The sequence below is a fragment of the Castor canadensis genome, chromosome 14 (genome assembly GCF_047511655.1).
Source record: "Castor canadensis chromosome 14, mCasCan1.hap1v2, whole genome shotgun sequence".
NCBI classification, from domain to species: domain Eukaryota; kingdom Metazoa; phylum Chordata; class Mammalia; order Rodentia; family Castoridae; genus Castor; species Castor canadensis.
The window spans coordinates 41,409,623-41,545,172 of NC_133399.1; the positions used below are offsets into that span (position 1 = coordinate 41,409,623).

General features: G+C 50.5%; 11 protein-coding genes and 1 non-coding gene across 24 annotated transcripts; 5 read left to right on the forward strand and 7 right to left on the reverse strand.

Annotated features, from left to right (window-relative positions):
* The first annotated feature begins 918 nt into the window (after nt 1-918).
* Nucleotides 919-2,865, forward strand: Alkbh7 (alkB homolog 7). Of its 2 annotated transcripts, none has more exons than XM_074054432.1 (4): nt 919-1,181; nt 1,884-1,958; nt 2,147-2,271; nt 2,447-2,865. In XM_074054432.1, the coding sequence occupies exons 1-4, from the start codon at nt 972-974 to the stop codon at nt 2,598-2,600; spliced, it is 564 nt and encodes a 187-aa protein (XP_073910533.1). In that variant the 5' UTR covers nt 919-971; the 3' UTR covers nt 2,601-2,865. The 2 variants fall into 2 exon arrangements, with proteins under 2 accessions (XP_073910533.1, XP_020035603.1); XM_020180014.2 differs by having other exon boundaries at nt 923-1,181; nt 1,884-2,057.
* On the reverse strand, nt 2,517-4,127 carry Pspn (persephin). The gene is made up of 2 exons (XM_020180015.2): nt 3,324-4,127; nt 2,517-3,238 (listed from the first exon to the last, which is right to left on the reverse strand). Exons 1-2 carry the CDS (start codon nt 3,517-3,519, stop codon nt 2,919-2,921), a joined length of 516 nt encoding a protein of 171 aa, XP_020035604.1. The 5' UTR covers nt 3,520-4,127; the 3' UTR covers nt 2,517-2,918.
* A 2,740-nt stretch (nt 4,128-6,867) lies between these two features.
* Nucleotides 6,868-15,562, reverse strand: Gtf2f1 (general transcription factor IIF subunit 1). 2 transcript variants are annotated; one of them, XM_020180013.2, is made up of 13 exons: nt 15,387-15,562; nt 15,255-15,301; nt 14,584-14,656; nt 11,423-11,616; nt 10,486-10,656; nt 8,776-8,960; nt 8,193-8,346; nt 8,054-8,112; nt 7,846-7,965; nt 7,641-7,714; nt 7,423-7,561; nt 7,181-7,298; nt 6,868-7,104 (listed from the first exon to the last, which is right to left on the reverse strand). In XM_020180013.2, the coding sequence occupies exons 1-13, from the start codon at nt 15,396-15,398 to the stop codon at nt 6,900-6,902; spliced, it is 1,551 nt and encodes a 516-aa protein (XP_020035602.1). In that variant the 5' UTR covers nt 15,399-15,562; the 3' UTR covers nt 6,868-6,899. The 2 variants fall into 2 exon arrangements, with proteins under 2 accessions (XP_020035602.1, XP_020035601.1); XM_020180012.2 differs by having other exon boundaries at nt 8,054-8,115; nt 15,387-15,561.
* Nucleotides 15,563-15,720: 158 nt separating this feature from the next.
* On the forward strand, nt 15,721-25,513 carry LOC141416832 (adenylate kinase isoenzyme 1-like). Of its 3 annotated transcripts, none has more exons than XM_074054434.1 (5): nt 15,721-15,852; nt 18,600-18,713; nt 23,328-23,522; nt 24,010-24,154; nt 25,383-25,513. In XM_074054434.1, exons 1-4 carry the CDS (start codon nt 15,739-15,741, stop codon nt 24,076-24,078), a joined length of 492 nt encoding a protein of 163 aa, XP_073910535.1. In that variant the 5' UTR covers nt 15,721-15,738; the 3' UTR covers nt 24,079-24,154; nt 25,383-25,513. The 3 variants fall into 3 exon arrangements, with proteins under 3 accessions (XP_073910535.1, XP_073910536.1, XP_073910534.1); XM_074054435.1 differs by lacking the exon at nt 15,721-15,852 and adding an exon at nt 15,872-16,004; XM_074054433.1 differs by lacking the exon at nt 15,721-15,852 and adding an exon at nt 16,200-17,504.
* On the reverse strand, nt 24,928-35,342 carry Khsrp (KH-type splicing regulatory protein). 2 transcript variants are annotated; one of them, XM_020176153.2, is made up of 20 exons: nt 34,969-35,342; nt 33,271-33,367; nt 32,656-32,694; nt 32,288-32,327; nt 31,488-31,537; nt 31,160-31,231; nt 30,486-30,543; nt 30,004-30,178; nt 29,776-29,874; nt 29,351-29,449; nt 29,141-29,243; nt 28,428-28,528; nt 28,177-28,321; nt 27,940-28,100; nt 27,751-27,860; nt 27,299-27,387; nt 27,007-27,207; nt 26,855-26,932; nt 26,613-26,773; nt 24,928-25,656 (listed from the first exon to the last, which is right to left on the reverse strand). In XM_020176153.2, the coding sequence occupies exons 1-20, from the start codon at nt 35,215-35,217 to the stop codon at nt 25,648-25,650; spliced, it is 2,136 nt and encodes a 711-aa protein (XP_020031742.1). In that variant the 5' UTR covers nt 35,218-35,342; the 3' UTR covers nt 24,928-25,647. The 2 variants fall into 2 exon arrangements, with proteins under 2 accessions (XP_020031742.1, XP_020031741.1); XM_020176152.2 differs by having other exon boundaries at nt 24,928-26,773.
* Nucleotides 35,343-36,711: 1,369 nt separating this feature from the next.
* Slc25a41 (solute carrier family 25 member 41) lies at nt 36,712-44,545 on the reverse strand. Its single transcript, XM_020176158.2, has 6 exons — nt 44,399-44,545; nt 43,817-43,969; nt 43,557-43,664; nt 38,301-38,468; nt 37,431-37,578; nt 36,712-36,887 (listed from the first exon to the last, which is right to left on the reverse strand). Exons 1-6 carry the CDS (start codon nt 44,528-44,530, stop codon nt 36,712-36,714), a joined length of 885 nt encoding a protein of 294 aa, XP_020031747.1. The 5' UTR covers nt 44,531-44,545.
* Nucleotides 44,546-49,138: 4,593 nt separating this feature from the next.
* Nucleotides 49,139-62,688, reverse strand: Slc25a23 (solute carrier family 25 member 23). 2 transcript variants are annotated; one of them, XM_074054438.1, is made up of 11 exons: nt 62,238-62,688; nt 61,045-61,171; nt 60,437-60,524; nt 59,963-60,074; nt 58,921-59,079; nt 58,683-58,835; nt 58,355-58,462; nt 56,878-57,045; nt 51,924-52,074; nt 50,819-50,999; nt 49,139-50,417 (listed from the first exon to the last, which is right to left on the reverse strand). In XM_074054438.1, exons 1-11 carry the CDS (start codon nt 62,391-62,393, stop codon nt 50,291-50,293), a joined length of 1,530 nt encoding a protein of 509 aa, XP_073910539.1. In that variant the 5' UTR covers nt 62,394-62,688; the 3' UTR covers nt 49,139-50,290. The 2 variants fall into 2 exon arrangements, with proteins under 2 accessions (XP_073910539.1, XP_073910540.1); XM_074054439.1 differs by lacking the exon at nt 50,819-50,999 and having other exon boundaries at nt 49,139-50,762; nt 62,238-62,686.
* LOC141417070 (U6 spliceosomal RNA) lies at nt 53,674-53,779 on the forward strand. The gene has a single exon (XR_012441696.1). It is a non-coding gene; the product is annotated as a U6 spliceosomal RNA (small nuclear RNA).
* Crb3 (crumbs cell polarity complex component 3) lies at nt 61,167-69,947 on the forward strand. 5 transcript variants are annotated; one of them, XM_074054443.1, is made up of 7 exons: nt 63,191-63,560; nt 64,031-64,330; nt 64,593-64,680; nt 65,026-65,201; nt 66,173-66,231; nt 66,659-66,802; nt 67,149-69,947. In XM_074054443.1, exons 4-7 carry the CDS (start codon nt 65,120-65,122, stop codon nt 67,218-67,220), a joined length of 357 nt encoding a protein of 118 aa, XP_073910544.1. In that variant the 5' UTR covers nt 63,191-63,560; nt 64,031-64,330; nt 64,593-64,680; nt 65,026-65,119; the 3' UTR covers nt 67,221-69,947. The 5 variants fall into 5 exon arrangements, with proteins under 5 accessions (XP_073910541.1, XP_073910544.1, XP_020031751.1 ...); XM_020176162.2 differs by having other exon boundaries at nt 64,277-64,330; XM_074054442.1 differs by having other exon boundaries at nt 63,191-64,330.
* Nucleotides 67,879-76,912, reverse strand: Dennd1c (DENN domain containing 1C). Of its 3 annotated transcripts, XM_020176148.2 has the most exons (23): nt 76,622-76,905; nt 75,496-75,560; nt 75,365-75,408; nt 75,183-75,232; nt 74,685-74,804; nt 74,524-74,593; nt 74,285-74,365; nt 74,124-74,189; nt 73,981-74,034; nt 73,767-73,877; nt 72,649-72,749; nt 72,517-72,562; nt 72,298-72,399; nt 72,085-72,210; nt 71,292-71,396; nt 70,481-70,571; nt 70,349-70,389; nt 70,074-70,145; nt 69,405-69,449; nt 69,218-69,325; nt 68,951-69,018; nt 68,608-68,815; nt 67,879-68,508 (listed from the first exon to the last, which is right to left on the reverse strand). In XM_020176148.2, exons 1-23 carry the CDS (start codon nt 76,753-76,755, stop codon nt 67,879-67,881), a joined length of 2,538 nt encoding a protein of 845 aa, XP_020031737.2. In that variant the 5' UTR covers nt 76,756-76,905. The 3 variants fall into 3 exon arrangements, with proteins under 3 accessions (XP_020031737.2, XP_073910537.1, XP_073910538.1); XM_074054436.1 differs by having other exon boundaries at nt 67,879-68,815; nt 76,622-76,911; XM_074054437.1 differs by lacking the exon at nt 70,074-70,145 and having other exon boundaries at nt 67,879-68,815; nt 76,622-76,912.
* A 609-nt stretch (nt 76,913-77,521) lies between these two features.
* Tubb4a (tubulin beta 4A class IVa) lies at nt 77,522-85,391 on the reverse strand. The gene is made up of 4 exons (XM_020176150.2): nt 85,222-85,391; nt 84,636-84,744; nt 84,409-84,519; nt 77,522-79,286 (listed from the first exon to the last, which is right to left on the reverse strand). The coding sequence occupies exons 1-4, from the start codon at nt 85,276-85,278 to the stop codon at nt 78,229-78,231; spliced, it is 1,335 nt and encodes a 444-aa protein (XP_020031739.1). The 5' UTR covers nt 85,279-85,391; the 3' UTR covers nt 77,522-78,228.
* A 17,067-nt stretch (nt 85,392-102,458) lies between these two features.
* On the forward strand, nt 102,459-105,052 carry Tnfsf9 (TNF superfamily member 9). Its single transcript, XM_020176157.2, has 3 exons — nt 102,459-102,689; nt 103,415-103,451; nt 104,307-105,052. The coding sequence occupies exons 1-3, from the start codon at nt 102,459-102,461 to the stop codon at nt 104,753-104,755; spliced, it is 717 nt and encodes a 238-aa protein (XP_020031746.2). The 3' UTR covers nt 104,756-105,052.
* The last annotated feature ends 30,498 nt before the right edge of the window (nt 105,053-135,550 follow it).

Below are 135,550 nucleotides of genomic sequence, written 5' to 3' on the forward strand. Positions count from 1 at the left end.
TTTAAAATGCATGCAGAAGGCTGGGGCTGGTGCCAGTGGCTCACGCCTGTAATCCCAGCTACTCAGGAGGCAGAGATCAGGAGGATCGAGGTTGGAAGCTAGCCCCAGAGCAAAATAGTTCTTGAGACCCTATCTCAAAAATACCCTTCACAAAAAAGGGGCAGGATGGCTCCAGTGGTAAGAACGTCTGTGCAGAAGACGAGGAAGGAAGCCTCAGCTACCCATCACACAACCCCCAATTTACAGCCTTTTAGGATTCGTCCCTATACGGCCCCCTTCCATCCCCCCCAGACCTGTAGGATTTGGAAGCAAACACCAGGTATCATTTCTTCTATAAATACTTCAGTATGCATTTCTGAAAGATAAATAGTCTTTTAAATGACAACCACAATGCCATCTTCAAACCTAAACAAAAACAAAAAAACCTACTTAGGGGAAATGGATACCTCGCTTTAACCTTTGACCGCAACCTCTAACTGCACGCCTGGCCCCGCCCCATAATCATGGCCCTGACCTCCGGTACCCTTGACCCTTTCCTCTCACTGCGACTGCACTCTGCTCTTAACCTCTAACATCGGCCAATTCCGTAACCTTGGCCTTTGCCCAAATTCTCCTATGATCCCTGCTCCAGACAACTCCTGCCTTCGCAGGCATGTGAGGTCCCGCCCGCGCACTGGCTTAAGTGAGCACTTTCCCTTTGCGGGAGAAGTTTGGGATAAAGCCGGAACTGATGGACGTGCGGCACAGTCAGTAAAATCTCAGGTCCTGTCGATGGGGCCCAATAGCCAGGGAGAGGAGGCGGGCTCTAAGGGAACCAGTAGCTCGAGAGGACGAGAGGAACAACCAGTAACTTTGAGAGGGAGGCGGGATTCTGGGAAAAGCCAATCACTGGAGGGACGTGGCGAGGCCACAGCCAATGGGTCTAGGCCGGGGGCGTTGCCCTGTCCCCGGCCTCTTCCACCACCGGCCCTATGGCTATGACCCGGAGTGGGAGACTGGCACTGCGGACGCTGCAGGGGTCTGGCTGGGTGCGGGGCTCGGGCCCAGCGGTGCTGAGCCGCCTGCAGGATGAGGCCGTGGTGCGGCCTGGTTTCCTGAGCAAGGCCGAGGAGGAGACGCTGAGCCGTGAACTGGAACCTGAGCTGCGCCGCCGCCGCTACGAATACGATCACTGGGATGCGGTGAGGCTGGCGGGGCGGGGCCTAGGCGGAGGGGTGGGGGGCGGGGATCGCTGAGGAGGGGCGGGGTCCCTGAGATGCGGCCGGGCCATGCTGTGGGCGGTACCTAGGAATGGGGTCTGTCCTGGAATTCCGGGAAGGGGGCACGTGGGGGACGGAGACCTGAGGACAGCGAGGACGCTTTGGAAATGAGGGCGGGGCCATAACGAGGCAGGATCCGGAGCTGCGAGGTGTTTGCCTCCACGCTGAGGGCGGAAAGAAGTGTGGAGAGATGAACAGGGTAGCGATTGGGGTCAGACTGGGGACTTCGGTGGGATCAAGTTGAGGGTGGAGACTGACAATTAAGTACTGAGTGGGGTGGGCAAGCATTGGGGACTGGGAATTGGAGACTGAGGTCAGATGTAGATGGATCCAAGACAGGGGTTTGAGACCTAGGAAGGGCTGTAGTTGTAGCAGGTGCTAGGTTACAGACGGGACTGTAAGATGAAGATGACGGCAGGGACAAGAGTCATGTTGGGAAAACCAGTCTCTTGCCCTGGACTCTGCTCTGTACCTCAGTTTTCTGTTCTCCCGGGCCCAACCTGAGCTCTCTATTGGAGTTTTCTTTCTTTTTTTTGAGGTGGTGGGGATGGAACTCAGGACCTCTCACATGCCAAGCAAGCTCTCACCACTGAGCCTAGACCTTGACCTGAGTTCTCCGTGCAGGCCATCCACGGCTTTCGGGAAACAGAGAAGTCCCGCTGGTCTGAAGCAAGCCGGGCCATTCTGCAGCGCGTACAGGTAGCTGCCTTTGGACCTGGCCAGACCCTGCTGTCCCCAGTGCACGTGCTGGACCTGGAACCTCAGGGCTACATCAAGCCTCACGTAGATAGTGTCAAGGTGGGCAAAAACCAGCACCTTGGAGCTCCCAGCCAGGGGTTGGCAGGGCAGGCCAGAAGCCTGACCCACCGCCATGCCCCCTCTTCCAGTTCTGCGGAGCCACCATTGCTGGCCTGTCCCTGCTGTCCCCCAGCGTCATGCGGCTGGTTCATACCCAGGAGCCAGGACAGTGGCTGGAACTGTTGCTGGAGCCAGGCTCCCTCTACATTCTAAGGTACAGCTGTGGAGCCCTATCCCCAGTGACATGCCAGATGCCCACCTGACTCTTTTGAGAATCCTCTCATTCAGCCTTCAGAGCAAACACTACCCCTAGGGAGGTGCAGGGGCAGCAAAGGGACTGGGACTGCAGTCTGCCTGGTCACTCACTCATAACCAGTTTTCTCTTGCAGGGACTCAGCCCGTTATGACTTCTCCCATGAGATCCTTCGAGATGAAGAGTCCTTTTTTGGGGAGCGGCGGATTCCCCGGGGCCGGCGCATCTCTGTGATCTGCCGCTCCCTTCCTGAGGAAATGGGGCCAGGGTGGCCAGCACCAGCCTGCTGATGTCCAGAGTGGCCCCCACCTGCTCCCAGACACCAGACACTGCTCCCAGCTGGCTGTCTGCCAGAGTAAGACCTGCAGGAGAAGGCCTGGGTAGCACCTGTTCACAAAGAGCCTTGGTGGCCGTCAGCGCTTGCTGGCACACACTCACAAGGCCAGGAGAGCAGCTTCTTTATTGTGGTCATTGCCAGAGCCCCAGCCCACCTCCCCTAACTTCTATTCTTCTCTCACTCAGGTCTCCAATAAATATGTCAGCTAAGCCCTTCAAGCCGTAGTTGCTCCATCAGCGCTGCTCTCAGACACCTGAATGGCTGGCCACTCCTAGCCACAGCCACAGGCAGCCGCTGAGAGCTGGGGCAGCTGCTGCCAGTGGTGGCGGTCATCGAGGAAGACCACATCGGCATAGCGGGTGGGCCGGCAGCAGGGCCCACCATGGGCTCTGCCCTGACCCCGCAGCAGGGCTAGCGTCAGGCCATGCTGGGTACGTGCACCTCTGGGGCAGCTGCCAGCGCAGTAACGGAAGATGACCTTCTCCTCTGAGGTGTAGCCCAAGCCCAGCTCAGCCACAGGCAGGGTCAGACTCCATAGCTGGCATGAACCGGCCAGGGCTCGGCGCAGGCGGGCATGGAGACTGTGGGCACCTGGTGGAAAGAAAGGGCACTGAAATGAGGCAGGGACTTAGCAGCAAGGACTTGGGAAGTCACCCGGGTCCCTGGGAGTCCTTACCCAGTGGTAGCCTCCAGGTCCCTCCGGCTTCTGCTGTCTGCTTAGACCAGAACTCTCCTGTTGCCACTGGAGCTTTCTGGTGAGCATCAGAGTCCCAGCTGAGGCCCAACTGCAGTGACAGGACCAGCAGAGAGATGAGCAGGACCCTCCCTGTGGCCATTGTGAGAGACAGGTCCTGGGGCCGCGGGAGCCCCATGCTCTGAACTTATTCCCTGCCTGGCTGGGGGCTTAACCTCTTCACTGCCAGCACCACGGTCCCAGGAGGCACTGGAGACCCTGCCCAGCTCATCCTTATGTCTCAGGGCTTGGCCTTGGCTCCTTGTACCCCACACCTCGTCCTTCTACGAGTTAAGGGCTCGCCCCCACCCCACCCAGACATTCCGCAGACCCATTTCCAACACCGTGACACCCCGATTTATGAGTTGTCAAGCCTGAAGCCAGAGACAAGCCCAGGGCGAACAACCCGTGTCCCTACCCCACCTGCTGTTTGGTGGGAGAGGTAAGGCCCCCCCCGGGAAGTCCCTCCCAATGAAGGAGGTGTGGGGCTTAGGAGCCCCTGCATGCAGATGGGGGCAGACAAGCTAGAAAGGGCGCGCGGAAGGTAGACTAGCCAGTCCCATCAGGGCTCCCGCCTGGAGGATTAAGACATCATTCCCCTGTCTCCGGACCTGGCTGAGCCAGCATCAAAACAGGAAAAGGGAGAGGCCTGGGGACAGCCAAGTGCCGGGACACAAGGGGGCAGGAACAACTCTTTCTGGAAGGCCAACTTGGGAACCCTGCAGCTGCAGCCCCATCCTGGGGTTCCAGAGCATCAGAGCCTGAGGGGATGCTGAAATGCACAGGGGCTAGTGTGGAGCCAGCAGGAGGTCACTGAGAGGTGCAGGCTTTGGGGGGTGGCTGTGCCTGTGTGACCCAGGGAAGTGGGCACCTAGTATTAGTGTGGTGCCTGGCAACCATGGGCGCCTGGAACTTTCAAGGTGGTTGGGCACCGCTGGCCCACACCTGTCATCCTAGCTACTTGGGAGGCTGAGATGTGGAGGATCACGGTTCAAGGCTAGCCTGGGCAAATAGTTTGCAAGACCCTATTTCCAAAATAAGCAGAGCAAAATGGACTGGAGGCATGACTCAAACAGTGGAGTGCTCACTTCTCAAGCATAAAGCTCTGAATTCAAAGCCAAGTCCTGCTTAAAAGAAAAAGAACTGTTTGAGGCAAAGGAATACACATAACTTGTTTGCTGTTTGAGGTGCCTGATCCACACACTGAGGAGGTTAAAACTTGAAGACTTCACAAGATAGGGAAACCCAGACACATGTGCTCACATTTCCACGCCGCAGTATGTGGCTAGCTGGTAGAAGTAAGCTGCCTCTTGGTGTGATCACTCATACTGCTCTGAGTGACTGCAAATTACAGCCCTCTGCCCTAAACCCTGCCTCAGAAATTCTTCCACACATGAGCCAGCCCACCCAGCCCAGGGACATTGCCACCTTGCCTGTCCCAGGCCTCAACATCCATCTGTGAACGGTGCTGGTGCAGTCTGTGGTCACTAGATCTTGGTCTTTGCGCTCCACATGAAGAATCCAAGCAGAGGACGTGGATGGGGTGGGGTAGAACAGCTTTATTGAGAAGGGGACTCACCTGTTCTGCCAGGTGAGGAACGGGAAGTCTGCCAGGTGGCTGCAGGTGGAGTCCGCCAGCAGAGCTTTTCTTTTTCAGGTGCCTTTAAAACTATCCCATGGGGGGGTCAAGCCAAGGAGGTTCCTACCCAATAATGAGAATGAGTGGGGCAGGGCATGGGCAGTTCCCAGCCAGGTGAGGGTGGTCTACCCCCACGCAACCTACCTGAGCTTTTCCTATTTCTAGACTGCCTCACATCCACAAGGGTCTACTTTATTGACCGTCCTAGTACCTATTCAGATGACTTCTAAATCCAAAAAGGTCACTTGTTTGAAGTTATCCAGAGTTAAAGAATGTGGGTTGGCAAAGGCGCTCAAGTGACAAAGCACCTGCCTGGCAAGTGTGAGGCCCTGAGTTCAAGCCCCAATACCACCAAAAACAACAAAAACTGAGTTAAGGAATGCGCCAGGGATTGGAACCCAGATCACTCTGAACACGACAGCTCTGTACCTAACTATTAAGCCACACTGCCTGTTCTCCTGGGCAGAAGTCCACATGGTAGAGACAGCAGGGGTGAAACTGCCCAGGCTGGTGGGAGGCTGGGCAAAAGGGGACATTCCTGGGAATTAGCCTGACATCCCAGGCATTTGGGCTTGGCAGCCTGGGCCTGCAGAACTGGGCAGGGAGGCTTTCCACCTAGAGTTTCCAGGGGTGGGCAAGACCGAAGGCCCCATCCACCCTCCCGCCAGGTCACGTAGGATACAGGTTCCAAGGTGGTAACTGCAGCCAGATTCCATCCTCAGCCACGTTACTGTCTAGGAATTTGGAGACACCCTCACCCTGTAGACGCCTGGCCATGCCGGCCATAATAAATTATCAGGTCTGCTAGGGGATAAGGGAACCCCAGAAACATTACTGGGAAACAGTAAGGCCCAGAGGCCAGCACCAGCCACCAGGGCGTAGCACTCTGGTGGCCACCTGGGGACAGAGCCCCAAGCTGAGAACTGCACATAACAGGATCCAAGTGGCACTCCTAGGTGGCTGGCAGAAGCAAATGCAAAAGCTACCTGCCAGGCAAAATTCCCGTGAGCACCCAGCCCTGGTGACAAAGACGAGGAAATGGCCTGTCAGGAAGGCGAGGTAGGAGACGGGGCAGGCTGCTTATCAACTGTGGACTCTAGGTGCGTCTGACAGATGAAGATGAAGGATGCTTAAGTAAAAATGCAAAATAGGAAAAGAAACGATCAAAAACACCCATGGATAAGACACTCCAAACTCAACAGTCCATGCCAGACAGAAACAAAGATAACTTTGGGCAACTGAAAATAGGGTCATTGAAATAAAACAGGCATGGTGGCCATGACTGCGATCCCAATGCTCAGGAGGCAGAGGCAGGAGAATTACAAGTTCAAAGCCCGCCTGGGCTATATAGGGAGATGGTCACAAGAAACAAAAAGTAATGCCAGCACTGGTGTTTCACGCCTATAATTGTAGCTACTCGGAAGGCAGAGATTAGGAAGATCATGGTTCAAATCCAGCCTGGGCAAACAGTTCAGCAAACCCTATGTGGAAAAAACCATTCATAAAAAGGGCTGGTGGAGTGACTCAGGTGTAGGTCCTGAGTTCAAGCACCAGTACTGCAAAAAAAAAGTAAAATTAAATAGGTAATAGGTACCCAGTGGACATGGACCAGCTGAGCAAGAGAGAGGGGAATCTGCTCTGCTGTTACCCAGCAGGCAGCGTGGGTGTGTGGGGGGAAAGGGGGGGGCTCCATCAACAGAAAGAAGGCTGACTCATGAAAATGAGGCCTACAGGGTGCCTGCAACTCCATGAGGGACTGAGGAGCCTGTCCAGGCTTTTCTGGAGTGCCCTGGGACTTGGGGAGCAGGACGCTGGGCAGGGACATATGGCAGTGAGCATGCACAAACACTGGGTCTGCAGCATGTTTATTAGGCAGTGCCTCACTCGGTGAGCGAGAAGTGCATTTTGTCATTGATCATCTTCCGCTCAGGGTTCAGGCGCTTCAGGATCTGCGCCAGCACGTTCACTGTCTGCTCACTGCTCAGCCCGGTCTTCTTGGTCTGGAACTTTTTCAGCAGGTCCTTGGTGGTCATGGGCTTCCGTGTCAGGTATCGGCGCACAGCGTCCTCTGTCACCTGCACATCGCTGACGAGCAGAGGGAGAGGGTCAGCAGGATGCTCCCTGTGTAGTCTGCCCAGCCCTGCAATCACAGCAAACTTACCCACTGCTGGGTGTGGACTTCCCTGATGGCGGCTGTGGGGTGGACTTCCCAGACAGGCTCTGGGGCCCTGCATCCATCCGTAACCGCTTGGCTGCTGGTGTCTCGCTTGTCCGCTTCCCTGTGGGAGTGGGGTCAGGGCTGAGTGGCGGGGTGGGAGGTGGGAGCTCAGAGCTCAGGACAACACAGGCCAATGCCCCACCCTCATTCCTAGATCTCCCGCACAGGCCACTGGCCGGCTTCACCTTGCTCCAGTTTGCTGGCAGCTGCCCGCAAGGTGGAGGAGGTGCTGCCGCTCTCTGCGCTGGGCGTGCTGGGACGGCTGTTGCCTCGGGAGCTGCCACCAGATGGCTTCCGCTCCCTCTTAGGGGGTGTCTTCTTCTTCTGCAGAGGTTGAGATTAAGGCTGTGAAAACAGAGGTCTCTGCCCCTTCCCCCCACCCTTCTGCATGGCTGCACCTTACCGCCATGAAGAGGGCAGATGAAGCCTCGCTGTCTATGTCGCTCTCCTCTGAGCTGTCCGACTCATCGCTGCTGTCTGCAGGGGCCAGAGTCAGGGCCAGAGCCACACGGGATCCCTGTGCCCACCCTCACCTCCAGCATGGATGAGGAGGCCCAGGAGGGACAGATGGGACACCTGCCCTGGAGCCCCAGCCCAGCTAAGCCCACCTTTCCGGCGCTTCTTCTCCTGAGGAGTGGGAGCCTTCTTCTCCTCCTCCTCCTCCTTGTCCTCCTCAGGCGGCTTCTCCTCCTCGCTCTCCTCACTGCTCTCACTCTGCTCATCGACGCCTGGGGAGAGACTGGGGTGTGAGCAGGAGGCGACTGGGCAGGTGACACCCCCTAGCTGGCCCCCTCCAGCCCCGTCCAGCCAGCCTACCCTTGGGCCCCTCCTCCTGCTGCGTCACTTTGGGCTTGCCCTCCGCCTCGTCTGGGGAGCTGCTGTAAGACAGGTGGTCAGAGGGTGAGCAAGCTCTCCCCAGGGTGGGCTGAGGTCTCACACAGCCTCCCCGTCTCACCTAGAGCCATCGGACATGTAGTCAACCTCCTGGCCTTCAAAGTCCCCATCATCACTGTCCTCGAAGGCCTCATCATCCGAGCCCTTCTTCTTCTTCTTCTTCCGGCCTGCTTTGGTCAGGGGGGCCTTCTTCTTGGCCTTGGGGGCTCTGCTGCCTAGGATGGGGGAGACATGAGAGGCTCAGGCCGTGGATCTGTTGTGTCTTTCGTGTTTTACGATTCCAGACATATATCTTGGGTGCGCCGATGACTGGGCACTTGAGCCTCAGGGTGAGCCAATTCTTCAGAAGCAGGGGAACAGCCCTGAAGCTTTCCCTCACAGGCAGGAGCTTAGCCCCACCTTCCCTTTCAGTCACATACCAAGCCCCCACAGTATCTGAGTAGGCCAATCAAGGCTGTGCTGTCCCGGGAAACCCCGTAAAGGCCATGGTCTCAGCCTCCCTAGTACCCTGAGTGCCTGTCAGCTCTAGGGCACCCATGAGTAGCAGTAGTCTCAATGGCATTCACTGAGCAGTCACCTTTGCAAACCATGACCCTGACCTTCTGAGGTCACTGACAGCTGCCCTGCCCACAGCTGTGGCTCACCGTCCTCGCCACTGGCGTCACTGGCATCTGAAGACATCTCCAGATCATCCTCCAGGTCATGGATGCGCAGCTCACTGGCCTTCTTGCGGCTGCGCTTCTCCTTCTCCTCCTCGTCCTCATCTTGGTCCTGGTCCTTGAGCCGCCGCTGCTGCATGATGCTGAAGTGGTTCAGAACCTTGTTCCTCCTGTGGCCCAGGTAAAGGGGGTGGTGACAAGGGGCTGGGCTCAGGGCCCCTCCTCCAGAAGCCCTGCATGGCCCAGGGGGCAGACAGGAGCCATGGACACTGCCTTACCAGGGCCAAACACTCTGAAGTCATGGGGCAAGCTGGTCTGGCCCCAATCCCTCCCTGCTGAGCCCCTCAAGGAGAAATTTCAACATGGCGCTGTGCCTCAGGTGCTCCAGGCAAATCCAGCCATGAGGCCATGTATTGGTTTTGCTTATTTGTCTGGAGACAGGGACTTGCTATGTAGCCCAGGCTGGCCTCAACCTCATGACTCTTCTGCTTCTACTGCCAAGTGCACTACCACACCCAACCAGTCTGTCTCTTTTTTTGTGCGATACTGGTGTTTGAACCAGGGTCTCATGCTTGCTAATAGCAAGTGCCCTTCTCTTAGAACATCTAGCTTCAATGTGATCCTTTAACATAACTTGCTCTCCAAGAGACAGAGGGCACATCCTAACACCATGCTGCCTCACAAAGGAGAGCACCTGCGCGTCTTCTGGAAGAAAACTGCAGATAGGGCTACGGCATGGCTCAAGCCGTAGAGTGCCTGCCTAGAAAGCGTGGGGCCCCGAGTTTAAACCCCAGTGCCACCAAAGAAAACAGCACAGAGAGGCACCCTACCCGTTGCCCAGCAGGGCATCACAAGGCCTCAGGAGGTCAAGCAGCAAAACAGGGCCCAACGCCTGAGGGCACGGACTACAGGTGGAATTGATCTCTCTGCACCTGCTTTTCACAGGAGTTACTTTTGGAGCTGAGTCAACCTATGACCCATCCAAAATTTCAAGACTAATGAAAACAATTAAGCAAAGGAGAAAAAAGGAAAAAGGATTTTTAAAAAATTTCTTTTGTCCTTGTTTGTTTTTTTTTTTTGAGACAGGGTCTTGCTATGTAACCCAGATTGGTCTGAAACTCTTGATCCTCTTGCCTCAGCTTCCTGAGTGCCAAGATTACAGAAGTGAGCCACCACACCTGGTTTTTTTTTTAAATCTTTTGGGAACTGCAGGCTTGAGAACCTACTACTCTGTGGCACATGCAAATGCAGTTTTGCAAATGTACTTTTGGAGATGTGTCCAGAGTGCCCTCCAGCACCAGGTATGGATGCCCCAAGGTGTTGGTGACCACACTGTTAAGTCTTCAACTAGGACGGGAGGCCTCCTTCTCAGGATCCTCCCCTCAATCCTGCACTCCAGCCTCTCACACCACGTTCTTCGGCCCCTTTGAGGACGCTGCAGCCTCAGGAGATCCTTGCAGATCCCTTAGGACGCCCATTCTGCATAGAGAGCTGACTGTCCAGTGCAGCTAATGCTGTGCAGTGACCTCCACCTGCAGAAGCTGAGTGGCTGCTGTACCCACCCTATTCTGCTGGCGTCATAAGGGGCCCACCACCTGCCTGAGGACTGAGAGCAAGTATGGGTCCCACTGAGTACCTGGCTCCCAGCATGGGGCTGGCCTGTGCCTGGGGACACCCAGGGCCTGGCAGACTTACCTCTCCCACTCCTCCTCAGCCTCCTCAGCAGTAAGTGTGCGGTGCCGGGCCAGGGGCGTGAAGTTGTACCAGTTGTGCACGGGGAAGGCCTCAAAGGCCCCATCGGGGCACTGTGTGAAGATGTAGTAGGATGTATTCTCCGTCACACCGCCCTTCTTTACGCCCTTGAATCTGCAGGAGGCTTCTGTTAGGTGCCACCCGGCCCGGGCAGTCCCCACGGGTCTGCCTCCCACACCTGCCTGGCGGGGCTTCTTCAAAGGACGCCTGTGACAGTGTGATGCAGGGTGGTCCCCAAGTGCCTGGGCCAAGTCTATAACACATGTCATGCTTACATCTGGCCCCGCCACCAGGGGCCCAGTGGGGACAGGATGAAACACGCCGTGTGAAGTGGCCAGTGAACTCTGGCTGCCCAGTCTCCTCATGGCCTCTGGCCTCGCTCTGCTCCCTGAATCTAGACAGTCTTGAACTGCACCCCAACACAGCCACGCCATGCTCTGGCTACAGCCTGGCACCCACTACCCAGAATGATGCAGCCTGCCACCTGTCACCATCACACAGCTCTGCCCGGACTGCCCTTCCCAACCTGACTTGGCCCTCCTGCTCTGCCCGGAGGTGGGCCCTGGCGCCTAGGCCAGGCCCTGGGCTGCCTACCTCAAGGACTCTGAACCACCACACCAGCCCCACCTTCCCTTTCAGTCACATACCAAGAAACCCATCATACGGTACCCAGGGCCAGGAGCTGGGCATCTGCAGACAGCCCCCACAGTATCTGAGTAGGCCAATCGAGGCTGTGCTGTCCCGGGCTCCAAAATTAAGCCCTCTGAGGAAAGAAGGGCTGGCACCCTCTCCATACAGCTGGGAAACTGAGGCTCAGAAAGGAGGTGGCAGAACGCACAGGGAAATGGAATTGGCCCTCCCGGACCCCAGCGTCACTTACTTCCTGCCCGATTTGCCGTTGACGCGCAGCAGCCAGGGCTGGTCCTCGGGCCGGAACTCCTTGAGGACGATGCCGTACTTCTTCCGGCGGGCCTCCTCCCGGAGCTTGCGGTTGAACTCACTGCCGGCGCCTGACTCTGGCATTTCCTCCTCCTGGTAAATCTTCTTGTTGCTCAAGTCCCGCTCCAGCCGGGCCTGGAGGAGCAGCAAGCAAAGTCTCTTAGGGCCCCAACCCTGCCTGGACCGGGCCCACTGCCAGTACACTCTCCCTGCCCTGCACTACGGGTGCTCACAGTCAACCTCCTGCTTGGCACAAAGGGTGTAAGATAGCTGGATACTGGTTGCTCATGCCTGTAATCCCAGCTATTCAGGAGGCAGAGATCAAGTGGGTCACAGTCTAAACCCAGCCTGGGCAAAGAGTTTGTGAGACAAACAAACTCTAAAAACACCCAATACAAAAAAGGGCTGGTGGAGTGACTCAACTGGTAGAGTGCCTGAATAGCAAGTGTGAGGCCCTGAGTTCAAACCACAGTACCACCAAAAAAAAAAAACAAAGGCACAGGATGGTGGCACTTGGAGAATATGGTGAATATGGGGCTTCTTTCGACAGAGCATACAGGTGTGCTGTGAGCAAAAAGGAATGCTACTTCTAAAAGCACGCTTCAAGGTACAAGCAAGATCTACCAGCCAGAGTCCTTCCCTAGAGTGAAGCGCAGTGCCACATTCTCAACCTTGTAACCAAGCTGCTTTTAGAACAGCAGTTCCACATTTTACCCATACAGCATATAGGTGCATAATGAGAAATGATGAATGTTCATCATTTCATCCCAAATCAGACCACTTCAAGATGCAGAGAGTTTCTATGAGGCAGAGTTCCTTCCTAGACTGGAACACTAGGCCACATTCTAAACTTGTTACTAAGCTGCTCTTAGAACAACAGTTACCTGTAATCCTAGCTACTCAGGAGGCAGAGATCAAGAGGATCACAGTTCAAATCCAGCATGGCAAATAGTCTGCGAGACCCTATCTCAAAAAAACCCATCACAAAAAAGGGCTGGCAGACTGGATCAAGGTGTAGGACCTGAGTTCAAGCCCCAGTACCACACACACAAAAAAACAAACCAGCAGTTACATGCTTCTTTCAATTAGAGCATATAGATATACTATGATAGGCAAAGGGAATTTGAAACTTACTATACTACAATGAAGTAGAATAAATATAACAATATATTGTGATGAAAGTTGTATGAATGGAATCTCTCTCTCAGTTTCTCATGCTTCCACTTTTCTGCTGAAAGGAGGTGTCTCCTGGCTTCTCTTTGGCATGTCTAAGTTCTAGCACCACTGCTCTTGTGCTTTGGAGCCACGGCTCAGCAAAATAAAGGTAACTTGAATACAGACACTACAGTACCAGAACAGTAGACATGGTAGGCAAGACGGCCAGTGAGCAACTAAAAGGCAGCATACACAGTGTGAAGACACTAGACAAAGCCAAGAGTCACATCTGTCCCAGGCAACATAGAGGGAGACAGCAAAATTTCATCACATTTTGTCGCACCACTCAGAACAACAGGCAATTTGAAACTTATGCCTTGTTTATTTTATTGTTTGTTTGTTTTTGGTGGGACTTGAGTTTGAACTTAGGGCTCCACACTTGCAAATCAGGTGCTTTACCACTTGAGCCACATCTCCAGTCCATTTTGCTGTGATTATTTTGGAGATGGGGGTCTTGTGAACTATTTGCCCAGGCTGGCCTTGAACTATGATCCTCCCAATCTCAGTCTCCCAAGTAGCTAGGATTACAGGCGTGAGCCGCTGACAGGCGGCTATTTTACTGTTTTTTAAACTGTTGAATACAGGGTCTCCCTATGTAGCCTCACACTGACCTCAAGCCTCCCAAGTGCTGGGATGGCAGGCATGCACCACCATGCCCAGACACCTCTTATCTGTTCAATGACAATACACACTGATGTTTCCTTTAGAACACTGGAGGGAACTGGGGTTGTCTGTTATTCTCTCGCCCTCACTCTGCAACATTCTATCTGCCAACAAACCTTTTGGTTCCACTTCCAAAGCACTCAGAATCCAGTCACACCCCACAGCCTTCTTTGTGCCACACCCATCATCACTTGGCTGGACCAGCTGTCATCCTATCCTAGTCTCCTTCATCTGCCCTCAAATATACAGTGCTGAGGTGTACAGTGCTGAGGCCTGGTGCTGGTGCAATTCTATAATCCTAGCTACTTGGTAAGATGGAGGTTCAAGGTCAGCCAAGCAAAGAGTTTGTGAGACCCCATCTCCAAAATAATTAGAGCAAAATGGACTGGAGGTGTGGTTCAAGCAGTAGAGCACCTGCTTTGCAAATGCAAAAAGCCCTGAGTTCAAACCCCAGTCCCACCAAAACACAGACAAGACAGAAAAAAAAATAATAAACACAGTCTGTCTCCTGACCTCCCAGCTGAAAACCCTTCACTGTCTTCCAAAGTCCCTTCTAGTGTCTCTGACAATGGCAACCCTGGGGATGCACATGGAATGCAGCCCCCAGCCTAGTCCCTTCCATGGAACAGAAAAATCTAGATCAAAAATGCTCACCATGGGCATAATTTCTAAATGTTCTCCTTAAGAAGAACTTCTGTGGAGCCTGACAAACCTTACTTACAGAGATGCACAGAAGCCTGGTCAGGGCCTTCATCAACATTTTTTGGTGGTACTGGGGTTTGAACGAACTCAGGGCCTCATGCTTACTAGGCAGACACTCTACCACTTGTGCCATGCACCCAGCCTTTTGCTTTAGTTATTTTCCAAATAGTTTCCATGTTGTTTCCCCACGGCTAGTCTAGACTGTGATCCTCTTAGTTATACCTCCTCAGTCACTGGAATGACACATACACACCACCACACCCAGTTATTGGTTTAAATGAGATCTCACTTTTTGCCTGGGCTGGCCTTGAACCTCAATCCTCCTAGTCTCTACCTCCTGAGTAGCTGGGATTATAGATGTGAGCCAGACATGCGCCTGACCCTTCATCATTTTATCTCCCCTTAGGCAGAGCTGACAAAACTAACTTTAGTTACTATTAAAACTAAAGCAACTGTTAAACCAAGTCCAGGGTTAGGTTCTCCTAAACCCTGCTCTCCAGTCCCCCAGAACCAAAAACTTACCTGATTCCATGTAGTGAAGTTGACTTTATCAGCTGCATTAAAAGCCATTATGTTATATTTTTTGGTTGTGTTCCTAGAGGGGACAAGAGGCAGTGCTAAGTTAGTTGATCATACATTCAACAAATCCACCCTGGTTCAGACCTTTGTGCTGGGAAATGCTGGGGACTCATAAAAGATTCTGGATTCCCAGTAACTAGATCTATCCCCTTCCAACTCCACACAGAAAAGGAGGAACAAAGATATAGAGGAACCAAGATGTGAGGACAATTGAGAACGTGACCCTGGGGAGGCAGAAGGACTAACAGGGTGTGCAGGAGGAAGACACTGGAACTGAGTTTTGCAGGATCGACAAGAATGCACGTACAAGAGTCATAGTGGGGGAGAGGGGACACTCCTGGCAGTGGGAACAACACGTACAAAGGCCTGGCCGGTTTAAAAACAGGCCAGAGCAGCGAATAGTAACTAGTAAATTGTAACAGATGCTTGGCTGGGTAGCTCTAGCCTATGTGCCTCCAATGCTAGGCGGGGGACTGAATGGACCCATTCACTCCCTAAAAAAATTCCCCCGCCCTGCCCTCAAGTCGCTCTGCCTGGACCAGAAACGCCTGGTAGCTCCTGAAGGTTTTAATTTTGGGGGGGGGGGGGAGGAGGAGGTGGGATCAGGGACTTACTTGGGAACTCGAACGACATACTCTGTGACATTCTGGCTGCCGGGACCCTGAGGAGAGAGGAAGAGGGAACGTGAATGAGGAGGGCCCCCCTGCGCCGCGGGGAGCCCGAACCCCAGCCTCATTCATACTCACTAGGGCCGCCATAGCCAGTGGTCAGTAGTTTGTGTTCGGTTAGACCCGGAATCTTTTCGTCTCCGCCGGAGTCTGCGTCCCTTCTCACCGGGGAAGCCTCTCTCTCAGCGTCGGGTCACTGCTCCTAAACTAAGATCTCAAGCCTAGGCTGGCGGTGCCTGGGAAAAAGTACCCGGAAGCGAAGCTCGGCCGGTCTCTTCTGCGCCCGCGCTGCCTCTAACCCGGAAGTGAAACTTGCCCGCGGCCGCGTCGCGATGGCAACCACCTTCAACGGGTTGATCACTCAAGGCTGTAACTAATATCTCCCCTTTCCCATCTATTTTCGAACCAGAACAGCCGGGTCAAGTCAGAGATGAACGAACAGTCTTCTGTGGCTGGCGCGCTCTTATACGGTGCGGATAATTTAATCACGTGTAAGAACGCCTGCTTCCTTGACGTCAGCATGCAAGGCCGCGGGGCATCCTGGGTGAGGAGCAAGAAAAATCTCCCTCCTCTCGGGCTCAGGAGGACTTTGCGCATGCGCCGACTCGCCCGGAAGTGGGCGCAGAGACCGTGTCACCATAGCAACTGAGGCCTACTCTGTTGGGTGGAGCTGCCTCTGACCTCCACATGGTCAGGGTTCGTTTCCAACACCTTGCCCGGTGTTGGGGGGATCCCCAGCATCCCGCAAAATGATCGGGGTGGGGTTATTGTGACGTTGAGCAGAGCCAGGAGGGGTCTGGGCCTGGGTGGGGATGAGGTGCGTGTACTCCAAGGGCTGCTGGCGGGATGGGTCTATGCATGTCCAAGCTGCCCCAGATGGGCAGATCCTTGAGGACGCAGGAGAAGGGTAACATCGTGGGGGTGGCTGGCTTACTAGGGATGGGAAAGGAGACTGTGGAGGGCAGGCGAGAGGTGCAGGTGTGCACACCACGGCACTGCATCGCAGTAACGGAACTGCGCATGCTCACGGTTCAGCCATTCATTGCTCCATTTCGGAAATAGTTGAGCGCCTGTTGCTTTTTGTGCCCTCGAGTTTAAAACAGCTCCCTGCCCTCTTGGAGATATCAGAAAACAAAATCTACAACTCAAGAGAGAATAGAGGAAGCCCAGTGAGCTCTGAGGTCTTATGGGAAAAAGGAAGGTTTCAATGAACCTTGAGGGATGTGTAGGAGTTGGGTAAGCAAAGGAAGAGGGAAGCAAGACAGAAATAATGGACCGTGAACTATTGACTCCATAAATGTGTCCAGAGGTTTGGGACATTCATTCCCCATTAGAAGTCAGGAACTATGACAACTAGTGGGAACATAAGAAATGAGTGAGATAGAAATAGTCCTTGCCCTCTTGGATTACAGAATCTGGCTGGGAAGAAAAACACCAACTGGGAAAATCATGGCTGACTGTGGCCACTGCTGTGGAGAAAATGGGGTTCTGAGGGTGAGACTAGAAAGAGCTCTTCCTTAGAGCTGAGGAAGGGCCTGGTGGATGATCTGTGACTGGAAGAAACAGGCAGGCAGAAATTTCCCTGGTGGAGGGAAACCCAAGGGAGGAATAAATTTGGGGAGTTCAGAACAGGAAGGATGCCAGCAGGGCAAGGGAGGGTGGTGTGAGATGAGTGTGGGGTTGTGGGCCCTTTTCTGAGCCTCAGTTTCCTCAGCTGTAAAATGGGGTGATAGAGTCATTGGGATGCTTCTTAGAGACACCATGTGCAAAGGGGTGGCCTGCTCAAGTTGTCATCCTCACCCACTCCCGGTCATGCCACTGGGCATGGAAATGTATCCCCAGATGCCACCCTAGGACAAAAGAGGCTATGCCCAGAGGCCTTCATCCCATGTCATGTCACCGAAGGACACACACTAGCTTGTGGACACAGTCCTGTCAGTGCCAGCAGCCCCTACAGGTGCTCACCCCAGCCTACCTTCTTCCCTCAACACCATAGACCTCCTCAAGTCCACCCTGATCATCTTTGTGGTGGGCGGCCCAGGCTGTGGGAAAGGGACGCAGTGCAAGAACATGGCTACCAAGTATGGCTTCTGCCACGTGGGGCTGGGCCAGTTGCTTCGGCAAGAGGCCCAAAGGAACACCCAGAGGGGCCGGCAGATCCATGACATCATGCAGCAGGGGCTTTTGGTGCCCACGGTGAGAGCTCATGGGCAGGGGAAAGTGAGTGGGGGGACACATCAGGACAAACTTCCCAGGATTGCCAGGGCTCCAGGCTTGGCCACCGTGTTGCTGCACTGAGCTTCCGTGTCCTTACTGGAAGATGCAGATCATATCCAAGGCTGTGATGGGCTGGGGGAGTGGCTCAGGTGAGAGCACCAGCCTAGCAAGTTCAAGGCCCTGAGTACAAACCCTGGTACCTCCAAAAGAACAGAAGGACCATGATAAAAGCGGGGTGTAGGTAGGTTGGCCACACCCATGACCTCAGCACTCAGGAGGCTGAGGCAGGATGGTGTTGGCCTGTTGGCCAGCCTGGGCTCCATAGCAAGACCCTGTCTCTAAAGAAATAATAAATAAAGAAGTTGCTTTAAAAAACTAGTTTGTAAAGCAGGGCACCAGTGGCTCACATCTGTAATCCTAGCTATACTCAGGAGGCAGAGATCAAGGGGAATCATGGTTCGAAGCCAGCCCAGGACCCTATGTCAAAAAAACCCATCACAAAAAAAGGGATGGCAAAGTGGCTCAAGGTGAAGGCCTTGAGTTCAAACCCCAGCACTGCAAATGAGTTGGTAAAGCTGACCCTTCCTATCTAGACTCCACATTTATGGACTTAGCCAACCAAGAATGGAAAATATTCAGGAAAATCTCTGAGCATGCCAGCTTTTTTTTTTTTTCCTTGTCATTTTCCCCTAAACAGCACGGTATTAATGACTATTTGCCTGACATTGGTACTGCTGGAGATTATAAGTTATGTGGAGATGATTAAAGTATATGGGAGGCCTGGGGGTGCAGCCCAATGGTAGACCACTTGCTTAGCATGCATAAGACCACTTGCTTAGCATGCATAAGACCACTTGCTTAGCATGCATAAGGCCTTGGATTCTGTCCCCAGTACTGCAAATAAATAAATAATCCAGGGCACTTCGGGGATAGGGTGGTTGCACTCTGTCCTTGCCTAAGGTCCAGAGTGAGAAATGAACGACCATCGTAGAAAATGGCCTCCTCAGGGTAGGAGGGGTGGGGAGTGTGTGCTCCTGTCATCCCCGGCACTGATTCCACCCCTTTCCTTTACAGGGCCTCATCCTGGACATGGTCAGCGAGAACATGCTGTCCAATCCAAGCAGCCGGGGCTTCCTCATTGACGGCTTTCCCCGGGAGCTGAAGCAAGCCAAGGAGTTCGAGCGCATTGTGAGTGTGCCTGGGGACATGTCCCTGTCCCTCTCTTCCACTTCCGGCAGGGTCCAGCTGTGTGGAGGTCAGAGGGGCTGAGGTTGGGAGAGTAGACTGTTCTATTGTCAACAACAGTCAGAGGACTGGCGGAGTGGCTCAAATGGTAGAGTGCCTGCCTGGCAAGGATGAGGCCCTGAGTTCAAGTTCCAGTACCAAAAAAAAAAAAAAGTCCAGGATTACCTTCTTTGGACTGGAGGTGTGGCTCAGGTGGTAGAGCACCTGCTTTGCGAGAGTGAAGCCCTGAGTTCAAACCCCAGACCCACCAAATAAATAAATAAACGAAGTGAAAAAATAAAAAGGTCAGGCTTGGTGCCACACACCTGTAATTCCAGCTACTTGGGCAGCTGAGGCAGGAGTATCGCAAGTTCAAAGCCAGACCAGGCAACTTAATGACACCCTGTCTCAAAAGAAAACAATAAAAGGATCTGGGGGCTGTTAGAGTACTTGCCTAGCATGCACAAAGCCCTGGGTTCAAATCCCAGGACTGCAAAAACAAAGAACAAAACAGTTTGTTGGAAGCTTCTAGAACCTAGGGAGAGGAGTGTGGGAGCTCTCTGAGGGCAGGGAGGAAGTCATTTCAGTATCTTCCTGCCTGGTCCCTGGCATCTGCTGGGTGAACTGTTTGCCCAGAGGGGAGCATGTGGGCTTAGCCCCCTCCCTAGGCCATAAAGAGGAAACACAGTCTGCCCTCCATGTTGGGTTTACATCTTTCGAGGTGCCAAATCTGGACCTTGGGATGGGGGACTGCCTAGACTTTATCCTTGCCTCTGCCACCTAAATTGTGGAACCCAGGACAAGCCCTGTGTAAAAAATCAGGATGCTAATAGTGCAAGCCCGTGGAACGTTCCAGAGGACGAATCATCCATGCAGAGTGGGAGCCTGACTCAGGAAGTGCTCACACTGCTGTTGCCATGGGGACACGCAGGCCCCTCATTGCCAAGTCACTGGCTTTGCAGAGAAGCTGGGAGCTTTTGCTATGGAAGCTCTTCCATTTTTAAGTGTTGGCCACAAATTCTTTCTTTCTTTTCTTTTCTTTTTTTGTTTGCTGGGACTGGGGTTTGAACTCAGAGGTTCATGCTTGCAAAGCAGATGCCTTCCCACTTGAGCCACACCTCCAGTCCATTTTGCTGTGGTTATTTTGGTATTTTGGAGATGGAGTCTGGTGAACTGTTCCTCACAAACCTCAGTTCTCTGATCTCAGCCTCGAAAGTAGCTGGGATTACAGGTGTGTGGCACCAGCACCCAGCTGACCACGAATTCTTAAAAGAAAATGTGAAAAGCCATGTAGTCAGAAGGGACCACACTGGTGGACCATGCATAACTGAGGGTCCTGAGTCTCCGTCCTGATACTCTGGGACCACCTGTGGCATCACGTCAGCTGGCATGATCCCATGACACCTGCTTGAGGCCAAGTGCTGGGCCCAGGCTGAACGGACAGAGGAACTGACTGGCCTGACCTTTTCCCTGGTGCAGCTCTGGGCCCCAGAGAAGGAGCCCAGTAAAAATGTTTCAGTTGATCGCAGTGAGCCCCACATAACTGCTCTGTGCAGGTGTGGCAAAGGGCGGGGCCCGACCCATCCACAGGGACAGCTGTCCCAGACCGTGACCTTCGGTGCCATCACACTGCCTGGACTTCTCTGAAGCGCAGTTTCTCTGTTCTGCCTCAGCCATTTCCACAGAGAATAGGGTGCCCAGGTGCAGCAGGCCACCCAGCTAGGTCTGTTCATAAAGTCCAAGTTCACATGTAAAGAAAGTACGGAGAACTGCACTGTTAACTTGCCCAGTGGCTGTTCCTTTTCTGTATCCTCACCATCCAGACCACCAGCTGAAATAGCTCAGCCCTGTCCTCCCTCAGCGCCATTCTGTTTTCTGTTCACTGGTTCTGTGGTACTGGGGGTTGAACTCAGGGCCTTGTGCTTGCCAGGCATGTGCTCTACCACTTGAACCACTCCCCCAGCACTTTGTGCTTTAGTTAGTTTTCAGGTAGGCTCTCAAGTATTGCCTATGCCTCCTGAGTAGCTGGGATTACAGGCATGGCCACTGTGCCTGGCCATATTACATATTTAAAAGAAGTCAGGCCCTGGTATGTTCTCTGGGGCCCAGTTGGTGCTCTTGAGAGAAGCGGGTAAAAAAACAGAGCATGTGGTATGGTTCAGTGGTAGAGCCTGTGTTCAATGTGCATGAGGCCAAGGTTTTGATCCCTGGCTCCAAAATCAAAAACAAGGCAGGACACATGTCGGGCTTGCAGAGGTCTTTTTCTGCCACATTCTGATGACAGCTCTCTTTCTGTCCTTTGTAGTTTGATTCTTCTGGGGCTTGCTGGATCAATCCATGTAAAATCAATGTACAGCACTGTGTTTCCATGTGGGAATTTAAAAAAAAATTTTTGTTTCTTGTTTTGAGGCAGGGTCTCCTTATGGGGCCCAGGGTGGCCTCAAACTCACCATGCTTCTGCCTCAGCCTCCTGAGTGCTGGGATTACAGGTGGGTACTACCACACCCAGGTGTGGTTTTGTGTCATTTCAGAAGTGTCCTAGATGCCTGGTGGCTCTGCTCTTAGCAAGGAGTCTATTGTTAGCCAAATTGGTTTTCAAAAATTCCTGATAAAGAGTCCCCTGGACCCCAAAATATTACATTTGGAGACAGGGTCCCAGCATTGGGGAGGCGGAGGCAGGAGAATTTCGAGTTCCAGGCTAGCCTGGGCTACATAAGGAGACTCAGAAAGCGAGAGCGAGATCGAGAGCGAGAGCAAGAGAGACAGAGAGAGAGACAGAGAGAGAGAGAGAGAGAGAGAGAGTTCTGTGTTGTTTTTGTTTTTTATTTTTCTTTTTGTGTGTTCTTTTTTGTATCTTTAGTCTTCCATTGTGTTACCCACCATCGTAAACTTAATTGATCACACGTGGATATTAAGTTGTCCAGCTTTGCTGGTACAACCTGTGCATGTCATTTCCTGTTTCTTGCTAGTGTCCTCAAAATAGATTCTTAGAGTGGAATTGTAGGTTAAAGAGATGTGCACAGATCATTTTACTGGAAATGTCTAAATTCCTCTTCATACTTCACCATTTGTCAGTGTGCTCAAGTCCTCACAGCCACATGGACAGAGGGTGCTACCCACCTCTTGGATGCTTGTTATCCTGTTTAAGTGGAAGTGGTATTTCAGTGCTGTTTTATTAGGCATTACTCTGACTGAATGTTAGCATTCTTTCAAAGTTTAAGGGCCATTTTCATTTATTTTTCTGCGAATTACTTCTTTGTACATTTTACTTTTTTTTTTCCTAATGGGGTTATTGGCTTTTCCCCTCTAGAGTCTTAAGATTTCCTTCCTTCCTTCCTTCCTTCCTCCCTTCCTCCTTTCCTCCCTCCGTCTGTACTGGGTGTTTGAATTCAGGGCCTTGTGGTTGCTAGGTGGCAATCTGCGACGTGAGCCACACCCAGCCATGTTTGCGCTGGTTGTTTTTGAGATAAGATTTTGCTTTATGCCCAGGCCAGCTCGGACCATGATCCTCCTATTTGCACTTCCCCTGTAGCTGGGATGACACGTGTGGGCCACTCTGCCAAGCCGTTATTGAGATGGGGTCCTGGGGACTTTTTGCCCGGGAAGCCTCCAGATATCCAGTTCCTGAGTAGCTGGGATTACAGATGTGAGCCACAAGCGTCTGGCTCACTCTGCTTTCTTGAATCACTTTCTTTCATCACCTGGTCATAGTGAATCCTTTCACACCTCACTAGCCAGGCAAGAATAGAGCTAGGGGGCTGGTGGAGTGGCTCAAGTGGTAGAGCACCTGCCTAGCAAATGTTGAGGCCCGGAGTTCAAACCCCAGTACTGCCAAAACAAACAAGCAAAATACAAGAGTTCAATCAATCTTAGATACAAAGTATTGGGAAAAGAACCTGCATCTGTACTGAACAGACACAGGTTTTTTCTTGTCATTATGTCCTAAACACAGTGTAACAGCTATTTTCATATCCTTGACCTTGTATCTGCTATTGTAAGTCATCTAGAGAAGTGATTTAAAGTCTGTGAAAGGGCTGGGTGCATGGCTGGAGGGAGAGCACAAGGCCCTGAGTTCAAACTCCAGTGCCAACAAAACAAAACCCCACATAACAAATAAATAAGTAGCCGGGCATCAGTGGTTCATGCCTGTAATTCTAGCTACTCAGGAGGCAGAGATCAGGAGGATTGAGATTCAAAGCCAGCCCTGGCAAATAGTTCATAAGACTCTGTCTTGAAAAACCCATAATAAAAAAAGGGCTGCTGGAGTGGTTCAAGGCCCTGAGTTCAAACTGCAGTATCGTAAAAAAAAAAAAAAAAAAAAAACCAACACAGTAAGTAAAATAGCTCAAGGAGGTGGTCCAAGCAGCAGGTGACTCAGCTGCCTCCAGGTGGGGTGACATTGAATGGCTGGGAACAGCAGGAGATACTTGGCTCTTTTCTTCCTTTGTGCGGTTTGCCTTAGAAGCTGTGAAGCATACCTCTCCAGAAAATAAATACAGAGAACTTGAACTAGAAAAGAGTAGGAGGCTTTGGAGCAGGTGCAGGCCCCCCTGACCCAGTCCCCTTGGTCGGTGCCAGGTGGGCCGGGCCCCCAACATTGTCATCGTTTTTGACTGCTCCATGAAGACCATGGTGCAGTGGGCACTGCACCGGGGCCACGTGGAGCACCGGGCCGATGACTCGGAACCAGCCATTCGCCAGCGCCTGGAAACACACTATACCTTGTGTGAGCCGGTCTTGACCTTCTACCAGCAGAGGAACCTGCTGCGAAGCGTAGGTGCCACCCCTTTGCTGAGGGGCCAGGGGGCAAGGCCAGCTTTACCAGTATGAGGTCTGCAGAGGCCGGCCCCGGTTTCCCCAGCATGCACGCCTGGAGACCCTGTGTGCTGCATTGGGCAGCACAGGCTGAAGAGCTTTGTCTTAAGCAGCACAATGGACTCCAGCATATGCAAATCTCATAGGATGGGAACCCAGTGTTGCCCACAGGGAGTGCATATTGTTTGCGGGCACCTGTCTACACATGTAGGGAAGTGAAGGGACTCTGGGGTGGCCTAGCTAGCGCCTGTTTAAGTACCTGAGACCTGCCTTCTCCTCCCTCCTGGATGGGTGGTACAAGGTCATCCCCCACTGACATTTCAGACCCCTGCTTGTCCCCCCTTCCTGGCTTGGTTGGCCCTGGAATGGTCCTGGCCTTGTGAACCTGCTGGTATCCAGGGCTTGTCTGGGTCGGGATGTCTCTGAGGTGCTCCCCCTTCTCTAGATCTTGGCAGAAGAAGCTCCAGAGAACATTTTTGCCAAGTGCTGCTCTGTCATCGAGAGTCTGCAGTGAGCCGGAAGGGGCTATGGCCCTGCCTCACCCTCTCCCCAGAACTGCACGGGACCCTGGAGGGCGAGGTACCTGTGAGGTGAGACTTCTGCAGGGCCCAGGTTCCTAAGGCCAGACAGGTACCCGACACCTGGCCCCATCTAGAGGCTGCAGCTGTTACTGCTTCCTGCTGGGTGCTGTCTGGCTGGCCCATCTAGGACCTGGGCCCCAACTTTTAACAAGGTGGCACCCAACCACCCCAGAGCCCCTCTCCTGCTGTCCACCTTACAATGGACAGCCCTCAGGGTCCCACCTCCCACCCAGTCACTTCACTCAGCACAGCTCTGATTTCGAACCTTGGCAACACAGGCTGGAGCCAGGTGCTCCCGAGAGGCAGCTGTCATGCATCCATGGGAACACCCCGCCCTAGGGACCCTCCTGGGTGCCTGGAGCTCCAAGTTTCCAGAGAAACAAATGGGTGAAGAGACAGCTCTTCCAGGGCTTAGATGATGTCCCCTCTCCATACCTGGAGGGCAGGCTTAGGGGACCACAACCCTATACCACAAATTAAAACACAACTGCCCAGCACGCAGTTTCTTTATTAAACAAAAAGCACTTTATTTAACCAAAAAAAGGGGGGATAGGGTTAAGAAAGCACAATGTGCCTGCAGAAAACTATTTTCTCCTATATTTTCTGTTCAAAAAAAAAAACCACAAAGTTTATTATTATAGTTTCCAATCACCATCATCAGGGTTTTTTTGTTTTTGTTTTTTTTTCCTCTTTTTTACAACATCTATGAAGAACAAACATCTGCTTCCAAACTACAGGGAGGGAAACAGACAGACAGACAGACAGCACCCGGTAGACACGGGGAGGTTTTGTTATCATTTATTTGTGAAGTTAAAAACGAGCGATAAAAAGTAAAAACTGCCATACAATTTGTTTTGTTCTTCGTTATCTCCTCTTAAACAGATGAAAAGACAACAGACTAGACCAATCCTGGGCGGGCGCAGGGCAGAGCTAGGGAGGAGAGGAGGAGAGATAGGTGGGGCGGAAGGGACCTGCAGTACCAACACCTGGTCCAAGGAATGTTCCAACTCTAACTAAAAAACCAAAAAAGAAATAGCAAGAGTGACTTTTTTTTTTCCTTTTTAAAAGTTTATTTTAAAAACAAGAGGGCCATGGGCAGGAGGGAGAAAACGAATCGCATAACCCTCAGCAGAGGCGTTCTGGGAAGGCTGGGGGATAGAGATTTATATATATATATCATTTTATAGGTTTTGTTCTGCTCTTTGTGTTTTTAATCTTTAAATTTTTTTTTTGGCAGAGATTTAATTCTCGCTATTTTCTAAGGCTGGCTCAACATGAAGAATCCCAATTTTAAAAGGAAAAGGATGCAAGACACAGAGTGAGCTAGAGAGCGAGAGCCCCAGGCCCTCACTGCGAGGGCTCCCTGGCACCCCAGGTGGCCATCGCTCTCTCACCAAACAAACCAAGTAAAAAACAAAACAAAAAAAAAGCCCCCAAACAGAACAAAATGGAGAAAAAAAATAAAGATTTTTCACAGATGAAGAAGTTCACATTCATTCGATTCATTGAGCCTGCGGAAAGGGAAGAGATAGGAATTGGTCACTACGGGGAGGGGCAGAGGGGCGAAGAGAGGCCGCACCATGGGGAGGGAGGGCCAGGAAGCCCCTCCCAAACCTGTGCTGGCCCAGGCAGAGGACTGTCACTGTCTAGTCTCATAGGGACTCAGTTGAAGTCAGACAGCTCCATGGAGGAAGAGAGAAGGGACAGGCAGCAGAGAGAAGCAGAGGCCACAGGGGGAGAGGAGAGGCACAGGAAGGGGGAGGGAGGAGGCGGACGGCTCCGGCGCATCACAACATCAACAATCAGAGATCATGGTGTCCCCACAACACCCCTGTGAGGTAGGTTGGAAGGTGGCAACAATCGTCATGCCCACTTCACAGACAAGACCGGGACACAGAGGCGAGCGCACGAGTGGAGGCTGGCCAGGTGGACCAGGCTCCTCTCAATCCCGCCAGAGCCGGGCTGCCTGCAACACAGTCACTTGGACACAGGGGATAAAGATTGTGGCTTTAAAAAATAATAAAAAGAACAAAAACCAAAAAGTGATGCAGAGAAGGGAAAAATAGATGTTTTCTTCCCAAGTGGCCAGATTCTGAGTGAGCAGGTTAGCAGCCGGGACGGACCACCACAGGAGCTGCTTGCCTGTCCCCACCCCAGGACTACCCACCAGTTCACAAGTTCCACCTTTGCGAGGTTCGCGCTCCCCCAGCATCACGACAGCGTTACACAGGAACAAGCGGCTGGCGAGGAGCCTCCTCCTTGAGCCTCTGGACCCAGCGAGCGCTTCCCGGTGGCAGGCGGGCGGGCGCGGGGCGCTCCGGAGACTCTGGCCACACGCCCGCTGCAGGCATCAAGGGCACACCCCGCAGGGGAAGGGATTTCCGGCGCTACCCACTAAGGCAGGATGGACGGTGGCTGGGGGTTGGAAGGAGAAAGGAGGAGGAGGAGGGTGGCAATTCCCACTTGCCTGCTGCTGTCCCTGCTGGGTGGGAGGCGGTTGGGGGCCGCCAGGACCTGGAGTCTGTCCGTAGTACGCCGCCTGCTGTCTGTAATACTCAGCCCAGGCAGCGCTGTAGTCTGGCTGGGAGCCGGGGGGCGCTCCAGGACCCCCTCCGGTGGCCACTTGCGCTGTGGGTGTGGAGGACAGAGGCGAATAAGTATGGGGAGAGCCACCTGCCCCATGCTGCCATGGCCCTGGCCTCTGCTCACCTTGCTTCTTGTAGTACTCCTCCCAGGCTTTCGTGTAGTCCTGCTGTGGGGGTGCACCGGGCTGCTGAGGCTGCTGGCCTGCGGGAACAGGGCAGGTGGTCAGGGTTGCCCCATGGGTGGGCCTCGGCCCCCTCTGTGCACTGCAGACTCACCAATTTTTTTGTAATACTCTTCCCAGGCCTTGGTGTAGTCTGACTGGCCTGTGGGCGGGGGCTGAGGGGGCTCCCCCTGTGTCGGAGGGGCTGCAGGGGCTGGGGCAGGGCCTGGCACAGGGCCTGGGGGCTGCTGGTAGTAGTGTGAGTAGTAGGCAGCCCAGGCGGCATTGGGGTCCGCCGCTGCTGCAGCAGCTTTGTCTGTAAGAAGAATGGCAGTGAGGAGGAGGGAGGGGCAGAGGGGCTCAGCAGCCCAGCCTGGCCCAGCCTCCACTGTGCAGCCCTCACTTACTTGGGTCATGAGGAGCAGGTGGTTGCCACTGGGGGTAGGTATTGCCCCAGCCTTGGGGTGGGTACTGGTGAGGAGGGGGCCCACCGGCACTGCAAGAGACAGATGTGTGAGCTGGGGTGCAGTGGCCAGAGCAGTCCACCGCAGGGACAGGGATGGTTACAGGTGATCAGGGGGCCAGACTCAAAAAAGTGCCTAGTCAGAGCATGTGACAACTAACAACAGATGTGCTGATGGGTCAAAACATGAAACTTATATGCAGAATGACACTGTTGAGTAAGTGGGTCAGATGTGACCACAGCCAATCATTCTGGTGTTTTAAGAGTGTTCATCAAAACAGTCTCCACTGGACCTGGCAACCACCTCCTGAGACGAGATTACAGTCCTTAGAAACAGGGCCTACCCTCCTACATGGATACCCACACCCCAACTCCCAGAAGCTGAACGGTACTCACTGTGGGGGAGCCCCTGGTGGCCCCTGGTTGAAGGGTCCGGGGTTGAAGGGTCCCATAGGACCAGCAGGGCCTGGTCCCCCCGGGCCTGGTCCAACTGGGCAAAGGGGACCCTGGAGGAAGAAGCACATGAGGTAAGCTGGGCAGGGGGCTACAAGGACCCAGGATCACAGATACCCTCCTGGAGCCCACCTCAATCTTCTCCTCAATGAGCTGCTTGGCATGGTCAATTTGTTGGGGGGAGCCCCGGATGATGAAGAGTTTAAAGTTGGGGTCCCCATTGGGTGGCAGCTGCCGGGAGATCTCCACAAAGGCGCCAGTCTGTTGGTTTATGGCTTTCACATTCTCACCTCCTGTGGAAAGCCACAGCCAGTGAAGGGTGTTTCGGTAGGACCAGGGCAGGGGCAGGGCACAGGGGGCCAGACTCACCTCGGCCAATGACTAGCCCGCACTTGTGAGTGGGAATGGAGAAGGCCACCTCCCCGCCAGGAGGCCCCCAGTTGCCTTGGCCTCTTCCTCGGCCTCGGCCCCCTGGGGGCATGCCAGGACCCCCTGGAGGGCCTGCAGGACCGCTCTGTCAGACAGGGAGGAGGAGGATGAACTGGGGAGTCAGCCTGGCCCTGGATGTCCCCAGAAGGGCTGGCTTTCACCAGCACACTCAGCATCCCCAGGCTGCCTACCCTGAGGCTTTGGAGGAGGTCGTTGATAATCCGGGCTGCATGCTCACACCGGTCTGGGGGCCCCATGATGTGAGCAATCTTCTCAGGTCCCGTACCATCATCTGCATCCAGCACCAAGAGATAGATGAATTTAAAGGAAAAGCAAAACTCCAAACTCCCACAATGTCGCCCTCAGGGCAGGCACCATGCCAAGCCAGATCCATGCCAAGTCTCAGAGTGCTGCTCTCTGAACTTCACTTGATCCAGGGTTGAAAGGAGGCAGACCCATAGTCCCAGGGGGAGCACTGTGGCCAGCCCACCTAGGGGGTGGTTGAGGCTTCCTTCTTTCTGCCTTTGGGGCTCTAGAGCTAGCCAAGCAATTTTCCAGAATTAACAGATCTCTGAAAGGCACTAGCTGGAGTCCCTTGCTAATAGGTACGCTGCTTAGAGATCCTCACTGAGAGCTGGTAAGGGCCTGGGGAGTGAGACAGCCGTTGATCCAGACCCCAGGCTATCCTGTGGGAATGGCCCACTTGCTGCAGGACGGGGAAGGGGATACATCTCTCTGACTGTCCTAGGAGGGAAGAGACAAGGCATGTTCCAATGGCTGAGTCAGAAGCAATGAGGCCGCCTTTCCCAAGGGATACCACCTAGTGTGCTGCCTGGGTCTGCCTGTTAGGGAGGGCAGCTGATACTGGAAGAAGAGCCCATCAACCCATCCACATGGTCCTGACCTTGCTTGAACTGTATCCGCACACCGGCATCATTCTGGATCTTCTTGATCATTTCTCCGCTACGGCCAATGACCACCCCAACAGAATGCCTGGGCACGGGTACCTGGTGAAGCCGAGACACAGGAATTAACTGAGCTCCAACCCCAGCCCTGCTGCTCACTGGCCATAAAGAGCCAATGCCCACCAACTGTCCCCTCCATCAGTACTCACATCGATACCCCCACCAACTCGAGATCCATACTCATTCCGGTCCCCAAAGCCACCTTGGTCACGTTCCCGAAGGATGTCCATCACCATCTCACAGGCTTGCTGCAAACATAGTCCTGGTTGGTACAGGCAGCCCTGCTGTCCAGGCATCAGCCCTCCCAGCCTCAGCCAAGACCCCTAAGCCCCTGCAGAGCTGGGCATGGTGTCTTGTGCCACTCTGTACCTACCACCCTAATGGTAGGTGCTGTTAGCAGCCCCAGTTTCCAGATAAGAAAGGAAAGATCACTTATTCGCCTACACACGACTGGGAGACAGCTTGGCAGAACAGGCAGGGCTGGCCTCAAGGCTGGTGTTTTTGCCACAAGTCCAGTCTTGGTGCTTGAGGAGCTGGATGACTGCCCGCCTACCAGCAGCCCTTGAGAGCTCACCTGCACTTTGTAAGGATCCCCAATGATTCGCAGGGGCTTGTCCACATTTGTGTTCTGGGACCCGTCCTGAATTAAAATCATCTTCACTCCAGCACGCTCCTGGACAATCAATGGTAACAGTCAGTGCTGGGCTTTTCCAGGACACTGGGGCTGGAGGGGACTGGGATGGGGACGGGACTATGCAGATATAGGAAGGAACTTTATGGGTATAATGGAGCTGCCTGTCACCTGCAGCTGTTTAATCGTCTCCCCGCCTTTGCCGATGACCAGGCCGGCCTTGCCTGCAGGAATCATGATCTCCTGTACAGTGCCATTCTGGCCCCCGTTGGCGTTGTCATGGAACTGTCCTGGGGGGCCCCCACGACCCCGAGACACAATGTCGTCCAGCATCATCTTTGCTTTCCTGGGAAGGGAAGAGCAGAGTGCTGCCACTTGCAGAAACAGAACTGGCCTGGTATACCACAGCTTAAAGGGGAGGAGACCTCAACCAGTGTTACGTGGCAAAGGACAAGAAAAAGGGGCCAGCATGGGGCTGTTCAGGCTTTGAGCTTTCATAGATGTTAGGATTCTGGGGAATCCATCTATGTTCACAGTTCTCCAGAGAGGACAAGAGTGGAGGACATGTGAAAGTGTCACTCCCAACTCTCAAAGGGAAGGAGAGGGTTTGTGCCTGCTCCCTTCGCCACTGCAAAAGCCAGCTATGCACTTACTGGACAGACTCAGGGGCTCCTGTCAGGGACACGCTGCGCTCAGGTAGGCCACCGCTATCTGGAGAGAGAAGGAACAGGGTCAGTCCCCAAAGGCCTGCCATGGAGAGGAGTAAGGTTCCAGAACAGCTGGTGGTCACTTCTGACAAGTTACTTTACCCACCTTCCCAAACGCCTAGAAGGATGCTTAAGGTCAGAAAGCTAGAAATTCAATAATGAAAAGAACTTTAAGAGAAAAAATTGACAGAAAGGCAGATTCGAGAGGGCCAAGACTTAGGACACCACCCCCACCCCCACCCGTACAGATCCCACAGTCAACAGTCAAAAGGAGTTTTGCAGCTCAGGAACTCAAGGTTCAGAGAAGCAAGCAACTTGTCTGACAAGACTCCCTTAACCCTTTGTGGGTGTTTCAGCTCAGTCAGGTGGCAACCCTAACTGCAGGTTGGAAGCATGCTGTCTGGATTCTACACTTTCCACCTCAACCCATTCCCCAACTGTAAAGGAAAAAGTCACAGCTACAACTGCACCAGCTACAACACTGCACCAAGCCTGGTATACAGCAATCATTCAAAAAACTCCAGCCCACCTCACTTCCACAGCTCTCAGGAAACAATGAAGTACTGAAGAATGCACCCCAGCCCCAGCCCTGTGTCAGCAGGAAGCTAGTGCTACCGTACCTGGAGAGATCTGTACTTTGCAGCCTGAATCCTGCTGGATTTTGTTAATTTGTTCACCTCCTCTGCCAATGACTAGGTGGAGAAAAAAGGAGCATAAAGCAGAGATTGGCTGAGGGAGCCCAGAACTCAGGAGATGCAGGCAAGGGCTCCCCACTGGACCCTTGGATGTCAAGGGGGCGGTAGCAGTTCCCAGAGCTCCCCATCCTCCTGGCCCAGAGGGGGAGAGTGGGACAAAGGACAGCTGACCACAGGAGGCCCTCAAGCCAGGGCTTCTGGGCTGGTGGAGGCTCACAGGACACAGCTCTTCCCCATAGGGACCCACACTCACTTAGGCCCACCATGCCGTCCGGGACCCTATACTCTTCTGTCATTGAAGTCCTGTGAAGAGAAACACTGAAAGTTAGCCTGGGGGTGGGGGAGTGGAGAGAATAAAAGCTGGAAAAAAGATCCCACCCTACCCCTGGGACATGATTCTTCAGGCTGAAAACCCTACTTGCATCCTAGGACCCAACAGTCTGCCAACCAGGCCCCTCTTCCCACAGCAGGTCACACAACTTCAAGGCCACAGTATCCCCATCTATGCAAAGAGGCTCTGCCTGGGTCAGTGTGGCCTGTGGCGTCCGACTGCCTCAGGGCGAGAGCAAGCACTTAGGCATTCGCAGCAAGCAGTTTATGTCTGTTGATTCTGTAACAACCAAATTGGTTGTATATCCTGCTCATTTTTCTCCTAAATCACTTTTGTTGTGTTTACAAAGCTACTGTCCCATTAAAAGACAAAGTGGCCCTTGCCAACACTTCTGTCAGATTTACAGGTCCACCTGAGGTGGTGACATAGATGGTAGCAAAACCTCCCAGATCCTGCTGAACCTTGGAGGACCAGGACAAGCAGTCTGTGCTTCTGAGTGGAGGAGCACAAGCAGGTAACACCCTATTTCATTACAGGTATGCTGCAACCTGCTCCTCATTACAGCTTATACTTGAGCACACAGGGTTCACCTTCATGGGCACCCCTGGCCCACCAGTGTCTGGAGAGAACAGCCTGAATGATGTGCCCCCAGACAGAAGCCTCTGAGTGAGTTGGAGGCCAGAGACAGAGTTGAAGTTGAGAGAGCAGTGTGCTCAGCTTACCTTGGGGGAGGGTGGATGGGTCCGAGTTGAGAACTGATTGCTGCAGAGAGAAATCCCCAAGGAAAGACCAGCTTAGCTGTCTTTGGGCACCACATGCCTACCCCAAGGCACCCTGCTCCCACGAGGGCTAACTCATGACACTGTAACCACCCACGCCCACAGCCCCCTCCCCACAAAAGTACATGTAGAGTTCTATGGCCTCAGTTTCAGGGGGTTCTGGGATCCCTAAAGCTCACGGGTCCCCCAAAATGTGAGCAGCATGAGCTGTCCACAAAGAGAGCTGTCATCTGCTTAGTGCTTCTATCTCCCAACTCCCCCAAACTTCCAGAAACTGAAGCTGTCCCATGAGCGCACCCCCATGGACTCACAGTCTCCCTGGGAAGCCAGCTTCTTGCTCTCCGGCTGGTCTGTGGATGACAGAGGATGTCAGATGTGGCACCACCCACCCGCGCTGCCTCAGCCTCAGTGCTGCTGCCACACATCCCAGGCAAACAGTGCCCCCGCCCTGGTGTGAGAGCTGAGACTGGGGTGGAAGGGGGCAGCCCCACAGGGACAAGACTTCCTCAAGCCCACCACCAACACCCAGAGCAACAGAACCCTTTAAAGCAGGGTGGCACTAAACCCTCAGTTTAAGGCTGGTCCTGCAGGAGAAAGGGGGAGATATCCTCATAAAGTTAGAGCTGACTACTGGCTGCCTTCTCAGTGATAGCAGGCCCTAGGGCTGGCCCTGAATCTGTCCCCCAGCTTCCCACAAGGGGAGCACAGATCTTGGGAACTTGCAACTTTGCCCTGATCACAATCAACCTGCTCTCCTCTCAGCCACCTGATACCTCAGGGTGGCTGACAGAACAAAAAGAATTAACAAAGCTGGGATCACCGGGGTTTTCAAAGAGTGAACAGCAGCAGTTCCCCTTCACTCAGACAAAAGCGCTCCTCTGCCTCCAGCCCTCCCTCCCAAACTGAAAGTGGCCACTGGGAGTTACCTCCATCTTCCAACTGTCTCTTTTGGCCCCCAAAACCAAAATCAGGAGTGCTGTTATTCACTGTTGTAGCAGCATCGCCTCCAATTTTGGCTGCAATCTAGAACAGAGTAGTAAACACAGAATGACCACCTGAAACTCTCATCCAAGTTCCAAACTTCTCAGGGTACCACAGGCCTTGCTGTCTGGCCAGTGGGTCAAGACATCCTGCAAGGAGTTTTTCAGAAGCCCTCAAAGTTCTCCCAACTAATCTAGGAACTTCAAAAATCTCCTTTTTTCCCATCCTCCGCAGCATCTGTGCAGAAATTGTTGGCAGCCAAGTTGTACTGCACACTAACTTCATTCTAAGGGATGAAGTGCCAGGGAGGGTCCTGGGGTCACTTCCGTGAGCAAGAGCTTTCAGCCACTTCCTCCTGCAGGAGGCCTCATCAAGAAGGGCCAGAAAGTGACTTCAGCCTGCTGAGGACAACTTTTCCCTCATCCTCAGAAGCTCTGCTAAAAAGATACTGAACAAATTCGAGGAAGGTTTTGGCTTCGAGGCATCTGAGATCCTCATGTGACCAAAACAAAACCTTTGGGAACACACCTCACATTTAAGACACACAAAGAACAACTTCAAATAAACCACCCCAATCCAGCCAACAAATTTCAGATCACAGTCTGGTTTAGGCATCCAACCCCTGAGCTCAGGATGTCTTTCCAACTTTTTTATTTAAATGTTTATCTCAAGCCACAGCTCTTAGAATGCCCCCTATACAAAGGTATGTACCACCTCAACTTAAACATCAAGGTCCCCAGTGAAAGCTGCCACGGAATCAAGACTCTGGGGATGGGGCATAGCAAGGAAGCAGGAGACCACACGGGGAGAACCCCAGGCAGGCAGTCACCTAACGGGTCCTCCCACCTTGGGAGGAGCCAATCCTCAGTCCTGAGGCATAGGGACAACCCCAGGGTGCCACAATCAACCGGAGCCCATACGGGTTGGCTTCCTGGGTCGGCAGCAAAGTCCTCTCTTACTCAGGGCCCCCACCCCTCCAGGGCCAGGAGACTGCGAGTGAAGCTGGGGAGGTCGGTCACACCAGCATGTGACACGTCCATGTTGTCATCACGCCTCAAAACACGGCGGTGGGACGCTCCCCTTTCCCAAAGAAAAGACCACGCTTTCAAAGTATCCAAAACCTCGACGGGCCCGTAGCTATTTCCACCTTCTCCATTTCGCCCAAATGCTCGGCCACTGCGACTGCGAAAGGGTTCTCTGTCCACTTTCCAGGCTCAAGAGGAAGGACCCCCCCCCCCCAGCCAACTCCCTTCTTCCCAGGGAGGGGTCAGAAATGGGAATAGGTTGAAGTCGAACATGCTCTTTGCCCTGGTGTGGAGTGTGGGCCCAAAGCAAGACCCTTCACCAAGGTAGGTGGGTCCTTGGTCTCCAGGAACAGTGGAACATGCCTGTGTCCTAGGAGGTATTCCCCAACAAGTGAGTCCCTGACCCCCAGGTCCCCTGCCCACCCCGGTATCCCCCTACCGGTTCAGGGGAGTCACCCGAGGGGATCCGACCCGAGGCTACTCAGGAGGGCCAAACCCCCAGCCTATCGCCCACGTGACCCCGCGGCGGCCCCGGGTGCCCCTCCCCGCGACCCCGCGCACGTGACCCCCGCCCCCTCCCCCGCCCGCGCGCGCCCCTCGGGCCCGTGGCCTCCTCACCTGGCGGGCGCGCTGCACGGCGTCCGCGAAGGCGTCCTTGCGGATCCCCGGGCCACCCCCACCAGGCGGCTGCGAGGGGCCCCCGGCCGACCCACCGCCCGGACCGCCGCCGCCGGGGCCACCGCCGCCTCGGTCCCCCGCGCCCGTTGGGCCCGGGGGAGGGCCTCCTCCGGCACCCCCGGCTCCCCCGCCCCCGCCTGCGGGGGGCGGCGGCCCGGGCGGGGGTCCTCCTGTGCTGTAGTCCGACATGGCGCGGCGGGGCCGGGCCTGGTGCGGAGGCTGAAGCTGAGGAGGCGGCGGCGGTGGCGGCGGCGGCTCAACGCGGGAACAAGGCCTCGCTCCACACGGCCGCAGAGCACTCTGGGAACCCAGCGGCTGGGAAGACGACGGTGGGGGGGACTGGGTCGCCCCCTCCCGCGGCGGCGTGACGGACGGTGCTGACGGACCAATGGGAAGCGGCCGTCGCTGCACGCACACCAATCGTGAGCGCTGGGGTCAAACAACCAATCGGAGTACCGCGAGAGGCACTGGGCGGGAGGTATCCAGTGATTGACAGCTCTTGAAGGCAATAGGCCGCGGGCTACCGGCGCTGGGCGGGCAAATCGGGGGCGATTCGAGAAGACAAGAGGCCCAATAAGCGTGAGTTCTAGATTCGCGGGGCGGCTTCAGAATTAAGATGGTTCGGAAGAGTCATGTGGACTGGAAGGAGGGGCTTAGAGAAAGACCCTGTTGGACGGGTGGGCCGGGCGCTCAGCGTGATAGTCGTGAACACAAGCCAATGAATACAGGAGAAAGGCGGTGCTTTTAAAGATTGGCAGTCAACTTAATCTAATCCCTGACGAGTTCTGGGTGATGAGCTTGGATTTGGACTTCAATTGCTTTCCGCGTTAACCGGAATCCTTTTCCAGCCCTGGCTTCCAAACCAATGGCTGGGCGACAGGGGCGGGCATTAGGTGACTGACATTACTATGGACAAATAGCAATGAAAGAAGTAAATTACCCCGTTTTTGTGGGAACCAGTGGAAGCATAGCTGCATTGGGGCGTAGCCAGCTGCCAGGCGGAGAGAGGGGATTAGCGGGAGCCGGAGTGAATGGCAGTCTACGTGGGCGCTGGTGACCGGCTGCTGGAACTCAGGCCTGACGTCTTGGGTTAGCGCTCCAGCGCTTACCTGGATAGACCCGGCACGTGGCCTGCTTGAAGCTTTTTGGATCAGTGATCCCGAGGGATGTGGTAGCCCGAAAGCTGGAGGAAACTCTGGGATCCCCTGTCCCCTCTTCTCTCTCCCCCAGGGATCTAGAACCCCACCCGTTTTCCAGGGCTCATGGAGCCAACTCCTTTCCCCACTCTATGCCCTCCAAGGACTGTTTCTCAGCTCCTAACTCCACCCTTCTTCTCACTTCACATAAGTGATACCCTTGCTCTCATCCTGGACCCAAGAATCCGAGGTTCTCAGTTTTCCCTTCTAGACCCAGCTATCCTAGACATTCCCAACAGAAATAATCTTTATTCCTAGTTGTCTGCACCTTCACCATTTAGCCCTGGAGCCAGGACGAACCAGTAGAGGCAAGATCTGAGTCCAAACTCAGGTCTCAGGCTGCACCCTGAGAGGGAGCCTCAGGATTCTTCTAATCAGGGCCCCCAGCTGGCTTTCATAACCAAAAACTGCCCTGGGCCCTGAGCCTGGAGGGCTCTTCGGTACCCAGGGACACTGGGTCTTCCAGTCCTTTTCTGTCCAGGGTGTGTCACTTTACACCCAGGGTTTTCTTCATGGCTTCGTACACCATGTAGCTGATGCCACCTGCGGGCAACACCTTCAACAACGTGGGAGTCATGCCTCGGTACAGCCCCGGCCAGCCCTGCTGGGCCAGGATCCGCTGAAAGACTCCACGCATGGTGGGGTTGGAGCCCTCCACCGTGTCTGTGGGGAAAGAGGCAAGCTGCTGGGTCTGATTTGAGAGGTTGTTTGGGGGGCTGTCTTCGTGGTCAGCGTGGGAGTCTGGGTCACATTTTGGAGGAGTTTGTGGAGGTCATTTGGGAGATGGGTATTAGTATTACTGATTTTTTTTTTTTTGGCAGTACTGAGGTTTGAACTCAGGGCCTACACCTTGAGCCACCTCACCAGAGCCGCCTCCCCAACCCCCTTTTTTTTTGGCTGGGGAAGGATTTTTTCGAGATAGTGTCTCACAAACTGTTTGCCTATGCTGGCTTCAAACCGCGATCCTCCTTATCTCTGCCTCCTGAGTAGCTAGGGTTACAGGCGTGAGCCACCGGCACCTGGCTTAGTATTACTGATTTTTAAAGGGTCAATTGGGGGGCTGGGGTCAGATTGGGGGTAAGAATAATAAGGCTTGGTGAAAGTGCCCAAGATCAGATGTGGAGAATCTGGGAGTTAGTTTAGGACAATAAGAAAACTCCAAGGCAGGGAAGGGGCATGCTTGGTAGCCACTAGGGCTAGGCTGACCTTCTGCCTGCATCCGTGTGCGCACCAAAGTCAGTGGGTAACTGGCCATCTGGCCACAGGTCGTGGACAGAGTCACAGATGATAGGCTAACCAGACCACCGGGGTCCTCCATGTCCCTGCCGGACTTCAGCCACAAGCTCTGGATCATCTGCCAAAGAAGAAGACAAGAATGGTATTCATAAAGTCAAGATTTGGAATCAGCCCAGGTGTCCGTCAGCAGATGAATGAAATTGTGGTCTATATACATGATAGAATAGTATTTAGTCATAAAAAGAACAAAGTCCTGTTATTTGCAGCAATGTGGAGGAACTGGAGGACATATAGTAAGCTAGGTACAGAAAGACAAATGCTACATGATCTCACTATATGTGGAAGCTAACATCTTTGATCTCATAAAAGTACAGAGTAGAATAGTGGTTACCAGAATCAGCAGGGGGAGAGGAGGGTTAGTGGATACCAGGGTGCTGTTGGGTAGGAAGAATAACCTCTGATGTTCTGTAGTGCAGTTGGATAACCATGGTTGAGGACAATTTATTGTCTATTTCAGAATCGCTAATAGGGCAAGGTGTGGAGGTGCATACCTCTAATCCCAGTACTAGGGAAACTGAAGCGGAGGATCATGACCCTGTTTTGAAAAAAAAAAAAAACCCAACAACAACAAAAAACTCCCCCTCCACAACAATTGAGAGGATTTTGAATGTTCTCAACACAAAGAAATTATGTCTGAGAAGACATACATAGACTGAAATGTATCCTATGAATACATAAAACTGTGCCAATTAAAAGTGTGTTAAGTATTCATAGAAACAGAAAGTCACTGGAGAAAGCCCACTATAGGCTGGGCTCCAGCCTTCCCCATGGGGCGCACACCTCGTAGACAGCCAGGTCTGTGCAGGCGTAGGGGACGATGCCCAGCATGTTAGGTAGGTAGCCGCGGTAGAGGGCGCGGGTGCCATCGTGCTCTAGGATCTGCCTGGCACAGTCCAGCAGCCCCTTGTACTGGCCAGTCCGGCGCAGGGTCAGCCTGGTCTTTAGCACCTGGGGGTAGGAGAGGGGAGTGAGACAGCTTGTCTGATTTAATCTTCTCCATGACCCTAGGCAGTGACCATTGTGTTCCTGTCCTGCAAATGAAACCCAGGCCAGGAAGACAAAGAGCTGGGTATTAGCCCAGATCTGTCTTGTTCCCTGCTGTGTCTGCTCCCTGAATTCAAGTTTTGAAGTTCAAGTGGGGACAAAACTAAGCAATGCTGGCTCATCAACTGATGTTCAGGTAATGATGTCTGAGCCAGCACCAGTGGCTCACGCCTGTAATCCCAGCTACTCAGGAGGCATAGATCAGGAGGATCATGGTTTGAAGCCAGCCCCAGGCAGATAGTTCACAAGACCCTATCTTGAAAAACCCCTCACAAAAAAAGGCTGGTGGAGTGGCTCAAGTGATAAGAGTGCCTGCCTAGCTGCTTAGCATGCATGAGACCTAAGTTCAAACCCCAGTGCCGCCTTAAAAAAAAAAAAGAAAAAGAATTGTCTGGAGTGGCCTTACCTAATCAAATAGTGCAGTCATTATTGAATGTCTGTCACCAGAGACAAGAAGTCAAGACAGGAACAAGGGGTGTGTCTCAAGCAGTAGAGTGTCTGCCTAGCAAATGCCTGGCTCTGAGTTCAAACCCCAGTACCACCAAAGCAAGCAAGCAAGCTGGGTACATGTGGCTCATGCCTGTAATCCCAGCTACTCAGGAAGCAGAGATCAGGAGGATTGTGGTTTGAAGCCAGCCTGGGCAAATAGTTTGTGAGACCCTATCTAGAAAAAAAATCACAAAAAAAGGGCTGGTGGAGTGGCTCAAGGTGTAGGCCCTGAGTTCAAACCCCAATGAAAAAAAAAAAAAGAAAAAGGCAGAAGAAAAGAGAAACAAAAGGAAATGACAGATAGGAAGCACTACCCAGGCTTTTTGTTTTATTTTGGTGGGACTGAGGTTTGAACTCAGGACTTTGAGCTTGCAAAGCAGGTGCTGTACCAATTGAGCCACACCTCCAATCCATTTTGTTCTGGTTATTATGGAGATAGGGTCGTTGAAACTATTTGCCCAGGCTGGCTTTGAACCATGAACTGCAAACTCCTGAGTTCAGCCTCCTCAGCAGCCACCGGTGCCCAGCTGTTTTGTTTTGTGGTGCTTGGGAAAACCCAGGGCCTCATAGATTTTAGGGAGGGACAAAAGCCAAATGAGTGCCAGGCACTGGTGACTTATACTGTAATCCTAGCTACTCGGGAGGCAGAGATCAGGAGGATCTCAGTTCACAGTCAGTCCGGGCAAATAGTTTGTGAGACTCTATTTCAAAAAACCCTTCATTTAAAAAAAAAAAAAAAGGGGGGCTGGTAGAGTGGCTCAAGGTGAAGGCCCTGAATGCAAGACCCAGTACTGAAAAAATAAATAAAGAGCCAAATGAGGTCTGTGCTAGCTGTGACCTTGGCCAGCCAAATATTCTGCTGTGGAATGCAGGCCCCAGGTGGCCAGATCTGGCAATTTTCAGAAGCCAGAATTTTTATGAAATTATCTAATACTCAAATATCAGAAACTCTACAACTGTGTTTTTACTACCTACTGTAGCAAGGACAATTCTAGGATGGCTGCTACTATGGTTTGAATGTGATTTAACTGTCCCCCCCAAGATGCAATCCCTATCATGACTTAAGTGCTGGAACTTAATCTGACTACAGCGTTTAGAGGAGGTGCCTCCGGGAAGTGATTAGGATTAAGTAAGGTCATGGGGTGGAATCCCTATGGTTGAATCCTGGTGGGTTTATAAGAAGAGGGAGAGACATATGTGTTCCCTGTACCACCTGGGGACTGCCAGCAAGGAAGCCACTGATATGTACGATCTCTTAAACCTCCAGAACTGTGAACCTCAATATATGTTTCTTTCTTTCTTTCTCTCTTTCTCTCTTTCTTTCTTTCTTTCTTTCTTTGTTTCTCTCTCCCTCCTTCCCTCCCTCCCCCATTCCTTCCTTCCTTCCTTCCTTCCTTCCCTCCCTCCCTCCTTCCTTCCCTCTCTCTTTCTCTTTCCTTTTTTTGGGTGGTACTGGAATTTGAACTCAGGGCCTCATACTTGCTAGGCAGGTTCTACCACTTGAACCATTCCACCAGCCCTTTTTTGTGATGGGGTCTCTTGAACTATTTGCCCAGGCTGGTTTTGAACTATGATCTTCCTGATCTCTACCTCCTCTGTAGCTAGGATTACAGACGTGAGCCACATTTATCTATCTTTCCTTCCTTCTTTTTGCTTTTTCTCTTTTTTTGGGGGGTGGGCAATACTGGGGTTTAAACTCAGGGCCTACACCTTGAGCCACTCCACCAGCCCTTTTTTGTGATGGATTTTTCCCAGATAGGCATCACAAACTATTTGCCCAGGCTGGCTTCAAACAGCAGGAGGATTACAGATGTGAGCCACCAGTGCATGGTTCTCTCTTTCTCTTCCTTTTCCTTCTCCATCCCCTGCCCCAATCTATGTTAGCCCAAGATGGCCTTAAACTCAACATCCTCCTGCCTCAGCCTCTCGAATGCTGAGATTATAGCCATGAACCACTGGGCTCATCAGTTGACTTTCAGATAATGAAAAAAATTTTCTGCAGTGACCTCTTCTAATCAAAGGGTGCAGTCATTGATTGTCTGTCACCAGAAACAAAAGATCAGAGACAGGACGTACACTCCACATTTGGTGGTTTTTCTTTTTGTGGTGCTGGGAATGAAACCCAGGGCTTCAGGCATGCTAGGCAAGTGCTCACCAATAAGCCACATCCCAGTCCTTCTGGTATTAAAGATGCAAAACTATCCAAGCACTGGTGCCTCATGCATGTAATCCTAGCTACTTGGGAGGCTGAGATCGGGAAGATTGTAGTTTGAGGTCAACCTGGGCAAATAGTTGGTGAGACCCCCCATCTCCAAAAATAACCAGAACAAAATGAAAAAAAAAATAACCAGAACAAAATGGACTGGAGATGTGGCTCAAGCATAGAACACCTGCTTTGTAAGTGCAAAGCCCTGAGCTCAAACCCTGGTCCTACCAAAAAAAAAAAAAAAAGGCAGCAAAACTGCACTGGACATTAATGGTGGACACCTGTCATCTTAGCTACTCAGGAGACATCTCAATCCGAGCCATCTCAAGCAAAACCCGAGGCCCTGCCTGAGAAATAACTACAGAAAAAATGGCTGGTGTACTGGTTTAAGTGGTAGAGGACCTGTATAGCAGTACAAAACTATAGTTGGATATGGCTTGCGTCCCCCAGGGATTGTTGTTGGAAGCTTGGTCCCCAGTGTGATAAAGTGAGTGGTACTATGGAGCCTTTAAGAAGTGGATCTCAGCGGGAGGTGATTGGGTCACCGGTTGGCACTGCTCCCAAAAAGAACTAGTGTAGTTCTACAAATATGTAGAAAATGGTGGCTTTTGCCAGGTGCCAGTGGCTCCCTCCTGTTAATCCTAGCCATTCAGGAGGCAGAGATCAGGAGGATTGTAGTTCGAAGCCAGCTGTGTAAATAGTCCTCAAGACCCTATCTTGAAAAAACCCATCACAAAAAAGGACTGGTGGAGTGGCTGAAGGTGAAGGCCCTGAGTTCAAACCTCAGTACCACAAGAAAAGAAAGAAAGAAAGAAAGAAAGAAAGAAAGAAAGAAAGAAAGAAAAGGCTTGCAACTATTCATGTGGACACTATACAGTTGTCAAACTCTTAGAACCATAAAACGACCTAAAAACCCTAATGCAACCCTAACATAAACCATGGGCTTTCATTAATAATGTAGCAGCCAGGCGTGGTGGCTGATGCCTGTAATCCTAGCTAGGGTGGGGAGTGTAAACAGGATTTTGGTCCTGGCTGGCTCTGCATTTATGAGATTCGATTGAAAAAATACCTACAATCTAAAGGGCTAGGGGCATGGCTGAAGTGGCAGAGCAGCTGCAAAGCCTGAGTGCAAAGCCTACTACCACCACCAGTAATAATAACCATAATGATGATGTATCGATTTGTTTCATCAGTTGTAACAGATACACAGTAATGCACGTTAATAACAGGTGTGGAAACTTTCTGTCTATGGGGAAAGGGAGAGGTCTGTGGGAACTCGACTTTCTGTTCAACTTTTTTTTTTTCGGCACTGGGGTTTGAATTCAGGGCCTCACGCTTGCTAGGCAGGTGTTCGCACTGCTTCAACCACTCCACCAGCCATTTTTTTTGTGATGGGTTTTTGAGATAGGATCTCTTGAACTATTTGCCTGGACTGCGTTTGAACCCAGATCCTCCTGATCACTGCCTGAGTATCTAGGATTACAGGCATTAGTCACAGCGCCCAGCTACCAAGGAGCATCCTGGATGGTTGGGGAGAAGGAACAGACCATTCAGTAAACTGTGAAATGAGTGGCTGGAGTGAAAGCTCCATGCCTATCTCACAGCAAGAAACTGGAGGAGGAGGAGAGAGATGAAGAGGAAGAGGCAGGACAAAAATGGAGGAAGAGGAAAAAAGGAGAAAGAAGAGAGGGAAGAAAAAGGAAGAGAGGAGAAGCAAGGAGGAGGAAGAGGAAAGAGAGGACTAGAGGTGTGGCTCAAACAGTAGAGCACCTGCTTTGCAAGTGTGAAGCCCTGAGTTCAAACCTCAGTCCCACCAAAAAGGGGGCAGTGGGACTGACAGAGTGGCTCAATTGGTAGAGCATCTGCCTAGCAAGCATGAGACTCTGAGTTCAAACCCCAGTGCTGCCACCCCCCCCCAAAAAAAAAAGAGAGGAAGAAAAGAGGAGGAAAGGAGGTGGAGTAGAAAGAGGAGGGGGAAGAAAAAGGAAAGGGGACAAGCAAGGAGGAGGAGAGGTAGAGGAGGCAGGAAAGAGGAGGAGTGGAAAGAAACAGAGGGCAAAGAAAAAGGGGAGGAGGGAGGAGGAAGGGAAGGAGGAGAAGGGCAAGAGGAGAAAGAATTGGTGGGGGAGAGCATGGAGGAGGGAAAAGGCAGAAGGAGGAGCAAGGGAAGAAGCAGAAGGGGGAGAAGAGGAAGAAGGAGAAAGAATTGGAGGGGAAGAACACGGAGGAAGAGGGAGGAGAAGGGAAAGAAACAGGAGGAGGGACATGGCAGCCGTGTGGGGCGGCCACCCTCCTACCTCCATGGGGTTGATCAGCGTCTGGGAGATTGCCACAGCCAGGGAACCCGCGAGGAGGCGCTCCTGAAAGGACGGGGACCCGTGCGCACCGCAGAAGAAGTTCTTGCACTGGGATGGGAGAGAGGGAGGGGGTGTGAGAGAAGCCAGCCACCCTCCTGCCTGCAAGCCATCTAGGGAGAAGGGTCTTGGGTCCGGAGGTGAATGTGTGCCTTGCTTAGGTGGGGGCCCGGGGAGGGGGGGTTGGGGTTGGAGCTCTTCACCTGCTCGAAGACTGAGAACTTGATGGCGTACTCGGGGGCGATCTTGAGCACGTTGATGCCGTTGCCCCGCCACAGGGAGCGCACGCCCCCCTCGTGCACCATGCTCCGGATACCTCCCAGCAAGTTCATGAAGTTAGTCTTGGAGGAGTAGACCTGGGGGGCGGGGCGAGGGCCCAGAGGATCTCTAAACCTACCCTGGCCCTGTGTTGGTCCCCATGCATGGAAAGGTTTTCTGGTCCCCTTCCCCTGCCCCTGCCCCCTTACTGGGGTTTGAACTCGGTCTTCCACTTGCTAGGTAGATGCTTTACCATTTGAGCCACTCCACTAGCCCTTTTGCTTTTAGTGTGTTTTTCAGCTAGGGTCTCCCACGTCTGCCTGGGTTGGCCTCCATCCTCCTACCTTTGCCTCCTGAGTGACTGGGATTATAGAAGTGCACTACCACTCCTGGCTAGGATTCTGTCTCAGCACCACATGACAGCCCCACCTGCAGCCTTACCTCCAACCTGAATTCCTTCAACACCATCACTGCCAATCTCCACTCATGATGTCCCCCAGGGCTCCAGCACCATTCTCCCCACGCACCTGCATGTAGACCTTGGCACGATCCAGAGGGGCTGTACCCGTGCGAGATACCGCCCCAGCCATGGCTCCGGACAGCAGAAACTTCCACAAGGCTCCCTGGTTATCCACTTCCAGTACCTCCACAGGGACCATCAGCTGCTCTCCTGTATCCAGCACCTGAGGCCAGACCCATCCCTTCCTGAACTCAGCACACTGGAGCCCTTTCCCCATGTGCGTCTCCAGGCAATCCAACCCCTCCATCACCTGCTCAGAGGGGAGTGAGCACTACTTATGGTGTGGACTGCATGGTCTTCCCCAGCTGTCCAGGCTGGAGGCACTGGCATACATCCCCCACTCACCTGTTGGGACGGAAGATCAAGGTGGTTGTCAGTCACGTGCCCAAACACATACCCATATACATGTGTGCAGCCTGGGTTCCAGGTGGGTGGGGGCTGGGGTGGGGGCGGAAGGGAGGCTTTGGTGAGTAGGTCCTTGATCCTCTTAAACAGAGTCTGGACCCTGGAACAAGGTTTTTGTGTTTCTTCACGACCAGTTCCCATGGTGGCTGAGGACTAGGGCACTTGGACAGTACTCCTATCCAGCTACCATGTGGGAGTAGCCAGTAAGAATGCTTTGTAAATTTGGAGTTCGGGGGATGCTGAGGTCACAGAAGCCCTTGTGACCTCATTGGGTGTTGTAGGCAGAATGGTGGTCCATGTCCAGATGCCCTGAGCCTGTGACTACATGTTGTTGTGGTCTGAATTCAGGCCAGACAAAATTCTCACGTTGAACCCCTCAGTCCCAATGGGGTAGAATTTGGAGGTGGGGTCTTTGGGAGGTAACTAAGGTCAGATGAAGTCATGAGGGTGAGACCCCATGATGTGTTTAATGGCCTTATAAGAAAAGGAAGAGAAGCAGGGCACAGTGGCTCACACCTGTAATCTCAGCTACTCAGGAGAGAGGATTGAGGTTAGAGGCCAGCCCTGGGGTGAGGGTGGGAGGGGAGTGTACGAGATCCCAAATCAATGAAAAAGCTGGATGCATGGGATGCATAAATAGGATTGTGGTCCAGGTGTAAAAGTGAGACCCTATCCAAAAAATAAAAAGGGCTGGCAGAGTGGTTCAAGTGGTAGAGCACCTATCTAGCAAACATGAGGTCCTGAGTTCAAACCCTAGTGCTACAAGAGAAGGAGAGGGAGAAATGAAACACACACTTTATCCTTCTGCCTCTCTCTTTACTGTGTGAGGATTTGGCAAGCAGACAGCCATCTGCAAGCCCAGAAGAAGGCCCTCACCAGCATCAGAACCAGCCACAACCTTGATTTGAACTTACAGCCTCCAGAACTAGGAGGGTAAATACCTGTTGCTTAAGCCACCCAGTCTAGGGGATTTTGTTATAGCAGTCTGAGCAGACAAAACACATTGGTTACATGGGCAGCAGGTGTGTGTGTGTGTATGTGTAGATTTTCATTTGGAATGGCTCAGTGTAAGATGACAAGGTATGGGAACTGGACCAGCCATTGCTGGCTTTGAGAACAGAGGAAGTGATCTCAGCCTAGGAACACAGGTGGCTTCCAGAAGCTGTAAAAGCCATAAGATGCAAAGATGATTCTCCCTTAGAGTCACCAGAACTTGCAAACTCCTTGATTTTAGCTAGTGACACCTCTCGAAGATTTCTGATCTCAAAATAACACATTTGGTTGTTTTGAGAAACATGCACTGGGCTGCATTGTCCCCACAGGAGAGGGGAGGGACAGAAAAAGAGGAGCTCTGGGGCCTCGGGAGAGATGAGAGACAAGCATATATTTGGGTCTGATGGAATGGACTTTGAATGCAGCTTTTTATTTATTTCTTTATTTTTTGTGGTACTGGGGCTTGAACTCAGGGCCTGCACCTTGAGCCACTCCACCAGCTCTTTTTTGTGATGGATCTTTTCAAGATAGGGTCTCAAGAACTATTTATCCATGTTGGCTTCAAACCTTGATCCTCCTGAGTAGCTGGGATTACAGGTATGAGCCACCAGCACCTGATGAATCTTGATCACTTCCTCACTCTGACCATGCCCCTGCCCTCTGTCTTGAACACTTCCTGCAGTGCAAACTGGGGTGCTGTTTGCACTTTTCTCAGTTTCTCTTTCTGGAAGCTGGAAGGAAGGATAGGTTCCACAGCGTAGTTTTGTCAATGGGTTTAGGTTAAAAAAAAACAACCTTGACTTCATAAGTATTTTTTTCCATGTCCACTCAGTCATCATATCCTCTTGGGTTAACCATCAAAATATATCTAGAATCTGGCTGCTGTTTCCCATGTCTGCAGCCACCAGCCTTGTCCTCTCTGTCACTGCTTCCGTATACCCCCACAAGTCCCTTGTGAGCACCAAGTCAGGTCCATCCTTCCTCTGCCCACAGCCATCCATGGCTCCCACTTCCTACAGGGTCAAAGCCCAAGTCCTCCCTGCAGGACCTGCCTGTCCCCTCCCTGCCTCCCTCCTCCCTTTGTCCCTCTCTCTTCCTCTGCTCCAGCCACACAGGCCTCCTCCCTGCTCCTCCAACACACCAGGCTCCATCCTGCTCCAGGGCCTTTGCATGGTCTGTGCCCTCTGCCTTCTATCTGCTTTCCCTAGCTATCCCCATGCCTCCCTCTCTCACCACCTTTTAATCTTCAGTCAGATGTCACCTTTGTGAGGCCTCCCAGACCACTCTATTTAAAATTTAATCTCTGCCCTGGAGTATTTGTTATTCCCTTTCTGTCTTTATTTTACCCATAACACCCATGCTTTCTACACTGCTGATATTTACTTGATTATTCTTGGTCCCTCCCCACTATAATGTAGGGTCCATGAGAACAAATTTTTGTCTATTCTGTTCACTTCTGTATCCCATGTCTGGGACCAAGGCTGGCACATAGTGAGTGCTCTGTAAATATATTATGAATGAGTGCATAACACGAAAGCCCTAGCATGGGGCAGGCCGCATGTTTCTGTTCAACAAATGGAAGTTCTTTTCCCTTTAAAGGTATGAGCGAAACCCCTCTTATTTTGTCGTAGTGATACTGAGGCTTAGAGAAAAGCAGGTCATCTGAGGTCACACTGTGCTATCTCATTGTTAGCGTCCCCCAAAGGCCCATGTATTAAAGGCTTGGTCCCAGCTTGGCATTATTGGGAGGTGGCTGCACCTCTAAGAGGCGGGGCTTACTGGGGCTTACATTCATTGGGGAAATGAATGCCTGGGGATCGTGGGAGCCTGGCCTCTTCCATCTTTCCCTGTTTTGCTTTCCAACCATCCACATACTCCTGCCATGGATGTGCAGCCACAGACTAAAGAAAGGTGCCAACTGATCATAGATGAAACCTCTAAAACTGTGCCAAAATAAAACTTTTCTGTGTCTAAATTGGTTATCTCATTTTGTGTTATAGCCGCAGAGCGCTGACTGATACACACCGCTCGTCACTTTGCAGACCTCCTAAATTCCAGCCATGCTGTGATGCATATGAGAATATGTACAGGAAAGTGGCTGTTAACCAGCCTACTTAAATAAGAGCAAAACCAGTAACGGTTGGTGCTGGCATGGCCTCTGTAAAATTGGTCATGCTCCCTTCTTGTTGATAGCTGTGTAGATTGTGTACAATTCTTCTGGTGGCATGGTCCTGAGGAAAGTATATCCTTTCACTCAACAACTCCACTTCTAGGAATGAGTCTTGGGGATATAGATAGAATTTAGAGGAAGTAAAAGTGCAAAATAGCAAGATTGGATACCTTAAACTGGGTGCCAGTGGCTCACGCCTGTAATCCTAGCTACTCAGGAGGCAAAGATCAGGAGGATCACAGTTTGAGGCCAGCCCTGGGCAAATAGTTCGTGAGACCCTATCTCGAAAAAACCCTTCACAAAAAAGGGCTGGTGGAGTGGCTCAAGGTGTAGTCTGAGTTCAAGCCTCAGTAATGCAAGAAAAACAAAAAAGCAACAAAAAAGATTGGATCTTTTATTTGACTGTGTGAAAAATGTTACGTATATATGTGGATCTGTGTTGGCTAGCTATTGTGTGTAATCATGCTTGGTGTGGTAGTACACATCTGTAATCCCAGCACTTGTGAGGTAGAGGCAGGAGGATAGCCAGTTTGAAGCCAGCCTGGGCTACATAGGGAGACCCTGTCTCAAAGATTAAAAAAAATCTGGGTGCTGGTGTCTCACTCCTGTTCTGTAATCCTGGTTCCTAGCTACTTGGGAGGCTGAGATTGGGAGGATCGCTGTTTAAGGCCAACCCGGAGAAACAGTGAAACCCCATCTCCAAAATAACCAGAGAAAAATGGATTGGAGGTGTGGCTCAAGCGGTGGGAAAAAAAATTCCATCTGAGGTTGGTTGAATCCATGGATACGTAATCTGTGGTTATAGACAGTCAACTCTCTCTCTCTTTCTCTCTCTCTCATCTAATCATTCTTCTGTCTTTCTATATATTCTGTATTTTTATTTTTTCTATAGTGAACTTGAATTACTTTTTTTTTTGATAGTACCGGGGTTTGATCTGAGGGCGTCACACTTGCAAAACAGGCACTCAACTGCTTGAGCCACACTTTCAATTGATTTTGCTCTGGTTATTTTGAAGATGGGGGTCTCAAGAAGTAGTTCCCTGCGTTGGCCTTCAACCTTGATCCTCCTGATCTCAGCCTCCCAAGTAGCTAGGATTAGCAGGAGCCGCTTGAGCCCCACCCCTGTGGGTACTTTGATGTGGTGTCATGCCACCTCCCCCTTCAGAAAAACAAAAACAATGAGAGAGCTTGGAAAATTTATTCTGTTCGTCATTTCCTTTGAAATAATACACACAGGCAGAGAGAGGTGGGGCATGGTGTCGGTGGGGGAGGGGAAGCCATGGAGGTGTCCTCCAGCCCCCAACATCTCAGTTCTTCTTTCACTCTTACTGGGGACCCCCAAAGACTGGGGAGTAAAGAGAGGGGACCCCCAGTTTTCCTAGCTCAGTATAAAGTGCAGAAAGTATGGACGTGGGGGAGTGGGTTGGTGGGGCGGGGCTTTGCTGCTCTCTCTGGTAGAAAAATAGACCCCCGAGTGAGTTTTGGGATGTCTGTTTTGCGTAACTGGGAAGGGTGTTCTATGTAGATTTGTTCCTGGCTTGTAAATCTCTGAAGCTCGGGAGGGACTGGCAGTGCAGGGGCGGGGGTCCCCTTAGTATGTCCTGGACTAAGACTGCCTCTTTGCCACCTCCCACCCAGAGGGGCTTGTGCGTGTGTGTAGGTGGGGGAGGGGCAGCTTCCCCGCAAGGCGGGGCCGGGAGGTGTGTGGCCATGCTGAGGTGGGTGGGGGGAACCCAGCATTCTGGGCCTTGGGTCACACAGCCCTCCCCTTGCTTTGTGGTGGTGGTGGTGGGCCACATCACGGGCCCCCCCCCGGACAGACCAGGTTGTCTGGAGTCAGGGGCCATGGCTGGGCTTCCCGCAGGGCACCCTGCGTCTTGTGGCTCCGTGGGGAGCAGGCTCCAGGGCTGGTTTGGGATGGGGGTGTGTGGTACCAGGGAGGCTGTACCTGGGTTGTTAGGACTCAGACTGGGTTTCTGAGCGTTAAGGATGGTGGTACCCAGGGCCTGTTTGGAACAGGGTCTGTGTTCTGTGGACTAGGTTTCAGCATCCATGACTGGGATGAAGGAACCTGGGATCCTGCAGCTGCAGCCGCGGAGTCCCGAGCTCGCTCATTTGTGGTTCTGGGAGCCAGAATCCAGAGGGGTGGGAATTGGGAACCTGGGATTCAGTGACGGTGTCAGTGGAGGGGTGGACACAGGGCTTGTGTGTAGGAATCCGGCAGTCAGAGCAGAAGGACCTGGGACCCAGTCAAGGTAAGTGGACCCAGGAATCCAGTAGTAGGGGAGATGGGACCCAGTGGCGGGCCCCCAGGATCCAGGCATTGCACCGTCAGGATCCAGAGGCTGAGGTTTCTTGATATCCAGAATCCAGTGGCTGAGCTTGGAGAGGCCAGGTGCCAGGCATGGTCATCTGGTTGCAAGTGAGGCTGGGGATCCGGGACCCAGCGCTGCCCAGCCTGCAGACCGGTAACTGAGAGGTCTGGGTGATGAGGTGCTGGGGCTATGGGGATCCATTCAGTGAATTGTGGGGGACCCAGTGATTAAGACTTGGGAGGCTCAGGACCCAGTGGGTGGGACAGGGAATTGTGGGATCCACCTTTGGGGTGTGGGGTGCAGTGATTTAGGGGATAAGGATGAAGGGTGTGGATAATTTTGGATCCGTGGTTCAGGTATCAGACTTGAGTTGCTGGGCTGGGGAGCTAGAGAGCGGGGGCGTGGGAATCCAGTGACTGAAGTGTAAGGATCCAAGGATGGGGTGGAGGGACCGAGGATCCACTGGTTGGGCCTTCCATCTGCGGTGGCTGAGGACAGCAGTATGGGATACCGGGTCAGGGCAAGAGACCTTGGGGGCTCTCACCTTGATGTGACCCCCAGAGCCTGCTTCATGTTCTCGTAGACCACATAGGAGATGCTCACGGCCGGAATGACCTTCATGAAATTGGGGGCAATGCCCCGGTACAGGCCCAGCACGCCCTCCTGGGACAGGATGTGGCGAAGCAGACCCATCATGGAGAGCTGCGGGGCACCCTCGATGGAGGCTGGGAGGGGTTGGGGGGCTAGGTAAGGCCGAAGCACCCCCTCTCACTTCTCCCTCCTGCTCCCCAGGGCTGGGTCAGGTGGCCACTGCAGCAGGAGGGATGAGGGTTACACTAATAGGGACCTACCACTCAAAGTCAGGACTTCCATGGGCCTTGGAACTGGCTACCAATCTTGAGGGCCCAGATTTGGGAATGAATGGAAACAGAGCAGGGGTGTGTGTGGTGGGAGAGGGTGGGAATGGCCCCTTCCCGGGTGTCAATTCCCTCCTCTTCCCAGGTAACTCCTGGTCATCCTCTTCAGGGGAGCCTTCTGTGGCACCCCAGTCTATGTTAGGCTCCTCCTTCTCCCCTTTATTCAACCCTAAGTCGATACTTAAGTGTGGAACACTTTATTGAGCCTCTTTCTTCCTCTCCAGGCTGTGAGCCCCATGAGGGCGGACACCATGTCTGTCTTATTCCCTGACAGTCTCCCCAGTGAAAATCGCCAAATACAAAGGTAAACTTCCCCAAGAAATTTCTCAAGACAGATTTGGGGATAGTGGAGGAGGGGGAAAAAAACATGAAAGGAAAATACAGGAGGAAAAAAAACCAACAATTAGCCTGGCCCCAAGTTTTCTTAACCTTGTTCCTGGCTATAACCTAGCCTTACAAATAGCTCAAGTTAGTTCCGCCTGGAAATGTGATACAGTTGCTAAGTGGTTTTAGGACTAAGCATTTCTTACGCTGGTTGTGTCTGTTCTGCTAGTGGATACTAAGGAAAAAGGACTTCCCTTCTTGTGTCACAGTGGGTAAACTGACACCCAGAGATGGACAAGGCCATCCAAATTCAGGATCCCAGTACTGCAGGATCTGGGGAAGAGCAGGTGGGCCCTAAGTGGTAAGCCTTTCCCTGTCCCATCCCCCACCCACCCAACCAGGCCTCACCTTGGGCCTGCATTCGGGTCCGGACCAGGGCCAGTGGGTAGCTGGCAATCTGGCCACAGGTGCTGGAGATGGTGCCACAGGCCAGGAGCACAAGGATTCCTGGGTTTGCAGACTCATGGCTATATTGCTGGAGCCACCGGTTCTTCAGGGTCTAGAGAGGAGAAAGGAGTAGGTGGCTGGGGGAGGTGGCAGATACCAGGGTCCTGGTTTCAAAGCCTTGTGGCCAGCTTTGTGTCTCGTGACAGACAGCTGGCACTGGCTGAGCCTGTAGTACATCCTTGGGGCTGGGCAAACACTTCCCCTGCATCCCTTCCCTTCATCTTCACCTTGACCCCTGGACCATGCTTGCCTGGATTCCCGGCATCTGCATGTAGGTTATACTGTCCATGGCACAAAGGACTTTACAGACATGATTAAGGACCTCGAATGGAGGATTATCCTGGATTACCTCACTGGGTCCAATGATGTCTTAAGGGCTCTTATTAAGAGAGGAGGAAGGGGCTGGGGACATAGCTCAGTGCTACAGCACTTGTTTAGCATGTGCTAAGGCCCCGGGCTTCATTCCTGCAACGGAACAAAAAAAAAAAAAAAAAGAAAGAAAACAAGAAAGGGACTGGGGTTGTATCTCAGTGGTAGAGTGTGCTCAGTACATGCAGTGCCCCTGGGTTTCATCCTCAGAGCAAATTTAAAAAAAATTTTTAAAAATGGACATGTGAGGCCAAGCATGGTGGCTCATGTCTGTAATTCCAGCTATGCAGGAGAAATAGGATTGAGGTCCAAGCCTGGCCCGGACAAAAACTTAAGACTCTACCTCAAAAAGAACTAAAGCAAAGAGTGCTGCTGGTGTGGTGGCAGAATGCTTGTCTAGCAAGTACAAGGCCCTGAGTTCAAACTCCAGCACTGCCAAAAAAACTGAAGAGAGAGAGAGAGGAAGATGGTTCTCTGAAGAGGGAGGAAGGGGCAATAAGCCAAAGGATGTGGGGCCTCTAGGAGCTGGGACAGACAAAGCAATGGATTTTCTAGAATCTGAAGGCCCCTCTAGAGCCTTCGAGAAGGAATGCAGTCCTGCCGCCATCTGGATTTTACAAAGGCCAGTGAGACAGTCATTTTGGATTTCTGACCTTCCCACCAAAAGGCAATTATGTTTGTGTTACCTGAAGCTGCTGAGTGTGGGGCAGCTTGTTAGGACAGCCACTGCAACAAACTCACTCTGAAAGGCAGGCACCATGGCAGACACTGCAGTGTCCCTCACTGATTCCCTCACTGTTCCCTCACTGATTCTCAGAACCTTATGTCTACCTGCCAGTAGCCACAACCCCTCCTGAGGCTAGGATGCGCTGACCAGTCAGGAACCAGAAGGAAGCTCTGTGAAACCAGCATCCCCAGCAGCAGCCGTGGAAGGACTGACTCTCCCGTGTGTCACACCAGCTCCCTTGCCCCTTGTATGGTGCATGGTCTACACTGCCTCCCAGCAGACCCAAGGGATGGAGTTCCACTTGCAACCAATTGTGTGACATTACCACCCTGTATTTGAGGATGGGATCTTTCGAAATGGGGTCTTTTGCAGATGTAACAAGCAAAGATGAGTACGGTGGGCTCTTAGTCCAGTATGACTGGTGTCCTTATGAGAGAAGCTGGGTGTGGTGGTGCACACCTGTAATCCCAGCACTTGGGACTGAAGCAGGAGAATCGAGAGTTTGAGACCAGCCTGGGCTACACAGTGACACTCTGTCTCCAAAGAGAGAGGACAGTGTTCATTTCAGCAGCACATGTACTAAAAAATTGGAACGATAACAGAGATTAGCATGCTTCTGTGCAAGGATGGCAGGGAAATTCATGAAGTGTTCCATATTAAAAAAAAAAAATAGCTGAGCACTGGTGGCTCAGGCCTGTAACCCAAGCTGAGATCGGGAAGACTGAGGTTTGAGACTAACCCCAGGCAAATAGCTCAAAAGACCCCATCTCCAAAATAACCAGAGCAAGGTCTGGTAGAGTGGTTCAAGTGGTAGAGCATCTTCCTAGCAAGCAAAATAGCCAGAGCAAAATGGTTATACAGAGGTGTGGTTCAAGAGGTACAGTGCCTGTTTTGCAAGTGTGATGCCCTGAGTTCAAACCCCAGTCACACACACACACACACACACACACACACACACACACACACACGAAGGAGAAAGCCAGGTGACAACAGAGCCAGAGACTGAAGTGATGTATCTACAATCCAGGAGTGCTGCCGGACATAGTGGTGCACATCTGTCCTGGCTATCTGGGAGGCTGAGACAGGAGTATCATTTGAGCCCAAGAGTTCAAGGCCAGCCTAGGCAACACAGCAAGACCTTGTCTGAAGAAAGAAAGGAATGCCAATAATTGCCAGAGAGCAGCAGAAGCTAGCAGGAGGTGCAGGAGGATTCTGACAGGCTTCAGGGGCATGTGGCTCCACTGACAACATGAACATGGACTTCTGACCTCCAGGAGTGTAACATGCACATTTCTGTTGCTTGAACCAGCTGTTTTGTTACACTTTGTTACAGCAGCCCTGGGAAATGAGTGGACACACCCTGCGATGGCTGTCTTTCTTGTCTTCCTATCTGAATAAGTCACTCACATCTCTGTGGCACAGGCTGCTTCCAGAAAATTTCAAAGACAAGTATTATCTATTGTTATTCCCATTTTACAGATGAGAAACTGAGGCGCAGAGAAAGTTACTCGCAAAGGGCTATAAAATACAGATGAGAACCAATATTCTAAGCCTCAACCAGGTCCAGAACTCTGCTCAAGGTCTTTAGCGTGGCCCATCCCTTCTGAAAACTTTTACCATGGTCTTTATATATGTTTTTTTTCTTCTTCTTCTTCTTTTTTTTTTTTTTTTTAACAGTGTTGGGGTTTGAACTCAGGGCCTTACACTTGCTAAGCAGGTGCTCTAGTGCTTGAGCCACACCTCCAGTCCTTTTTTACTTTACTTTTCAGGTAGGATCTTACATTTTTTGTCATGGCTGGCCTCAGACTGTGATCCTTGTACCTATGCCTCCTGAGTAGCTGGGTTTACAGATATATATGGCTATGCCTGGCTTGTTGGTTGAAATGGGGTCTTGCTAATGTTTTTCCTGGGCTTATACTCCCAATCTCAGCCTCTCAGGTTGCTGGGAATACGTGCTAGGCAAATGTTCACCACTGAGCTGTATCTGTAGACCCCTGCCCTGGGCGTTAAGACCTTTTTGTCAGGGGGGGCTCATAGGTTTCATTTCCTGTGTCAATTCCAATCCATTGGCAATGTCTGACCGGAAGTGGAACTGGGTTGAGAAGGCCTCAGTACTGGGATCCATTAGTAATGTCTGGCCGAGGCACAGATTGGGTGAAAGGGAGGCAAGTGTTTACCACCATTGCCTTTGCACTTTGAATAGCTTTCTTTTGGGTCTGGAGCAGCATTTGCCAAATAGATGTTTTGATTTTTTTTGTTTTGAGACAGGGTTTTGCTATATAGCCCGAGCTGGTCTCCAAGTTGTGATCCTCCTGCCTCAGCCTCCTGAGTGTTAGGATTACAGGCATGCCAAATAGATGTTTAATAAGTTATTAAGATATGCTCCATTAAGCCATGTGTGGTGGTGCATGCCTGAAATCCTGGCACCAGGGAGGTTAAGGTAGGAGGATCAAGTTTTGAGACCAGTCAGGTAAAACAGTTCATGAGACTCCCATCTCCAAAATAACCAGAGCAAAATGGACTGGGGGTGTGGCTCAAGTGGCAGAGCACCTGCTTTGCAAGTGTGAAGCCCTGCATTCAAACCCCAGTCCCACCAAAAACAAAACCAAAAAACCCCAAAGCAACAAAACAATGATGACAGTAACAACAGAAAGAGCTATTCTGTTGAAAAGAGGTGCTGGAGGTGCTGGAGAGGTATCTCACAGGTAGTGTGCTCTGCTTGCTGGGCCTGGGCTTCACCCCCAGAAAGTTAAATCACTTTACTGCAGGACTCGTCAGAGCCTTTAAGGAGCTAACATGGCCTTGGACAAGATAGCACATGGTTTCTCAGACTTCTTAGACTTGCAAACTCCTTTTATTGTTGAAAAATGTGTTAAATATGATTGCATCTAGCTGGGTACCAGTGGCTCACGCCTGTAATCCTAGCTACTCAGGATGCAGCGACAGGAGGATCGCGATTTGAAGCCAGCCCGGGGAAATAGTTCCTGAGACCCTATCTCAAAAAAACAAACAAACAAAAAAACCAAAAAAAAAAAACCAACACAAAAATGGGTGGCTCAAGCAGTTAAGAGCGCCTGCCTAGCAAGTGTGAGGTCCTCCTGAGTTGAAGCCCCAGTGCCACCTAAATAAATAAAGATTTAGGGAGGATTCCTGGGGACATCTGAGCTGGGCTCACTGGGAGGCCAGGCCGGAAGGTTAAAGCAATCATAAGGCTCCTGGAAAAGAAACAGCAAGAGTGCCCTGGTCCTGCCTCTGTTTATGACAGCCCCAAGATGCTGGGCACGGGTGCGGTTTTTATTGCAACAGGTGGATGCTGCAGAATTTGTCAGCCTGCAGACAGGCTGTGTCCCATATGTACTTTGGGGAAGATGGGCATCTCTGAGGCTCATCTTTTTCTGTGCTCATAAATCTTAGCTAGAGCAGTCCCCACCTCCCAGGTGACCACAGGAGGCTGAACTGCAATATCAAGGTTCTTGCACAGCTGGGTGGTGAGCACTTGCCCAGCATGCGTGAGGTCCTGGGTTTCACCCCCAACATCATTAAAAAACAAATAAACAAACAAAAAACAACTTGCAGTGGTACAAGGCAGAGTAGGGAGTCTGATGTCTGCTGGGGATCCCCAGGATTCCAGAGCCCACGGTGCTATTCACCCCATGATTGTCCTCCTCCAGCTATGTGAGGTTAACTGAGTCAGCTCCAGGGGAAGGAAGGGCATGGGCCAACCCCAGAGGGGGAAGGGAGGGTGGGCTGTCCACAGACCTCATAGACGGCCAGGTCGATGCCTGCATAGGGGATGATACCCAGCACATTGGGCAGGTAGCCGCGGTAGAAGGCGCGGGGTCCTTCCTGCTCCAGGATCCGCCTGGCACAGTCTAGCAGCCCCTTGTACTGGCCGGTCCGACGCAGGGTCAGCCTGGTCTTCAGCACCTGGGGGACAACACGGCTATCCTTGGAAAGCTATTCCAGCATCCTTATATCCAAGAATGAAGATGCTTATAAACAGCTACCCTGAGGCCAGGTGCCAGTGGCTTACGCCTGTAATCCCAGCTACTCATGAAGCAGAGATCAGGAGGATCACGTTTCAAAGCCAGCCGGGGCAAATAGTTTGAGAGATACTATTTTGAAAAAACCCATCAGAAAAAAGGGCTGGTGGTGTGGCTCAAGTGGTAGAGCATTTGCCTAGCAAATGTGAGGCCCTGAGTTCAAACCTCAGTGCCGCTAAAAAACAAAACAAAACCCATCTATTCCAGATGTAAATATCTTGAGAATAACTGAATTAAAAGAGACCCATTTACTTGATAATTTTTGTCGTCCCCAAATCTGTATCTAGAAACAGTCATGCCTACCAGAGTGCAGCACACACTGTAACCATCTCCAGTATCTTGTTCCCTTCTTCCTTTTTTGGGGGGTTGGGGGGAGGACTGGGGTTTGAACCAAGGGCTTTATGCTTGCAAAGCAGGTGCTCTACCACTTGAGCCACACCTCCAGTCCATTTTGCTCCGGTTATTTTGGGGTCTCGGTTTGCCTACATGGCCTCAAACCACTACTTACTGATCTCTGCCTCCCAAGTAGCTAGGATTATAGGTGTGAGCCACTGGCATCCAGCTTCTTTTTCCTTAATAATAGAAAGTTTCAGCAAGCTAGAAATAAACCCACATTTCTTGTCTTCCCTAGATGTAGGCCACGTCACGAAGTCCTAGCCAATAAAACTGAAGGAGTTAAGCATGATTTTCAGAAAATATTTTCAAAGGTGAGGGAGTATTCCCTCCTTTGTGGCTTCTTCTTTATTGGCTAGAATGTGGGATGTTTAATGAGCAGAGCACAAGCAGCCATGTTGGGCCCATGAGGTGGATGCTACATGCTGAGGTGGTGAAATAAGTATAGGGGAATAGGGGTCTCTTAACTTTCTCATCTCAAGATTTCATTTCATCTTGAGTTTTTTGTCACGTTCAGAATCCTAATGATATACTGCACAACCTGAAAACTTAAAATGGTTTCTTGAAACACAGCCAATATCTAGAAGTGGTGGCCCCTCAGAATAAGCGCTCTGTTCTGAGATAAAGCCAGTCCATAGTGGCCAGCAGCCACCACTGTAATATCCAGACAGGCCAGGCATGAAACAGCCTCCTCTCTTCCAGCTGTGGTTCTGAATCAGGGAGAAGCAGTCACAATCCAGGGTGACACACTGATGGTAGCCCCTATCCCATCCACAGTCCGCTGGGCCCTTCCTTCTCACCTCCATGGGGTAAATGATGGTTTGGGCTGTGGCGCCAGCCAGGGAGCCAGCCACAAAGCGTTCCTGCACGTGCAGCGTCTCCTGCTGCCCCCGGATGGCCCACTTGATCTGAGGGTGGGACACAGGTGTGGTTAGGCCTGCAGGGTCAAGCCTTCCATACATTCCGCTGTTCTCTGGTTTCCACAGAGCTGGCCACTGTGGGCGTCATGTAGGGAAGCAGAAACCACCCCCCCCCAACTCCTTGGGGAGTCTCGTACATCCCTCACCTCCAAGTCAACCCCAAGAATCCTCACAGGTACCCTAGGCTTGTTCCGGCGCCTGTCCTCACCTGCTCATAGGCCATGAACTTGACGGCAGACTCGGGGGCAATCTTGAGCACGTTGATACCATTGCCCCGCCACAGAGCCAGGAAGCCTCCCTCTTGGATCATGCTCCGTAGGCCGCCCAGGATGTTGAATCGGTTGGTCTTTGAGGCGTGGACCTGAGTGGGGAAATAAGGTGGCCTTGTGATCCCCTTCTAGGCCCTGTGCCTGGATGATGGGGTGGCTCCCTTCAGAGCCCCTCACCTGCATGAAGACCTTGAGGCGGTCCAGAGGTGCTGTGCCTGTCCGTGACACTGCGCCGGCCACAGCACCAGCCACCAGTTGCTTCCACCACACGCCTGTCAGCTTCTCCTGCCTGGAGAACTCATCGGGCACTGTCAGGCACTCACCAATGTCCAGGACCTAAGGATGGGGGTGGAGGTGTCGTGTCATGGCAGAGGTGAGGAGATACAACTCAGTCCCAAATTGGGGAGTCTCCTCTGTGAATTCCAGGACACCCCAGAGAGCCTAGTAGATCCCTTTCAGATTCTATCAGGCACCATCAAAACATCCAACCCAGCAATTTCCCAGCAAGATCCTAAGATACTTCTTGGAAAGCCACCAAATTCCACCAAGGAGCCACCAAATCCCAACAAAGGATCCACTGAACTCCACCAAATCTTACTAAAGGATCCGTCAGATACTCCCAAGGGTCCTCCAAATCGACCCAAGGATCCTACCTGAGCATCTGCCACAGAAAGGTCTCTCTAGAGTAACTGAGATCTCAGGGAAGGAGCCCACTCAAAACATACCCTAAGACCCCTGCAGGGCCTCACATGTGAGAACCCCAGGACTCCGCCCAGAAGGAATGATCCTCATGCACAGTCCACCCCATGCCTCTCTGGGATGGAAGTTTCTGGATGTCCCAAGAGGTCCTCATCCCATCCAGTGGATGTATCCCCTCCGGATACAATCAGATCCTTGGGGATTGACACTCAGGAACTGAGGATCTGGACCAAAGCTCCCTCCCTACTTCCAACAGGTCCTTTGGTCCCTCCAATGTCAGTGATTGTTGAGTTCCCACAAACCACCCCCAGAGGTCCTTTAAGCAAGTCTGAAGGGCTCCAATCAGATAGCAGAAATGTCCCAGTGGGGTCCCCAGGATTCTGAACCCCCAAATACAGGAAGAGAGGACCAGAGCTTCATCCTTTATCTGCTCCCTACTCCTTGGGAGTCTAAACCCCAGGGAGGCCTGAACAGCACCCCACCCCCCAACCACAGGAAAGCGTGCACGCCACCCCCTCACCGTGGAATGCTTCCAGAAATACAGCACATCCTCCACGTTTTCCAAGGAATGCAGCAGGAAGTGGTCGCGCCATTCCTGCCAGTCGATGGTCATTGTTCCATCTCTATCCATGCTGAGGGGTGAGGTGACACTTCAGTGTCTAGGACTACGGTGAGGTTCTGCTACGCTTTGCAGATCTGGGGAGTACTGAGCTTCCCAGATTTCTAGTACTGCTCTAATCACATTCCTGGGGTTTTCCTGTGTTAATCTTTCTCTCTTGTACCAATCCCATTCGGGAGCTATGTTACTGCCCTCATGTTACACAGGGGAACCTGAGGCTCAGAGCGGTCAAGTGTCTGGCCTAAGATCTGACTCCAAAGCTCAACTTCTCAGCTCCACCCTCCCTGGAACTGGGTCTGGGGCCCAGAAGATGAAGTGATTGAGGGGGTCCCAAGGTTTCCAGTTACCTGGGATTCTGAACCTCTCACCACTCACCTGTGTAGAATTTTCTCTGCCTGTTGCAATGATATGGAAATGCCCAGAGCTCGGAAGCTCTGCTGGATCTCAGAGACATCGATATGACCTGGAAAGGGGTCCCAGGTGGGGAAGGGTGTGTGTGGGATCCCCGGTGACCCCAAGTCCAAAGATTAGGATAGTTGGGAATGGGGATCCTACCAACGTGGCTGTAGGGAGATCCCACTGGGACCAGAGAGGTAGAATTGAGCTGGGGAGTTCTGGATTCCAGCAATGAATTTGTCAACTAATTCCGGGGCGGTTATAGGGTCCCTGTGCCTGTGCCACAGGGGATTAAGAAGCAATATTCAGAACCTAGATGATTGCCAGGGAGCTGGGGAGGTAGTCTTCATCCCACAGGGAGCAATATGGGGGAGAAACCCAAGAGTAATAATAAGGATCCCACTTCAGAAGGGAAAAGGAGGTGGGATGGGGCTGCTTGGGCCTCAAAACACCTAGTTGGGGGGGGGGATGTTGAGGAGAACTCCCAAAATAGCCAGTGAGTCATAGGGAAGAACAGCCCTCCCCTCCCAGCAGCAGTGCCGGTTCTAACCCTTGGCCCCACCCCCAGCCTGCAGGCTGACAGTTACCATCCTGGTTGCGGTCAAGGCTATGGAACATCAGCAGCAGGCGCTGCTCCCGCTCCTGCAGGTACCGGCTGAATTCCTCCAGGCTGAGCCCTCCATCTGGATCTGTGGCACCCTCAGGAGAGATGCCCTGGCAGAGGGAAAGGGAACAGAGGGGGCTCCAGGAGGCTGCTCCCCAATCTGGAGGTGGCACAACACGCCTTATGCGTCAGGAACCCTTCCTCCAGTGCTTCAAGGAAGGGGGGCAGGGGACATCTCCCCCTTCCTTCAATCAGCTCACTTCTCAGCAAGATGCCCAAGGCCACAATAGGTATGTAAGTGCGTGGCGGTTGTACAGTTTTTCTGGTGAGCGAAACGAGGCTCTTTTCAAAGTCAAGTAACTAGTTCAAGGTCACAGAACTGGGAAGTGATAACCTTGGGTTCTTGTCTCCAAAGCCTGTCCTCCCAAGCTCTTATAAAAACCTGTCCACACCGAAGTCTCAGGGCCCCTCTTTAGAAACGGTCCCGGTCCCGGTTAATTCACGGCATGACAGATCCAAGCTGAGCAGCCACAGGGCCTCCATATTACCAGTCTGGAAAGTGGGAGCTTGGACTGAAGGCTCAAGGATGCTCTGGGCCTGCTTCAGGGACACCTGGGGGCTACAGGTATGAGCACACCTGCAATGCCCGGGAGGGAGGGCAAGTTCCTGCCTGGACAGTGGAAGGTGGCCTTGATAGTGGAGGGTGGCCTCAGGCAGAATTAAGTCGTTGGTTGGGGCAGCCTGGGGCAATGAGCCAGGCCCCGGGAAAGGGCCGGCAGAGAATGTAAACATAGACACTGAGGCAGTGGGCTGGAAGGGCAATGGGCACCCGAAGGGGGCGGGGGAGGGTGTGACCACTGGAGGTGGGATTATGATCTGGTGCTGTGCCGAGCCTGGAGAAGGGTGTGTTTCGGACAGTGGGCAGACATTCCCCTCCTCCTCCAGGAAAACCAGGTGCTTGCAATGGAGCTGCAGGCCTGTGGCCTTAGCAGCCCTGTCTTGCGAACCCATTAGGTCAGGCACGGGTGGGCAGGGAAAGGGAGCCGAGACAGAGGTCCTGGAGTCCAGCCACAGGTAGTCCCTGGCGGCTCCAGCGGCTCCATTCAGGGGCTTGGGTTACCCGGCGCAGGCGGAGGCGCACAGTCGGGCGCTAGGAGGGGGTCCCGGCGGGGGTACCTGTTGGGCTCCGCGATCTGGGTCGCCCCCACCCAGCCGGGCAAGTCCCTGGCGTAACTCGTGCACGTCCACGCGGCCATCCTTGTTACTGTCCAGCTCCTCGAACAGGCGACCCCAGCGCTGCTGCCGCTCCGCGTCGCCTGAACCCCCCGGCATGGCGCCTGCCCGGGGGGGGAGGGGAGGCCCGGCAGCGGCGGCCTCAATGGGGGCTTTGCGAATCCCCCTCCCCCCCGGGGCCCCCCAGGGCCAGCTCCGCGACCACTGGTACCGCAACCTCTGCGCTGCTGGCCGGGCTCTGGCACTTGCTGGAGATGATAACTGCTAGCCGTCGCCGCCCGCGCCAGAACTTGCGTCTCCTCCCCCGACCCGCATTGCTGGCAGGGGGGAGGGGGCCGAGGGCGGAGCTGATGGCGTGGGGAGGGATGCCTAGGATGCGCTAGTATTGCAAAGCCGAGGAGCGCCAGGGGTCCTGGAAAGAGGATAAAGAGCTCAGTAGTCTCAGTTCTGATTGCAATTCTGCCTCTGCTTGCCTCAGTTTACCTTCTTTCTCTTTTTTTTAAGGGAGTGGGGGAGGGAGATGTCAAGGACTGGGCTTCATAATCTCTTTACACTTGACCTCCCTCCTCTACTAATCCTCTTCAAGAACTAAAGTTCTCGCTTTTCTCAGAGGCACGCAAGAACTCTGCGCTAGCTAAGCGCTTCAACTGCCCGCCCGCGTATGTCAGATTCCGCACTCGGTTAGAGAAACAGAAGATCAAGAGGCGGAGCTCTTCCTCCTTCCTTTCATCCCGCCCGCGCGCCTCCTTTCTTGGTTCCACTCAGACAGGGAAACAGAAGATCAATACGCGGCGCGGCTGCAAAGTCGGTTTCCAATTGGTTTAAGCCGCCTGAACTGTGCCCGCCCGTCCATTCTCGCCCTCCCACTTGGGCGGGGCCTCACAGCTGACCTGGGGCTGCCTTGAGCCGCGCGGCTCCACCGCGGGCCGGGCTACTTAAAGGGGCCGCAGCCGGATCCTGACGCCCGGCTGACTGCTCTCTCCAGGCCAGCCTGGGGGTAGGGGTGGAGGAAGGGTCAGTGCTCCAGGGGCGGCTAGGGAATAAGGATCTGGTGCCGGAGCACCGGAGGCGGGGGCCTCAGCCAGTCTCTCTGACTGCACCTGCTGAATGTTCCGCCCACTAGTTTTGTGCGCAGTTTCTTGTCTCACCGTTAGGGGGAAGTTCACCACTTGACAGCGAGTAATAATAGCTAGCATTGATTCAGTGCGTTTCACATGCCAGGCCTTTTACTCACCTCTCCCACCGTCCTCGGCAAAACCCTATAAGGTAGGTGATACTAGCTTTCCCACTTTACAGATGAGGAAGCCAGTTAAACTTCCCAGTCTTTACTCTCACTAAAGGACAAAGCGGAAATTTAAACAGATCTGGGATCCTTAACTATCGCTATATATTCTAGAATGAATTAATTATCCTTTCATTATCACTCTTTACCCAAGAGTCTTTGGGAGAGGGTCGGGTTATTACTATCATCCTTTATCCAAAGATACAGCTGTGGGGGCTCGTTTAATTTCCAGCCAGCCTCTGTTCAGACAGGCGTCTATGAATCCCAGACAAACCAACCTGTTACAGCTAGCAGATATTTTGATTCGCAGGTGTTCCTCTGCAGGTGCCCCACAACACGAAGGACAGAGATGTTTTCCCATGGAAGCGTGTTCTCTCAGATAACTCCCTGTTATCTGTGGGCCTCAATTCTATTCGGGTGTTCTTTATACAGGAAGGTTTCTTTTACCTCGCAGGTATGTTTTACAGCAGGTATTCCTCGACCCATGAATTCATTATACGTGTGTTCCAGTTACATATAAACCCATATGGGTGTGTTGCCATCGAACTGCGTCACAGGCAGGTATTTCCAATCCATTCCCGCCTAGGAATTCATCTATACACGTAGCGCCCATTTCATAGGTGAGCTTTGCAGATTCATTTCCAAAACAGGTGTAGTCCACCCAGGAGTGTCTGTCTCAGCCCTATGTTTTCCCACACAGGTGTGCTTCCATTCAGTATACTCCGAATGGACGTGATTCAATGCAGATGTCTCCGTAAGTGATCTTGCCTGAGAACATCGTGCAGGTGTCTTCCATACCTCTTTGCCCCCAGCCAGGTGTTTACTATACAGTTGTTTTTTCATTAAGCGCTTCCCATCCGAGTCTGCCCTCGACACGGGTGTCTCCATGTTCCGTGTGTCTCTACACCTGTACAATCCTATAAATGTTCCCGAAATACAGGTGCGAAGTCCTTAACACCTGCGCGCTTCCGCCTTTTCACTGCCGGTTCTCATGGTGGAATGGGGTTCCGTTACAGGTGCGCCGGAGGCGTGGCTCCGCCCCCCTCGGCTCCGCCCTCTCATCTAGGCTCAGGTGCACAAGCCGGAAGTGCTCTCCCCTCCCAGGTGAGTGACTAAACTTTCCCGGTCACGTGAGCGGGCGGGGCCGGTGGGGTCGGACCCGGCGGCTGACGGACTGAGCCAGGGTTCGAGAGAGGGACCAGGACGGAAAACTTGTGCAAGGTCAAAGACGCCTGGACCAGGTAGGAAGACAGGGCGCTGAGCTTGGCCTGCCCCCACCCTCACTTCGCTGCCCAGGAACGCGGCCTGAGAGTTAATCTTTAATCTCTGACCCTTGGGGGCGGGGCGGACTCCTGGGTGTCCCGGCCCGCTTCGCCTCTCCCGAGTGCCTGCGCCTGGATCCAGCCCCCAGCCCGACGCCCCGGCCTTTCTCCGTCTCTCGGCCCCCAGGTGCCGGGTCACAGGTACCCCGGGCCCAAGATGCGGTAGAAGCGGCACGCAGGAGAAGCCGGGTCCCTGGCGCCACCCACCTGCCGCCCAGCCCATGGCGACCCCGGTCCTGGGGCCGCTTTTGGCGCTTGGCCTGCCATTGCTGCCGGCCCTCTGGAGCCGAGCCTGGGGGCAAGGTAGGTACCAGGCTGGGGAAAGGGGCCCGGATTCCTGAGTTTCTCGGCTGGGGGCGGGGCTCAGAAGTGCTGGGTACCTGGGGCGCAAAGAGTCAAGAACTGGGGAGTCGATCCAAGGGATCGACGAGGAATGATGGTGTTGGAATTTCTGTCTCCTTCCTGGGACAGTGAGTTCTTGAGGGAGTGGAATTTGTGGGTTAGGGGTGCTGGGCTCCACAGGAGCTGGGGGAGGGGAGGCCTGCGTCCCTGAGCCTTTGTATAGTAGAGACTGGGAGATGGAGGAGACTTGCCGGGCGCTCCCAGCCCAGGTTGTCATGGCCGTGGACCAAGCCGGCCACTCAGTCCTTCTGTTGCTGTTTCTCGGGAGCCTGGGGGAGGTGTGACTCACATTCTCCAAGGAAGGTCTGGATCCGCCCAGGTCCTTAAGGGCCCTTAAGATGGGGGGAGGGCCGGGCTTCCGGCGCTGTCTGTTCTACTAACCCCCAACTCTACACAAATAAGGGCTGGCTGATTTGCTCCCTGCTGGGCTTCTGAGCTGCGGGTAGCCAGAGAAGCCAACACCCAGGATAGGGGACCTTCAGGGCACTTGCAATCCCTATTCTAGCTGCACACTTTTTTGGTGGTTTTGAGGTTTGAAGCATGAGGGCCTCATGCTTGCTAGGTAGGCCACTCCACCCCTTTTTGCCCAGTCTGGCTTTGAACTGTGATCCTCCTGACCTCTGCCTCCTGAGTAGCTAGGATTACAGGTGTGAGCCATTGGTGCCTGGTAAACGATTTGCATTTTTTGGAGGTAGTGTGATTTGAACTCAGGGCTTCACCCTTGCTAGGCAGATGCTCTACTGCTTGAGTCACTAAGCGAGCCAGAGCAGAGTTTTAACTGGCCCCTGCTCTGGGAGCGGGTGCCCAAGAAAGGTGCAGATGGCTGAGGTGGGAAGGAGGAGAGCTGGACATTCATTTTTTCTCTTTCACAGCACTGAACACAAATGACACCACTATTTCGCCCACAGTCCCCAGCTCCGGTGGTGGCCTGGTGAGTCAGGGACAAATGTAGAAAGCTATTGAGGAGTCCCACATGCAGCAGTTGGAGGGGAGGGGGCTGCCCTCCCCAGGTGGCAGGTCAGGATGGCACTGGAGAGTTCCGGGTGGGAAAGAGCAGCCTATCAGTGGGATGAAAAGTGAGCCCTAGAGTGTCTTAGAATGAAGATACTAAGACCTCGCCGCCCGCACCCATTTGCCCCTCATATAGAGCCCAGAGCTGGGGGGTGGGGACTGGAGTACCACCTGGGGTGGGTTCTGGGGGAGATCCTTGGAGTCCCAAAGCAGATGAGGCTCTAGGGACTCCTGTGAGGCAGGGCAGGGGGTTTGTGGGGGCACATTTGAAGCCCCGAGGGCAGCTCAGATGTGGATAGGACCCTCAGACAGGTGGGTCACACCTGTCCTCTTTCCCACTCCTGCAGTCTCAGGGGGCCATCACTGCTATCATTGTGGTGTTTTCCATTCTGGGTGTCCTGCTCCTGGCTGTGGGGCTGGCGCTGCTGGTTCGGAAACTTCGAGAGAAGAGGCAGACGGAAGGCACCTACCGGCCCAGCAGCGAGGAGCAGGTGGGTGCCCGTGCGCCGCCACCCCCCAACCTCAAGTTGCCGCCGGAGGAGCGGCTCATCTGAATGCTGAGGCCAGCCACAGCCACCACCACTGCCCAGGACTGCCCGGCACTCCCTGGCACACAGCAGCCGCCACCGAGACACCAGCCTCTGATGGCTCAGGAGGACTTGGGGGGACCTGGGGCACCCGCCTGGCAGGCTGTGCAGCATGCTGCCTCTGCTTGACTCTGCATGCAGCTGGGCTGCCGGGGCTGGGGTCCTGCCTCCCTGCTTGCCTCACCATCTTGGCTCTGCTGAGAATTCTGTTGCTGCTCCAGGCCCAACAACCCCCTATCCTTTCTTTCAGTTCTCCCACGCAGCGGAGGCCCGGGCCTCACAGGACTCCAAGGAGCCGGTGCGGGGCTGCCTGCCCATCTAGGTCCCCTCCCCTTCATCTCCCTTCCCTTGCTGTGTGACCCTGGGGGAAGGCAGCGCCCTCTCTGGGCAATCACACTCACCCAGTGCTTAAGAATAGAAGGGAAGAAGGTGCTTCAAAGACTTTGCCTTTGAGGGTAAGGGAGGGTGCGGCTGCTCATTTTTTATATATTTATATAAAGTTGGTAGAGCTGTAATAAAGCTTTTTTGAGCTAGTGGGAACATTAGTCCAGATGGAGCTGAGATGAATTGTTAAGGTTGCAAAGATCCAAGGGTCTGGGCACCAGTGGCTCACGCCTGTAATCCTAGCTACTTGGAAGGCTGAGATCAGGAGGATGGAGGTTCAGTGCCAGCCTAGGCAAATAATTCACAAGACCCCATCTCCAAAATAACCAGAGCAAAATGGACTGGAGGTGTGACTCATCGCAAGCACAAAGCCTAGAGTTTAAACCCCAGTCCTACCGAGAAAAAAAAGTCCAGGGGGCTGGAAAGACTTCCTGGAAGAGAGGAGCTTTGGAGCTAGTTAGAGGCTGGAGGGAGGGAGGTGAGTCAGGTAGGTTTCTAAGCAGAGAGAAAGTTTTAGATAAACTCACCAAGCAAAACCAGCTTTGGGCTCTCACAACTTTATTGAGAGACCAGGGATCTTCTCTAGATCCCAATCCTTAACCTTCAAAACACTTCTTAAGGTCAGCAACTCGGGACCGCCTGCTAGCCTGGGGCCCTTGCCAGTTGCTGGTGCAAGAGGAAGGCAAGTTGGGGGCTACTGGTTCCTTAGGGAGCTGGAGGTGAGCATGGCCTACCTGGGCCTGAGGAGACTGGGTTGTGGGGTTCTCCAGAGAACTGAGATCTGAGGAAGAATCAGAATCAAGGGACTGGGACGTCCAGACAGTGTCACAAGTTGACTTTGTAGGGGCCAGAAGCTGGGGGCTTTTTGGAGGGCTGGGCTGGGTAGATGCTGTAGGGAGCCTGGAGCATGGGCTGTCCTGGGTGCTAGGATCCTCAGCTGCCTTGTGAGGAGGGAAGAGGTGAGGGATTAAGGGCTGAGCGGGTGGAGAGGATTTAGGTTCCCCATGGCCACTTGGGTCTGCAGAAGTTGTTGAGAGCTGGGCTGGAGTGATGAATTCTTGTTCGTCACATGAGGGCAGCTGGGAATGGGGGCTCTTTGAGGAGCTCAGGGCATCCAAAGACTGGGTGTTGTGCAGTGGTGACAGGTCTGCAGGCAGGGACAGGGGCTGGGGCTCTGGTGATCTCTGGATATCTGATTGCCATCTCGACCTTCCTGGCAGGTCAGGCTGTGTGGGGTAGAGGTGGGGGAGAAGCAGTGAGTGAGCTTCAGATGGGGCGGAGCTGCTGGCAGGTTGGATGCACTGTTGAAGGGGGAAGGCTCTCACCAGGCTGAAGCAGCTTTCCAGGTCCCCTCGGTGACAGCAGTCTAAACTCTGGCTTGGTCTCAGGCTGTTCACGCTCTTGGTTTCTACAGCCAGACTCTCTAGAATTTCGCTCAACAAATCCATTTCTTCTCCAGACTCCAAAAAGCTGCTGTCCAGAGCCTCCTCTGCCCACAGGCCCTGGGTGTCCTCAGGGCTCTGAGGAGGTGTCCTGGGTTGAAGATGGGCAATCCCAAACGTTCATTTGCCTGACACCTCCAGCCCCAGTAAGGCTGCTTTGGAGTTTGGGACCTTCCCCACTGGTCCTGGCCTTCCATTTCCTACACTTGCCCCCTGTGAGCCTTACCTCTTCCCCAGGGGCTCAGAGTGTTCCTCTTGCAGCTGGGGTCTCCTACTGGGGCGGAGAGGCCGATTCTGCAAAGGACAGGTGTGGGGAGGGTAAGAGTGAGGACCTCGCAGAATCGGGGAGTTGGGGCTTTCTGAGCAGGCTGAGTTTGAAGATGGTATCAAATTTTAGGGTGAGAAGGGAGGTGAGATATTCAGGTGGTAGGGTGGCAGGCAAGTGGAGGATTTGGTAATCCAGGTATGTGCTTGGGGAGGGGAACGGTCCTACCTGTCCAAAGTGCTGGGTGATAGGCAGGCGCTGCTGTAGGCAATCTGAGCGGCTGGTGAGGCTGGGTGCCCTCAGGGAGCCCCCCCTTAGCAGGCCAGAGTCCCCATCCTAGGAAGAGGTTGCAAAAGCTGGGGGTCCCACCCCTACCTTCCTGGGCAGGGGGTTACTGACCATTTTCCAGCCTTACCTTGTACATCAGCAGGCTCTGCATACCCTTCAAGCCACTCTTAGCCTATGGAAGGGACAAGGGAGCATTAGATCCTAGGATGGTTGGATACTGGGCATTTGTGGGCTCTGTCTACTAGGACAGCTGCGTCTTGTCTTGCCACCAGTCTCTGTCTCTCAAATGCATACACCACTCCCTAGACACCACCCAAGAGTCAATATAAACTTGTTCCTTTGAGTAATACAGATGGAAGGAGAATTACTGGAGGGAATAGCTTCCATATAAAAGGGGGAGGGGCAGAGGACCTTATAAAAGTATGTCACTGTCTCAAAGTCAAGGGAAGAATAAAACCAAATTTCATTTTGAGCTGCCAAAAGGCCCCAGGAAACTTCTGGACTTGGGAGAAAACAACGACAAAAACATGGGCAGAAGCTGGTATATTCTATCTGAGAAAAACAAAAGATAATTCAGAGAATCTTGACTGTTGATTTCAAATGGACAAAAAATGATTGTGACAGAAATGAATATGGTAAATGGAAAATAAAAAATGGGAAGAATTGTTAACGGTTTAACTGCCGGTTCAGTTCTGATAAAAATGTGCACTTAGTGCTGGATGAGGTCAAAATGTCTTCTGTCCTCTCCCTCCCCCTTGTCATCCCAGCAAGTGTGACCTGCCCAGTCCAACCTCACCGATCGATACATGTTCCTGACGGCTGGTTGGGTTTTGGCTTTAACTGAATGTAGGAGAGCACCGCCACCTTTCTGTGGAAGGAAGACACCAAAGGGGAGAGGTTTGGGCCTCTGGGGTCAGCTGGACTGGATCCCAGACCCTACTCCCCACCCAAGGCTGTGTGATGCTGGACGGCCCCCGTCCTTTGATCAACTCCATAAATGAGCACAATCGTGATCCTTCTTGGGAACTACTGTGGAATTAGATTAGCTCAGTAATAGTCACATGTCTTCACCTTCAGGTTGCCTGCCCACATCTGGTAGGAATGCAGGGGGCCTAGGATGAGGGGAGAACAGGTGGTTATTGGAGGAGAACTGAGGCTGGGTGCTGATGGGGGGAGGACGCCTAGGCCAGGGTCAGGGCTCACCTGAGGAGGCTCTGCAGCAGGTAATCTCCTGCTCAAATTGATCGGAGAACCCTTCCCCTGTGTTGAGCTTCTCCAGGCGGGCTTCAATGAACTGGGGTGGTGGGAGGATCAGACATAATATGGGGACAGTCTCTGTTACCCAGTCAATAGGAAGCATCCCTGGTCCTTCCTGAGACCCACCCCAAGGACCCAGGAATCTCGAAACCAGAGATTCAACTCTTCGCACACACCAGGCCAAGACCTGTCCCCAGGGATCGGACCCTGCCCCTCCAGACCAACCCACCCTTTTTGTGGGCCTGGAATCCTCAACTTCACCTGCAGGAACCCTAGAACCAAGGCCTGAGCTAAAGGAGCCTTGAGTCCTGCCTACATTCTCCCAGGCCCTCTGCCCCCATATCCCTAGGACATATCCCAACCCACCTCCCCCACCTGAAAAGGAAATGCAATCAGGACCCCCACCTCTGACCCATAAAGACACTGCTCAGAGATAAGCAATTTGAACCCACCCTAAGCCCCCAGTGGACTAGAAGCAGGTCTTGTCCCTCAGGAACCCTGAAGTTGAGGGCATTCCATCTTTTGCAACCCAAGAGTTCAGTGCTCTTTTCTCACCTGGGGATCCTGGAATGAGGGGCCCCGACGGAGCATCTCCAGCACCCCCAGGATCCCAGAAGTCTGTCCTAGCCTTGCCTCTGGGACTCAGGAGTCCGCTCCTGCCCCGCCCGGCTTTTAGACCTCGCCCCAGGGACCCGGCAGTCCACCCTCACCTCGCCCCGCCCAAGAAACCCGGGGGGTCCTCAGGGTTGTGGCACACCTGCTTGAACAGCTGCAGATGCACGGCCCGCTGGTGGAAGGCCTGCAAGGGCGCCCCAGGCTTCTGGGCCAAGAATGCTTCCTCGCTGAAGGTTACTGGCTGGCCCTGGAAGAAGGACCCACATCCTGTGCGCCTGGCCCCCGCCCCCAGCTATCTCCTTCATCCTACGGCCTGCTGTATGCCTGGCCCTGTGCAGGGCCTCTTAGGCCATGAGGAGGACTTGGGCTTTACCTCTAGGAGGTTGGGAGGGTGAAGGTAGGAACCTGCCTGGAGGGAGGAATATTAGAGTGTGGGTGTGGCTGTATGTTGGCGGGGGGAGGGGGGCATACACAGATTAAAAAGGAGAGTGGACAAGAATGCCAGATGTGCAAATGATAAGTAACCCACCCCACAAAGTATTATAGAACAGCTGTGAAAAATGTATGTGTGGGAGTGAGCAGAACAAGGTCCCAGCGTCAAAATTTACCTGCTGTGGGACTTTTCCAAGTCTTGGTTTCCTCACCTGTAAGTTGGGGTTCTAATGATACTCATCTCATGATATTGTGAGCATTAAATAATAGTAAATAGTATAACCTACAATTTGCCAAGTGCTCATTAGATGCTAGACACTACTCAAAATGTGCAGAATATGCCCATTCACCGATTTTCGTGGGTTCTGTTGGGGGTTCCATTTTACAGATGGGCAAAGAGAGGCACAAAGTAAACCCTCTAAAAATGCTAGATATCCTTAACATGTGAGCCCTTCAGATGCCCAAGAGAAACCTCTCTCTTAGTATCCACCCTGGCTACTCACCGGGCTGCAGACCAGCGCGTCGCGGTACCCTCCAAAGAGCAGGGCCTGGGCTTTGAGGAAGAGACGGGATACCCCTTCCCCAGGGCTCAGCGCAACCTTCCTTAGTCGCAGCCTCAGCAAGGACACCTGCAGGACAAGGAAGGAGCACTGAAGTGGACAAGTGTGAGGGCCTTAGCTTCCGGGAGCAGGAATGTGGGAGGGGGTAACACTGACCACGTCTGGGGGCAGCGCCTGCACGTCGTCAAAGGGAGTCTCCAAGGTATTGGAGTCCACGTTCATCACCACGACATCTTCCAGGGCTTTGTCTAGCACTTTCTGCAGGGGGAGGGGGCCACCACTTAGCCTGAGGATCCCAGGTAGGGGAGAGTATCTGGGGATATGGAGGGAAGGGGATCCTTCCAGCCCCCACCTTCCGGGTCGGTTCGCGCTCACCTGGGCGAGACTGGCGTGCACTCCAATGAGGTAGGGCATGGGCGCGCTGCGGACCGAGGGGGTGGGGTCATGCAGGCACCGCCCCCAGTCCCCATCCCTAGACCCGCCCCTCCTCAGCTCCCCATTCCTCACCAGCAGTAATCCAGCAGGTGCGGGGGCACCGTGGGGATCAGCACGTGCTCCCAGCGCATGGGATACAGGAGAGCACAGGACGCGTGGACACATGACGTCAACTGGGGACAAAGGGGGAGATCGTGGAGTCAGGGCCTTGACTTCCAACTTTGTTGTACCCTTTCGGAGATGGCGTCTCAGACTTCCCTAATCTCCTCTCCCTTCTCCACCCTGACAGGCAAAAATTTAAACCCTTTAGGAATCAGATGGAGACCATGAATTTGGCTAATTAAAATCAACCCTGTGTATCTGCGGGTTCCGCATGCGCGAATTCAACCAACCACAGATCAAAAATTTGCGGAAAAGATTACATCTGTACTGAACATGTTTAGACTACAGCAGCTATTGACATAGCTTCTCCATTTCTCAATTTTTTGAGGAATTATAAATCACCTACAGATGATTTTTTTTCTTTTTGCCGTACTGGGAAGAGCCTAAGGCCTTGCATATGCTAGGCAAGCTCTCTATCATGGAGCTACGCCCTCTAGAGTAGATTTGAAGTTTTTGGGAGAATGAGCCGCACGTTCTATGCAAACACTGTCATCTTCTACAGGAATCTTGGGCAGCTTCGGATTTGCGGAGCCTGGAATCAATCAATCTCCGTCGTAGTACCCGGGGAGGATGGTGCTGCTTTAAGTGGGTAGCGCCAGGACTCCGCTCGCCCTAATCACTCCCTCCAGGGGGCGGAGCTAATATTCAGCCCATCCTGGTCCCCGCCCTAGGGAGGAGTCACGACTCTCCTCTTATCACACCCCTAAAGAGGGTGGGCTTTAATGTAATTCATTTGGACACTCCCCTAGGAGGTGGAGCCAGCATTCAAGACCCACCCATTTTTTCTCCTAGGAGCTAATTTCCTCCTCCAGATGGGCGGAGCCAGGCCTGCTCTGGTCCATAGTGGGCGGAGCCTGGACTTTGCGCTCGCAAACGGGAGCTACTGTGCACCCCATGGGAGTGGGGCCAGGACTTTGCTCTCAGGTCTGACCCGCTGGGATTGGAGTTAGGTGTCAATCACTCTATGGTCCGGCTCCCCCAGGGGTAGACCCAAGGCCTTGCCACTCCTCACCGTGGCCCAGTCTCACCGTGCTGAGCTTGCTGGAAGTGAGCAAGATTCTTCGCTCCGCCAGGAGCGCGGCGAACAACCCCACGATGTTCTCATCTGTCACTGCCACCACCAGCTCCGTTAGATTCCTCTAAGGAAGAGGGGCGTGCGCTGGGCGTGGGCGACCGCCAAAATCCGACATCCCCTTCTGGGGTTCCCGCCCCCAGAGTTTCCTCTCCGGTCTTCCTACTCACATTCTCAGGAATGGATGGCAGACAGTCGGAGTCCGGAGCCACAAAACAGGAAAGCTGGTGGGGACATTGGCAAAGGCTCGGTCAGTCTGGGGATTGTCCTCACCTGGACGCCCAAAATTCCAGGGTCCCCGAGCCCTGCTCACCAGTCTGCTATTCCCAGGGGCAGGAGGCAGGATACCGTGCACACTGGAGATGGTCAGACCGCTGCCCTGGGGGACAGGTATAGCTGTGTGGTCCTCAGGGCTGGCCGTGCAGCCTCCCCGTCCACCTAGTGTCCAGCACCCAGGAGTTGGTGGCTACTCACCAGCTCCAGGCCCACTGAGGCCTGGGGCCCAGTTGGGGGCTGCTCCAGCAGGTTTAGAAGAAGCATTTCAGCCTCCTGGACCTGGGGATGAGGGTGGGTCTGAGTCAGAGGTGGCTTTGGGATTCTGAGGGCCATGGCTCAGGCTGTGGGGGCCCTGGGAAGAGCCAAGCTCAGATCTGGCTTGGGATCTCACAGCAGGGCTGGGGACAGCTGGGGCAGGAGAGGAGGGCTGGTCTCACTTGGTCCTGGGCTAGGAGGTCCCCCACTGTGTTCAGAATCTTGTAGAACACCTCGAACCATGGCAGGTGGCTGTGGAGAGAGGACACAGGTTCCATGAAGTGCCTAAGGCCTGGGCCCTTCCTGCTCCCCCACGTGAGACCCCCCCCCCCATATCCCATACCTGAGGATGCAGAGACAACTCTGGGCACCAGATCGAAGGCGGCAGAACCCAAATCTGCGGTTGCCTGCCAGGTCCGTGAGGGCAAAGGTGAAGTGCTGGACGGCAGGGCTGGGGGGCTCCCTGGAGGTGGGAAGGGTTCTCCGAGAGACTTGGTTTTTCAGATGCACCCCCCATTCCTAGTACTGAACCCATAAGCCTGGTCCCTGATCAGATCATTTGGTATCAGAGTCCAGGTCCCTAGATGAGATGTATGGGTTCCCAGTTCCTGAGCCCCTGGGTCTCCAGGCTCCTGAGACCCTGAGTTCATGGGTCCCTGGGTTTTCACGTTCCCGAGTTCCTGGTTCCCTGAGTCTCTGGGTTCCTATGCATATAGGTCCCTAGTGGTCAGGGCCCAGTTGTCTGGGTCCCTGGTCATATGGGATGTCCAAGTCACTGAGTGTTTAATCCCAAAGTCCCCAAGAGCCCAGGTTCCCTGTGGGTCTCCACTCCTTTCCATACCTTTCCATGTCAAAAGGGAAGCAGAACTTGGGCACCATCTGCAGAGCCTCCTACAGGTGAGAATCACAGACTGCCACTCAAGTTGGGACCCCAGCCCTCGGCTCCAGACCCAAGGCTCAGATCCCCCATCCACCTGGGGAACTGGCTTTGGTTCTGGGGAAGCAAGGAGCCCACCTCAGTACCTGGTCCCTGAAGTCTGGGGGGAACTGCCGCAGAATGGGGGGGTCTGTAGGGAGAGTGGGCTTCTAAGTTTCAAAGCATCAAGTCCATCCCCCATGTTCCTCCCAACCCCCAACCCCATGCTCCAACTCACCTTCCTGTAGGGAGGCAGGGCAGGCAGCTTCAAAGAACCAGTCAAACACTGCGGGTGGATCCGTCCTGTGGAATTTGACAACTTTACCAGACCTGTGTGTGTGTGTGTGTGTGTGTGTGTGTGTGTGTGTGTGTGTGTGATTGTGCACATGTGAATGACCATCTGGTGTGTGTGACACCAAGGCTTTGTGGTGCTGAGTGGTGGGTGGCTGTGTGAGCCTGAACGTGCAAGGGTGCCGATTGTGTCCATGAGTGTGGGACACAGCAAGAGTGCATGTGTGTGTTTGACTGTGTGCATGGCTAAGCCCTTGGCTTGTGTGAGCACATGGAGGTTATGTGTGTGGGGGCTGAGTGTATGGTTCATGGAAGTGTGCAGGTGTCTGTGTGGGGTGGGGTGGAACCGAGAGCATGTGTGACAGAGCAAATGTCAGGTGAATCAATGTCCCCTTTTTCTTGCACAGCTGTGTGTGAGCACCCTTGTCGTTTGCCCATGTGTCTCTGTGTGAGATTTCATGGGGTCCCAGTGGTCCACACCACATTCCTCACCAGATAAAGGAGATCAGGGTGCGTCTGTACTTACCTGACAACCCCACAACCCTACAGCCTCTGCCTTCCTCCCCTGTCTCCCATACCACACAGAGGATGCCGGGACTTGGCCTCAAACAGAGACACAGCCAGACCTGCGGTGGGGACCAGTTGCAGACACATTTTCCTGTCCAGTTGCACACAGAGTCCCTGACATGGTGTACTCCAGCACCTCACTTTCAGGTGGACATGAGTCACCAGCGGCCACTAGTGCAAACATACGACCTCCCTCATCCCCTCCTCCCTTACCCTGCTGGTCTCCCGGAAGCTACCACTCAGAAACACCAAGAGGCACTCATAGAGATCTAGCCATGATCACAGGGAGCCGGAGCCAGGAAGAGAGAGAGAGGAGGGGCCAAGAGTGGCCTGAGCAAGCCCCAGAGTGCAGTCCATCTGGAAGGCCAGCTAACTGTTGACCCTGATGCTACCACCTGCCCCTGGGGGTGGCTGAGACTCCCAGGCTTGCCTCAAGCCAACTCCCCTTTGCTCCTGCCCAGGCCTGGGAATCTTGGTACAAATGATGAGGGTGGATCATTTCTTACTCAGCTCTGGAGCCCATGGTCCCTGGAGGCTGGCCGGGTGGGCCCTTTCCCAGGGGTCCTGGGGGCCTGTGCTGGCTCCGAGCTGGGCCCTGAGCCGGCTCTGCTTCCTGTGCGGCTGACAGAGGAAGTTTCATGGGTGACGTCCTCGGACAGAGAGGCCCCTGCCCCCATCCACTGTGAGAAACCCAGGCATCCTTGCTTTCTAGTCTTCTCTGGGACGGGTGGGCAAGAAGTGGGCCAGGCTCAGAGGCTAGACCCTCAATCTCATCCTGCCAGGCTGGGCTCCCACCAGGCCCTGCCTCTCCTTCCTTAATGTGCATCTGAAGCCAAGGACTCAAAGTCTTCAGAAAATGCTTCCCTTTCTTTCAACCTTTGTTCTTTGCTCTGGTCCATTCCCACCAGGTGGTACACTGCAGGACCACCAGTGAGAGCCCACCCAGAGAGGGGGGGAGCCAGGAGGGGGACAGAAACAGAGAGAATCAGGACACAGGCACTGTGGTATACAGGCAACACACACATACGCATACACTCACACAGGAAGTCACCAACACAGACAACAGTCCCAAACAGTCACACAGGAAGGACAGGGTGTGGGGGGCGCAAGTCAGAGTGTGGGAATGGCTTATTCTCACCATCAGGTCACTGAGTGGAATGACTTGATCTGTCTAAAATCTCTACCCTTCCCCCAATGGGATTAGATTAGACCCTTGGAAGCCCACCTCCACCCTGTAGGGAGCCCTCAATTGCTGCTTATAGAGATGAACATGAACTCTGCAACTAAATGTGGTAGTGGTGCATGTCTGTAATCCCAGCCCTTGGGAAGTGGAGGCAGGAAGATTGTGAGTTCTAGGCCAGCCTGGGCTACATAGTGAGACCTTGTTTCAAAAAAGAAAACAAAAATTCTATGGAAACATGCCAGGGCAACAATTAATTTATTGATGGGGATGAGTCTGAGGACAGCAGGGTGGGGTGGGTGGCAAGGACAACCTCTATTCTGAGGCTCCAGGCCTTTTTCTCTTCCTGGGACAGGGCTCTCTGAGAAAGCCAAGGTAGGAGGGTGTCCAGAGAGCGAGGGAAGGGAGGAAATTGGGGCTTTATGAGAGACAGAGAGAGGGTGGGATCAGAGGGGAGCTGGAATATCAGAGGTGAAAGGAAGCTCTGAGAAACAGAGGGGGATAAGTAAAGCAGGGATCTGGGGTGCAGCTCGGTGGGGAGCACCACCAGAAACCAAAAGAGTAAACCAAGTTTTTAGCTCTAGAGTTGTAATGGGATTTTTTTTTTGGTGGTGGTGGGGGAGTGGTGCCAAAGGTGAAGGGTCCCAGGACTCATAGAATTGAAAGCAGGGTTCTCAGGCAGGTGTCAAGGTTGGAAGAGTTCCAGACAGGTTGGAGATGATGTGGGGTCAAGGGTCAAAGGTGGGCCAGGGTCAGAGATAAAGTTGTTAGAGGTGGTGCGGGTGGGGAGGCATTGTTGGGCTCGGGACAAAGTGCTGTTCTTGGGGTCCTGGAGGGGGGTTTCCTAGGGTCAGAGGTGAGTCAGGCTGGGAGACAGGGAGCCTCAGGGTCAAAGCCTTGCTCAGAGCGGGACAGCAGGGCGCAGAGGCCGGGTCAGGCCACCTCTTCCTCTGCCTCCTCCTCGAACTCGCCCTCCTCAGCAGTGGCGTCCTGGTACTGCTGGTACTCGGACACCAGGTCGTTCATGTTGCTCTCGGCCTCGGTGAACTCCATCTCGTCCATGCCCTCGCCGGTGTACCAGTGCAGGAAGGCCTTGCGCCGGAACATGGCAGTGAACTGCTCGGAGATGCGCTTGAACAGCTCCTGGATGGCCGTGCTGTTGCCGATGAAGGTGGCTGCCATCTTGAGGCCACGGGGTGGGATGTCGCATACGGCGGTCTTGACATTATTGGGGATCCACTCCACGAAGTAGCTGCTGTTCTTGCTCTGCACGGCCAGCATCTGCTCGTCCACCTCCTTCATGGACATGCGGCCCCGGAACACGGCGGCCACCGTCAGGTAGCGGCCGTGGCGGGGGTCGCAGGCGGCCATCATGTTCTTGGCGTCGAACATCTGCTGGGTGAGCTCGGGCACCGTCAGGGCGCGGTACTGCTGGCTGCCCCTGCTGGTCAGGGGCGCGAAGCCGGGCATGAAGAAGTGCAGGCGCGGGAAGGGCACCATGTTCACCGCCAGCTTGCGCAGGTCCGCGTTCAGCTGGCCCGGGAAGCGCAGGCAGGTGGTGACCCCGCTCATGGTGGCCGACACCAGGTGGTTGAGGTCCCCGTAGGTGGGCGTGGTCAGCTTCAGGGTGCGGAAGCAGATGTCGTACAGGGCCTCGTTGTCGATGCAGTAGGTCTCGTCCGTGTTCTCCACCAGCTGGTGCACAGAGAGGGTGGCGTTGTAGGGCTCCACCACGGTGTCCGACACCTTGGGCGAGGGCACCACGCTGAAGGTGTTCATGATCCTGTCCGGGAATTCCTCGCGGATCTTGCTGATGAGCAGGGTGCCCATGCCCGAGCCCGTGCCGCCGCCCAGCGAGTGCGTCAGCTGGAAGCCCTGAAGGCAGTCGCAGCTCTCCGCCTCCTTGCGCACCACGTCCAGCACCGCGTCCACCAGCTCTGCGCCCTCCGTGTAGTGGCCCTTGGCCCAGTTGTTGCCAGCTCCGGATTGGCCTGGGGAGGGAAGAGAACGGGGACACGCAGGCATGGATGGGGGTCCCTACTCTCCACCCTGCCGCCTAGCCACCGGAGGGCTTCTCACAGTTGAATAAGAATAGTAAAAGCAAATTCATAGGCCAAGCATGGAGGTGGTACACCTCCCAGCTACTTGGGAGGCGAAGATCTGGAGGATTGAGATTCGAGGCCAACCCAGGCCAACAGTTCCAGAAACTCCCCCCCCCACCCATTGCAAGTTGGGCTCGGTACTTCGTGATCTCAGTTATGAAGGAGGAGTAGATAGGATCGATGTCCAAGCTGGGCCTAAGGCAAAAATGCAAGACACTGTCTGAAAAATAACTAAAGCAGAAAAGAACGGGAGGTGTGACTCAAGTGGTAAAGGTCCCGCAGAGCAAGTGGGAGGTCCTGAGTTCAAACCCCAGTACTGCCAAAAGCAAAAACAAGCGAGACAGGGATGTAGTGTGCACAAGGCTCTGGGTTCCACCCCCCAAAGAACTCTTCTCTGACACAAAATGACAATAAAAGATTAGTAACTAACATTCTTACTACTGCTGTTTAATTTGATGTATAGTAGTGGGTTGCTGGGGATGGAGCACACATATGCTACCACTGAATTCCACCCCCAGTCTCAAATTTACGTTTTAACAGATACATAAATGACATATAAATTGGGCTGGGGGTGTGGCTTAGTAGAAGAGTGCTTGTGTAGCATGTGCAAAGCCCAGGGTTCAATTCCTGGCACTGCAAAAAAAAAAAAGCAAAAACAGCCGGGCACCTGTGGCTCACTCTGTAATCCTAGCTACTCAGGAGGCAGAGATCAGGAGGATGGAGGTTCAAAGCCAGTGAGCAAATAGTTCTTGAGATCCTATCTTGAAAAAACCTGTCACAAAAAAGGGCTGGTAGAGTAGCTCAAGGTGTAGGCCCTGAGTTCAAGCCCTGGCACCGCAAAAAACAAACACCCCCAAACAAACAAAAAACCCAGAAAAACGAAACCAAATAGAAACAGCGTAGAACTTGTGCACATTAACAGGGTGCCATGTGATGTTCCCACACTTGTGCATGTCTCGCTTACACTGGTAAAGAGTCATAGGGGATGCTAATTTGATTACCATACCATATTCACATGTTTGAACTGCCAAGGCGGAAGCCCCTTGGACTGTCAGTATTCACTTAAAAAAAATGAAGAACTAGCCTGGTGCGGGAGGCTCACACCTATAACCCTAGCTACTCAGGAGGCAGAGATCAGGAGGATTGAGCTTCAAAGCCAGCTCAGTGGATAGTTTGTGAGATCCTATCTCAAAACAAAACAAAAAAACCAACAAAACCATTGTAAAAGGGTGGAGTGGCTCAAGTGGTAGAGTGCCTGGTTAGCAAGCATGAGGCCCTGAGTTCAAACCCCAGTGCCACCAAAAAAAATTAAAAAAAAAAAAAGGTAAAATGGGTCCTGTTCAGGGGTGGTACCAGTGGGAGAGGGGAGGGTAAATGAAGAGGGTGAAGGAGGGTGAATGTGGTGGATGCACTTTGTATCCATATACGAAAATAGAAGAGTGAAAACTGTTGAAATTGTTCTAAAGGGGGAGTGGGGGGCGAGGGAGAAAGATGGGGGTGAATCTGATTAAGATCATTGCAAGCACATGTGTAAATGTCACAATGTACCCTCTTGTACAACTATTCTATGCTAATAAAAAAAAACTCTCTCTTCTCAAAAATCTTCCAGTTCTTTATGGTGAAAATACCAATTCTTTCTTCTAGCCTTTGAAGTCTACGGTATGTTGTTGTCTACAGTCACCTAATTGTGCAATCACTCTCCTACTAATATTGTCACAAATAATATTATTAATAATATACTAATAATTAACAGCTACTGTTAATCATTTGCTAATAATTACTATAATTTTCCTAACAGCTTCCAGTCTTCCAGCTTTTACCCAGCAGCCATGAGATTGTAAAATTAAAATCAAATCATGTTCTATCGTAGCTAAAAATCACCCAGACTCCTATCTCTAATAGCCCAAGTCCTTCCTGCAGCCCACAGGGCCCTGGAAGACCTGCCCCACCCTCCCTGCCTTCCCTGTCCCTGTCACCCTCTCAATCCCTCTGCTTCAGCCACACACAACAGGCTGGGTGGTCCTGCCCCAGGGCCTTTGCATGCACTGTGCCCTCTGCCTGACATGTTGTTTCCCTGGGTCTTCCCAAAGTCCCTCCTCAACTCCATCAGGCTCAGTGAGGCTTTCCCTAATTACTCTGTCATGATTGCCACCCCTTCTCACTTTTTACTTTTTGAGATGAGGTCACACTATGTAGCTCAGGCTGGGCTCAAACTCAAGATCCTCCTGCCTCAGTCTCCCCACTGCTGGGATTATCGCCTGCCTGCCTGCCCCCTTTCCAATTCTAATTCCTATTCACTGCTGTATTTCTCTCTGCGGGGCTACCAAACCCATTTCCTGGTTTTTGGTGCTTATCTGTACTCTCACAGTGAAGGACCAGGCCTAGGTGAGAATGCTGGCTGGTAACAGACTTCTTGCGCCCTCCACTGGTGTGGTCCATCATTGCCCACCAGTCAGAGAAGTTGCCTCTACCCTGATCTGAGGTCACCTGCCAGCATCCCTGGCTGCTTCCTGCTGTGGCCAGAGTGAGCCAGTGAGCACCAAGTCAGCCCCTCCCTCCCCTGCCCACAGCCCTCTATGGCTCCCATCTCCCTCAGGGCCAAAGCCCAAGTCCTCCCTGCATCCCACAGGGCCCTGCACGACTTGCCCTGTGCCCTCCCCGACCTGCCCTGTGCCCTCCCTGCCTCCCTCCTCCCTCTCTCTTGCTTCCTTACCAGGCTCATTGCTGCCTCAGGGCCTTTGCACTGACCAGACTGGCTGCCTAGAATTCTTTTTCCTCAGGTATTCACATGGCTCCTCTCTCACCTCTTTCAGGTCTCTGCTCAGTGTTATCTCCTTGGAAAAGCCATCTCTGCCAATTCCTACTCCTGATCTATGATGGACCCTACTCCTCATTCTCTATGCCTTTACCCTGTTTTATTTTTCTTTCTAACACCTGTCACAACTCAACTTTATACATGTTAACATTTTTTTTTTTCAGACTGGGGCTTGAACTTAGGGCCTACACCTTGAGTCACTCCACCAACCCTTTTTTGTGATGGGTGTTTTCCAGATAGGGTCTCGAAAACTATTTTTCCGGGCTGGCTTCAAACTTTAATCATCCTGATCTCTGCCTGCTGAGTAGCTAGGATTACAGGCTTGAACCACCAGTGTCTGATTATTTTTTTAATTTGTTTTTTTTCTGCAGTGTGTGTCTCCCCTGCTGGAAGGTAATGTCCTGCAGATAAAGGTCTTTGTCTTGCTTATGTCTATCATACAGTAGGCACTAAATGTAAGCATGCCCTATATCTCTGAATCTTTCCCCCAGTTCTCTGAGGTCCTGAATACTCTTTTCTTCCATTTTACATTTGAGAAAACAGATTCACAGAAAGGGTAGGTCGTGTGCAGAAAGTCACACAGCAAGCCGGTGGGGTCACTGGTGTCCTGGTTCCTGAGTCGTATACTTTTACCCCATGTCCCTCCTCCTTCCTCTGCTTCCCATAAGATCTTTTGGCCCAACTGTGAGCCACCCAGGTCATTCTACAGTGACTCATATCCTTTGGCAGCCTCATTGGTGTGTCTTTCCACAGCCAATTCTGGAGGACCTGTTATTGGTTATGCACTAATGGGTGCATCCTTATCTTTCAGCATCTCAGTATAGATCAGAGAGAGGAAGTCATGTCTCCAAGGTCACAGAGCTTATCCCATTTTTCCCTAAACTCCAGACTGTAAACCACCATGGTGGGAGGAGAAGGAATAATGGGGTGCTGGGGAAAGGGCAGAACTTGGGGCCAGAGGCCTGGGTAGGGGACTGCACCTAGCCTGTCCCAGGCAAGAGTCCCCTGGAGAGACCACTGCAGGGCATGAACATCCTGTTAGTCTAATGGCCAAAAATATGCCCCCTCCTTCCTATATGCCATTCCCCCTGTGTTCCTAGGTCGTTCCCTTTTATTTTTTCCCATAAACCTTTTCTTCTGAATGTAATAATATTTTTGTCCTCTTAATAACTAGAAAAGTGTCAAAATTTATTTTTCTAATTCTTAAGCTTTGTCAAGAAATTATAATTTCTGCAACTTATATTATGTCACTCTAAGTTCAAAAATATTCCAAACCTTGAAAATATTGTAATGAAATCCACCAAAAACTGACTCATCTTTTAGGTGGCAGGTGTTGATAATGATAATGAAGCTGGGTGTGGTGGTACACACCTGTAATCCCAGCACTTGGGAGGCAAAGACAGGAGGACCAAGAATCAGAGGCCAGCCTGGGCTACACAGCCAGACTCTTGTCTCCAAAAGCAAAAAGAAAACAAACAAAAGATAAGGAAAAGAATTAACAGTAGTGACACAAACAGACACTTATTTACCTTTCCCTCCCAGAGATAGTCCTAAGTGCTTTACAGGTAGTGGGACTATCAGCCTCAGAGTCCTGAAGAGTGGCTATGTTATAATCCCTGTTTTGAAGTCCCAGAGGCTCAGGCTTAGAAATGTCATGGAGCCTGTCCAAAGCCAGCCAGCTGGTGGGACCCATAGTTGAGTTTTACTTACTGATCTCCTTCTCTGGAGTCTCTCTCCACAGGGATGTCAGCTCCATGGGGATGTCAGGGGGAGTGGGGGAGCACAGATAGCTCTGTTTTACTCTATGCTGCAACCCCAGCTTCTAGTGTAGGCCTGGTATACAGTGGGTGCTCACTGTCTGTTGAATGTATGAAGTGGTCAACATGGGACTTGAACCCAGGCAGTCTGTTATAATCAAATGGTTGGATTAAAATACCACTTCAGAGCTGGGTGTAGCTCAGTGGTGAGTGCTTGGCTCACACGCAGAAGGTCCTGGAACCCCTGTGCTGTATTGGATGGCTCCCCAGGGCTACCACAATGACCTGATCATCCCTATCACATCCTTCACTGGCCTGTCTACTCTGTGATTCTGTGGTCACTGGTGGCTCTTTGGTGCTAGACAGAGGATTTTCATTAGGAATCTGGAAGGGAAAAGAACAAGGGGTTCCCTTCCTGTGCTCCATGCTCGGCTCTCACCAAACACAAAGTTGTCAGGCCGAAAGATCTGCCCAAAGGGTCCAGAGCGCACAGAGTCCATGGTGCCAGGCTCCAGGTCCACCAGCACTGCTCTGGGAACATAATTTCCCCCTGCAGGGAAACAGATGGAAAGCAGTTGGGGTGAGGCCAGGAACCCAGGAGGAGCATCCCGTCCCCCTCCAGCCGGTCCACACCCCCACACCAGCAGGTGCCCCACTCTGCCCTACCTGTGGCCTCGTTGTAGTAGACGTTGATCCTCTCCAGCTGAAGGTCACTGTCCCCATGGTATGTGCCCGTGGGGTCAATGCCATGTTCGTCACTGATCACCTCCCAAAACTAGAGGATGGTGGTGGGGAAGGTTGAGAGAGGGGAGCCAGGTGGCCAGGCCCAGGGTCCCTCTCCCCCTCTCCCCCCAGTGCTCCCTAGCTGCTTCCTTTTCCCCAGCGAGGTGACAGGGGGACCCAGCGGGATGGCAAGGATGAGGCAGCAAGAAGGAAGAGATGGGGGTGGGGTGCGGCAGTCAGCACCCCGAGACGGAGCAAGCTGGTGCCAGCACACCCCTGCTGCAGCCTGGGGGAGGGGTGGCGTCTCTTTGTGCGCGCAGAGAGGACAGTCGGCCAGCTGTGAAGCCAGCTGTGGTCAGCGGACAGAAGGCTGGGCCCTATGCCCATCACCGGCCTCTTTGTTCCCAGCTTGGCCCTGCCCCGACGCCCCTCCCCCACCGTCCCTGGCTGGGGCGCTGGCTTCCAGGTTGGGGAGCCCCGGAAGCCGAGGACCCCCGCTCTGCTCCCCGGACCGGGATCCCCCGCGCACCTTGGCTCCGATCTGGTTGCCGCACTGGCCAGCTTGCAGGTGCACGATCTCCCGCATGATGGTGGTGCGCTGGTGGACGCGGCGACGGTGGCGCGGACGCTGGGAGCAGAGGCGGCTGTGGCGCGGGTGACAGATGCGGCGGCGCTCTGTCCCTGCGCCCCCGGGAGCCTCTATATGAGCGGGCGGGGCCCGCGTCACCACCGGTCACCCGCCCGCTCCGCCCCTGGTCCCGCCCCAGGACGGGGGGGGGTTGGAAGGGGATTCAAGGATCTCCCTCCCAAGCGGCCTCTGGGACCCCCGAGGGACACAGCTTGAAGAGCGCTGGGGATCCCCCCCGCCGTGTGACCCCACGCCAGCCGCGGGGTACCACCGGGTCAATGTCCCCCGCCCCAGCTGGGTGTCACCGGATTTGGGCGTGGGGAGTCCAGCATCTTGTAAACAAGGACCTGGGAAATCCGCAGGCTCTCCTTCCCTCCGAGCCCTGCCTCAGTTTCTCTGCCCGCAGCCTTCCTTCTCCTCCTATTCAGACCTTTCTTGCCAGAGCCCTTGTTATGGCTGCAGGGCCCATAGTGGGGACCAGAGTGTGTGTGTGTGTGTGTGTGTGTGTGTGTGTGTGTGTAGGGCGGGACTTCGCAGTAGCGATGTGGGTATTTCTTTGGGGTGGGGGTAGGCGACTGGCTCTCGGAGACCCTTTTCGAAGCTGCAGATTAAGTGAAACCTTGATTTTCTTTCCGTGTTTGGTTAGGAATGCTGGTGGGAGCTGGTGGAGATCTCAGTGGACTGAGATTCCCCCATCACGCAATGGTGGGGTCACCCCCAGCCGGGTCTGGGAGGAGCATCCAGGACTAAGGTTTATAGCTGGGTTACAGTGGGGGAGGGAAGTTTCTCCCAGAACACGTGGCTGCTCTCTTCCCTCACCACTCCAAGACCTCCACATTTCTTTGAAATTTTAAAATGTTAAGTTCTGGGTGTCCAACCCAGGGCCCCATGCATGTTAGGCAAGGGCTCTACCATTGAGCCACAGTCCCAGCCCCCATTTCTTAGCTCTATAGCCTGGCTCAGGCAATTTCTCTGAGTTTTCCCATCTGTTAGATGAGGTAGTGAAGCCACCCTCCCCAGTCCTCCTACCCCTCCATGCTGGGAGGGGCAGTGGAATGGCCTAGTTTGGCGATGACCCTCCTGTAGGAGTCAACAATACATTGTCTCTATTACAATTTCACTTATTATCAGGGCTTAGATAGGACTTCCTGGGCTGCCCCTTATGTGAAGGTCAGACCTCCCCTCCTGTGGCCACCCTCCCCTGGCAGCCTCCGGTTGTGGCTCCCAGGAACTCTTTCTTTGCTGCCTCAGGGCCCACCCACTGTAAGACTGGGGGCTAGGACAGTTTTGGGAAGCCATGTTGGGAGGCTTGAGCAGTGATTCTTAGTGGTGGTGGGGGGTATCTGCCCTCCTGGGACATTTGGCAATGTCTGGAGACATCCCTCTGTGTGTGTGTGTGTGTGTGTGTGTGTGTGTGTGTGTGTCCAGTGAGTGGAGGCAGACTGCTGTGGACGTCCTCCAGTGTGCAGGACACCCTCACTGCAGAGAATGAACCAGCCTCCAAGGTGAGTAGGACAGAGGCTGAGAAACCCTGAGTCATTAATTGGGAAAAATTTGAATTAGACCCCTCGCTCACACAATAAACCAGAATAAACTCTGAGGCAGATGGTGTAAGCCAGGGTGACCTCCCCACTTTTTGGATGGACCTCCCCCTCCTCACTCTGTGTTTGTAGGTATGCATGCATGCATTTTTTTTTAAGCAAGCCATTTTGTATTTACTTGTAATATGCTTCCCATAAAAAATCAATTTGGGGGCCAGGTGTGGTGGTACCCAACTGTAATCCCAGCACATGGGAGATAAAGGCAGGAGGAACATGAATTCAAGGCCAGTCTGTGCTACATACCATGACATTGTCTTAAACAGCAAAACAAACAAAATAAAAAAAACCCCAACCAACCAACCAACCAACCAACCAAAAACCAGAAACAAGAAAGCAAAGCAAAAAAAACCAACAACAACAACAACAACAACAAAAATCCCCGAATTCCATGTGCAAGGCCCTGGGTTCAATTCCTAGCACCACAAACAACAGCAAAAGCAAAAACAAAACAAGGCCTGTAATCCAAGCTAGTGGGGAGGCAGAGATCAGGAACATTGTGATTTGAAGCCAGCCTGGGAACATAACTGGTGAGACCCCATCTTAAAAAATGTCCACCACAAAAAAGTTTAAGGTCAATCTGGATGAGAGAGAGAGAGAGAGAGAGAGAGAGAGAGAGAGAGAGAGAGAGAGAGAGAGACTGCAAAATCATGGACTCACAAGTGAAGGCAGGCACCGTAGGCAGTATTAGGTGTGGGACAGGGAAGCCTTGAGATTGTAGTGGAGTTATAAAGGAAGAAGACCTCAAACCCCAAACTTTCATTTTTTGTTTTTAGCACTGGGAATTGAACCCAGGGTTGGGAGCATGTCAAGGAATTGCTAATTGCTCTACCACTTGAACCACGCCACCAGCCCTTTTGTTTTTATGACAGGGTCTCCACTGCCAGCCTCCTGAGTAGCTGTAATTACAGGTATGTGTTACCACTCACAGCTTGATTTTGTTTTAGTTTCTTTTCTTTTCTTTTTTTTTTTTTGGCAGTACTGGGGTTTGAACTCAGGGACTCACGCTTGCTAGAGGGCACTCTACCACTTGAGCCACTCTGCCAGCCCTGTTTTTGTGTTGGTTATTTTCGAGATAGGGTCTCCTAAACTACTTGCCTCAGGGCTGACTTCAAACTGAGTAGGATTACTGGTGTGAGCTACCTGGGCCCAGCACTACCCTTAAACTCTACATCTTCCTGAGTGCTGGAATTACAGGCACAAGCTACCATACCTGGCAACAAATCTTAATTTGACTTGATTGAAATTACAGGAACACTAATAGGCAATTTTGTTATTCTGCTTAGCAAAGTCGTTTCCAGAAATCAGCTGTGATTTTTTTTTTTTTAAAGCAGGAGTTAGGGATGTTAAAATTTTACTGACTTCTGCCTGGAGGTGTGTGTGTGAGGGTGCTTGCTTGTAGTCCCAGCCACTCAGTAGGCTGAGGCAGGAGGATTTCTTGAGCCCAGAAGTTTCAGATTAGCCAATATAGCCAGACCCTATCTCAAAAAAAATTTGCATGTCTATAATCCCAGCTACTGAGGAGGCAGAGATCAGGAAGACAGTAGATTAAGACCAGCCAGGGAAAAAGGTTTTGACACCCATCTGAGCAAACAAGCCTGGCATGGTGATGTGCCTGTGATCTCAGGCACATGGGAGGCTGTAGGTAGTAGGATTGAAGTCCAAGCCTGCCCAGGCAAAAATGAGAAACCCTACCTGAAAAATAACATCAGGCCCTGATTTCAAACACCAGTGTGAGTAAACCAAGCTGAGCGTGTAGCAGATGAGTGGTGCTGGGGACAAGAAGAACTGGAGGTGGACAGTAAGAGCATGGTCCTCTGTCCCCAACAATGGTTCTGCACATAGATCTGGAAAGTGGCGGGCAGTCCCTCGAGAGCCAGGAACCCAGAGCTAGGGACACTACATTTTTTTGTGGCTACCTGTCTGCCTGATCCTGGGAAGCTGTACTGTGAAGCAGGACATTATTTTTTTGCCAGTTTTGTATGAAAACAGAATTCAGTACAGTAAGGAGGTATTGGTGGTGGCCCCCAAACCATCACTGTAAGAGTTTTATCCTATTAACTAACTATGGTGAGTGCTGGGAGAATCGTTAGATGGCAGCCAGTGGCTCACACTTGTAATCTTAGCAGAGATAGGAGGCTGAGATAGGGAAGATCAAGGTTTGAGGTTAGCCCCAGGCAAATAATTTGTGAGACCCCCATCTCCAAAATAACCAGAGCAAAATGGACTGAAGGTGTGGTTCAAGCGGTAAGCATCAGCTTTGCAAACACAAAGCCCCGAGTTCAAATCCCAGTACTGAAGAGAGGACAGAGAGAGAGAAAGAGAGAAAAGAGAGAGAGTTATTAAGATGTTGGATTGAGGATTTCCCACACTAGTGACTAGGACCCTACAGGTAGCTTGATGTTGTGGTCCCAAACTGCCACCTCCTGCAAGGTGGCAGGTGATGGAGCTAGGTGGTAGAGCACTTGCTTAGAAGCTGTGAGGTCCTGGGTTTGAGCATTGCAAAAACAAAACCAAACAAACTCAAAAAAACATGGTGGCTCTCATCAGGGAACCCTCAGAAAGCAAAGCAGGGGCCAGGCTTCTGATGTGGAACTTGGAAGCAGAAAGCAAAAAGTTCTCTTTAGCTGGGTGTGGGGTATAGTGGCACCCATCTATGATCTCAGCACTTGGGAGGCTGAGGCGGGGGTCTTGAGGTAGAGCCTAGCCTAGGCTTCAGAGCAAGAGCCTGCTTTTTTGTTTTTAAAAATCCAAAAAACAGAAAACCCAAAAAATATTCAGGCACTGTGGTTCAATCCTGTAATCCCAGTTATTTGGGAGGCAGAGACCAGGAGGTTCATACTTTGAGGCCAGTGAGGGAAAAGTTCACTGGGTGCAGTGGCTCATACCTGTCATTTCGGCTATGCAGGAAATGTAAATAGGAGGCCTGTGTTCCAAGCTGGCCAGGCATAAACCTGAGACCCGATTTGAAAATAACTAAAGCAGAAAGGGCTGGGGGCATGGCTTGAGCACAGACCACCTGCCTTGCAAGTACGAGGTGCTACCCCCACCCCCCAAAAAAAACCCCACCACAATTCCCATTTGGAATTTTAAATGGGAAATAGGGTTGGGGTGTTGCGTAGTGGTGGAACATGTATCTAGGTTTCATGAGGCCTGAGGTTCCATACTTGGCATGCACACAAAAAAGTTCCTGTTTTAAAAACCAGATTAACTTTCTTGCTAGGAACAGAAAGAAAGGGAAAGTGGCTGTTGTACAATTTGGGGAGAAATCAGACATTGGCATATGAGAGCATTCAAGAGAATTCCTGGAGATCCCGAACGTCCACTCATCCTCATCCTTTCCGAGGGTCACAAAATATGGGAGGGCCCTGTGTCTCCAAGTCCCGTGATCTTCTCTCCTCAGAGGCAGGGGAAATGTCCACCCCTGCAGTGAGTCTTGAGGTTTTGCTGACATGCACCTGGGCTCCAGTCCACCCTAGATGGTGGGGGACAGGGAGTGTTTGCTTTGCTTCTTTTTAATAATAATGGTATTAGCTGGACGTGCAGCTCGTTAATATAGTGCTCACAGGTGGCCTTGGGGTTCATCCCCAGCACCATAAAAAAAAAAAAAGAAAAAATTGCTTAGTGCAGATGTTATAGCCACATCCTCTGCTTTCTGTGTATCGGCTTATGTATGCTGTAACTATGCAATCGCAACCATAGGTGGAAGGTGCCATTTTGTGCCCATCTCACAGATGCGGAAGTAGAGGCCCAAGGAGGTGAAGGATCTCATCCAAGTTATGAACTGTTGCAGCTAGGACCTCTGCATTCTGGCCCAGAGCCTCTGCTCTTTATCCCTACAGGAGGCTCTAGCTACTTTGTTACTTGGTCTTTAAAAAAAAAAAGAAAGGTTGACTATTAACAGGATAGTCTCTCTGGAAGACAAGAAAATGTTGCTGGTGTCTCCTCTACAGTGTGACCATCATGTGACTCTGTGTCTGTCCCCACTTAGGTGCAAAAGCCTGAGTGCTTTGTGCTAGTGGCAGCCTTGTGACCCATCTCTAAGCATTTCTTCTGTGCTGTGTTTGTACTGCCTGGGCATCTATGGCTCTGTCCTAAAGTTTCCACCTGTCTCTCTCCCTGGCCTCTCTTTTCACCTTATCAACCAGACTTTAGATCTGTACATCAGCTGGATCTGATTTCCCTCTGCCCTGGTGAGACTCAGCTTTGGCTCCAGCTGTGGTGAGGGGAGGTAGATGGTTCTGGAAGTCATTGTTACAGGACAGGCATGCTGAATGAGTCTTTAGAGGGAAGCCCTCGTAACTCCAGCTACCTACATAAGCTCTGTGCAAGCCGTGCCTGGCACTGTTGGCACCAAGTATGCAGTGGGGGGTGGTGGTGATGGGGGAGGGGACAATGGAGTATTCTGTGGCCTTGCTGGTGTGTGGCCTTCCTCCCTCTAACACTCACCATCAGATACACAAGCAGTACATCCCCAAGGAGGCTTGCTCAGAACAGAAGGACTTCCTGGGAGATGCATAAGGAGGAGGGCTCAGATCAGCCAGGGCTGGGCTGGGCTGGGGCTGCTTCCCGAGCCCCCTACCCCAACTTGCCCGGCCTCCAGGACATCAGCAGAGTTCCCTGTGCATGGGTAATTGGTGATATAGCCACTCTCACAGTTGAAGGAGGCCGGGTCTGGCAGGCACATGGCTAGGAAGTGGGATCCAAGGTGACCTGTGGTTATCTGGGTGATGCAGGTTAGGGAGGAGCAGGCCATGCCACAAAGCATGAAGGTGCCCGGATTGTAGACCAGGGTCACATAGGTGCTCAGCATAGCCGGTGAACTTGGCTGCATGCCCTGGACTTGGATCATCTCTCCCAGGCCAATCTGCAGCGTCACATGGGATAGGGTGGGGCAAAACTCACTCATTGGGGCTGAGGGGGGTGATGAGAGTGAGAAAGTCCCAACCTTTTGCCTCAGGCAGGTTGGCTTTTCTCTCTTCATATGGAAAAAGGGTACAGTTTTCTGCTAAGCCAGGCAAAAGTGTGGGGCTCCTCATTGTCTTACACACAAAAATGTGTGATTTTCCCCACCTCTGTGCCTGACATGGACAAGGTTTCTCAATAGGAAAGAAGCGTGGCTTCCTACTCCACCAGGAAAAGGGGTGGGATGTCTCCCTATTTTATGTCAGACACCAGCAGGATTTCCGGCCCCATGTCTGAAAGGGGTGACACTTCTTATTAGACCTGGAAAAGGGGTGGGGCATCTCCTTACTTTATGCCAGCCATGGGCAGCATTTCCTGTTACAAACCAGGAAAAGAAGGAAGATGCTCCCTCAAATACCTGAAAATGGTGGGACTTTCCTTTTTATTAGGAGAAAGAGGCAGGATGTTCCCCTGTTTGAAAGGGGGAGATTTCTTGACTCACCAGAAGAGGGGCAGGCTGCTGGTCTGCTTTGTGTATGTAAGGGACTGGAGTTTCCTGTCCTAGGAAAGGGGTTTCACTTCCTCTTGTTTCATGCCTTAGAGAGGCAGCGTCCCATCTGTTCTGGGTCAACAAGGGGTGAGCCTTAGCTTTTCCTCAAAGGAAGGTTTCTTCTACGCCATCAAGTAGCTGAAGTTCCCATCTCATGAGGAAGAGAGCTGGGACTTACCACTACCTTAGGGCAGGGCAGAGGCTATAGCTGGAGGGAAGGTGGTCAGCGTTTTACCGTGCAGATGCAGACTTAGAGGCCAATGGTGATGAGGACTGGGTCCTCCACGAGGAAACGGGACACCCGAGGGTTTTGGATGGTGGTGTCCTTGCAAAAGAAACCCTGGAAGTGGGGTGCTACCAAGCTGCTCTCACTCAGGAGGGTGTGGATGCTGACTGCAGGAGGCAGAGGAGATGTGGTTGGGCCTCCTGAGACTCACTGTCTCCAGGCCTCTGACCTGGAGGCCTCCACACCTGGGTCTGTGTAGGGAGGATGGCTTGGTCAGGAGGCCAAAGGAAGAAAAAGCCACAGGGACCAATTGGTGGGTGTCTCCAGTCGTGTGATGTGTGGTGCTGATGTATTAGTGTGGCATTTGTGGACATGTGGATGAGGTGTGTATGTGATGTGTATGTGTGTCGGGGTTGGGCATGTATGTCCTGGATTGTTCTGGAATGTGTGTGTGGTTGTGTTGGGCCTCTGTGACTGTTCATCTGTGTTGGACCATGCCATATTAGTGTGGCTGTTGGGTGGATTCTTAATTTTTGACACTCACTGCTATCCCCAAGTCAGGCAGAGTAGCTGTCCAGCAGGTGCTAGCTCTGTGTCAGCCCACCTCTTCCAAAGACCCTCCATTCCTCTACTGATTCTGCTCTTTCTGCACCCGCTGAAGTCAGCCTCCCACAGACCCTACACCCTCTGGCCTGATGTGCACAAAGACAGTGTCCCAGACTGGCTTCCTCTCCCTAGAGAGGGCCCTTTGATCACTGGCTTCGCCCACTGTGGAGCTGGGGGGAGGGAGCCTGGCATATGGCACACATATATCCTGCACCCCTGCAAACACAGGCCACACAGATGCCAGATGCACACAGTGACATACTCAGTGACACAATGTAACCACAGTTCCACCAGGGACACACAGACTTGGATACACACACTCAGCAACACACAACATTCATAGGTTCATATGGATTAGTAACACACAGATACACAAATACTGTTAGATCCACACTCAAACCCAGGTGCACACAGTCATAACTCTTTAAACGGAGAAGGATAGTCACACACACAGCAAACACCAAATGTCCCCATCACATCACACAGCTGTATAGTGAGGCACAGAGTCCCAGAGGGAGATACACACCAAGTCAAACACACACAGATTCACTCTACACTCAGACCCCAGTACAGACACACATGCATAGTCATACATAAGTTATAGCACCACACACACACACACACACAATCACACACACACACACACAGCCTCCTGTTCACACACACACACACGCACACACACACACACACACACACACAGCAGTTATACAGTGACACATACACAGAGAATACGCACAAATCCATGGGACAAACAGTGCTGTGGACACCAAAGTCACACTTGTAGCCAGCTCCTTTTTCTCCCATTGATCCAGAGACCCTGGAAATGCAGTGACACACTGTGAAGGACATGCACACCACCCAAACACACATGCCAGGGTAGACAGCTGGCCCCCATTGTAGTGACCCTTAAAGACACACAGGGAGACAGATCCTTCCACTGACTTGCATTTGGGGACCAGGCAGCAGAGCTCAAGGCTGGTGGGGATGAGGCTCACCCAGCACCAAATCTTGGAGGTCCGGAAGCTCAGCTGTAGAGTGGGTGGGGGTCGTTGGTGCAGGACCATCACATATGTGGGGATGGTGTCCGCTGTGGGATGGGGATGGGGGAAATGGGTGCGTGTGCCCACCAGGACTAGGATTAGAGTTTGTGCGCCAGAAGGAGAGATGCTGGCGATGGTGAAACCCACCATCGGCAGGGCTGGTGGTCTCTTTGAGGGCGGTACCTAGCACCGAGGCTCTGAGGTGGGGTCTGATGGTTGTGAATGGGGCCTGGAAGAGGTAGGGTTGAACAAAAGGGGAGGAGCTTAAGGAGACTGACGGGGAAGTGTGTGTGTGTGTGTGGGGGGGGGGGCATTGGGCAAGACCTGGTAAGCTGATGGCTAGGAAATGGGCGGGGTCTAGGGAGAACCACAGGGAAGTACAAAGTCAATGTGAGGCTGATGGCTGGGGAAGTGGGCAGGGCCTAGGGGGAATGAGAAGTGGAAGGATGGGGTCTGTGAAGTCCTGGGAGGAAGGTGGCTGGGGGGAGCGGGAGGGGCCTAAGGACAAGGACAGAGGAAGTGGACTGGGTTGAGAGACTGGGGTCACCCTAGAAGGTGCGGGCCTACCTTTTTCTGAGACCCACAGGTCAAAACTACGTCGGTGCTGGTGGTCGTGGCTGGGGTCTGGGCGCTCCAGCTCCTGGGCGATTCTGCAGGGGTCACTTCCTTTGAGCCCCGTGGCCTTGGCTCTATCGACAATGGCCGCTCCTCCCGCTACCCTCGCCGCGCCTCATTGGTCGGGCGCGGCCCGATGGGAATGTTTCGGGGCTCCCCGGGTTCTCCACGGTGGACCCCATTCTTCCAAGTGCGGCCGTGGGTGGGTGCACGGGGGGGTCTTGGTCCCACAGTCCTCCCAGCTCTATGGGTTCTGTTCCTGCGTCCAAGCCCTTTCCTCTCTAGGCTTTTGACGGACTTGAGGCTTAGAAGACCGCGAGCATCTTTCCTACCTCGGAGCACCGATGTCCCAGCGCGTCTGGGCTCCGACTCCGCGCCGCCCTGGACCAGGGCTCGGGTCCACCAGGGGGCGCCCGCCGCACGCACTGGGTGCTGCTGCCTAGAAAAGGGGCCCAGAGGGACTCTGGGTTCCTCAAAGGGTCGGGGGGGGGGGCAGTGAGGGGACGGGACGGGTACCCAAAAGGTGAAACCTGGGTCTCCTGTTGAATATGCATGTGAAGTGGCGTGAGAGCTTGGATCTGGGTTCCCAGTGCCGAGGATGGATCTTGGGTGGTCTCAGGGTTGGTACCTGGGTCTCCTCTCGGAGGGGCCACCCTAACCCTGTTTTATTGCATGACTTGTGAGTTTTCGGTGTCCTTGGGTGTCTAAAATTACGTGTCTCTGACTGCATATGCCAGAGCCCTCAAATCCTCTGGAGGCTGCTTATGGAATTAGTGGGTATGGGTGACCATGGCTGTCCCCTACATCTCTTGGGCATGGGGACATGACAGGGCTTCTGTGTGTGTCTCCATGACTCTTTGTCCATTGTGATTGTGAGTCTCTCTGTCTTTTTCTGGGTGATCGTGTATTTGCCCCAGCTGTGTGTCATATGTAACTCTGTGAGGCTCTGGTGACCTCCTGCCATGTGTCAATGATTGTGGGTCTGCATCTCTACTGGTGTGAGTCATTTTTGTGTGTCTGAATTGTGGGTCTCTGTGTGTGTGTGATTGTGTATGTCCTTAGCGTGTGTACTTATGTACATCTATGGCTATTCTTGGTATCTGCTCACCTATCTGTGATTGTGTTTCTGGGTGTGTGTTTCAGCGTGTCATTGTGTGTGTGCCTATGTTGTGCACCTCCACATCTTTTTTTGTTGTTATTGTTTTGAGACAGGATTTCACTATGTTGTTTAGGCTGGTTTTGAACTCAAAATCCTCCTGCTTCCATCTATCTCCCAAGTGCTGGGATTACAGATGTGTGTCACCATCCCAACTCCACGTCTGTTTTGAGGTGTGTGTGATCATGTCTGCGATTGTGTATTCTGTGTGCTTGATTAAATACCCTGACTATATGACTTCTTTTTTTGGTACTGGGGATTGAACCCGAACCTTGCACATGCTAGGCAAGCGCTCTACCACTTGAACCCCACCCCTTTTGTTTTGGATTTTGTTTTTGAGATAGTCTCACTGACTTTACTGGATTCTTGAAATCACATTTTTTCTTTTGCAGCACTGGGGTTTGAACTCAGAGCCTCACTCTTGCTGGGCAGATGCTGTAACACTAGAGCCACTCCACCAACCCTGAAATCACGATCTTGATCTTCCTGCCCCTGTCTCTTGAGTAGCTGGGACTATATGACTTGTGTGTGGAGGAATTGGTGGCTGTCGTCATGCACCTATGATTGTGTGGTCCAGGAATGTGTGTGTGACTATATATCTGCATAGTGTATGTCTTGGTTTGTGTGATTGTATATGTCCCAAGTGGGGGCATTTTTCATGTTCCACTGTCTAACTGTGACTGTTCTCTGGGAGAGTTGGAGAGTCCCTTCTGGGTGGTGGCCCTGCCAGGGTTCCTTTCCCACACAGGTTGGCTTTTTCCCAGCAGGGATGGCTCATGCCACTTGAGGGGGTCCCTGGCCTCACTCAAGCACCCCCACCCTTCCACTACCTTTCTCAGGGAAACACCATTTCCTGCCTTTGATGTCACTGCTAAATTTTCCCTTCTTCCAAACAGCCGTGACTATGGTTTCTTTCTTTGTGTGTGCATAGCTGACCGCGATCTGTGCTTAACATTAAAAACCAAAACAACCAAAAAAACCCCCAACACGTGGAAAATGCAAGCGGGGAAAAGTCAAGTACAGTAAGATGAGTATCTTCTCACCTCTGGCCTGTCAAGGTTTTGCATACCTTTCAGAAATATTTTACACAAATAGATTCTGCTCTAAAACAAAAGCTGTGTTGTCTATACACAGCCTCCTGCACTCTGATTGGTTATTAAGCCCCCAGAGAGCTGTATTGAGGCCCGAAGAAATGAGTCAACCTTCATTACTGCCTGAAAGTGAACTCATTCTACCAACAATAACCCAACCATTTCCCTTCTGATGACTGTTGAGGTAATTTCTACTCGGCACAGTTTTGCCTGTCTTCTTGCCCAGACTCTGGCACCGGTGTCTGTTCATTAACATCAGACCTCATGCTCACAGAAATACCAGGCTGACACTTACTGAGCACCTGCTGAATGCTCAGCACCACTGTGGTTCCCCGATTCTGGACAATAGTCTTGTCAGGTGGTAACTGGTGTTAGCCCCACTGCACTGAGTGAGAGATCTGGCTCCAACTTGGTCCTTGCTCTTTTCCTCTCTGTGTCTCTTTCTTCAGGTATCAGTCCCATGGCTCACGACCCACCTTCCTCCATCTTTCCTTGCCCTTATTCTCTATTTCTCCTGTCACACACCCATTTGAACCCTTGCTTTCCCCCTGTGCACTTACTCAGCAAATGTCATTAATATTCTCTGCTAGGTTTTGTCTTTGCTCTGGGGGGAGACAGGGGATACAGTCCAGTTTAAAAGTGACACTTGTTGGGCATGATGGTGTGCACCTGTCATCCCAGCTAAGTGAGAGGCTCAGGCAGGAGGGATCACTGGAGCTCAGGAGTTTGGGGCCAGTCTAGATAGCATAGTGAGATCTTGCCAGAAACAAATAAACACAGCATTGACACTGCCTGTGGTGGGCAGTGGCAGAGGATGCGGGCTGTGCACAGAGACCGTCTTTGCTAGGATAAACAAAGACAAATTTCCTGAGGCCATGCCTGTTCATTGGACCTCAGAGGTGAAAGAAGGGCTCCCCAGGTAAAGACTGGGTGCTTTCCCCTCCAACTACTTTCTGCCTGACTCTCGCAGAGCCCTGAGATGGTGTGAGGATGGGCAGCAGACTCTCCTCCATAGGTGAGGAAAGCTAGAGGCCACACTCATTTCAGGGAGGCAGCTGAGCACAGAGGTGAGACTCCACCAGATGTGGGGTGTGACAAAGATGAAGCTGAGAGCTTCACAGTGGGCGGGGCCGCCTGGCTCAGATGTCCCAACCACAGAACGTCATGGTCCTCCCAGCTTGGCTGCGGCCTAAGCTTTTCCCCTGCATGGAGGCCTTGTTTCCTTCCCTGGAGGGTGAGACTGGAGCTCTGGAGCTCCACCAAGCCACGAAGCTTAGAGAAGTGTTCAGAGCAGTCCCTGTGAGATCTTGGCCAGCAACTTTATCTTTTGGGGGCTTAATTTCTGCTCCCACATATTGGGAATGGTGACAGAACACTGAATTGTAGGAAGCAAGTAGTGGTCATCATAAGGACAGCTCCCCTTTATGTGGCATTTACCATCTGCTTGGGGCTGGGCCCTGCAAGCCCCTATCACCCTTGGAGATCTGCTGTTTATTATCCTCCACCCCTCTTTCTTTCTTTTTTTTTTAATGGTGCTGAGGATGGAACTCAGAGCCTTGTACATGCTAGGTGAGTGCTAAACCCCTGAACTACACCCCCAGTTCCTACTATTCCCATTTAATACCTATGTGAAATGAGCTGAATCAGAGAGGTAAAGCAGCTTGCCCAGATCACCCAGTGGGCTGGAGTTTGTTGGCACTGGCTCTAGAACCTGCACTCAGGTCCTTAGCATCTGCTCTACACCGAGTCACTTCCCAGCCCAGGCCTGTGCCCTTAAATCATCTCCCTCTTTCCCTCTTGTCTCTTTTCATAGCCTGCCCATCTATCTACCTACCCATCCATCCCCCTCATCCCCATCCATTCATTCTCCCAATCCATCCACCCCATCCATTCTCCCACCCATCCATCCATCCACCTGCTCATCCATCCATCCATCCATCCATCCATCCACCTACTCATCCATCTATCCATCCATCCATCCATACATACATACATACACCTACTCATCCATCCATCCATCTACCTGCTCATCCATCCATCTATCCACTTGCTCATCCATCCATCCATCCCCCCAATCCATCCACCCCATCCATCCTCCCATCCATCCATCCACCTGCTCATTTATCCATCCATCCATCCATCCATCCATCCATCCACCTACTCATCCATCTATCCATCCATCCATCCATACATACATACACCTACTCATCCATCCATCCATCTACCTGCTCATCCATCCATCTATCCACTTGCTCATCCATCCATCCATCCCCCCAATCCATCCACCCCATCCATCCTCCCACCCATCCATCCACCTGCTCATTTATCCATCCATCCATCCATCCATCCATCCATCCACCTACTCATCCATCTATCCATCCATCCATCCATACATACATACACCTACTCATCCATCCATCCATCTACCTGCTCATCCATCCATCTATCCACTTGCTCATCCATCCATCCATCCCCCCAATCCATCCACCCCATCCATCCTCCCACCCATCCATCCACCTGCTCATTTATCCATCCATCCATCCATCCATCCATCCACCTACTCATCCATCTATCCATCCATCCATCCATACATACATACACCTACTCATCCATCCATCCATCTACCTGCTCATCCATCCATCTATCCACTTGCTCATCCATCCATCCATCCCCCCAATCCATCCACCCCATCCATCCTCCCATCCATCCATCCACCTGCTCATTTATCCATCCATCCATCCATCCACCTACTCATCCATCTATCCACCCATCCATCCATACATACATACATACACCTACTCATCCATCCATCCATCTACCTGCTCATCCATCCATCCATCCCCCCAATCCATCCACCCCATCCATCCTCCCATCCATCCATCCACCTGCTCATTTATCCATCCATCCATCCATCCATCCATTTACTCATCCTCCCTCCCCCCTCCCTCCTTCCTTCTTTCCTTCCCTGGCTTTCTTCCATCCTTCCTTTCTCCCATCCTTCCATCTTCCTTCCTTCCTTCCTTCCATGAGGTTATGGGGCCCACAATGTTCTAGGTGCTGGGAGCACCGTGGGGATGAAGTAGGTACAGATACTGCTCAGGAGCCTACAATTCAGCAGTGAAAACAATTGCAAGCAAGTAAACACATAAATTCCTTTTTTCTCCCCCACCCCCTTTTTTTGGATGCTTTTCTGCTTAGGCGATCCTTGGCTGTTGACCTGCCGCTTAATGACAAACAGACCGGCCCAGGCCTGTGGGCTTCTCTGCCCAGCTGTCATATTTAGAGGCCCTTCATCATTGTATCTGCAAATCTTTCTTCCTGGTTGGTCAGATTCCTCAGGGAGGTCTTTCCTCCTCCCCTCTTCTGGATCCTAGATGCTGGGGCTGGGGAGGGGAAGGGTGGAACAGGGGATGGGTGTCTCAATTTCAACACTTAGTTTCCAAGTTCATTAACACTTCTGTTTTCAGCAGGTCCCCCTAACATCAACTATGTTATTCCATTCAGAAACTCCACCGTTTTCTGCTCTCCTGGGTGTGTGTGTGGGGGGAGAGCTTTCAGTCCTGGTGGAGAGAAAGGATGAGGTTTGCAATTAACCTTCAGCAATCTCCTGCATTCTCAGGGTTGGGATGGGACTCACCAGTGACAGCCAGAGGTGGTGGGATGGGAGGGAAGTGAACTTTGTGTCCCGCTGGTTTATAATTTTGGTTTAGGCCTTCACCAATTGCCTGTCATCATGATGGGAGAGAGTGAAAGTATACTGGTGCACAATTTGTCATCTTTTCCACAGGGGTGGTTTGAATTTGGACTGGAATAGTCAGAAGGTGTCTGCTGGCTGCAGTGGGCATGAGGATAGCATTCTAGGCAAGTGTAAAGAGGCATTGGAACAAGGCAATGGGTTCTCAGATTTGGGCGGGTGGGTGGACTCTTCTGAGGGCTCCTTTAAACATCCATCATGGACCATCAACATCTATTGCTAAACCCAGATCAAAATTTTTTTTTCAAAATTTGCATAGCTAACCCATTCTAAGTGCTGTAGGGGGTGGGACCTCACAGGGACACACATTCTCTACCTCATGATCTTTTTCTCCATGATTCTCCAGGGAGGCTCAAGACACAGGATCAAAGGCAGGGCTGGCATCTTAAGACACCTGCACTAATATCCACTGACACCTGGCTGGGGTGGGGGATGTAGCTCAGTGGGCTCCCTCCCCAGCATAGCACGAACAAACAAACAAACTTCACATCCATTTTATGGGTTGTTGGTAGAGGACCTGGTCCACTCCCTGCCTTGGGATTAGTGAGGTTTTGAGGGGGAGGGAGTGCACTAATGTCTACTCTGGCAGAACAGGACTCTAACAGAGGCCTGTGCAGAGCACTCAGTTCTCAATTCCTCTTTTGGGGCCAGGTTTTGGCTTCTTCTCTGCTTCTTCTTGGGCCCCCACCTCCACTAGGCAAGACCAAACGGGAAATTTGAGGTTCCTCCGGCTCACTTAGACTGCCCCTGGCCCTAGGGGAATTTCTCCACCTGGACTCTCCAGCCTTCTGCTTTGGGGTCCCAAGGGGCTCCTGACGGGAAGCATCCAGTAGGTGGGTGGGGGCAGGCCAGGAGAAGAGGGGTCCTGGGGAAGGAGAGGGGAGGGGGCAGGCAAAGCCCGGATGTCCTCTGACTCCTCTGCCAGAGTACTGGATTGGGGGGAATCCTGGGAGAGTCCCAGTGATGGGGAGCTAGGGACTGTGAAGGAGATGCAAGAGATAAAGAGAGACAGGGAGACTCCAAAAGTGATAGAGACACAGAGAGATGAGAGATAGAGAGAGACTTGGCAGGGGGAGAGAAAGATTGAGAAGAGAGGAGAGAGAGAGAGAGAGAGAGACACACACACACACACACACACACACACACACACACACAGAAACACAGAGAAACAAGGAGGCAGAGAGCTAGATCTCGCCACTCACTCAGGGACAATCAGTAGAGACAGGGAAAGGGGAAAGAGGAAAGAGGGAGACACACAGAGAACAGGAGAGAGACAAAGTTTCAGAGAACAAGAGGCAGAGGGAGGATGAGATGGGAACTTCACGTGGTACCGCATCAAGTTGTGGGGGGGGGACAGTTACCCCATCAGTTCTTATCTGATAATAAAAAAAAAAAAGGAAAAGAGGAACCGGGGGTGGGGCAGGGCCTGGAAGGCCGGGGAGAGAAAGGAGAGACGCGACAGGAGAAAGTTCCAGCGAGTGACAGGGTGACAGGGCGGAGCGCGGGCCGGGATCCCCGAGGGCCGCCCCGGAAAGCTGTGCTTCCGGCGCGGTATAAAGCGCGGCCACCCGCGGGCTGCAGTCACTCGCCAGCCGCCATGGACCTGCGCCCCGACGTCGCCGCGGACCCCGAGGCCCCGTGGCCGCCCGCGCCGCGCGCCCGCGCCTGCCGCCCCCTGCTCTGGACCCTGTGCGCCTCGCTCCTGCTACTGACTGCCACCTGTGCCGCCTGTGTCGCCCGCATCTGGATGATGTCGCTGGAGGCGCCTCCAGCCTCGCCCAGCCTCGGTCCCTCGCCCAGCCCCAGATCACCCGAAGGCCTTCAGCAGGTGAGAAGCGCCTGGACCTAGGCACGGGAAGACACCTACCGCCGGACCCCATTCTCTTTTCGCACCCCCGGAACATCACTTCGGTACCTCCGGCCACACCTCTCATGGCCCTTCTCCATCTCTCACCGTGCGGAGGTCGCCTTTTCATCCCGCACGATTGCATGTCCCCAGCTGCATCCCGGGCCTGGGGGAAGACACCCTGCCATTCTTCTGGGAGCCCCGAGGGGCCCCTTCTCCATCCAGGACGGAGGGGGCACCCCTTTTCCATCCTATACACCTGCGAGTTTCCATTTGCCTTCCACTACCAGGCTGAAAACATTTTCTCCAACTTGGACCCCAAAAGACACTTCTTTGTCTCCTGCCACATACCTTCCTGCGCAGTTCCTTTACTTACTCTCAGATAGCCTGGCTACTTTTCAGGATCCTTGGGGACATTCCCCACTCCTTCTCAACACCTCAAGGGGACCCCCCTCACCATGTTCCCGATCTTTCCTCTCCTCCACCCCTATTCTCTCGGGTCTGTCCTTGCACACAACACGGGACTGGGATAGACTGAGCACTGACTTCATCGGTGCTTTCTTTTTCTTTGGGGGGTGGTGGTGGTGGAGGGGGAGCTTGGGCTCAAGGCCTGCTCAGGGTGTGACCAGGGACGGGACCCGCAACTTCCCGGAGCTGCAGATGTAGGGAAAGCCTTCATCCACATTCTTCTTTTCCTTTCTTCACAGGGGCAAAGAGTGTTCGCCAAGCTGTTGGCAAAAAATGGTAAGTGTCCTGTGCTACTTTTCCTGCCTGCTCCGCAGGGGTGTTGAGAAGGGGCATCCAACCCTGTCCCCTGGGAAAGCTGCCACTTCACCTCTTTGAACTCCGTCTATCCCCCTGTTTAACCTCCTGACTCTTCCTGGATATCATCTCCTCCCCTTCCCATCAGACCCCATCCTGACCCACTTTGGGCTCCAGCCCTGAGAGAGCTGGGACTCTGAGAGTTCTGAACCCTCGTCTCCACTCTCGTCTCCTCCCCATCTTCCCACCAGCCCTTCCTTCCTCCTTCCTGTCCTTGCCCTCTTCCTTCCCACCCTTCTCCCCAGCCTTCCCTCTTCCCTCCCCCTTCACACTCTCCTTCCCGCCCCTCTTTTGGAAGTTGCCCCCTCCTCACCCCACCCCTCCTCTGCCGGATCCTTTCTAGATCTTCTCTTTTGTTCTTCTCAAAGTTCTCTCATTTTTTTCCCTTCCAGGTTTTCCCCTTTCTCCTTCCACCCCGTTCCCCCGTTTCCTCGGCTCCTCTTCCCTCCTCCCCTCCCCCATTCTATCCCATTCTCCCCTGACCTTCACTTCCCACCAAAGTGCCCTCCCAGTTTTGCCATTCAACTTTTGCCCCTCTCCCCTTGGTGATAACTCTACTTTCCAATCCTAGACTCTCCCCCTCCCACTCTCTTTCCTATTGTCTACTTGCTGTCTTAGATTTCCACACCTTTCTGATGGTCATCGTCCTCCTTCTGTTCTGTCCCCTCCTTCCCCTCTCCCAGTCCCACTCCCCACTTTTGCCTAGGGTCAGTCCCCTCCCCAGGACTGTTACAGCCCCTTCTGTTCTTAACATCCGCTCCTCCTTCCCCTCTGCAGTAACTCTGGAGAACGGGATCCTGAGCTGGTACAGCCAGCCAGGGCTGGCAGGGGTGTTCCTATCCCCCGGCCTGAGCTACAATGAACACCAGAGGGAGCTGGTGATAGCCAAAACTGGCACCTACTTTGTCTTCTTGCGACTGAAGCTGCATAAGACGTTGCCCACCGCCAACGTGGAGGGCACCATCACCCTGGCTCTGCAGCTGCAGCCGCCCCAAGCTGGGGCCAAAGACCTGACCCTGACGGTGAAACTGCAGCATTACTCTGGGGAAGATGAACCTGAACTTTTCGGGGGCCGCCTGCTGCACCTGGACGCTGGCCAGCGCCTGAGTGCCCGCCTGGGTGTCCACCTGACAGGAAACACCAACCACTGGCAGCTTGCTCAGCATGCAACTGCCTTGGGACTCTTCCGTGTGACCAAAGGGATCCCTGGGGAACTCCTCGAATGATGCCCAGCTTGAATGCTGCAGCTCTTCCTTTCACATGGCCCTGGTGCTGGGACATTGATGCTCTACCTCATGGCCCTGAGTAGGGGGTCTTGATGCTGACCCCTCCTTTGAGGACTCTTGGTATTTATTCTGAGCCTGAGCTCGGAGAGAGCACTTTATATATTAATTGTACTACACTTGTATTTATTGAGCACCTGCAATGTGCCAGAAAGGTGCTAGAGAGACATCAGGAAAAACAGATGAAAAACACTTATTTATGTTAATGAGTGACAAATAAATGGGTTTCATAGAGCTAACTTTTAGGGTATGTGTAAATCTGCTGTCTGAGCCTCATTCTTTCATCTGTTTACTGAAAATCAGGCACTATTTTCTTACTTTTTTGCAGTGTTGGGGATGGAACCTACCACATGTCAGGTATTTGACTGGGCAAACCCACCAGGATTCAGGCACTGGTTTAATTTCTGGGGACACACCTGTGAATATGACAGTCCCCACAATATGCTTTGATGAGAGAATGATCTGTTTATTGGCATGAAAGTCTGGACTTTATGACATGGTTGTGTGAGGCTCCCCAGAGAGACAGAGCCAGTAGGAGCTACAGAGATATAGACGTTCGTAGATGCGTAGACATTGATGGCTCAGACAGTGATGGAGGCAGAGGTGCAGGAGCCCATCTGTGAGCTGGGATGCAGGGAACAGGGCATGGTCCAGTGTGAAGTGTCAGAGTCAGGGAAGCTCATGGTGTGAGTCTTAGTTCCAGGCTCTGTGTGTGTGTGTGTGTGTGTATGTGTGTGTGTGTGCATGTGTCAGACAGACGGACACTGATGTACTGGCATTTCCTGTGCTCCAGCATGAGTCGTCCTGCACTGGAGACCTGTAAGTACCCCACACCTTAGAGACCTGTCAATTGCTATTTTATTATTTCCTATGTCTGCACTTGAGGTGATTTGCCATGGGTCCATGTGGCAGAAAGGCCATGTAATAGCATCTTGCAGTCCATCTCTGCTGAGTCACATCCTTAAGTTGAAACCAGCCAAGGTGAGTAATTACTTTCACCACAGGCATAGGCAAACGCTATAAGTCCGGGCTGCATTTCCACTGTTTGTTGATTACCTAGATTTCAGAAAGTGGAGGAAATGCTAATGTCAAATTTAGAACTTCGTCTTTTCTGCAGCGGTTAGATTATAACCAGCATAGAAAATTGAGGAAGCCCTTAGCCACTTAAAAACCTTATGGTTCAGCAAAGAATTGCCTTATGCTGTTGACAAGCGAATGAAGTACCAACATTCTCAACTTTTCATTTCATATGACACTTTTTTTTTTTTTGGCAGTACTGGGATTTGAACTCAGGGTCTCACACTTGCTAGGCAGGCGCTCTACTACTTGAGCCACCCCCCAGTCTCATCTTACACTTAATAAAGGCAGCAGACCTGGTGGTGTAGGCCTGTAAATCCCAGCTACCAGGGAGATGGTGGAGCAGGGGGATTGCAGTTCAAGACTTGGCAAAATCAACAAATAAGCCAGATGTGGTGGGTGTCACGCCTGTCATCCCAGCTACAATCAGAGGCATAGGTAGGAGGATTGAGGTCTGAGGCCTTCCTGTGCAAAAATGAGAGACCCTATCTGAAAAATAACCTAAAGCAGGGCAGAGAGGCGTGGCTCAAGTGAGCGCCTGCTTAGCAAGTGCAAGGCCCTGAGTTCAAACCCCAATATTTCCAAAAATAAATAAATAAGCACATAGATAAATAAATGCATATATCAACAAATGTCATTCACTTGTCAGTGGTAACCAAACGTTAGTTAGAGGTACACAAATTTTAAGAAAATTAGGGAAAATGTTCTTGGAGACTCAACTGAGTATGTGGAGTTTGCAATGAAGACTATGTCCTATTTGTTGTCAGAGTCTCCGACATAGCACGGTTTGGCTTGCAATTTCCTGCTTCATGATGGTATGAAAGCAGAACTACACAATCACTCAACTTCTCACTTTCAGTGCAGTGCTCAATTATGTGGAATGTTTTTTTTTCTTTTTGGTGGCACTGGGGTTTGAACTCATGGCCTTGCACTTGCTAGGCAGGTGCTCTACCACTTGAATCATGCCTCCCTGCCCTTTTTGCTTTAGTTTTTTTTTTTTCAGATAAGGTCTTGTATTTTTGCCTGGACCAACCTGGACTGAGATCCTCCTACCTACAACCTCTGTGTTGCTGGGATGATAGGTGTGCCTACCACACCCAGCTTTCTTGGTTGAGATGGGGTCTCACCTTGAACCATGATATTCCTGATCTCTGCTTCCAGAGTAGCTGGGATTGCAGGCATGAGACACCATGCCTAGTTGTGAGATAGCTTTGCTTCACCTGTACGTCAGCTGGCCTAAGTTTGATGTTTTATCGTCAGACAGATTCAATGCTTTTCTAACTTACGACATTTTTCAACTCCGCTTGGGTTTATTAGGAGGTAATGACAAAGTATACCAGGGAGCATCTGTAGTGTACAAGCAGCGCTGCTGCTATGTGTGATGGCCAGGCGTGGTTCCACAAGTCCCCAGGGTAATCCATGTTACGAACATCACGTTATATTTCTGAATTCCACATTCCAAAACATGTCTGGCTTCTAGTACTTGGGATCGGGGAGTGTGGATTTGTTCGACGGGTGGGTGTGAGCCAGGAGTGTCTATAAGAGGCACGAGGAACACTCCCACCACTGGGATGTGTGGGCCAGGAAAGAGGCTCCAGTCTGAGGCTTTACTTCGAAAGTGTATTTTTTCCAATGTTTTGAAGAAGGCTGCTTTCTCTTGCCACCACAGGGTCTGGCTTGGTCTTCTCAGGACACTTCTGGTGCCCACAATGAGTACGTGTGACTGGTAGCTCTGCCCACCGCAGCATCTCTGGGTGGCACTCTTCGTTCATAGAACGTTCTGTGAGCTCCTCTTACAGCCTGTGTGCATGCTCATGTGTGTATTGGGGTCAGTGCAGTGATGAGAGTCATATCAACCAATCTAAGGCCTGAGTGAGGCACATAAGGTAAAGAGGAGGTTTGGGGAAGAGCAGTCCAGGCAGCAAGGGCAGCATGTGCAAAGGGCCTGGGGCAGGAGGGTGCTGGAATTGTGTAAGATGGAGATCAGGTGGTCAGACCACACAGGCTGTGGATACCAGCCCCAAGCTTTATCCTGAAGGAAGAAATAGACTCAAGCCATCAAGAGAACAGATTAGTATGTTGGAAGATTGATCTGCGAAGGTATAGAGTTTGAACCGGAGGCAAAGATTAGAGGCAGAGAGGCACTGACACGGCCCATGGACTCACTCATCCAAATGATGGGCGGTGGAAGGTCGGGACGGATTGCTGGCTGTGAAAGTGGAGGGGTGAGGAACGGTAGGAGAGATGGGGATGATACAACAGTGCAGGAGAGGACAAGCTTTTGAATCTAGGTATGATGGAGGAGCTAAAACTTCTGACAGCTGTAACGGGATAGACGGTGGAGGAGATTATAAGTTTGGGGACCCTGGAGGATTTCAGGTCCCTTTGCAGTATGTGGGATTTCCAAGGTGTCACCATCCAGGTGGCCAAGGGCGAATTCTGGGCTGATCTTGCAGATTTGGGAGCTGTTTGTTGGGTTATGAATTTGAGAGTCGGTTTTCTGCTGTCATGCAAATTTGGGGCAAGGATGACTGTCGTAGGAACACAAGCAAAGATGTAGGAGAAAAGCGTGCATGTGATGGAGCACCAAGGAACTTCAAGATATTATGGTTCAGTGCGAGGGCAGGAAAAATGCCAGGGCCAGCCAGGCCGGAAAGAGGGAAATGACCATTCCAGGAAGGAATGTGTTTCAAGAAGGAAGTATGCAGTAATGAACACGTATAATCCCAGCATTTGGGAGGCTGAGGCAAGAGAATCACCAGGGCCAGCCCAGACTGGGGTGCATAGCAAGACCCTGTCTCATAAGGTGAAAAAAGGAGCGCAATCATGGCTTACACTGTACAGCACCCACTTAGCAAGCCAGAGGCCATGAGTTCAAACCTCAGTACTTCCCCTCCCCCATGTACAAAAAGGAGAGGCTGTCTATGCAGGCTACTCAAATTCTTCATTTGCTACTAATTTGTGGAGCGTCTATGACACAACACAATCTCTTCACGCCACTGAGCAGAGCCCTGGCCAGACCACCATGGTCCTCGTGACTGGAATCCAGCCAGTGCTCTCAGTTCTCTTCGCAACTGACTCTGCCTGCTGGGCACCACTGACCGCTACTTCCTTCTTTTCTTTGATTTTTTTTTTTTTTGGCAGTCCTGGGATTTGAATCCAGGGTCTAACGAAGCAAGTGTTCTACCATTTAAGCCTGTCCCAGCTCCTTTTCTTAATTTATTTTTATTTTTATTTTTGAGACTGTGTAGCCCAGGAGGAACTGGATCCTCCTGCCTCAGCCTCCTAAGGGCTGGGATTATAGACACGCATCACCATACCCAGCTCCTCTTTCTCTCTCTCTCTGGCAGTATGGGGTTTGAACTCAGGGCCACACGCTTGCTCAGCAGACACTCTACCACCTGAGCCACACTCCCAGCCCTTTTTTGCTTTAGATTACTTTTCAGATAGGCTCTTGATTTTTTGCTTGAGGCTTGCCTAGGACCATGATCCTCCTACCTATGCCTCCTGTGTAGCTGGGATTACAGGTGTGTACCACTGCATCCATCTCTCTTCTCTTATAAAGCCCGTACTAGTCAATCATGGGGGCTCCATCCTGATGACCTCACCTAATCCTCATCACCCCCAAAGGCTCCACTTCTAACACCATAAATTTCCACTGTCTTTACACATTGCAGTGGGGGTTAACCCTGTGCAAACTGTAGCTGTCCCCAACCCTCTCCCTCCCTCTGGCCTCTCCTCCTTTCTGTTTGTTATGCATATAAGCTCGAGTTCATCTCATATGAGTCAGACAAGGTCAGGGTTATTAGGTGAAGTCAGAGGAGGCCACAGTCTCAGAGGCCAGGCAGTTCTAGGGAAATCCAAGTGTGATGCGAGCGGATTCAAGGATGGTTGGAAGTCTTGGAAGGCATCTGTCAAGGGGCTGACTTAGAAAGAAGGTGAGACTTGCTGTGAGCACTGTACTTGCTCCCTGGGCAGTGAACTAGGGGACCCGCCCATGTCATTTGTCCTTAGGACATCCCACACTTCCCTTTTGGTGTCATGGCACAGACACAGGGCAGGTGGGAGAACAGGATTTTCAAACATGAAGAGGAGCCAACAGCTAAAGATCATCAGACATGTGTCCACTGCCCCGAAGGACACTCCCCCCCCCAAGACTGTAACAGTGCAGGTGGCTCACACCTAAAATCCAAGCTACTCAGGAGGCTGAGATTGGGAGGATGGAGGTTTGGGGCAAGCCCAGGCAAATAGTTCATAAGATCTCCCATCTCCAAAATAACCAGAGCAAAACTGGACTGGCAGAATGGCTCAAGAGGTAGAGCGCCTGCTTTGCAAGTGTTAAGCCCTGAGTTCAAATCCCAGACCTATCAGAAAAAATAAAAATCACAATGGCAAAAGAGAAGGAACACCTGCAGAAACAGAGCCAAGAGAAACAGAAAAAGAAATCAGCAAAAATTTATGTCATGTCTCTGGGGTGATCCTGTATTTTTTTGTAAAGATTAAATGACATTTAAATATATAATATTCAAATCTGTAAGGATACTCCCTCATGTTTCAGTTTTCAGAAAGGTATCCCACTGAAAGAGTTTAACAACTACTTATGAAAACCCCACTGAGGTACTGCCTTGTGCCTGGTAGAATAGCTGCTATTAAAAAGACCAGGCATGGTGGTCATGCCTGTAATCTCAGTTACTTGGGAGGCAGACAGAGATCAGGAGGGTCTCTGTTCAAGGAGAAAAAGTTAGCAAGACTCCACCTAAATAAGTAAGCTAGGCGCAGTGGCGTGGTGGTGCTGGTAACCCCAGCTATGTGGGAGACGGGTAGGATGACTGAGGTCAGGCTCAAGAACTTATCTGAAAATAAACCAAAGCAAAAAGATTTCATGCTACCCCATGAATATGAATTATTTTTCAACTAAAAGTGCAGGTAGCTCATGCCTGTAATCCCAGTTACTCAGGAGGCAGATATCAGGAGGATCGAGGTTCGAAGCCAGCCTGGGCAAACAGTTCTTGAGACCCTGTCTCGAAAAAACCCATCACACAAAATGGTTGGTGTTGTGACTCAAGGTGTAGGCCCTGAGTTCAAACCCCAGCACTGCAAAAAAAAAAAAAAAAAAAAAAGTAAATAAAAATTTAAAAATTGCCCATTTGATTCAAAACTAAAGTGCAAAGGAATTGATGGATCAAGGAGAGGCTACCAAATATGTTTTATGCACTTATTCATTTATTTAACAAATATCTTATTGAGTTTCTTTCTTTTTTCAGTACCAGGGTTTGAACTCAGCCTTGAAGTGCTAGGCAAGTGCTCTACCACTTGAACTGCACCACCAGGTCTTTTTTTTTGCTTTTAGGATCTAGTGCTCACTTTACCCTGCCTGTCCTGGAAACTTGATCCTTGATCTTCCTACTGTTTTTTTTTTTTTTTAAAACGTGCCAACATTTTCCTAGGAGCTGCGGTGGAGTCGTTACAGCTGAGGGTGAGTTCCCGTTACAGCTGGAATCCCAGTGTCCTGGGGAAGAAGTGCTTCCTCTTTTCCTGGGGATCTCAGGGGACCTCGCCCAACCCCATGAAGACGGTGGTGTCGGAGAACTGCGTAATCTCTCAAAGTCCTGCTTAGAAGACACCTAGATTCTCACATCCCGCGTGGGAACACTCCAGGCAGGACAGTAGGTGTAATAAGAGCGACAAAGTGCGGCTGCGGCGTGGATCCTGCCCTGTGGGGAAAGGGGCGGGGTCTGGGCGGCTCCTGTAGGTGGGGCTAGAATGATTGACAGACTTGATGGACAGTCCACGCACTTTAAGTAGCTCTTAGGTATGTTAATGATATGCATGGGTGTGACCGATAGCCATGCTTTAAGTAATGCCGCAGTCACATGGCGCCTGAGTCCCAAAGATTTGCTTTCCTGGGTTTGTAGCCTGCCTCAGTGGGTCACCCAGCCTGGTGTCACAGCGGCGGTACTCTGGAAGGGACAGAGGAGGGTCTCCCCAGGGTATGTTGTGGGGGCGTAGCTGGAGAAAAAGGACCCGCAAAGATGGGAGGAGGGGACGCAAGACCCCAAAGGCAACTGGCCGCGCGTGGTCTGCACTGGCTCCTGCTTGCTTTGGGACTCAGTTTACCGCCGGGGAGCAGGAGTTTGGGCAGAGGCGGCTCAGAGGCCCCGGGGACCCTGGCCTGTCACAGCCACCTGGGGCCCGGGACCCGCGCACATTCCCGCGTCCTGGGTGAGCCCGAGCCCGGCTTCGGGGTCGAGGGGACTCTTTGGGGTGGGGTTGGGGGCAGGCCTCTGACCCAGGCCCCCAGTCCCGTCCGTCCCTGGGAAGTGGGGGACAGGCGGGAGGGCGCAGGGCCAGCGGGGCCCCCAGGAGGACCCGGCCCTGGAGCGGCTCCCAGCTCCCCGGCCTCCATTTCCTCCTCCTGCCCCGACTGGGGTCCCCAGGCCGCCTCCTCCATGGAGCCAGGCCGCAGACTGAGCAGGCAGACCCTGGCCCAGGCCTCAGGAGGCAAAAATCATGAAAACGTGTCCTCATCCATGGTGGAGGAAGACAGTGAGGCCCAGAGAGGGAAAGTCACTTGCCTGAGGACACACAGGCAAAAAATAAAGTAAAAAATGGCCGCTGGGGATTAAGGGACTCTCTGGGCCTATCGTCATCTAAGAGGAAGGTTCACGGAGCTGCTACTGTCCACCTCCCACAGCATGCATTTCTTTCCTTTTCTTTTTCTTTGTGAGACTGGAGGTTGAACTCAGGGCCTCCATTTGCACCACGTTCCCAGCCCTTTTTGCTTTAGTTTGGTTTTCAGATAGGAGTTCAAGCTTTTCTCTGGGCTGGCCTTGGACCACGATCCTCCTACCTCTGCCTCCTGAGTAACTGAGATTACAGGTGCGAGCCACCACACTTGGTCCCCATATACATTTTTTAAAAACCAAGCCCAGTTAGTTGGATGAGAGGGATCTCACTAACATTTTGCCTGGGCTGGCTTTGAACTGTGATTCTTCTGATCTCTGCCTCCCAAGTAGCTGGGATTAGAGACCTGAGCCACCAGTGCCCAGAGATATCCCACTCTTAATAGCCTGTGTTGTCCAGGTCAGCTTTCCATTGCTATGACAAAAGATACTTGAGAGAAGTAACTTAAAAGAGGAAGAATGTATTTTGGCTCATGGTTACAGAGGTTTCAGTCCAAGATTGGTGGGACTAGGTAAGGCAGGGCATCCTGGTGGCAGGAGTGTGGCAGGGGAGGCTGGTTACCTCATGGCAGCCAGGAAACATAGAGGAGAGGAACAAAGGGTGGGGGACCCAATATCCCCTTGAAAGGAACATCCCAGGGACTTACTTCCTCCAGTTAGACCCCCCGAAAGTTTCTACCACTGCCCAGTAGTGCTCCAGCGGGGTAGCCAAATCTTTGCCTTTGAAGGCATTCCAGATCCAAACTGTAACATACCCATTCTCATGAAAATCCCCCAAATTTCTGGGTTTTTTTTTTGAGACATGGTCTCACTGTGTAGCCCAGGTTGCCTCCAACTCAAGATCCTTCTGCCTTTGCCACACAAGAGCTGGGATTATAGGCATGCACCACCATGCCCAGCTCAGAAACTCCAAATCTCTGTCTGTAGAACTGGGCAGATGTAGTCCTTTCTGAATGTAATTAACACCTTCAAGGGCCACACTATGTACTTTACGTTTAAGAATTTATTGGGATTCAAGAGTAGGTACAGGTGTGGAAGCAAAGAGTGGTTGTGGGAATGGGTTTTAAGGAGAATAAAAATGTCCTGCAAAGCAAATTCCCTCAGGAAAGGCCATTCCAGTTTCCTCGGGCAAGGTGGGGTTAATCTCTGCAGTTGAGGTGGGAGTCACCATTTTCCTGGCAAAGAACCCATGTACTAATGTCCACAGTTCCCTGAGGGTCCTCCCTTACATCCCTGCTGTATGCTGGGTGTCTCCTCCCGAATCCTTATCTTGACACTTAGCCCTAGTTTGGCTGTATTTGGAGATGGGTCCTTTAATGAAGTAATTGAGGCTAACACCCTGACCCAGTGGAATTAGTGCCCTTATCAGAAGAGACAGCACAGCATCCCTGTCTCTAGCCCTGTGTCTCTCTCTGAGATGTCTGCAAGCCATGAAGACAGCCCTCACCAGAGAACAAGCTGGTTGGAGTTTTGACCTTGGTCTTTTATCCCCAGAACTGTGAGAAAATAAAACTGTAATGTTTAAGGTATTACAGTAGGTATCTTGTGATGGCAGCCCGTGAGGACTACTGCAGATTTTGGAACCAAGAAGTGGGGTGCTGCAATAACAAATACCTAAAAATTTGGAGGTGGATGATAGGGAGAAGATGGAAAAATTTTGAAATGGATAGCACAAAATGCCTGTGTGTCCTTCTGGGGACAGTGGTTAGACTCTGGTGAGGGTCTGGGAGGAAGAGAGCTATAGCCAAAGCCTCTGTTGTCTTAATAAGCACATATGACAGTATGTTGACAGAAACACCAAAGTGGTGCACACCTGTAATCCCAGCACACAGGAGGCAGAGGATCATCAGTGTGAGGCCAGCCTGGGCTACATTGTGAGATCCTGTCTCAAAAACTCAAAAAATTAACAAACAACCCCCCCAAACCAAAACCAAACAATCCAACTAAATAAAAACAAAACAAAACAAAAAAAACCCCAACCCAAACCAAAGTTTAAACCACCTCCCACCCCCAAACCAAACCAGACAAAACCAAAACTAAACCAAACAAGCAAAGAAAATTCTAGTGAGGTCTCAGATGGAAATGAAGAACAGCCTTTCAGGCTGGAGGACAATGTGACTTGACTGGATAGTATACTAGTGCTTTGTGAAAGGTAGAAACTGCAAGCAACGGAACTGGATATTTAGCTGAGGAGATTTCTGAACAAGATGTTGAAATTGCTGCTTGGTTTTCTTACAACTTATAGTAAAGTGGAAGAGAAAAAAAGAAGCCAGGGATAGAGATGGGATTAATTCCACCATGGGTAACAAACTTGAGAGAGCACAGACAGGGAATAAACATTTCAGACTTCTGGGAATCAGGGCAGGACTGTAGATCATCCAACTGTGATGTGGAGCAAAGGGAGAGGGAGCATGGCAAGTAGATACCATCAGGCCGGCTCTCTCCACACAAACCCCTGGGGAGACTGCCTTCTTCGCCTTAAACTTCTTCCAGGGGCCAAGTGGCCACTGCAGCCTCTGGTGGGGTCACTGCAGAGAGCCTGGGGACCTGAGCCAGCTGTCCCTTCTGAGTCACCGCGGGGAATGCTATTCCATCAGTGGGCCTGGAGTGCACACATCCACCCAAAGAGCCTCCCCATCTCACAGGATTGGATGGCTGAATGCTGAACCTGCTTGGGACCTGTGTTCTGGTTCTTAGGTTCACCCGTGTCACATTGTTGTACTTCCTTCTGTCTCTCTCTTTTTTTTTTTGGTGGGACTGGAGTTTGAACTCAGGGCTTCATGCTTGCACAGTAGGCACTGTACAGCTTGAGCCACACCTCCAGGTCATTTTTCTCTGGTTATTTTGGAAGATGGGGAGTGTTGGGGGTGGGGATTCTCGTGAACTATTTGCCTAGGTTGACTTCGAACTGTGATCTTCTTGATCTCAGCCTCCCAAGCAGGGAGGATTATAGCCCTGAGCCACTGGGGCCCAGCCCCTTTGCTGGTTACATTGTCCAGGGACATTTCATGGGAGGCACAGCATATCCAGTTCCTACTGATGGCCGTTTGGATCATTTCTGCTTTTTGCCCATCATGAATAACATTGCTGTCAACACCGTGCGCTCAAGTCTTTTGGGGAAATACCTATGAGTAGATTCTGTTTCTTTTTGCAGATGGGCTGACTATGTAGCCCAGGCTGGACTTGAACTTGTGATCCTCCTGCATCAGCGTGCTGAGTGCTGGCAAGGGGAATTGTCCATTAGAATGTTGAAACAAATGTAATCTTATAAAACTCAAACCATGATTTAAAACAAACAAACCAGCCACTTAATCCAATAGAAGAAACTGAATACACATAGATACAGCTATGGTGTACCAGTCAAATGTTAGCCACTTTTATGCAAGTACACGTGATTCACTGTTCTCATCAGAATTTTTTATCCTGGTGAAATGCACATGATATTAACCATCTTTTTTTTATTGGTACTGGGGTCCGAACTAACTTGCTAGGCAGGCACTCTACACTTGAGCCACACCTCTAGCCCAATATTTACCATCTTAATTATTTTGTTTGTTTTTGAGACTGTGTCTCGCTATGTAGCTCAGGCTAGCCTTGAACTTGTGATCCTTCTGCCTCAGTCTGTACAGTTGCCGAGATTACAGGTATGAACCAGTGTGTCCAGTCAAATAGTGAGATTATTTTTGTTTTTTGGAGACAGGGTTTCTCTGTGTAGCCCAGCATGGCTTTAAATTTGCAATCTTGTGGCTTCAGCCTTGAGTGCTGGGATTACAGAAGTGCACCATCATACCAGTCATCTTAATCATCACACATTTTAATCAAGTGTACAGCTGACTGGTAGCACAAACATTTATGTTATCAGTTATCATCTTTAGAGTCTTAGCTTATGCCCTTCCTGTTTTGCATTTCTGTATCTTCCTTTCTTTTGGTAGCATGTATTTTGTAGGGGGCATCTTAGGAACCATGAAAGTCTAAGAATAATTTTGTACAAAGCTTCCCCCATGAGTATTTCTCCATAATTTTCTCTTTTAACAATTTATCCATTTCTTTCTTTTCCCCTCTTCCCTCTGTCTCATTTGCTGACTCAGATGTTCTGGCAAAGATTGAATGGGCGTTAGAAGCATTCCAGGCTTGTGAGAAGTGCCGGGAGGGGGTTTGACGCCTGGCTTCCTGTCAGAATCATCTCTGCAGCTTTAATTAATGCAGAGCCCTGAGACCAGTCAGAGGCAGAAAGTCAGAGGCAGAAAAGGAACTCATTGGGCTGGGCATGGTGGCACCTGCCTGAAATCCCAGCTACTAGGGAGGCAGAGTATCGATGTCTGAGGCCAGCAGGGCAAAAGCTGCTTTCTATCTGAAAACCAAAGTAAAAGCAAAAGTGGCTCAAGTGGCTTTGACTGTCATCTCTGGCTTTGAGGTTGGTGGGAGTCCTCACCTGCTCCACCAAAAGCAGCCACCCAGCGACTTTGGACTGAAACCTCTGAAGCATGAGTCAAAATAAACTGTCCCCCCTTGAGGTGACAAAAGCCCGAGAAATCTCTGAGCTGAGCATGACCTTTGAGCAACGAGTGAAAAAGCAGATGCCTCAGTCAGAGTGGACTTGTCACCGACCAAAACGTGTCATGTACTGTAAGATTATATTTGTTTATTAATTTATTTTGCAGCCTTGAGGCTGAGCTCAGATTATATATAAATTATATATGGATTTTGTAGTATTGGGGATGGAACCTAGGGCCTGTGCATGCTTGGCAAGTGCTCTACCACTTGAGCCACTGTCCCAGCCCCTTTTTTTTTTTTTGGCGGGACTGGGGTTTGAACTCAGGACTTCACACTTGCAAAGGAGGCACTCTACCACTTGAGCCACACCTTTAGTCCATTTTGCTCTGGCTGTTTTAGAGATGGGGGGTCTCACAAACTGTTTGTCTGGGCTGGCCTCAATTCATGATCCTCCCAATCTCATTCTCCCAAGTAACTAGGATTATAGGCGTGAGCCCCTGGAATGCCCTGGAACTTGTGACTCTTCTGTCTGTGCTTCTGAGTTGCTGGGATCACAGGAGTGCATAACCATACCTGGCAGATTACATTTATTTTTGATGATAATTTGTTGCTTGCCCAGATATTGGGTACCAGCCCCCCCAAACTGTCTCCTTTTCTAGCTTTCTTTCTTTCTTTTTCTCTTTCTTACTCCCTTTCTCTCTCTCTCTCTCTTTCTCTCTCTCTCTCTCTTACTCCCTTTCTCTCTCCCTCTCTCTCTCTTTTTCTTACAGTACGGGGGTTTGAACTCAGGGCCTATACCTTGAGACACTCCATCAGCCTTTTTTGTGATGGGTTTTTTCCAGATAGGGTCTCACTAACTGTTTTGCATGGGCTGCCTTCAAGCTGAGATCCTCCTAATCTTTTGCCTCCTGAGTAGCTAGGATTATAGGTGTGAGCCACCGGTGCCCGGCTAAATTCAACTTTTTGAGATTCCACATATCAGTGAGTAGAGACTATTTGTCTTTCTGGGTGTGGCTTATTTCCCTTGTCATAATACCATGAGGTCCTCCCATGTGTTCACAAAGGGAAAAGAATTCCCTTCTTTGAGTGCTGAACAGTATTCTGTGATATGTACGGTATATTCCCCATACTTTATCCATTCCTCTGAAATTGAACATTTAGGTTGTTTTTACATTCTGCCTACTGTGAATCTTTGTACCACGAAGATCACAGGAGCCAGCTTTTGTGTTAGCTGTTCTTACACACCAAGTGCACACACACACACACACACACACACACACACACACATCTGCAAACTTGATAATAACAGATGGATTAGAAGGAGGCGTGGGAAGGTGACAGATGTGTTTTTGGCCTCGAGGGCATTTCACAGGTGTTTACTTATCCCCAGACTCATCAAATTTGAACACTCCTAGCAAGCGTGAGGCCCTGGGTTCAATCCCCAGTATAAAAAAAAGGTTGTATACATTAAACATGTAAACCTTTTTATTTATTTTTTAAAGTATTCATTTAAATGAGTACCCTTTATATGTCAGTCATCCTCAATGAAGTGATTAAAATTCTTTTTATTTACTTCTTTTTTGGCGGTACTGGGGCTTGAACTCAGGGCTTCATGCTTGGTAGGTAGTCATTTTACCACTTCAGCGACTCAGCCAGCCCAATAAGTGATTTTAAAAGGAAGTCACTAATTGCCCATAAGGTACATACAGTAAAATTCATGGCTTTTTATTCATAACAATAAAAAAAAACTGAAACTAGATCCATGTTTATCACCCTATACCAAGATTAACTCAAAATGGATCAAGGATCTTAAGTTATAGTTTTCTTTAAAAGTAGACTTTCTTAGGCAGGCATGGTGGCTCGTACCTGTAATTCCAGGATTTGAGAGGCAGAGGCAGGAGGATCTTGAGTGTGAAACTATATTACAAAGCAATAACAATAAAAACAGCATGGTACTGGCACAAAAACAGACATGAAGACCAGTGGAACAGAATAGAGGACCCAGATATGAAGCCAGACAACTATAACCAACTTGTCTTTGACAAAGTTGCTAAAAATATACGATGGAGAAAAGACAGCCTCTTCAACAAAAACTGCTGGGAAAACTGGTTAGCAGTCTGCAAAAAACTGAAACTAGATCCATGTTTATCACCCTATACCAAGATTAACTCAAAATGGATCAAGGATCTTAAGTTATAGTTTTCTTTAAAAGTAGACTTTCTTAGGCAGGCATGGTGGCTCGTACCTGTAATTCCAGGATTTGAGAGGCAGAGGCAGGAGGATCTTGAGTGTGAAACCTCCCTGAGTTACATAGCAAGATGTCTCAAAAAAAAAAACCCAAATATTCACAGAGTTGTACAATCAATACCACAATCATCTTTAAAAATGTTTTCATCAAACTGAGAAAGAATATATGAAAACAATTCCATTTACAATAGCCTCATAAAAAATTAAATGCCTAGGTGTAAACCTAACAAAGGATGTGAATGACTTCCAAAAGGAAAACTATAAACTTCTGAAGAAAGAGATTGAGGAAGACTATAGAAAGTGGAGAGATCTCCCATGCTCATAGATTGGTAGAATCAACATAGTAAAAATGTCGATACTCCCAAAAGTAATCTACATGTTTAATGCAATTCCCATCAAAATTCCAATGACATTCATTAAAGAGATTGAAAAATCTACCATTAAATTTATTTGGAAACACAAGAGGCCACGAATAGCCAAGGCAATACTCAGTCAAAAGAACAATGCTGGAGGTATCACAATACCTGACTTCAAACTATATTACAAAGCAATAACAATAAAAACAGCATGGTACTGGCACAAAAACAGACATGAAGACCAGTGGAACAGAATAGAGGACCCAGATATGAAGCCAGACAACTATAACCAACTTGTCTTTGACAAAGTTGCTAAAAATATACGATGGAGAAAAGACAGCCTCTTCAACAAAAACTGCTGGGAAAACTGGTTAGCAGTCTGCAAAAAACTGAAACTAGATCTATGTTTATCACCCTATACCAAGATTAACTCAAAATGGATCAAGGATCTTAATATCAGACCACAAACTCTAAAGCTGGTACAGGAAAGAGTAGGAAATACTCTGGAATTAATAGGTATAGGCAAGAACTTTCTCAAAGGAACCCCAACAGCACAGCAACTACGAGATAGCATAGATAAATGGGACTTCATAAAACTAAAAAGCTTCTGCTCAACAAAAGAAATGGTCTCTAAACTGAAGAGAACACCCACAGAGTGGGAGAAAATATTTGCCAGCTACACATCAGACAAAGGACTGATAACCAGAATATATAGGGAACTCAAAAAACTAAATTCTCCCAAAATTAATGAACCAATAAGGAAATGGGCAAGTGAACTAAACAGAACTTTCTCAGAAGAAGAAATTCAAATGGCCAAAAAACACATGAAAAAATGCTCACCATCTCTAGCAATAAAGGAAATGCAAATTAAAACCACACTAAGATTTCTCCTCACTCCTGTTAGAATAGCCATCATTAGCAACACCACTAACAACAGGTGTTGGCGAGGATGCGGGGAAAAAGGAATCCTCTTACACTGCTGGTGGGAATGTAAAATAGTACAACCACTCTAGAAAAAAATTTGGAGGCTCCTTAAAAATCTAAATATAGATCTACCATATGATCCAGCAATACCACTCTTGGGGATATACCCAAAAGAATGTGACACAGGTTACTCCAGAGGCACCTGCACACCCATGTTTATTGCAGCACTATTCACAATAGCCAAGTTATGGAAACAGCCAAGATGCTCCACCACTGACGAATGGATTAAGAAAATGTGGTATTTATACACAATGGAATTTTATGCAGCCATGAAGAAGAACGAAATGTTATCATTCTCTAGTAAATGGATGGAATTGGAGAACATCATTCTGAATGAGGTTAGCCTGGCCCAAAAGACCAAAAATTGTATGTTCTCCCTCATATGTGGACATTAGGTCAAGGGCAAACACAACAAGGGGATTGGACTTTGATCACAAGATAAAAGCGAGAGCACACAAGGAAGGTATGAGTATAGGTAAGACATCCAAAAAACTAGATAGCATTTGTTGCCCTCAACGCAGAGTAACCAGCGCAGATACTTTAAAGCAACTGAGGCCAATAGGAGAAGGGGACCAGGAACTAGAGAAAAGGTTAGATCAAGAAGAATTAACTAGAAGGTAACACACACGCACAGGAAATTAATGTGAGTCAACTCCCTGTATAGCTATCCTTATCTCAGCTAGCAAAAACCCTTGGTCCTTCTTATTATTGCTTATACTCTCTCTTCAACAAAATTAGAGATAAGAGCAAAATAGTTTCTGCTGGGTATTGAGGGTGTGGGGGGAGAGGGAGGGGGTTAGGGGGTAAGGGAGGGGGGTGGGGGAGAGGGAGGGGGCGGGGGAGAGAGGGAGGGGGAGGGGAGGAGAGGGAGTGGGTGGGGGAAGGGGGGAGAAATGACCCAAACATTGTATGCACATATGAATATAATAAAAATTAAAAAAAATGTTTTCATTATCCTTGACATTCTTGTTTTGGCAGTAATGGGGCTTGAACTCAGGGCCTTGGCAGTAATGGATTTTGACCTCTGGGCCTTGTACTTGCTAGACAAGTGCTCTTCCACTTGAGCCCCTCCTCTAGCCCAGTTTCCTATTTTGAATGTAGGATCTCTTGCTTTTTGTTCAGGTCACCTTGGACCTTAATCCTCCCATTTACATCTCCTGCATAGCTAGAATTATAGATGTGCATCACCACACCCAGATCATTGACTGACATAGAATCTTGCTAACTTTTTGCTCTGGCTGGCCTTGAATCTTGATCCTCCCAATATCCACTCCCCATATAGCTGGGATTACAGATGTACCCTACTGTGTCTTGCCCACTGCTTTATTTTTTTAAAATTGTGCTTTAACACTTCATTGAAGGATGTCTCCCTTGTTCTTGACTACATGGCTTCAGACCCTTTTTTCCTAACCCCTGAAAATGTGCTCTTCCTTTCCTAGCTGGGTTTGACTGATATTGCCAAGATGGGAGCATTGTGGAGGTGTCCACACTCTATCCCTCATGCAGGCTAGTCATAGGAAAAGGAAAAATCACCGTGGAACTCTGACATCATGAGATATTTCCCAGTGCATTTCATGTTAAACTCTTTTTTTTTTGGTGATTGTAGGATTTGAACTCAGGATCTCATGCTTGCTAGGCAGGTGCTCTTACCACTTGAGCCACTCCACCAGCCCTTTTTTGTGTTGGGTGTTCTTGAGATAAGGTCTCTCCTTTTGTGCTTCAAACACCATCCTCCTGATCTCTGCCTCCTGAGTACCTGGGATTACAGGTGTGAGACTCTTGCCCTGCTCATACTAAGCTCTTTGTCTCAGCCAGTGCCATCTTTGCAGTTGCAAATTTCCTTTCAATTGTAAAATCTTAGCATAGAGTCCTCTTCACCTGTAAATCCTTTGCTTAAAACATACTAGACACCTACAGAGAATTTCACCAAACATTTTTTTCTGCTGCCCATATAACTCTTTCCAAAGTTGATCATATTTTAGGACACAAAGCAAATGTTAACAAATTTAAGAAAATTGAGATAACTCCTGTATCATATCAGATCACAACAGAATAAAACTAGACCTCAAAAACAAAAAGGAACTGCAGAAAATATTCAAGCACATGGAGACTAAACAACACACTGCTGAATGACTGGTGGGTGACTGAAGAAATAAGGGAAGAAATAAGAAAGTTCCTAGAATCTAATGAAAATGAAGATACAACCTACCAGAATTTGTGGGACACAGCAAAGCCATGCTGAGGGAAAGTTTATAGCTATAAGTGCTACATTAAAAAAGAGAGGCCTCTCAAATGAACAACCTATTGATGCACCTTAAGCTTCTAGAAAAGCAAGAACAAACCAAACCACATACCAGCAGACGTGGAGAGAAATAATAAAGATCAGGGTCAAGATGAATGAGATCGAGACCAGAAAACTATATAAAGAATCACTGAAGCAAAGATTGGTTCTTTGAAAAGAATAACAAAATCGACAAACCTTTAGCCAACATGACAAAATGGAGGATGGAAAAGACCTGAATTAATAAAATCAAAGATGAAAAAGGGGACATAACCATATCCCTATTTGCAGATTATATGATCCTATACTTAAGAGATCCTAAAAACTCTACCAAAAAAACTATTAGAAAGCATGAACTCTTTTGGCAAAGTAGCAAGATACAAATGAACATGCAGAAATCAATAGCCTTCCTATATACCCACAGTGCACAGACAGAGAAAGAAATCAGGGAAACAATTCCATTTATGATAGCCTCAAAAGTAATTAAGTACCTTGGAATAAATGTAATGAAGGAAATCAAAGACCTTTTCAATGAACACTATAAACAACTGAAGAGAGAAGATCTCCCATGCTCATGGATTGGTAGAATCAACATTGTGAAAATGGCCATCTGCCAAAAGCAATCTACATGTTCAATGCAATCCCCATCAAAATTCCAATGACATTCTTCATGGAGATAGAAAAATCAATCCTAAAATACATACCTCAAATAGCCAAGGCAATTCTGAGCAAAAAGTGCAATGCAGGAAGCATTACAATATTTGACTTCAAACTATACTACAGAGACATAACAACAAAACAGCATGCTATTGGCACACACACACATACAAAGACAGGAAGCCCAATGAATTAGGATCAAAGACCCAGACATAAACCAGTGTGGTTACAGCCAACTGATCTCTGACAAAGCAGCCCAAAACACACAATGGAGAAAAGACAGCCTCTTCAACAAACGTTGCTGGGAAAACTGGATATCCACATGTAGAAGACTGAAACTAGACCCCTGTCTTTCACCCTGTTCCTAAATCTACTCAAAGTGGTTCAAAGACCTTAATATAAGGCCTAAAACTTTGAAACAACTACAGGAAGTACACTGGAACATAGGAAATCTTAGGAAAAGACTTCCTAAGTAGAACTCAAAAGGCTCAGCATCTAAGTGAAAGAATGAACAAATGGGACTGCATCAAACTAAAGAGCTTCTGCACAGCAAAGGAAACAGTCAATAGACCTAAGAGACACCCACAGAATGGGAGAAAATCTTTGCCAGCTACTCATCTGATAAGGGACTAATATCCAGAATCTATCAGGAACTCAAAAACCTCAACCTCCAAAGAATCAACATCCCAGTGAAGAAATGGGCACATGAATTAAACAGGGAATTCTCAAAGGAAGAGATACAATATGAAGTATTCAACTTCCTTGGGTATGAAAGAAATTCGAATCCAAACAAAACTTGGATTTCATCTCACCCCAGTTAGAATGGTCATATTCAAGGGCAACAAGAAATGTTGGTGTGGATGTAATGAAGCATATACTGCTGGTGGGAATGCAAATTAGCACAACCACTATGGAAAGCAGTATGGAGATTCCTCAGAAAGTTAAAGATAGAGGGAGATATCCAAGATGGCAGATAGCAGAAGGAAGCTAAAATCCTGAGCTTCATGATTTCAGAAAATTTCAGAGTTGTGGTGGCTGCATTTGGGTAATTTTGATTCTTTTTAGTCAACTAAATTACTGCTGACACATACAGTGCACATAAAATTCAATGACCAATCCTTAGAATAGCTTTTAATTGCACATAACAGTTGGGGAAGTCCTGGTGCATGCTGGGACTGGCACAGCTGCTGGTCTGCCTTGGGGAACACTGCCATCTGTTTCTCCCTTTTTTCCCACTCTTTTTTTCTTGGAAAATGCAGAAAACTCTAGACCAAACTGAACTGGATTCTGCAATGAACTGGACCTGTATCATATGAACACAACCTAGGTACACCACGCTGGCCTGGAACCAACTCCAGTGGTGTAAATCTACAACCCCTACAGGTGAGCGCCAGTCACCATCTGCCCTCCAGGAAACCATAGTTCAGTGTAGCTCGTGGGCAAATTGCATTCCCCCACCCCCGAAAAAGGCTGAACACCACAGACAGAGAACATAGTTCAACTTTGCCTGGAGGGGGTGGAGCCGAATGCAGAACGAAACTTTTTTTTTTGGTGTTTCTGGGGTTTGAACTCAGGCCTCACTGGGGTTTGAACTCAGGGCCTCAAGCATGTTAGGAGGGTGCTCTACCACTTGAGCCATTCCACCAGCCCCCCAACTTTTTTTTTTTAAATAGTATCATTTGTTTCATTTTGAAGTTTGTTGAAGTCTTCTCTAAGTTCATTTAGTTGTTTCTGTGTCTTCTCAAGTTTTTATTTGGAATGTCTTGATATTTTCTGAGTTCATTTTGTATGTTCTCTTTAACCTTTTCCATGAGTATCTCAATGAGTTCATTCTTAATTTCCTCTTTAAGCAATTCTTCACAGACATCATTGAGCTCACTGGTCATATTTATCATCATTTTGTTGGAGTCAGGAACTGGGTATTCATTTTCTTCATTTCCCTCTAAATCCTCTATTGAATTGTTGGTCTTTTGTGGGGTGGAATTCCTTTGCCTTTTAATTCTCCCATGCTTCTATTTTGTGCTGTGCTCTGTGTTATTGGTTGGCTAGTTGGGGGTTTTAATCACTTGTTATCTTTCCCTTGTGTTAATACTGTGTTGTGACTCACTTAGTCGTTATATAGATTGATGTGTTATTTCTGTCCCTTGTGTGGAGGTGTAAGTTAGCTGTAAGAAATTCACAGATTCAATGCCAGACCAGTTGTTTACATAATATATAGAGAACCCCTTTGTGATATTGCCTATATACAGTGGGAATGGGGAGAGTAATTGTTGTTTGTATAGAGATACTTGAGTAATTTAAAAAGGTGGTGCTTGAGGAGGGCAGGATGGAGGAATGGAGTGAGGGGGAACAAGAAGTCTGGGAGCTATAGGATTTTAGGGCTGTTGTGCATGTTAGGGTGTAGTTCAGTTGTAGTGGATGGTGCTTATGTCAGGGATAGCAGAGGGATGGGGGTGTGCAGGGTTGGTACAGTATTCAGTGAGTGGTAAGTATGGAGGAGGGAGAGGTAGTGGAGTGAAAGGTAGGGAGAGGCAAAGAGGGAGGTGAAGTCAGGGGAGAGAATGGGTGAAAATGGGCAGAAAAAAATAGGGGGGAGAAAATGGATTGTAGCACAAGAAAAGGAGAGAAAGTGAAGGGAGTAAGAATAAAGATAAGAAAATACTAGTAATAAAATTAAAAATACTAAATAAAATGGGAAAATAAGGCAAAATAAAAAAATAATAAAAATGAAAAATAGAATAAAGTAAAAAACAACAAACAGTTTGGTGAAAGCTCTGGACTCCTTTCTTTGGCATCAAATCCAGATATTGGTGCTTATGACTGGGGCTTTCTCAGTGTCCCTGACTCTTCTCAAGGTTGGTAGGCTGGGCTGTGTGGCAACGGATGCTGCCCCATCTTTGTCAGACAGTTTAGGGGGGAGTCGGCTAGGGTTTTTTGAGTCCTGTTTTCTTTGATCTGAAGGGCTGCCTGGTGCAGGTGGGATCTCTGAAGTGGTCTCACCGGAAGGCTGGTTTGTGACCAGACGTTGGTCCCTTCTGCCCACAAGGCAGGTTGCAAATGAGGTCTGTGGTTGCTTACTACCAGATTGTCCAAGGTGGTCAGATACATTACTGCTTTTGTCAGCCAGCAGCTGAGTTGCTCCACAGCCACGATTCTGGCAGGTCAGGTCCTCTCCCAACCAGGTGGGGGAATTCAGTGTTGTGCACCACCCACAGTCCTACGAGACAAGCTCAGTGATCCACCATGCCCCCACTCTTGAAAGTTGGCTTGTCACCCCACTTTATCTTTCATAGTTGGGCTCCAAACCCCATCCCATTCTGAGGTTCGTTCAACATTCCACCTCACCCCTGCCAACAACAGTGAATTCTTTTCACTATTTTTGGTGTGCAGTTTTGTTCGGGGGTTGGGGTGCAAACTGCCGAGAGCTGCACTAGATTATGTTCCTGGAGGGCATGTGGTGTGTTGCATTCATCTTTTGTGTTTGCAGACTCGCACAGGTGGAGTTGGGTTCAAGCTGGTGGGGAGAAATGGCAGGTGGATTTTCCCAAGGCAGATGCTCACTGGTGCTGTGCTGGTTCTGGTTCCACACTGGGGCCATGCTGGTGGGGTGTATGTAGGCTGTCTGCCAGTTACAGGTCCAGTATATCACAGAGTCCAGTTCAGTTCAATCCTCAGTCTTTTGCTTTTTGCAAGGAAAGGAAAAAAACAAAAGAGGGAGAAATGGCCAGAGACTTTTCCCAAGGCAGATGCACCCCAGTGGCTGTGCCATCCCATGCCGGGACTTCCCCAGCTATTAGGAGCAATTAAAAGCTGTTTTAAAGGTCAGTCCCTGGGTTTTATGTGCACCATGTGTGTTGGCAGTTATTTAGTTGGCTAAAAAAGAAAATCAGAATTACCCAAATATAGCTACAATGATTCTAAGTGATTTCTGAAATCACAGGGCTCAGAAATTCTGATTTCCTCTGCTATCAGCCATCTTGGATCCTCTCCCCACTACTATTTTCTTATCTTTATTCTTACTCTCTTCATTTCCTCTCCTTTTCTTGTGCTACAATCCAGTGTTACCTATCTCCTTCTTCATCTCTGTCCAAATATCAACCTGCTTAACCCTCTCTTGCCCCACTTTCCCTTCTCTCCCTCAACTATTTTAATGCCCTTTTCTTCCATTCTCTCCTACTGTCTTCACCTTTCTCTCCTCACCTCCTCCTTCCTTTCATCCTGCTGCCCCTACCTCCTCCACACTCACCATGTGCTGAATAGTCTATGGTGTGAACCCTATAATTTACCCCCATCCATCCTATCCCTCTGCAATCCCTAACACAAGCACCCTCCCACACAACAACTGAACTACACCCTATCACACATAAGGGCTCTAATACCCTATAGCCCCCACACCTCACACCCCTTCCACCCTCCCCATCCTCTCCTTCCCCTCCACCATGCCATGTTTTTAATTACTTAAGTATCTACCTCTATCCAAACAACCATTATCTCCCAAATTCCCAGTGCTTACAGATAATATCACCAAGGAATTCTCTATATATCTTGTAAATAACTGGTCTGGCATTGAATCTGTGTTTGTTATTGCTAATTTACACCTCTAGGTCAGGGAACAGAAATAGCACATCAACCTAGCTAATGACTAAGCCAGTCACAGCACAGTAATTAAGTCAAGGGAAAGATAATAGATGATTAGAACCCCCAACTAGCCAATCAGTAACATAGGAGACAGCATATCATAGCGACATGGGGAGCAGAAGAAGACAAGAAAATACAACCCTTCAAAAGACCAACAATTCAATTGAGGATTCAGTTGGAAATGAAGAAAATGAATATCTACTGGAATGATGATAAGTATGTCCAATGAGCTCAGTGAAGTCCATAAAGAATTCTCAAAAAAGAACTCAAAATGGAGCTCATAACCAGGCACTTGTTGTTCATGCCTGTAATCCCAGCTACTCAGGAGGCAGAGATTAGGAGTATTGGGGTTCAAAGTCAGCCCAGCCAAATAGTTCACGAGACCCTCTCTTGAAAAAACCCTTTACAAAAAAGGGCTGGTGGAGTGGCTCAAGGTGTAGGCCCTGAGTTCAAAATCCTAGTATTTAAAAATAAATAAATTAATTAATAAATTAATAACCAAATAAATAAAAAAAAAGGACCTCATAGGGGAAATAATGGAGGCACTTCAAGAGAAGCTTAAGGAGAACACACAAAAACAACTTAACAAATATCAAGACAATACAAATAAAAAACTTGAGAAGACACAGAAACAACTAAATGAACTCAGAGAGGACATCAACAAACTCCAAAATGAAGCTAAGAAGACTATAAAAAAAAGAGATATATGAAATAAAGAAGACAGCACAAGATATGAAAGAGGAATTTAACAAAGATATGGAAAACCTCAGAAAAAAGAATCAAACAGAAACCCTGGAAAATAAAAATTCCTTAAATGAAATAAAAAATACAGTGGAAAGCCACTCCAGACTAGAGCAAGAGGAAGACAGAATCTCAGGGCTTGAAGATAAAATAGATATTAAAGAAAAAATACCCAGAAGAATTCCTGGACAAAAGACTCAAGAGCCCTAAAAGGAATATGGAAGAACTCAGAGACTCCATCAAAAAGAAAAACCCGTGAATCATGGGCATTGAAGAAGGAGAGGTGCAAGCCAAAGGTATACACAATATATTCAACAAAATAATCACAGATAATTTCCCACATCTTGAGAAAGATATGCCCATTCAGCTGCAGGAAGCATCCAGGACACCAAGCAGACATCTCCAAAATAGAACCTCTCAATAGCATATTGCCATTAAAACAACAAGCACAGAGAACAGAGAAAGAATATTGAAAGCTATAAAAGAGAAAAATCAAATAACATGTAAAGGTAAACCCATCAAAATAACACCAGATTTCTCAATGGAAACCTTAAAAGCAAGAAGGGCATGGAGTGAGGTATTTTGAGCACTGAATGAAAACAATTTAGTCTTAGGATAGTTTACCCAGCAAAACTATCATCCAAAATTGATGGAGGAATAAAAGCCTTCCATGATAAACAGAAACTAAAACAATGTATGATCATCAAGCCACCACTGCAGAAGATTCTGAAAGAAATCCTACTCACAGATGATTAAAACAAACATAACCACAAAAGGATAAGAAATATTAAACCTCAGGAGAACAGGCAAGCAACTCATAGAATTGGTTGCACAGACTCAAATCCTTACACAATAAAAACAACTAAGTGGCAGGAATCACTACACACCTCTCAATATTAACACTGAATGTAAATGGACTCAACTCCCCCATCAAAAGACACTGTTTGGCAAACTGGATTAAAAAGGAAGCTCTGACAATCTGTTGTTTACAAGAGACCCATCTTACTAAAAGAAATAAACACTGTCTTAGGGTCAAGGGTAGAAGAAGATTTACCAAGCTAATGACCCCCAAAACAGGAAGGAGTAGCAACACTTATATCAGATAAAGTGGACTTCAAACCTAAATTAGTCAGAAGAGATAAAGAAAGACACTTCATACTAATAAAAGGAGTAATACATGAAGAGGAAATATCATCAACCTATGTGCACCCAATGCTGGTACACCCAACTTCATAAACATACACTAATGGACTTAAAATCACAGATAGAACCGAACACAGTGGTAGTGGGAAACTTTAATACTCCTCCATCACCAACAGATAAGTCAACCATGCAAAAGAAATCAACAAAGAAATTCTAGAATTGAATGACATCATAGATCTAATGGACCTGAGAATTGTCTACAGAGTATTCCATCATGCAACAGTGCAATATACATTCTTCTCAGCAGCCCACGGAACTTTCTCCAAAATAGACCATATCTTAGGACACAAAACAAGTCTCAATAAATACAAGAAAACTAAAATAACCTGCTGCATACTGTCTGACCACAATGCAATAAAACTAGAACTCAACAAAAGAAGCACCAGAAAATATACAAACAACTGGAGGCTGAACAACACATTGCTCAATGATCAGTGAGTCATAGAAGAAATAAGGGAGGAAATAAAAAAGTTCCTGGAATTTAATGAAAATGAAAATACAACCTGTGAGAACCTATGGGACACAGCAAAGGCAGTCCTAAGAGGAAAGTTTATAGCCATGAGTACATATATTCAAAACACAGAAAGCTCTCAAATAATTAACCTAATGCTACATCTCAAACTCCTAGAAAAACAAGAACAAGTTAAACCCAAAACAAACAGAAGGAGAGAAATAATTTAAATAAGGGCTGAAATCAACAAAATAGAAACCACCCCTCAAAAAAAGACCATGCAAAGAATCAACAAACAAAAAGTTGTTTCTTTGAAAAAATAAACAAGATTGACAAATCTCTGGCAAATCTGACTAAAATGAGGAGGGAAAAGACCCAAATTAATAAAATTAGAACCAGGCGCCAATAGCTCACACCTGTAATCCTAGCTACTAAGGAGGCAGAGATCAGGAAGATTGCGGTTTGAAGTCTGCACAGGCAAATAGTTTGTGAGACCCTATCTTGAAAAACCCTTCATAAAAAAGGGCTGGTGGAGTGGCTCAAGGTGATAGCCCTGAGTTTAAGTCCCAGTACTGCAAAAATAAATAAATAAAAATAAATAAATTCAGAAACAGAAAGGAGGAGATAACAACAAACACCAAAGAAATCCAGGAATCGTCAGGGTCTACTTGGAGAACTTACATTCAAATAAATTGCACACTCCAGAAGAAATGGACAAATTTCTAGATACACATGCCCATCCAAAACTGAATCAAGAGGATATTAACCACCTAAACATATCTGTAACACATAATGAAATTGAAGCAGCAATAAAGAGTCTTTCAGACAAGAAAAGTCCAGGACCTGATGGATTCTCTGCTGAATTCTACCAGGTTTTTAAAGAAGAACAAATACCAGCTCTCCTTAAACTGTTCCACAAAATAGAAAGGGAGGGAACACTGTCTAACTCATTCTATGAAGCCAGTATTATACTCTTCCCAAAACCAGATAAGAACACAATAAAAATTGAGAACTGTAGGCCAATCTCTTTAATAAACATAGATGTAAAAATCCTCAATAAAACAATGGCAAGCCGAATCCAATAGCATTTCAAAAAGATCATCCACCATGACCAAGTTGGCTTCATCCCAGAGATGCAGGGGTGGCTCAACATATGCAAATCAATAAATGTAATACAGCACATCGATAGAAGCAAAGACAAAAACCACTTGATCATCTTAATACATGAAGAAAAAGCTTTTGATAAGCTCCAACACCATTTCACAATAAAAGCCTTAAGAAAACTAGGAATAGAAGGAAAGTACCTCAACATTATAAAAGCTGTATATGACAAACCTACAGCTAGCATTATACTTAATGGAGAAAAAATGAAACCATTTCCCCTAAAATCCAGAACAAGACAAGGGTGCTCACTCTCCTTACTCCTATCCAACATAGTCCTGGAATTCTTAGCCAGAGCAATAAGACAGGAAGAAGTAAAAGGAATACAAATAGGTAAAGAAATGGTCAAAGTATCTTTATTTGCAGACAACAAAGACCCAAAAAACTCCACCCCAAAACTCCTACACACCATAGACAGCTTCAGCAATGTAGCAGGGTACAAAATCAACTTACAAAAATCAGTAGACTTTCTATACACCAACAATGAACGGATTGAGAAAGAATATAGGAAAACAATTCCATTTACAATAGCCTCAAAAAAAAAATCAAATACCTAGGAGTAAACTTAACAAAGAATGTGAATGACCTCTACGAGGAGAATTACAAACCACTGAACAAAGAGATAGAAGAAGACTACAGAAGGTGGAACGATCTCCCGTGCTCATGGATTGGTAGAATCAACATAGTAAGCATGGCTATACTACCAAAAGCAATCTACATGTTCAATGCAATTCCCATCAAAATCCCAATGACATTCATCACAGAGATTGAAAAATCTACCTTAAAGTTCACTTGGAAGCACAAAAGACTGAGAATATCCAAGGCAATACTCAGCAAAAAGAGCAATGCTGGAGGTATTACAATACCCAACTTCAAACTATACTACAGAGCCATGGCAATAAAAACAGCATGGTACTGGCACAGAAACAGACATGAAGACCAGTGGAACAGAATAAAAGACCCAGATATGAATCCACACAGCAATGCTCACCTTATTTTTGACAAAAGTGCTAAAAACATACGATGGAGAAAAGACAGCCTCTTCAACAAATGATGCTGGGAAAAGTGGTTATTTGCCTGCAGAAAACTGAAAATAGATCCATGTCTATCACCCTGTACTAGGATCAACTCAAAGTGGATTAAGGACCTTAATATCAGACCTGAAACTCTGAAGTTAGTATAAGAAAGAGCAGGGAATACTCTGGAAGAAATAGGCACTGGTAAGGACTTCCTTAGGAGAACTCAAGCGGCCCAGCAACTAAGAGAAAGGATGGACAAATGGGACTACATGAAATTAAAACCTTCTGCACAACAAAAGAAATGTTTTATAAATTGAAGAGATTACCCACAGAGTGGGAGAAAATGTTTGACTGTTATATGTCTGACGAGATTAATAATCAGAATATACAGGGAGCTTCAAAACTAAACTCCAAAGACATCAATGACTCAAAGAAATGGGCAAATGAAACTGAACATAGCCTTTTCAAAGGAAGAAGTGCAAATGACGAAAATACACATGAAGAAATACCATCCCTGGCCATAAATGAAATACAAATCAAAACCACACTAAGTAAAAAACAAACAAACAAAAAACAACAAAAAAAAACCACACTAAGATTCCATCTCATTCCTGTCAGAATAGCTAGCATCAAGAACACAAACAATAACAAATGCTGGCGAGGATGTGGAAAAAAGGAACCCTCGTATACTGCCTGTGGGAATGCAAGCTAGTACAACCACTCTGGAAAACAATATGGAGACTTCTTAAAAATCTTTTTTTTTTTTTTGAGTTGTAGTAACATGTTTATCAGAAATGTGACATTATAGTAAGTTCCAATGGATATATCTATTGTCATTATTGTCATTTCATTTATTGAACACATTTTAAAAATCTTTTAAAATTATTGTTGGACTTGGGGTAAATTGTGACATTTACAAAAGTTCTTACAGTATATCATAGTTGAACTCACCTCCCCCATCATTCTCCTTTATCCCCCTTCCCCTTTCCTGGAATAGTTTAACAGGTCTCCTGTTTCCATTTGCATACACGACTACATATTTCCACCGTATTCCCTCCTACACCCTTTCCCTACATCTTTCCCCTCCCACTGGTGCCAATCCCCAGACAGGACCTATTTTACCTTCCTGCTTTCTGTTTTTGAAAAAATACATTAAAAAGCTAAACATAAATCTGCCATATGATCCAGCAATCCCACTCCTAGGGATATATCCAAAGGAATGCGACTCAGGTTACCCTACAGGCACCTGCACACCCATGTTTATTGCAGCACTATTCACAATAGCTAAGGAAACAGCCAGGATGCCCCACTACTGATGAATGGATTAAGAAAATGTGGTATTTATACACAATGGAATTTTATTCAGCCACAAAGAAGAATGAAATTTTGTCATTTGCAAGTAAATGGATGGAACTGGAGAACATGATCTTAAGCAAGGTTAGTCAGGCTCAAGAATGCCAAAAATGACATGTTCTCCCTCATATGTGGATTATACACCCAAAACAAATGCAGTGATAGTATGAAACACTTGTCACACTAAGGGGAGGACACGTACGGGAGGGGTGGGGTAAAAGAAGGAAACTAAGAACTTGAACATGGGTGATGTACTCTCTGTACAAAATGAATGTAGAAATCTTAAACTGGCTACCATAAGAAAGGGACTAAGGTAGGATGAAGAAAATTAGAGGAGATGAACCAGTTTGGGTTGTAACACATATATGCATGGAAGTAGCACAAGGAAACTCCCTGTGTAGCTATCTTTATCTCAAACAAGCAAAAATGTCATGATTTTCTTTTTATCTTTTCTCTTTTTTCTTCTCCTAAATAGAACAGGAGAGCGCAACAGGTTCTGCCTGGCGGAGGGTGGCAGGGAAAGGGTGTAGGAGGGTGAATATGGTTCATAAAATGTGTACACATGCGTGTAAATGCAAAATGATACCTGTTGAAACTACTTCAGGAATGGGGGGAGGGATAAAGGAGAATGGTAGAGGGGGTGAATTCAAGTATGACATACTTGATACATTGTAAGAACCTTTGTAAGTGCCACAGTGTACCCCCACCCAGCACAACAATAAAGGGGAAAAAAGCCAAAGATAGAACTGCTGTATGATCCAGTGATACCGCTCCTGGGCATCTACAAAGGAATGTAAGTCAGGATACAATAGAGACACCTGTACACTGACGTTCATCACATCACTGTCACAACGGCCACGCTCTAGAAACAACCCAGATGCCCCACAACTGATGAATGATCAGGAAATTGTGGTACATACACACACAACGGAGTTCTACTCCACCGCAGGAAATAATGACATGTGGTTTGAAGGTAAATTGATACGATTGGAGGACATCACATTAAGTGAAGTAAGCCAGGCTCAGAAACACAAAGGCTGCATGTTTTCTCTCATGTGGGAGACAGATCCAAAGATAAACATATACACAAAACAAGCATGATCACATACAAACTCAGATGCAGAATGTGTTAGTGATAGTGGAGCTACTCTGTGGAGCTGGCTAAGGAGGGAAGGAAGGGAGAGAGGGCAGAGCATCAACAGTATCTCAAAACAATATCTGTGAAGGGAGAGGAGAGGAGGATGGAAGAGTTTATTGGACCAAAATAAAGCACACCCATGGCAGGGACACATGAAGAAACCCCTTTGAACATTGACTTAAATATTAATAATGAAAGACAGGACTGCAAAATAGGTGCAGTGTGTGTGTGTGTGTGTGTACTTGTGGGGGGAAA

What these genes read in the sequence shown, in the direction of transcription:
- Pspn (XM_020180015.2), bottom strand. Translation starts at nt 3,519, where the DNA reads ATGGGGCTCCCGCGGCCCCAGGACCTGTCTCTCACAATGGCCACAGGG. An exon ending in GACCTGGAGGCTACCACTGG is followed by an intron (nt 3,239 to 3,323) that starts GTAAGGACTCCC and finishes TCTTTCCACCAG; the next exon opens with GTGCCCACAGTCTCCATGCC.
- Tnfsf9 (XM_020176157.2), top strand. Translation starts at nt 102,459, where the DNA reads ATGGACCTGCGCCCCGACGTCGCCGCGGACCCCGAGGCCCCGTGGCCG. An exon ending in CACCCGAAGGCCTTCAGCAG is followed by an intron (nt 102,690 to 103,414) that starts GTGAGAAGCGCC and finishes CTTTCTTCACAG; the next exon opens with GGGCAAAGAGTGTTCGCCAA. An exon ending in CAAGCTGTTGGCAAAAAATG is followed by an intron (nt 103,452 to 104,306) that starts GTAAGTGTCCTG and finishes TCCCCTCTGCAG; the next exon opens with TAACTCTGGAGAACGGGATC.
- Tubb4a (XM_020176150.2), bottom strand. Translation starts at nt 85,278, where the DNA reads ATGCGGGAGATCGTGCACCTGCAAGCTGGCCAGTGCGGCAACCAGATC. An exon ending in GCAACCAGATCGGAGCCAAG is followed by an intron (nt 84,745 to 85,221) that starts GTGCGCGGGGGA and finishes ACCATCCTCTAG; the next exon opens with TTTTGGGAGGTGATCAGTGA. An exon ending in CTACTACAACGAGGCCACAG is followed by an intron (nt 84,520 to 84,635) that starts GTAGGGCAGAGT and finishes GTTTCCCTGCAG; the next exon opens with GGGGAAATTATGTTCCCAGA.
- Gtf2f1 (XM_020180012.2), bottom strand. An exon ending in GGAGAAGAAGCGCCGGAAAG is followed by an intron (nt 7,715 to 7,845) that starts GTGGGCTTAGCT and finishes TGGCCCCTGCAG; the next exon opens with ACAGCAGCGATGAGTCGGAC. An exon ending in TGCCAGCAAACTGGAGCAAG is followed by an intron (nt 7,299 to 7,422) that starts GTGAAGCCGGCC and finishes CCACTCCCACAG; the next exon opens with GGAAGCGGACAAGCGAGACA.
- Alkbh7 (XM_020180014.2), top strand. Translation starts at nt 972, where the DNA reads ATGGCTATGACCCGGAGTGGGAGACTGGCACTGCGGACGCTGCAGGGG. An exon ending in CTCACGTAGATAGTGTCAAG is followed by an intron (nt 2,058 to 2,146) that starts GTGGGCAAAAAC and finishes CCCCTCTTCCAG; the next exon opens with TTCTGCGGAGCCACCATTGC. An exon ending in GGCTCCCTCTACATTCTAAG is followed by an intron (nt 2,272 to 2,446) that starts GTACAGCTGTGG and finishes TTTCTCTTGCAG; the next exon opens with GGACTCAGCCCGTTATGACT.
- Dennd1c (XM_074054436.1), bottom strand. Translation starts at nt 76,755, where the DNA reads ATGAAACTTCCTCTGTCAGCCGCACAGGAAGCAGAGCCGGCTCAGGGC. An exon ending in CCCCTGGGAATAGCAGACTG is followed by an intron (nt 74,035 to 74,123) that starts GTGAGCAGGGCT and finishes TGTCCCCACCAG; the next exon opens with CTTTCCTGTTTTGTGGCTCC. An exon ending in TGCCATCCATTCCTGAGAAT is followed by an intron (nt 73,878 to 73,980) that starts GTGAGTAGGAAG and finishes CCTCTTCCTTAG; the next exon opens with AGGAATCTAACGGAGCTGGT.
- Khsrp (XM_020176152.2), bottom strand. Translation starts at nt 35,217, where the DNA reads ATGTCGGACTACAGCACAGGAGGACCCCCGCCCGGGCCGCCGCCCCCC. An exon ending in GCTGGCTTCCCAGGGAGACT is followed by an intron (nt 32,328 to 32,655) that starts GTGAGTCCATGG and finishes TTCTCTCTGCAG; the next exon opens with CAATCAGTTCTCAACTCGGA. An exon ending in GGAGTACTACAAGAAGCAAG is followed by an intron (nt 26,774 to 26,854) that starts GTGAGCAGAGGC and finishes CCACACCCACAG; the next exon opens with CGCAAGTGGCCACCGGAGGG.
- Slc25a23 (XM_074054438.1), bottom strand. Translation starts at nt 62,393, where the DNA reads ATGCCGGGGGGTTCAGGCGACGCGGAGCGGCAGCAGCGCTGGGGTCGC. An exon ending in AGTTCATGGCCTATGAGCAG is followed by an intron (nt 58,463 to 58,682) that starts GTGAGGACAGGC and finishes TCCCACCCTCAG; the next exon opens with ATCAAGTGGGCCATCCGGGG. An exon ending in GCTCTGGGGGTCACATCAAG is followed by an intron (nt 50,418 to 50,818) that starts GTGAGAGCCCCC and finishes ACCGGTCTGCAG; the next exon opens with GCTGGGCAGCGCTGGGTCCC.
- LOC141416832 (XM_074054433.1), top strand. Translation starts at nt 17,379, where the DNA reads ATGGCTACCAAGTATGGCTTCTGCCACGTGGGGCTGGGCCAGTTGCTT. An exon ending in AGGGGCTTTTGGTGCCCACG is followed by an intron (nt 17,505 to 18,599) that starts GTGAGAGCTCAT and finishes TTTCCTTTACAG; the next exon opens with GGCCTCATCCTGGACATGGT. An exon ending in AGAGGAACCTGCTGCGAAGC is followed by an intron (nt 23,523 to 24,009) that starts GTAGGTGCCACC and finishes CCCCTTCTCTAG; the next exon opens with ATCTTGGCAGAAGAAGCTCC.
- Crb3 (XM_074054440.1), top strand. Translation starts at nt 61,167, where the DNA reads ATGCCCTGGCAGAGGGAAAGGGAACAGAGGGGGCTCCAGGAGGCTGCT. An exon ending in GATGCCCAAGGCCACAATAG is followed by an intron (nt 61,352 to 64,276) that starts GTATGTAAGTGC and finishes TTTCCCACACAG; the next exon opens with GTGTGCTTCCATTCAGTATA. An exon ending in GATTCAATGCAGATGTCTCC is followed by an intron (nt 64,331 to 64,592) that starts GTAAGTGATCTT and finishes GTTCCGTTACAG; the next exon opens with GTGCGCCGGAGGCGTGGCTC.
- Slc25a41 (XM_020176158.2), bottom strand. Translation starts at nt 44,530, where the DNA reads ATGGTCCCTGTGGAGGTACTGGAAGTGGATAACCAGGGAGCCTTGTGG. An exon ending in GTGCCAAGGTCTACATGCAG is followed by an intron (nt 43,970 to 44,398) that starts GTGCGTGGGGAG and finishes CCCGCCCCCCAG; the next exon opens with GTCTACTCCTCCAAGACTAA. An exon ending in AGTTCTCAGTCTTCGAGCAG is followed by an intron (nt 43,665 to 43,816) that starts GTGAAGAGCTCC and finishes CTCCCATCCCAG; the next exon opens with TGCAAGAACTTCTTCTGCGG.